Source organism: Triticum urartu, chromosome 6, assembly GCF_003073215.2.
Source record: "Triticum urartu cultivar G1812 chromosome 6, Tu2.1, whole genome shotgun sequence".
NCBI classification, from domain to species: domain Eukaryota; kingdom Viridiplantae; phylum Streptophyta; class Magnoliopsida; order Poales; family Poaceae; genus Triticum; species Triticum urartu.
In genome coordinates, this window is record NC_053027.1 from 575423533 (window position 1) to 575531663 (window position 108131).

General features: G+C 46.6%; 3 protein-coding genes and 4 pseudogenes across 3 annotated transcripts; 4 read left to right on the forward strand and 3 right to left on the reverse strand.

Moving 5' to 3' along the window:
* The first annotated feature begins 17723 nt into the window (after window positions 1–17723).
* LOC125513191 (BTB/POZ and MATH domain-containing protein 2-like) lies at window positions 17724–19013 on the forward strand. Its single transcript, XM_048678222.1, has 2 exons — window positions 17724–18554; window positions 18663–19013. Exons 1-2 carry the CDS (start codon window positions 17724–17726, stop codon window positions 19011–19013), a joined length of 1182 nt encoding a protein of 393 aa, XP_048534179.1.
* A 716-nt stretch (window positions 19014–19729) lies between these two features.
* Window positions 19730–21022, forward strand: LOC125517107 (annotated as a pseudogene).
* A 4927-nt stretch (window positions 21023–25949) lies between these two features.
* LOC125513289 (BTB/POZ and MATH domain-containing protein 2-like) lies at window positions 25950–27098 on the forward strand. Its single transcript, XM_048678366.1, has one exon. The coding sequence runs from the start codon at window positions 25950–25952 to the stop codon at window positions 27096–27098; it is 1149 nt and encodes a 382-aa protein (XP_048534323.1).
* Window positions 27099–31172: 4074 nt separating this feature from the next.
* Window positions 31173–32300, forward strand: LOC125514466 (annotated as a pseudogene).
* Window positions 32301–36931: 4631 nt separating this feature from the next.
* On the reverse strand, window positions 36932–42603 carry LOC125515675. Its single transcript, XM_048681189.1, has 5 exons — window positions 42282–42603; window positions 41624–41797; window positions 39913–41172; window positions 39744–39809; window positions 36932–38286 (listed from the first exon to the last, which is right to left on the reverse strand). The coding sequence occupies exons 1-5, from the start codon at window positions 42430–42432 to the stop codon at window positions 37097–37099; spliced, it is 2841 nt and encodes a 946-aa protein (XP_048537146.1). The 5' UTR covers window positions 42433–42603; the 3' UTR covers window positions 36932–37096.
* Window positions 42604–55146: 12543 nt separating this feature from the next.
* On the reverse strand, window positions 55147–57745 carry LOC125513168 (annotated as a pseudogene).
* A 27822-nt stretch (window positions 57746–85567) lies between these two features.
* On the reverse strand, window positions 85568–89386 carry LOC125513170 (annotated as a pseudogene).
* Window positions 89387–108131: the final 18745 nt, after the last annotated feature.

Here is a 108131-nt window from a genome sequence, read left to right on the forward strand (position 1 = left end):
CATTGTGTTTTCATCGAACAACAAAAACCGTCGAATTGCTAACACTAAAGGGGGATTGGGAATGTACCAAAAATCCACAGGCGTGTTTACACATGTATGCATAGTCCAGAGAGTGGATGTGGGGGCGATACATGGATCCAATCGATGAATCTCGCACCGATGACGTTGACGAAGACACTCAGTTTACCCACATCCAGGGCCTTGATGTGGCTAATAGGTCTAATTATTTCCATAGTCAGAATCTTTTACCTCCAAGCAAATTACAATAGTATTTGATGGGTAAAAGAAGCTAAAATCCTAGCAGGGGAGCTTGTGGGTTAATAAGTGGTTTTATCCTCAATTTGCGATGTAGTGTGTTGAGATGCTGGTGATCTTCTTTGTAGGACACACTGTTGTGACATGGACTTCTACCTGGGCCTCCAGGTCTTTATATATGCGTTCAATACATATACATAGAGGAGAGGGTTAAGTTACAAGCGTCATCGAATCGGTGAAGGTAGAAGGCATGGCGGTGTTGGCGGAGATGGCGGCGCCGATGATATGATGGTGGTGGCACCGGCGGTGGTGATGATGAGGGCGGCGCTGGTGGAGGTGCCTACATGGTGGAGATGGGGCCGATGCACGTGGTGGTGGAACCTCATTGTCTTCCCTTGATCTTGTCCCTCTTTTCTATAGTGGTGGATGGAGCGGGAATGGAAATGGTCTTGGATGCATTGTTGATGAATGAGAGATGAGTCTGCGGCGGCTAGGGTTGAAGATACAAACAATACAGAAATTGGGACAACATAAACTACTGATGCCAACAAAACCAAATCCCAACCAATTGGTGACGACTCGAGGATTTATTTCCCATTGCTCCTAACCTTTAAATGGGGCTTGTGTCCCTCTTCACAAGCAAGGCACGCACGTGTGTTCATTTACAAGAACAACAACGAAAGTATTACCCCTCTCGAACCACCACCACCACCATATGTCACTATAAAGGTCCAAGGAGTTTGAGATTTAGACTAGTTCATGGATATTTCGATCTGCGAGAGTAGGGTGGGCTGCCTAGGCATTTCTATTGGTTTTGTAGTTTCGAATTGATTGTATCACATACTCACTCGAGGTTTTAGTTTTGTTGAGCTTGCCTACCTTCTTTATGGTGTACCTCGCTTTTGTTCAGTTTTCGTGAGTTATGGAAAGGCTACCATTTCGGTGAGCTCATCTAAGATGCGAGAGAAACGGTCGAAGTTGATTAGAGTTGTGAATCTTTCTGGATGCCTCCAATTCCTATTTGCAAATTCTAATCAAGTCCGATTGTTTGTCTCGCATCTCAGATGAGCTCACCGAAATGGTAGCCTTTCCAGAACTCACGAAAATTGAACAAAAGCGAGGTACACCACAAACAAGGCACCCATGCTCAACAAAACTAAAAGCCCAAGTGAGTATGTGATAAAAATCGATCCAAGAATAGTAGAAATGTCTCGAAGCCCACCCCACTCTAGCGAAACAAAATAGCTACGAATTGGTCTACATCTCAAACTACTTGGACCTTTTATAGTGGCATATGGCGGCAATGGTGGGTGGAGATGCAAAAAATCTTGTTATTGGTCTTCAAAAACAAAAAAAATGTCTAGAATGTTAATCATGCATGGCTTGAAGCTTTGGATGAATTTAATTTGATATGATGCTACTCTGGTGTGCAAGGAACAAAGTAGAAATAAATTGGTCAAGGTTTGATGTGTGACAAAATTATGGGTTGGAGGTTTCCAGAAAGATAAATGAGTCAAGTGTGTGCATGCTAACTATGCAAAAGACATGTGTGTGAACATATTGTGCTTGTATATCCTTGATGCAACGTTAAGAGTCAATAAAACGTCCTTTATCACAACACAAGCTTTTACGAGTAAATTGTATTTTTTTAAGAAGTGTGAAGTTTGCTTAGTTGGTTATGTTCCTTGTGGTGGAACAGCCCGCCGGGTTTGTGTCCTAGATTTCACATATGTGTTTTGTATATTTTTGGTATTTAGTCCAGGTTTTTGGATGGTGTTCGTTCAACAGGAGAAGATGTTTTGGTTGTCTGCTAGGCTATTGTGACGACCTCCCACATTTCAAGTCTTAAACCTTTCAAAGGTTCTCATATAGATAAGGTGTGTATATGTGCATTCATATGGTTGAGTGTGCGTACATGTAGTATTTAAATGTCTATGCTTATATTATGTTTCTAAAAAAGAGAGCTTTTTGGATTATTATTTTTGTTCGTTATCACTTCCATATAGTTGGGTTGAATTCTAGCAAAAAATATTAAAAAAATTAAAGAAAAAAAAGAAGGAATGAGTAGCAAAGAAGAAAAAAAGCTATTGATTCAGCCCAATACACAACGATGCGAGGTGCCTCACTGATGCGAGACCTCCTCCTGTCTCGTTGCAGGCAAGATAGTGCTGCCCTAATTTACCGGACGCCTGACAACCGCCATAATAATAGGAAATGTTAGCGCTTAACCGAATGATTTCCATTGTGCCATCCGCCGCCTCGATTGCATGACACATGTCCCTATGGGAGCTCAGCCGGGCTTTGTCACATGGCCCATGTTGCAATCGCAACACATGCCATGTATCCTAAACTCTTATGTGTCCAAGGTCAATATGGAAACTCCTTCAGAGGTTTATCATTAGTTTATCCTTACCTTGACTTTTTCAGAAGGTCCAAGTCAAATAGCAATGACTTGAAGCACTTCTTATTTACATTACACTATTTCATAAATCTAAGGACGGTTTTAGAACCTTCCATGCCATTTTTTTTTGTTTCGTTATCTGTTCTTTGGTTTTATTTTTTCCTTTTTTGTATTTTCTTGTTATTTCCCTTTTTTTAAATAGATGCCTGCTTTTTTATACATCTTGTACATTTTCTGTGTAGATGTGAACATTTTTTTGATACAAATTGAACATTTTTTAAATACATGACCAAATTTTGAATACATTATGAACATTTTCGTAATACATGTTAAGTATTTATCAAATAAATGTAGAACATTTTTTGAATGGTATGGAACATTTTTGAAGTGACACAAACATTTTTTTAAATTGTAAATCATTTTAAAAAAATATTAATAACATATTTTGAAACGTTTGAAGTTTTTTTAAATGTCATGGACAACTATTTTAATAATACATTGTTGGGAAAACTAGGTGAATATTTTTTCCCCTGTATAAATATTTTTTCAAAAAACATTATTTTTTTTGAATGGGGTGAACATTTTTTGAATGGTAAAACATTTTTAAAAATGGCACAATTTTTTTTACACTGCGTTAACGTTTTTAAGTACTTTAATTAAATTAAGTTTTGAGATATTAAAAAATTATAACTAAAAGTTTAAAAACAAAAAGGAAACAAAAAATGAATGAACGAGAAGCAAATAAGAAAGGAAAAGAAAACAAAGCTACTAGGCCAACCCAATAGCAGCGATGCGTGGTGCCTCACTAAGGGGGTGAGACGTCCTCCTATCTAGTTGCGGACAAGATAAAATGCTAACCCAAATTGCTAGATGCGGACAACCACCGTAATAATAGGAAAAGACTAGCACTCGATCGACTAATTTCCATTGGGCCATCCGCCACCTCGCGCACGCGATGTTTGTTCCCCTGGAAGCTAAGTCGGGCTTTGTAACATGGCCCATGTTACAATCCACAAACGCGTGCCATGTTGCAGAGACTGAAGACAACACAAGGTGCATGGCATGTATTAAGGATTGTAATAAGACCCACATCGCAAATGACACATGTGTGGGACCTCAGTTCGGGATTAAAACATGACCCATATTGCAGATGACACATGTGTGGGAGCTTTGCCCAGGATTGCAAGATGGCCCATGCATGTCACAAAGGATATGGCAATGCGAGGCACGTGATGTGTTTGTGAGAGTCCAGCCTAAGATTGCAACAGGGACCATGTTGCAAAGAATGGGGCAGCGTGAAACATGTGACACGTGTGTGAGAGCTCAGCCAGAGATTGCAACATGACCATGTGTTGCGTAGACACAAAGAGCATGTGGCAATGAGTTTTTTCTAGATGAACCTTAGAAAACAGTTTCACGAAACACAACACTTGTCGTGTTGCAAGCCCCGAATGCAACACAAGCCATGTTGAGAACGGGCAGAGATGCACTTTTGACGTGGGTAAAGATATAATGGATGTCCCGCACACCATCGAACGGCTGTCGAGGCGGTTGATGCGATCCGATTTTTCCGATTTTCATCTCGATTCTTCTTCTTTTATTTGAGAGGGGGTGGGCTGTGAAGGCCCTAAAATGAAAGCCCAGCTAATGTGGTAAGTTAGCAACCCTAGCTCTAGTCAGGCCCAAGCCGCACGCCGGAGTGGGAGTGGCGGCGCCAACTCCATCTCGGACAAAATCACTGTTCTGACCTTATGAGTAATCTTTGTCGCAAACTGAACTCGACATGAAAGTATTTCACGATCCGACCCTTTTAGCAATGCCACAGCCCGCGGCGTTGCCGCTCAATATAGAAACGCCGAACAAGGTCGCGTTTCTGCTCCACATAGAAACGCCGAACTACCTCGTGTTGCTGCCGAGACCAAGCTGGCGTCAGTCGCTGACGTGGCATGCTCGAAACGCCAGGACCATTGGCGTTTCTAACTTGTCTTCAAACGCCAAAAGGCATGGCGTTTCCGGCCTTGATACAGCGGCGGCAGAGGCCTATGTCGGGCGATGGAAAACAGTCCGACGCTCACGCTGCAAATAATGCGCCTTGTAGGCTAGGTGGTAGGCTGGTGAACATGCATGCTTGCACGGCTGCTAACAATGCGCTGCACTACAGTCTACTTCTTACAGGCTAGGCTATAGATTGGTAGACATGCATGCTTGCACGGGTTGCATGCAAAGCAGAGAAAAAGGAGCATGCAATGGCACGTATTGGTGAAAAAAAATAGGAGTATGCAATGGCACGTAGTGGTAAAGTAAAAATAGGTAACCATTATTCACAACATGATCTAGGGACATGCTCAATGATTCCTGGCGGCAAGCATGCATGTGCAGCGTGAGACTGTTTTCCACAGCCCGGCATGGGCCTCTCCCGCCGCTGCGTGCGGCCACTGTATCAAGGTCAGAAACGCCATGCCCCTTGGCGTTTGTAGACAAGCTGGAAACGCCGGCGGCCTTGGCGTTTCCAACGTACCACGTCGGCAATCGATGCCAGTTTCAGCCTGGGCAGCAACGTGAGCTAGCTCGGCGTTTTCATATGGAGCAGAAACGCTAGCTAGCTCGACGTTTTTATGTGGAGGAGAAACGCCACGGTCTATGGCGTTGCGAAAAGGATTATGAAATAATTTCGTTCAGAGTTCATTTTGTGTCATAGTTTCTAAACAAGGTCAGAATAGTGATTTTGGCCCTCCATCTCCGTCTCTCTTTCTGAGGAGTGGAGGAGCCACGGCGGTGCGGCTCTCTTTCTGAGGAGGGGAGGGGAGGACCGACGTCGGCGCGTGCGGCGAGGAGCAACTTCCTGCTCTGTGCTCCCGCCGGCGCAATTCCAGGTTCGTCCCCAATTCTGAAACCTTTCTTTTACTCCAATTTCGAATTAAGGAGCCCCAATTTCGTCCAAACAATCATGAAAATGGCATCATCAGTCCAAAATGCCATCAATTCTTCTATGACTGTTGAGATGAGCGCCCAAAATTCACTAGAGACATGTCCTGATGATTTTGGAAATCAGAGGCTTCTGCACTCTAAATTCGCACCAGAGTGAAAATTGATAGTAGATGTTTTAGTTAAATTCAGTAGACTGACAACTTGGGCACTCTAAACTATCTGCCTCAATAAACTGGAACTGAAACTTAAGAGTGAAGTGCACTGTAGGTCCCTAAACTATTCGAGGGGTGTCAACCGGCCAGGTCCTCGAACTATGAAAATCGACATGTGGGTCCTCGAACTATTGTAAGTGTCTCAGTCACGTCCAAAACCTGCCCGACCCAGTCTGACCTGCCGTTGACTGTTGCCACGTCGGACAGGGGTAACGGAGGTGGATGGATATTTACAAAAAAACACCCTGAATCATTTCAGATCTCCATTCCCCAGTCCTTGCCTCTTCTTCTCCTTATCTCCCGATCTCTCTCACGGCGATTTGGGGGCGGCGGCGCCCTGGCGATTTGGTGTGGCCGCACGGAGACGGCGGCTCCCTGGAGATCCTCCTCCACAGTACGGTATGTTCCTCTCTGTCCCCCCAATCGATTTGTGACTAGGGTTAGGATTTGATCCGAATTGGTTAGGGTTAGGTTTGTGTGCAGCTTCCTGATGCTTGATTCCCTCTCTTTGCACGTAGGACCGAACGACGACCTCTTTTCAGTAGAGATTCATCACAGTGGGTTCTTTTGTGGTGACGACCCAAACAAGACATATGTAGATGAGCGTATTGACACATTTGATTGTTGTGAAGTGGACACATGGTCTCTGCTTTGGATAGAAGATTTTGTTAGGCAGTGTGGCTTTGCAGATGTCACAAGGTTGGAAGTGTATTGGTTGCTGCCAGGGAAATCATTGTTTGATGGTCTGCGAGTGCTCGGGTGTGATGCTGACACAAATTATATGATGTCTGTGGTCAGCAAGATCAAAACTTTTGAGCTATATGTGAATGATAAAGATCTGGAGAGATCAATCTTCAGTGATAATGACATTCCAATGACTGGAGGCCCTGAGCTGCCTAAGGTTTTTACTCCTACAAAGAGAAAGCCACTGGATATTCCACCCTTCTATGATAATGTCATCAGCCCCAAACAGAGAGCAAAACTTCAGAGAAATTTTGACAGGAGAGAGGCTGAGGCATGGAACAGTAATGCAGGGCATCAGTTCACATATGAGAGGAGAAGCAATAGGAGGAGGGCTCAGTTTGAACCAGAAGTTGAAGAGGACAGTTCTGGGGGTGAAGACAGTAGTAGTGGATCAGAGTTTGTGGACTCCGATAATGAGTTCGATAAAGATGATGACAACCTATATGAGAAGTATGTTGATGCAGATGCAGAGGAGGATGAGCAGAGCAAAGACAAGGACAAGGACAAGGATATTGGAAGCTCAAAGGAAAAGGGAAATGCAAGTAAGGGCAAGAATTTGGTGGAAGAAGAGGAGGAGCTGGACCTCCCAGATTCAGATGAAGAAGGAGGTGAGAACAGTTTGAAGTTCAAAAGTTTTAGGCCTAAAGACATGAAAAATCCTGTGTTCAAAGTTGGAATGGTCTTCTCATCAATTGTAGAGGTTAGGACAGCTTTGGCAGAGTATGCTGTTAAGAACAGGGTAGCTATAAAGACACCACAAAACGACAAAATTAGAGTGAAAGCTCATCGTGTCCCAGGTTGCCCCTGGGAGTTCTTTGCCTCAAAGGACAGCAGAACAAAGTGCATAATGCTGAAAAAATACATAGATGAGCACACTTGCAGTAGGGAGTGGGAGGTGAAGCAATTCACTGCTAGTTACATAGCAAAGAAGTATGTTGAGAAGGTGAGGACAGATGAATCAATTTCATTGAGAACCCTGGGAAGTAATGTGCAAGAGGATTACAATATGGCAGCCACCAAGAGCAAGCTTGCTAGAGCAAAGAGAGAAGCAATCCGAAAGATTAGAGGAGATGAGCAAAAACAGTACAATATGTTGTGGGATTTTGCAGAAGAGCTGAGAACACAAAATCCTGGTAGCACATTCTATTTGAAACTGAAAAATGGTGTTCTTTTTGACAAATTGTACATGTCTATAGATGCATGTAAGAAGGGTTTTCTGCAAGGATGTAGGCCAGTAATTTGTCTGGATGGTTGCCACCTTAAGACAAAGCATGGAGGAATACTTCTAACAGCCATAGGAGTTGATCCCAATGACTGCATCATTCCAATAGCCATTGCAGTAGTTGAGGTTGAAAACACCATCACCTGGACATGGTTTCTCAAGACCTTGAAAGAGGATCTGTTAATTCAGAACACTAAACCATGGACAATCATGAGTGATAGGCAGAAAGGCTTGATTAATGCTGTGGACGATATGTTCCCTGATTCAGAGCATAGGATTTGTGTACGACACTTATACCAGAACTTCCATGCCAATTGGAAGGGTGAAACATTGAAGAACCAGTTGTGGGCAATAGCAAGAAGCAACAATATGGCTACATGGAAAAAGAACATGGAGAAGATGAAGGAGATGAATCTAGAAGCATGGGCATATTTGGATGGCCTTGCCCCTAACACATGGTGTAGAGCATTTTTTGAAGAATTACCTAAGTGTGATCTACTCCTCAACAACAGTTGTGAGGTCTTCAACAAATGGATACTTGATGCAAGGGAGTTACCAATTCTGAGCATGTTGAGGAAGATCAAGGCGCAGTTGATGACAATATGGTATACAAATAGAAAGCAATGTGAGGATGACTGGTCTCAACTACCATTATGCCCAAAGATCAAGAAAAAACTTGACAAAAACATTGAATGGGCAAAAAGTTGCCATGAATGTCCTACTGGCAAAGGCGTGTTCAAGGTAATGAGCCGTGAAAATGAATATGTTGTTGATATTCTCAAGAACAAATGTAGTTGCAGAAGGTGGCAGCTGACAGGGATTCCTTGTAGCCATAGTATTGCTTGTTTGAGGTTTGAGAGAATTAAACCAGAGGACAAAGTGGCTGCTTGCTATAGTATTGAGGCATACAGGCTGGCATATGGACATGTCATCATGCCTTGCAGAGATCCAGCTGAGTGGCAGAAAACAAATGGTCCTCCGGTAGAACCTCCAAAGTATGAGAAGAAGGCAGGCAGGAAAAAGAAGAAGAGAATAGTTCACCCTTCAGAGAAGGATGAAGGCACTAGGTTTAGCAAGCATGGAGTAATAATGCATTGCAGTGTCTGCAACTCCACAGAACACAATAGAAGAAAATGCACCGTACTACATCCATCTGATAGAGTGCCTGCACTAGAAAAACTACCTGTGAGAAGAAATTTGCTTCAAGCACCTACTGCACAGGACTCCCAATGGACTGAGATGACCATCACACAGGTACTGAACTAACCATGCTTGAATGCCTACTTGTAGTGTATCCAAATGCAATGAATTGACATGGTTTTACATTTGAAATTAGATACCTGGTGAGGATAGTTCACACACATGTTCTGTGCTGTCAACATTATTCCAAGAGGTTAGCATTTATTCCAAAGAAATGTTGTTTACATATTTATCTGTCCGGAAATACTTGTCGCTCAAACGGATGTATCCGTGGTGTCAATTGTGTAGGTTGAAGCATCTCAAGTAACACCTGATGCACCACCAGGACCACTTCCTGAGTGCTCTTTCATTGCATCGAGGAGAGATGAGCTGCCAGTGCCCAGGGCACAACCAGTACACAATTTTTGAAGAAAAAGCTACAAACTAAGAAGAAAAAGACAACTCCTAAAGCAGCTGTTAGGCAAGCCTTTGTGCCTCCTAGAGCAGCCACTCAAGCCTCCCAAACAGATGCTGCTGTTGGTGTAACTGAAGCAGCAAAACAGGCCAGAAGAACAAAGGCAAAGAAAATGCCTAAAGATTAATGCATAGAGAGAAAAGCTCCTTGAGGTGTTGAAGGAAACCTGAGCTCATGCCCATGTCTTGGCTGTAGGTTTTGATCCACACCTTGTAATAGCGTATGGAGTGCATATGTGTCTTTTGTGAACAACCTGTTATGATAGATGCTACTGTCCCTCTCTTTTGGATGCACTCCTCTTTTGTGACAAAACTTGTTATGCATTCAGCTAATTAATGATGACTGATTTCATGCCAATTATGTATGTCTTTTGTGAACAACCTGTTATGATAGTGTTTGTTAAAAATGTGATGAAATGCTTGCCAAAATTTGTCATGCTTACACATTCTGGGAATATTGCAAAGCACATTCTGGAAATATTTCATCATGTCATCGCTACATGCACCATACATTGTTCACTGACAATGTTTCTTGCACATTTGGCAACTAAAAACACATTTCAGCTCCTACTTCATTACAACAGCATACAAGTTCACGGCGAGAATCATGGTACAAACAAGCAGAATCTTCCAACCTATGCCTACAACAAGATCCAACTGAAGCTTGATATCTTCAGCAATCTGGCTCATCTGATTTCCAGGAATGTTGCTAATCTTCTTGACCACACTTTCTGCCCTGCTATCTTTCTCTATGAAACTAGCACGAATGTTTGGCTTCGTTCCTTTGGTTGTCATCTCCCTGTCCAGATAGGGCTTGGAAATCATTGCAATGTACTCCACCTCCTCTTCAGGAATATTATAACCATGGCACAAAACAAGATCCAAATATTCATCTATCCAGTGATAGCAGTCACAAGATCCATGTGACCCTCTCTGCCAAAACAAAAAAATCAAGCAAACAAAGAGCAGAAAATTTGAGAAATCTTATTGATTCGAAAGTGAAGACTAACTCAAACAACGAAAGTGACCTTGTGATTAGGGCATTTGAAGAAAACCCGTCCTGGATTCCTCTCAGATTTGGAAACCAGACGAATCACTTGCCTCCAGCCGCACGTGCAGCACTTAAGTAGAGCGAGAGATGCACCAGCCTCAGGGTCAGAGGAAGGCGGCCAGGAAGAGCTCGCAGACGTGCTCCAGCTCCGGACCATGGCGCTGCCGCCCCCAAATCGCCGTGAGAGAGATCGGGAGAGAAGGAGAAGAAGAGGCAAGGACTGGGGAATGGAGATCTGAAACGATTCGAGGTGTTTTTTTGTAAATATCCATCCACCTCCGTTACCCCTGTCCGACGTGGCAACAGTCAACGGCAGGTCAGACTGGGTCGGGCAGGTTTTGGACGTGACTGAGACACTTACAATAGTTCGAGGACCCACATGTCGATTTTCATAGTTCGAGGACCTGGTTGACACCCCTCGAATAGTTTAGGAACCTACAGTGCACTTCACTCGAAACTTAACTTGTTTGAGATACAAACAAATTCGCACCAGAGAGATTCTTGTTTGCCATGCCATGTAAATTTGTACTATGTAAATAGGTTGCTTGGTGCGTAAATAGTTCCAGCATAAAGAAAGGTTTAGCTTTCATCAACCCCTGACACAAATATGATTGATTGGGCTACAGAAAGCCGGACCAATCCTTTTCAAATACCCCAACTCTGAAACTTTGGGTTGGTTTCAATGGTGACTGGCAGGTCTCTCATGTCCATGTTCACCGGTGTGTCTGTCGTCGACGGCGGCAAGCAGAGCTCCTGCGACACGTCGGCCATCTACGCTGGTGACGCGGACAGTGGGTAGGGTACCACCTGCTCATGGTCCGGGCCTACTCGCGCACCAAAGAGGAGCTACCCACCGGCACTCATCTTTTCACGGTGGGAGGCCATGATTGGTACGTCGACTACTACCCCAACGGCATAAACAAGGACTGCGCCGACTTCATCTCTCTCTATGTTACCCTCCTCTTCGACGACGACGACGACGACGACGACCCTTTCGACATGGTCGTGGAGGCCATGTTCAGCTTTAGTCTCATCGACCACGTTGAGCAGCACAATCCAATGTTCATTCGTGATGCCAACAAGACCTGCAGCTTCTCCAGCACTGCTATTTCCTGGGGCAGCGACAAGTTTCTGAGAAGAGACGCCCTCGAACGGTCATCAGATCTAAAGGGGGATTGTTTCACCATCCGCTGTGACATCAGGGTTGCTTGCAACAAGTAATGGCAACCAATGGCTGGGATCATGTAGTTTCAACCTATCCCTCGGTTTTGAAGGAGATCATTGCCAAGATTGCTTTGAACCGGTGCAAGTAGCAACACTACATATCTGGTATGCATCTTCCTTAGGCCTGTAGTGGCACTCTTATGCATATATGGGATCCTCTGGAGAGATGGTAGGTAGTCTGTGCGTCTTGCTTTTGTTCTCATCAGGTAATGTAGATGTTTATGTAAAACACTTATATATGGCCAAATTGTCTCTGTGAAATGGGTGGTCCGTATGTACATTCAGGTGTGAGCATCAAAATCGCATTATTATGCAAGTTCCTTAACTGGCTGTCGTTTAATCCTCATATATTTCTCTGTGCTGTCTCATACCAAGAAATTGTTGCTTTGTGCCTTTGCTGTCATGTAGATCCCTTTTCTAGTGGTTGTCAATCAAGAAGAATAATGTAGATGTTTATGGAAAGGCATTTTATGAACCTGTATTTTGGGGAACGAACCTGCTGGTAGACAAGACAAAAGATCATCAGGATTTCTTGTTGTCTTGAGCAGCCAGAGTGTCAAATCTTGGGCTCTGTACCTGAAAAGATGGCATCCATTCTGGTGTATTTTGAAGCGTAGATGGTTGATTGCTGTCATTTTTCTGCGATGAAAAGCTGGGGATAGCTTTGAGCGCACCGACAAGGGCTATACTTTTCTTTATGTAATATAAATATCTTTAGGTCAATTTACTTGGAGCTATACTCTTCCTAAGATAGGTATGAAACTAACTGAGCTTTGAGCGCATTGTTGTCGATTAATGTCAGTTTGCAGGAAACCAGGTGGTGTGAATCATCACTCTTATCTGTTTGCATGTTCTGGGAGAGTCAGTACAAGCATACGCGTATTTTAACAAACATCTCTTTGTGAGTCCTTGTGTTGCTACTCACAAAGACCCATTTATTTTTTCTGGCATTCACTACCCAAGTTGATGCTCTGTTCAAAGGCAGTGGCAATATCCTGATGCTGCAGATGCACCTGACAATATATGTTGCACAACCTTGAGCCTTCATCAAGTGTGAGGTTTGCTGCTTGTTGACGCTGGCTAGAATTACCCAGTTGTATAGGAATTTTGAATCTTTGCTCTGGCTACGGATATCATATAGGTAGCCTTGCAAATATTGCCGTGAAACTGCAATTCACTCAACATGGCGATGCTCGCTGAAGCATTTCTTAACTGACACCTTGAGCCCTCACCATGTGTGCCTCCAATGGGAGAGAATGATTCCTTGATGCTGTTGGTTGCGTCTTCATCCAGGTAATTTAAAAAGTTGATAATCCGCGACTAACGAAGCAAAACCTTGTTGATTTTAGTGGCTTGATGATGACTGGCCGTGTGGGTGCGAAGAGGAGGATCTGGGAATACAAACTGAAAATTCATAGATGCTCGATCTGTAGTCTAAAATCACACATACACTTGCTAGAAATAGACCAAGAAATTATTGGAGATGCATTTTATTTATTCGTTCGTTCGTTCTAGCCAGTTGTTTCAGGAGCTGGTGCTATTATACTAGTTCATTCATCAGGAGACAAACAATTCCAGCATACTAGTTCTAACCAGATGTGTTGTTCCTGTCTGAAACACACCTGGACATGGCTAAGGCAGGGAAATTGAGAAGGAGGTTAGGTTTTGACGAGATGGAAGTTTCGGAAAGTGACGGCAGAAGTGGAGGACTGATCATGCTTTGGCAAACTAGCCTGAGAGTCTCATCTAGGGCTGTTCATTCAAATTACATAGATATACGCTTTAAGGAGACGACAGCAGCGGAATGGCGCTTCACAGGCTTCTACGGCGAGCCAAGTAGTGACCGAAAGCATCTTTCGTGGGAATATTTGCGAGGTTTGCACGCGACGACTAATCTGCCATGGTTAGTGGCAGGGGATTTTAATGAAATTTTGCAAGCTCGTGAGAAGGAAGGAGGGGCTGCACGCCCTCAGCGATGTATGCAGGCTTTTAGCAGTGCCCTGAGCGACTGCGGGCTCGATGACCTTGGTTACTCGGGCGACATTTTCAGCTGGCGTAGAGGTCGAATACGAGAGCAACTTGACAGAGCAGTTTCAAGTAGCTCTTGTGCTGATCTTTTCCTAGCATATGGTGTTGTGAACGAACCGTTTAATAAATCAGATCACCGGCCGATCCTAATTGATACTGACTTTCAGCTAGGATTACAGCCAAGGGGTCCGCCGGGACCGAGGAAATTCGAAGCTAGGTGGCTTGCGGAGGAGGATGTGGAGGTGATAGTTCAAGCTGCCTGGGATCGTGCAAAAGTCAGAGGGACCGAGCCTTACTCTCAAGTGACAGGGGATATTCATGCTACTTTGCACACTTGGGATAAGGAGACACTAAAGGGTCCTAGAATCCGGTTGAGGAAACTCCAGAAAGAGTTAAATGATGTGTTGTCGGGCCGTTGACGGGCGAGGCAGTAGCTCGGCAACACGACCTACACATGCAGATTGAAAATCTACTTGAACAAGAGGAGATATACTGGATGCAGAGAGGACGTGTTGATTGGCTTTGTCGGGGTGATCAAAACACAGATTTCTTTCATCGTGCAGCCATTGGGAGACGCAAGAAGAAAATTATCAAGAAATTGAAAGGAGAGTCTGGGGACTGGATTGAGGAGGAGAACCAACTTAAGGGCCATGTGGCGCACTATTTTGAGGGACTTTTTTTCCTCGGATGTGCAAGAACCGGACCAAACTGTTTTGGACAAGGTAAAGCCTAGGGTCTCTGATGCGATGAATGAGGAACTAATGAGACCCTATTCCAGGGATGAAGTAAAGAGAGCACTGTATAACATTGGTGATCTTAAAGCACCGGGGCCTGATGGACTGCATGCGGTGTTCTATAAAAGGTTCTGGCACATAATTGGCGAGGATTTGATTGACGAAGTGTTGATGGCAGTTAATAATAGGAAGATACCGAAAGGATGGAACAACACTACAATTGTTCTTATCCCAAAGATGGAAAATCCGGCGGTAATCACACAGTTCCGTTCGATAAGTCTTTGCAATGTGGTTTATAAGGTGATTTCGAAACTGCTAGCCAATAGGCTAAAAAATATGTTGCCGGAGCTTATTTCACCTAATCAAAGCGCTTTTGTCCCCGGGCGCTTGATTACGGACAACTTTTTAGTTGCTTTTGAGACTTATCATGCTATCAAGAGGAAGAGAGCCGGGAAGTTCGGAATATGTGCGGTAAAACTTGACATGCACAAGGCCTATGCAGGGTCGAGTGGGTGTTTCTCGAGAGAATCATGCTTCGGATGGGATTCACATCAGATTGGGTGTCACTCATTATGGAGTGTGTACGGTCAGTAAAGTATCAAGTTCGTTTAATAAGTCTCTCACAGATTTCTTTGTTCCAACTCGAGGCCTCCGCCAAGGAGACCCGCTATCACCTTATCTTTTTTTTAATTTGTGCGGAGGGCCTCTCTAGTTTGCTCATTCATGAGGAGGAGATGGGTAATTTGATAGGGGTGAGAGTATGCTGGGATGCCCCGGCCGTTTCTCATTTTCTCTTTGTGGACGACTCCCTCATTATGATGCGAGCAGATGCAAGCAATGCCGCCAGCCTTCGTCGCGCTCTTGATGATTATTGTGCTACCTCGGGGCAACTGGTGAGCGACGCTAAATCGAGCATTTTCTTTAGCCCTTGTACATCGGTGGAAGTGCGGGCTGAGGTTTGTACCACATTGAACATTATGGCCGAGGCAATTACAGACAAGTATTTGGGGCTGCCCCCGATTGTTGGGGTGGAGAGAACTGACTGTTTCCAACATATATATTGTTGATAGAATGTTGAATAGGATCAGAGGATGGAAGGAGAAGAAGCTCTCCTTTGGAGGGAAAGAAGTGTTGTTGAAAGCTGTTATTCAAGCCATTCCTTCATATGCCATGCTAGTCTTTAAACTACCAAAACAAATTTGCAATGCGATAACAACCGCTATGTCACAGTACTGGTGGGGAGATGAGGATGAGAAGAAGCACATGCACTGGTTCGCGTGGTGGAAGATGTGTGTGCCAAAGAGCAACGGAGGTATGGGTTTCAGAGATGTACACTGTTTCAACCTGGCTCTCCTAGCTAAACAGTGCTGGAGACTGCTAGCAGAACCAGACTCTTTGTGTGCCAGAGTATTGAGGGCAAAGTATTTCCCGGACGACAATTTACTGAATTGTTCCCTCAAGAAAGGCAGTTCTTATACGTGGCAGAGCTTGCGGAGTGGTGTTCAGACTTTCAAAAAAGGATATATATGGAGAGTGGGAGATGGCACACAAATAAGCATTCGGAGTGATCCATGGGTATCTAGCAGCCCAAACAGGAAGGTAATGACTCCACGAGGTAATATCATACTCACGAAAGTGTCTGAACTGATTGACGTGGACAATGGGTGTTGGGATGAGCAACTTATCAGACATATATTCTGTCCCATTGATGCAAATCGTATTTTGAATACACCCCTGGCTACGGGGATGATGGAGGACTTTGTTTCATGGCACTACAACAAAACTGGAATTTTCTCGGTCAAGACGGCTTATCACGTGGAGTGGGATCAGGACGGAAGTTGAGACAAACAAATTCGGTATTGTCCTCAAGTACTAGTCCAGTTTGGCGCATTCTATGGAAGCTTCGAGTACCGGCTAAAATTAAAGTGCATGTATGGCGAGCCCTGTATGGTGCAATTCCGTGTCGGGTGTGTTGGCAAACCGACATATGATCACAACATTGGACTGCCCAATTTGTGAATCAGACTGCGAGAGTGTTCGCCATTCGTTTTTCAGATGCAACAGGTCCAAGAAATTTGGGCAAAGCTTGGTTTGAACTCTATTATAAATGAGCTATGTGAAGCTGAGTCGGAGGGCTCGTCGGTCCTAGGAGATTTGCTGTTGATGCCCAATGCCGCCGTCCCGGCACTCCCGGGCGTGTCCAGGAAGGAGCTGGTGGTGGTGGCCCTGTGGTATATATGGTGGGAACGCCGGTGCTTCACCCATGGTGAGGCCATGCGGGAGCCGGCTCGTTCGGCCCAAGCTATTGTCACTCTGACAAAGAACTTCATGAGATCAAGGAAGCAAGGTGCGAGGTGGATCCAGCGGCATGGTTGGACTAGACCACCCAAAGGTTTCGTCAGTCTAAATGTCGATGCTTCCTTCGATGCAGATAGCGGCACTGGTGGAACGGGGTCCATTATTAGAGACTCCATGGGAGCGTTCATTGCGGCGTTGGCGAGCAATATCCCTTTTGCTGAGGACACAGCAACAGCAGAGGCTAGAGGCCTCAAGGACGGGCTGATTCTGGCGAACAATGTTGGATGCAATAAGGTGGAGATCCAAGCTGATTGCATGGAGGTGATTGACACCATGCAACATGGAGGAAATTCGTTAGGTCCAGCTGCAGCCATCTATGAAGAGTGTGCTTTTTTATGTCGTAATTTTATTTCTGTTAAGTTCTGTCATTGTCCTAGGGAGGCCAATATGGCGGCTGATTTGTTGGCTACAAAGTCGGAGCCTTCGAGAACTATTGTGTGGCAGACCGAGGCTTCGGACTTTCTGCTTGATGTACTCTCAAACGATGTAGCCCTGTTTTCACATGAAATATAAACCGCCATGATGGCATTTCCCTCAAAAAAAAAACTTGGCCATCAATAATAATTTAATCTGATTTGACACATACGCACATGTTCCACACAGAATGCAGGCAAGTTTTGCTGGGATGGGAAATTTTGATCGACGGTATTTTATTCAATAAATCTTAATTACCATTAGAGTTTGTATATAATTAATTAGCGTGCTGGATTTGGCAGCTTGCCGTACCCAATAACAATAAGGCAAGTGTTGCCGTGTCTTACAGATTTGGATTTGGAGTAGGACACGATCCGGCCGGCCGGCCATGTTTATATGCGAGACAACCAATCAATCCCTCTGTTTCCTGCGACGCGCAACCTTGGCGCACAGTTAGGGGATCGGCGGTGACTACGACACTGACAGTGGTAGGTTCGTCATGTCTTCCTTCACCGGTGTATCCATCGTCCAAGGCCATGAGGGGTGCTCTTGCAACACATGGGCCGTCGACGCCGGCACGAACAACGGCTACCACCTCCTTATGGTCAATGGCTACTCGCGTACCAAAGAAGACACACCCGTCGCCGTTTGCATCAGCTCTGGTGCTTTTGTGGTAGGAGGCCATGCTTGGTTCCTTGAGTACTTCCCTAATGGCGAGAACCCGAACTGCGCCGACTTCATCTGTCTCTATGTATCCCTTTTCCGTCAAGACGACAAACCAGTGGATGCCAGGTTCAGTTTTAGTTTCATCGATCAAGTTGAGGAGCAGATGCCAATGTACATTCGTGCAACCAATCAAGCCTGCAGGTTCGCCGACGACGACAGTGATTCCTGGGGCACCAGGAAGTTTCTTAGAAAAGATGCCCTTGAACGATCCGCGCATCTAAAGGGCGATTCTTTCACCATCCGGTGTGACATAATGGTTTGCAAGGATCCCAACACCGAGGATGCCAGTGGTCACGACACCAAGGTGCTCCTCTCTGACATAGACCAGCATTTTCATACTCTCCTTCAAACCAAGGTGGGTGCTGATGTGACATTCGAGGTTAGTGGCGAGACTTTCACCGCACATCGTTGTGTGCTTGCAGCCCGGTCCAAAGTCTTCATGGCACAACTCTTTGGTCCCAGGAAGGGGGGCACTACAACGTCCGGTGTCATACATATCAAAGACATGAGAGCAAATGTGTTTAGAGCATTGCTTAGATTCATCTACACAGACTCATTCCCTGAGATAGAGAAGGACGACATGGAGGAGGAAGAAGTGTCACAGGTTTTGGAAGGAGGACAAAAAGAGGAAACAATAGAGCTGACACCTATGCTGTCAGACTCGTTCACTGCGATAGAGAAGGACGACATGGAGGAGGAAGAAGTGTCACAGGTTTTAGAAGGAGGACAAAAAGAGGAAGCAACAGAGGATGAAATGTGGATTCAATGGATCCAGGACTTGTTTGTGGCGGCAGATAGGTACGATCTTCGACGGCTCAAGTGCATATCAGAAAGGCAATTGTCTGACAGCATAGGTGTGAGCTCGGTGATGTCCACTCTTGCTCTAGCCGAGCAGCACCACTGCCACGGATTGAAGGAGGCATGCTTGAAGTTTATCCAAGTCCAGTCCCCCTCATGCTTACAAACAGTAACGACGACCGATGGCTGGGATCATGTAGTTTCGACCTATCCCTCTGTTTTGAAGGAGCTCTTTGTCAAGCTTGCTTCGAACCGACAAAAGTAACACTCTCCTATATGGTACACATGTTCCACACTTGTTCCTGAAGTGATCCCCTTATGCAAATGATACTCTAGAGAGGTCGCAGTGTCTTGCTTTCAATTTTCCCGTCATGTAAAATTTTCCTATATGCGGAATCGGAAAAAAAATCCAACATATGGACAAATTATCTCTTCATGGAATATTCGGTCAGGCGTCAAACTACGTATTACAGCAATCTGTAACATTCACAACTAGTTTTTTTTATGCTCATATATTACTCTGTGTGTTGTCTCTTATTATTGCTTTGGTGTCTTCCCTGTCATGTAACCCTTTTATTGAAGTAGAATGTATGCTAAATTAGGAAAATCCGTCTCTTCCTGGAATATATATGGTCTGAAAATTCAGGTGTACACAATGGTGGAAGCAAAAGTAGGCAAGTTTATTTCCGTTTGAAAAAGGGCGATTTTATTAACTCAGAATGAAGCATCAAGTAGATACAAAACAAAATGAGTAAACACCCAGTCTGTGATAGTTAAGATGCACACAACCAACATCAGCGCACACTCTGAAAATTCATAGATGCTCGATCTGTAGTCTAAAATCATACATACACTTGCTAAAAATAGACCAAGAAATCATTCTTTGTGGCTGCATTTTAGTCAGGATCCAGTTGGCGCTGTATATGGAATAAAAGAAACATAGTTCATTCATGCTGAAGCTTTAACAGCATTGAGGCCGGGATGCTGCTTGGTCACAATTCCATTCAATTACATCATAATAGGTAAACTCGGCCGTTAATTATCTAATTTGATACATGCACAAAATGTAGGCAAGTTTTGATGGGAAATTTTGATACATGAATGAAAAATCCACGAAAGCACGGAATTTTGATACACGAATCAAGAGCTCGTGGATGAATCCAACTCCGACTCCGACTCCACCATGACCTACGTTGAATCCAACTCCGACTGCGGGTACCATGTGGTTGTCGTCGAAAACTACTCGCGCACCAAGAAATTGACACCCACTGGTCAAGGCATCGCCTCTCGCCAATTTGAGGTAGGAGGCTATATTTGGCATATCAAGTACTACCCCAACGGCAAGAGCTCGGATTGCGCCGACTTTGTTTCCCTCTATGTTTTCCTTGATGAAGACGACGATGGCAAGAAGCCTGTGGAAGCCAAGTTTGGTTTCAGTCTCATCGACCAGGTTGAGAAGCAAAACCCAGTCTATTTTTGTCATGCTGAAACATGCAGCTTCCCTTCCGGTGGTTCTTCTTATGGCTACGACAGGTTTATGAAAAAGGACGTTCTTGAACGATAAACGGATCTGGAGGCCGATTCTTTCACCGCCAGGTGTGATATCATGGTCTACAACACAGAGGATGATGATGCCGGTGGCCGTGGCACCGCCGTGCGCCTACCCGACATATTCCATCATTTTGACGATCTCCTTGAAATCAAGCTTGGCGCGGATGTGACATTCGAGGTTAGCGGCGAGATGTTCGCCGCACACCGGTGTCTGCTTGCAACCAGGTCTAAAGTCTTCATGGCACAACTCTTTGACCCCATGAAGGAGGGCACCGATACGTCCACCACCATACATATCAAAGACATGGAAGCAAAAGTATTCAGGGCTTTGCTTACCTTCATCTACACAGACTTGTTCCCTGAGAAGAAGGAGGATGAAACAGAAGTTGTGAAACATGGACAAGAAGATGATGAGACGCGGCTGCAATGGCTGAAAGATTTGTTGGTAGCAGCAGACAAATATGATATCCAACGACTCAAGTTCATATGTGAAAAGCAGTTGTCTCACAACATAAGTGTGAGCTCGGTGGCGTCCACCCTGGTTCTAGCCGAGCAGCACCATTGCTGTGGACTGAAGGAGGCGTGCTTGAAGTTTATCCGAGCCCAATCTCCCTCGTGTTTGCAAACGTTAATGGCGACTAAGGGCTGGGAACATATAGTTAAGACCTACCCTTTGTTTTGAGCGACCTCATTGCCAAGCTTATTGCTTCGAATCAGAAGTAACACGTACTCTCTGTTTACAATAGTGTCCCTCCATGGGATTGGGATGGACGGTATATAAGTTGAGTGATATATGCTTTGTGGCAATTCCATTTCATTCCATTTCATTCCTGTATGGATATATATGTTCCACGCAAATATGTAGGCAGCTTTATTTATTTATTTTTGGTAAAACAGAGGTGGAAATTTCTGTTTTAATAATCCGTGGCAGAAGCGAAGGAAGGCATGAGTGTTTTTTAAGAAAAAGGGTTTTCCCCGCTTTATATTATAAAGCAACGGACATGCTGGGGGCACAGCGGAACAAGCCCCAAAGAAGTCTAAAAAAGAGAGCTAATCCGGCTCGAGGGTGGTAGCGGTGGAGGTGGCGGAGGAGCGAAAGCCGATGCCGCGAAACGAAGACCTGCCATAATGTTGTCGATGACGCCATGGTCGCACCGCTTGCTAAGCGGTCTCCAGAGCTGTAAGAAGCCACACGTTTTTATAGATTGCATCAATCACACGGTATGGAATGATACGCTCAATGACTAGTTTATTGCGGGAACACCAAAGGGTCCAAGTAAGAGTGCCCAAAGCCACCCAAATTGGGGGGCGGCTAGGGAGGTTGTCATGGCACCAATTCCGGCCAATGACCTCCCAGAAGCAGCTCCATAGAAACTGCGCTACAGGGCACCGGAAGAAGATGTGGTTACAGTCTTCCTGGACCAAACAAATGAGACAGAGGCCATCCCAGGGCTGTTACGTTTGCTAACCTACGCCCCCGACGGGAGGCGGCCTCGGGCCCATTGCCAGAGAAAGATGCGTATCTTCAATGGGAGTTTTATCTCCCAGATCACCGATAGTTCCACCGGGCCAGGGGTGGGAACGATCGCCTGGTAAAGGGACCTAGTCGAGAATCTGCCATTTGGCTCCAGGTGCCAAGACAGCGAGTCGGGCTCAAGGGAGGGGGATGGAGGGCGATACATTCGAGCATTTCGTCTCATTGCTCGAGCTCAACCGCCCCGAAGGTATGGCGAAAGGCAATGGCACCCAAGTCAGCTAAGGCCACAACTACAGAGAGTTGTGGTCGGACACAAATCGAGAATAACGCGTAGAAGCGTTCCGCAAATGGGCGAGGCCCCGCCCACCGATCGAGCCAGAATAATGTGCCGGACCCGGAACCAACTTTAATAGAGGTCCCTATGCGCAAGACCGGCATCAGCCGGATCACTGATTGCCAGAATTGGGATCCTACAGATCTGGGAGCGAATGCCAATGGCTGCCCGCAGAGATACTTCGCGCGGATAATCTCGAGCCACAGGCCTCCCATATCGGTCTGAATACGCCAGAGCCATTTGGAGAGGAGGGAAATATTCATCCCTTTGGATGAAATGACTCCCAGGCCGCCCTGGTCCTTAGGCTTGCAGATCTCGGACCACTTCACCATGTGGTACTTCTGTTTATTGTTCTCTCCCGCCCAGAAGAATCTAGATAGGAGTTTGGTGACCTCATGATGAAAGGATTCATGTAGACTATAGAATCCCATTATGTACATCAAAAGACTAATGAGGGAGGAGTTCATCAAAATGACTTAAGCGACTTTAGATAGCCATCTCCCCTGCCAAGGTTCCAACCTAGGTTGGAGTTTGGCGACTATTGGGCGAAAGTCTTCTCCAGTAGCCGCGTGTCACTAATCGGCATGCCAAGGTAAGTGGTCGGGAAGGATCCCAATCGACAATTCAAGCGATTGGCGATCCGCTGAGCCTCCGCCTGGGAGTATCCCAGGACCATCACCTTGCTCTTGGCGAAGTTGATCGTGAGGCCCAACATCTCCTGAAAGTAGAGGATGAGGAACTTGAGGTTTCGAATATCGTCGTTCGATCCCTCCACCATCATAATGGTATCATCCGCATACTGGAGGTGGTTCAGACCTCCATTGTTCACAAGGTGGGGACAAATCCCCCGAATGTGACCGGCCCGCTTGGCCAAGTATAGGATCGAGGCCAAAGCATCAACCACAAGGTTGAAAAGAAACGGAGAGATCGGATCCCCTTGCCGGACGCCTTGGTCAGTCAAGAAGTAAGGCCCGATCTCCCCATTGATGTTCACAGCTGTGCGGCCGCTCGTCACTAACTGCATCACCCTCGCGACCCAGTGGGAGTCGAAGCCACGCTTGAGCAACACCTCCCGAAGGAAGGACCAATGAACGATGTCGTATGCTTTATGGAAGTCAATCTTGAAGAACACCACACAAAGGTGCTTGCTCTTGACCTCATGGATGACCTCGTGGAGAGCGAGAATCCCATCCAGAATAAACCTGCCCTTCGTGAAGGCAGACTAGTTCGGGTGGTGGATCCGAGGGGCGATTAGGGCCGCCCTAGTGGCGTGCCCCTTAGTCAAAATCCGGAATATCACATTGAGGACCGTGATAGGCCGGAATTTCCTTATGTCAGCAGCACCTGGCACCTGGGAATTAGAGAGATGATCCCGTAATTAAGCCGGGACATATCTAATGTTCCCCTAGCAAAATCCTGGAACAGGTCCAGGATAAGGTCCTTAACCATCGGCCAGAAGGCCTAGAAGAAGCGAACCGGAAGCCCATCCGGACCTGGGGCCGAGGCTGGGTTCATGGCTTTGACAAAGGTCTCGACTTTCGCGGCATCAGATGGAGCGAGCAAGACCGCGTTCTCCTCCGGGGAAACTAGTTGGTCAGGAGACCAAATATGGTCCGCCAGGGCGATACCCCCTCGAGGGCACCCCACGAATAACGACTTGTAGAAGTCGTCAACTAGAGAACGAATACCAGCATGATCTTGGAATAGTTGGCCCCATTCCCATAAAAGGGGAATGGAGCATCGTCGCCTACAGCCATTAGCGATGGCCTGGAAGTAGGCCATGTTGACGTCGCCGGACAACACCCAATTAACAGAACCTCGATGTCGCCAGAACTCCTCCTCCTTGGAATAGATCTCCATGAGGGAGTCTTCCAGGTTATATCTATGGGCCCATTCATTAGAGGAAATCCTGGAGATATCCGCACGAAGGTCAAGGGCACGAATCTCCTCGAGAAGAGAGGCCTTTTGGAGACGGAGGTCTCGCCCAATATTGACACCCCACCCTTTCATGAATTGCCTGGACCGTTTGGAAAGGTGGTGCCATTCGTCCGGAGTGGACATCCGCCTATGGGGCTCGGCTAAAGCCGAGACCCAATGAGTCTCGACGGCAGCCATAAAGCCCGGTTGCCGGAGCCAGAAAGTTTCAAACCGAAACCGCGGTGGAGGCTGTGGTCTCTCATCCCTAGAAGACAAGAGAAGGGGAACGTGGTCGGACCCGATGCGAGTAATCGCCTGGAGCGAGGCCAAAGGAAACCGGAGCTCTCAGTCGGGTGAGACAAACACGCGGTTGAGTACACTAAGGGTCGGGGAAACCTATCGATTAGTCCAGGTAAACCGTGCCCCGACCCCATCCAGTTCTAGGAGACCTAGATCCACAACCCAATCATTAAACCGATTCATCTCCGCATAATCAACACGCGAATTGCTCTTTTCCTTGGGGGAGCGGAGAGGGTTGAAATCTCCACCGACCACTACCGGTAGGGTCGCGGAAGAAATCTTGGCATGGAGTTCGGCCAAAAAAGCGACGGAGCGACTATGGTCGGCTGGGCCGTAGACCACGATGATCTCCTACTTGAAATTCATATCGCGTTCCCAGACCTCCATGCTGACGGAGTGGGATCCACGATCCATAGGTCCCACCTCAAATGTGGCATCCTTCACTTCGAGAAGGATGCCACTGGAGTGGCCGGTCACTCCACTAGATGGCAACCAGTGCCATGCGAATAGATGTCTACTAAGGCGCTCAAGTTCTGCAAGGGAGAACTCCGTGCGCATTGTTTCATGGACCGCAACCACATCTATGGATTCATCACGCATGTACTCAATGAGCTGCCTGCGGCGGCCATCGTGGCCGAAGCCCCGCAGGTTCTAAAATAAAGCGCGCATGATCACTCATCTAATGGGTCCTCCCTGGACCCAACTGTGGTGGAAGCACTAAGAGCATGACGCAATTGGGCAGTACGAGAACGCGTCCGACCACAAATCTCACCCGGGTCGATCGCGGGGAGGCCCCGCCCACTAGCCCTACAGGCCGTAGAGGGAGGAACCTCCGCAGCCGCTTCCGCCTCGCGAGCCCGAATGGCCGCGAGGTGGCCCTCCAGGATCTCTTTGGCCTGGAGGGACACAAGCTGCTCTAAGACCGGGCCCTTCTCGCCACGGAAGACAATAGCCGAGTCGGTTGCAACCTTGGCCAGGTGACCAAGGGGAACACCAGCAAGAGCGGATTGTCGCAAATATCATCAAGACCAGAGTAAGGAGCCTGGGAGTCGGACGGACCTGTATCGATAATCTTTTTGCCTCGCGTGCCAAATTCCCCAAACGGTGATCAATGGGCTTTTCAGCCCGTGGGCTGCGAGGCTTTTAAAACAAAAGCCCAATCATCATATAATAAACCCTAACTAAATCTAGGCCGCACACCACACACCGACCAGCCGGCGGCGCTGCTTCGATCTGTTTCCGGCGAGGAGCGACGCAGGTTTGCCCCCAGCCCCAGCTAATCGGTTCCAACTCTCCAGCCTATATATTGTTCATATGAGCTGTCTGTCTACTAATACCACTCATCTTGGGGGAGACACTCATCGATCTGTAGCCTAAGCAACATCTTGATCTTGGAGCATGTTTGGATCTCTTCTGTAAATTTCATCTTTTTTGCCCAATCATAGATTTGAGCTCATGCAAATTCCAGACAATTGTTTCTTTTTTGTGAAAAATCAATGTCTAGCGACTGAATTAGCAGCACAACTATTTAATATGCTATTTGTTCTGCTTTGATCGTATCGTCTCTTGCATGAATTATTAATTCAATCAATGGTGATTTCTGATCGGCTCGCAGGTCCGTCATGTCGTCGTTCGCCGGCATAACTCTCTTGGCCGAGGGCGACCTGAGCCCTTCCACCGCCGACGATGTTGACGCCGGCACGGACTACGGGTACCACCTGCTTGTGGTCCAAGACTACTTGCTTACCAAAGAACTGACACCCAGTGGAAGGGGCATTTGCTCCCGTGCTTTCGTCGTAGGAGGCCATACATGGTACATCGAGTACTACCCTAACGGGGAGAGCTCCAAATGTGCCGACTACATTTCTCTGCATGTCTCAGTTCTTGATAACGATGAGGATTACCAGAAGACTGTGAAAGCAAAGGTGTGTGTCAGTCTCATCGACCAGGTTGAGAAGCACAAGCCAATGTACATCCGTGGAACTGGAACGCGCACCTTCGGCGGCTATGCTTTTATGCGTCTGGACAAGTTCATGAAAAAAGACGTCCTTGAAGAATCGGTGAATCTAAAGGGTAATTGTTTGACCATCCGGTGTGACATCATGGTCCTCAACACCGATGATGATGATGCCAACGGCGACGAGGTGCTCCCACCTGACGTACGCCACCAATTCAACAGTCTCCTTCAAAATAAGGTGGGTGCCGATGTGACATTTGAGGTCAGCGGTGAGACGTTCGTCGCACACAGGTGTGTGCTTGCAGCCCGATCCACGGTGTTCATGGCACAACTCTTTGGTCCCATGAAGGAGGGTACCACTAGGTCCGCCATCATACAGATCAAAGACATGGAAGCAAAAGTGTTCAAGGCTTTGCTTAGCTTCATCTACACAGACTCATTCCCTGAGATGGAGGAGGAGGACAAAGCACAAGTTGTGGAAAAAGGACAAGAAGAGGATGAAATGCGGCTGCAATGGCTTCAAGACTTGTTGGTAGCGGCAGACAGATATGATGTCCAAGGGCTCAAGTTCATCTGTGAAAAGCAGTTTTCTGAACGCCTAGGTGTGAGCTCAGTCATGTCCACTCTTGCTCTAGCCGAGCAGCACCGCTGCTGGTGGTTGAAGGGAGCGTGCTTCAAGTATCTCCAAGTCCAGCCTCCCTCGCGTTTGCTAACAGTAATGGAGTCTAGTGGCTGGGATAATGTCTTTACGACCTATCCCTCGGCTTTGAAGGATCTCATTGCCAAGCTTATTGCTTTGAACCAGCAGAAGTAACACTCTGGATATGGTACCCATGTTCCTTAGATATGAAGTGATGCTCTTATGCGTATTTGGAATCCACTAGAGATGGTAGTCTGTGTGTCTTGCTTTTGTCTCACATTTTAATTTGCTTATATACTGGATCAGAAAATGCAACATATGGGACAATTGTTTCTTCAGGGAATATGGGACAATGGTTTCATCAGCATTGTGCAAGTTTCCTATCTAGTCGATTTATCCTCGTATATTTATCTGTGCATTTGTTGTCCCGTATATTACTATTAGTTATGCAATGTTGATGTTTTCGGAAAGGCAATTTATGAACCTGCATTTAGGGGAAATGTTTTTTTTTTGCTGATCACAATGACAGCGTTAGTGTGAAATATTTATCCATTAAGTACCCAGCAACCTTCACGTGGGTGGTTGATGTTCTCCTTGGTTAGAGTTCCAAAGGTTTTGCAAAGTCCAATGTTTGAGTTGTGCTCTGTACCCAAAGAGATGACTTTCATTCTGGTGTATGTTTTAGCACAGATGTTGTCAATTTAGTAAAGCCCGGGAAAAGCTTTGAGTGCACAGATTGGGCCACATGGGCTATAATTTTTTCCTTATATAATAAATATGTTTGGATCACTGGTAGGTTTTTTTACCGTTATTCTAAAAAAAAACAAAATATGTTTTGGTCGAATTACTTGGAGGTATGCCGGTATTAAGTGATGGGTATGCAATTAATTGATCCTACCTAGCTGCTCCTTTCTGATATTCCAGGGTTATGCAATGGCGTATTTCCTTACTCTCCAGATTACGGCTTATGATGATCTCGGCTGATTCTTGTTCCCTCCTCCAAGTGTCTGAAATAAGTGTTTGTATGATTCAGCTTGTCGCGCTTATTCTTGCGCGTATCTGGCACTCATATATTTCTTTCCAATATCAGTATGTGTCTGCGCATATCAGTGATATAAGTGAAGTTCCAATATTTCTTCCCCTGGTACTACTATATATGTTGTACAGAGAGCAATGAGATTATATTTATTCTAGTGTGGTGTTCATCTCTTGCTCATTGCCACTCATTATTAGGAATTCACAGATGATGACAAAATTAGAGTCGCTTCTTGTACAAAATAAACTGACAAAGGATGATCCGATGATTTATGTACTTGAGGCATGTCACTCCCTTTTGCAAGTGTTTGCTTGCCGTAAGACGACCAAGAGGCATAGCCACCACCGCCTCTATTGTGCCCGCCGGAGAGTCAACCATGTGGATCAACATCTGAGGCCGCCTCCCGACATCCATGTCCCGAGCCACTGCCAACCATCCATATCACAACACTCCAACCATGATAGGAAGAGCACAAGACCCAGCCTTTCACTCCTAGCTCGGCATCAGCCATCGGGTTTGGATCGACACCTCGAGGATAGGAAGCGTCCACACCTGCATCCCCAGTCAATCCCGATGGAACCGGGGTGGGGGTTAGGTGGCCCCTCTGGCCATGGTCGATGGCCAACGGTGACGGTCCAACAAAAGGCACAAGAACAACCTAGCTCGGCTCCCTATACATGTGTGCGGCCGAACGTTGTCCACCACCACCTTCATGTATTGCCACACCGCGAACACAGGCTACGAGTGCTTGAGGCCTCCCCAACACCGCCGTCCCGGAGCGTGGGCTACACGAAGAACAATGCCACCACCGTCCAGCCAGCCGCACCAACATCGAGCCGCCATCCTAATCACACACGGACACACGTGGCATGCACACTGAGAAGATTGGCAAAGGCCTGCCAGAGCCGCCACCTGCAACACAGATTTGGACCAACGCCGCCGCCATGTCACGAGCCACTGCCCAAACTGCCGTCGCGTCGCCATCCTACAAGCACACCGCCGCCGGGCCCGATGCCTCCGTCCGGACAGGTCGCCCCAAGCCGACCGCTCCCGAGAGGATGAGAGAGGTGCCCCGCCGCCAACCACCGCGAGGGGCTTTGCCCTGGCGGCTCCCGTCGGCGGTGGGGAAGGGAGGAGGAGGCGAGAGGACGGGGGTTGGTGTCGCCGCCCGAGTCGCCCGTGGGGGGACGACACTCCGGCTCTCTCTCAGGAGGGGATAAGGTCCGAAAATATAGCAGTGAAAACATGTTGTTAGCTGAATGTTGGAATGGAAAATTGAGGACAACATCGGGGATGGGCATGAAGAGAAGGAGACCGTCCTTCATGAACTCTGACACCGTGTTCGATACTGCAAGCACAAATCAACTGACGGCCAGCGTTGTGTCTCCTCCGTGATCGTCTGGATCTTTCCTAAATTTATCGTCCTCCTCCGTTGTGACATATTCGAGTTGTAAACTCGAAATGCTAGCTCCTGGAGTATCACAGGGCGGGGCTTCTTCACAATCTTCTACATATCTTCACCATGATTTTCAGCAGGGCCGGCCCTATGTTTTGGGAGGCCCTAGGCGAACTCGACGACATGGGCCCCTATGTCTAAGTCCTAAGACCATATATATGTATGCGTGTGCGTTATATATATGACTTATTAAGAGTAACTTTTAGTCACACATCTTTAGTTTAAAATTTGACTATAATAATTCAAATGACTTCATCGAGAACAATAATAACCAAATTCGAACTGATTCCATCAACAACAATAATACTAAAAAATCGCAAAATGAAACTAACATGACATGATTAATTACCTCAAATAAGAACCAAATTAGACTGACTCCATCGACACAATAATACTTCAGTGCTTCAAAAAAGGTTTCTTCAGGAGTAGTTTCTTGCCCCTGTTCTTCAATGACATCAACATTGCTTGAAGATGTAAAGAACTTATTCAAAGAATCCTTCAATGGTAGAATTTTCGGATCACTTTCTTTCTTTTTCCTTCTTGTTTCAGCACCCGACAATTGCTTCTTCTTAGGTAACATGGCAGGCTAATGTCCTAAAATCATGAAGAAAAGATCAAAGAGGATACAAAGAATTAGGAATTTATACATCGGATGATTGGAACCCTAGACATGTACATAGAATAATAAAAAAATGATTGATTGAATTAGAAAATTTTAAAACTTCATGCATACTGAAATTGGAGGATGGATCATGGATGTATAGTTGAATACGTAATTAAATACTAAATAAAGAATAAATAAAGTACTGAAATTGTCAAATTAGGGTTTGGGGGATGGACTGGAACTGAGCAACATGGATGGAAACATTCAAACGTACTTTTGGGATTGGGGACGGCCGCGTTGCAGACTTCAAGACTTGTAGTCGCCAGTCGGATGTATATTTGTATACGTATTGCCGCGGTGCCGCCTTGCCGGATGCCGGATGGCCGGCTGCTGGGTTGCTGGACTGTCGTGCGGCGCGCCGCGCGTGCAGCTCCAGCGGGCAGGAAAAGGAAAAGGAGCAGTCGTCTGTCTGCCAACTGGCGTGAGTCACGGTGTCGCTTCGCGACTTCGCGTTTGTTAATCGATCAGCGATGGCTTGCTAGCTATCTGATGGGCCTAGCCCATCTTATTTCTTTTCTCTAGTTCTTTTGTATTATTTTTATCTATTTTTTGCTGAGCTATAATACAGATATATACTCTATCATGGGCCCCCCTCCTCGCATTTCTAGCTCATTTACTAGGCCCTGTGGCCTTCGACACCGCGCATACCCCCGGGCCGGCCCTGATTTCAGGGGGTGCGGCCCATCCTTTCCCAAACTACAGTTCTGTCTATTGGTCCATCCTCAACTATTCCATGAACTCCGTATGAAATCTCTCCATTGTTGTAGCATCGTGTAGGACTACATGATACTACTCTGGATCAAAAATCGTAGACACGCGGGCAGTTTACTTAGCAATACGGACACTTTCCAAACTACCCCCCCCCCCCCCCCTCCCGCCCCCCGCGCCCGTCAGTTTACTTTTAATCAGCCAGCTAAGCCACTCCGTAACACCCAGTAAAAATATTCCGTGCGTGTAGCATTGCTTATTCTGAATCGGCCATATATATAGCCTGATAGGCAGACGTACCATAGGCTTCGTGATAACGTGAGACACACACCAGCCGTCGGGGCAAGCTAAGCGACGTCCACGCACAGGCACAGCGAGTTGGTCATGTCGTCGTTTGCCGGCGTATCCGTGTTGGACGACGGTAAGCTGTGCCCTTCCACCATGACCTTGGTCGGCACCAGCTCAGACTGCGGGTACCACCTGCTTGTGGTCCGGGTTACGCTCGTACCAAGAAGGAGACACCCAATGGTCAGAGCATCATCTCTCATGATTTCGGGGTGGGAGGCCATCGTTGGTCCATCAACTACTATCCCAACGACATCATCTCGGATCGCGCTGACGTCGCTTCTCTCTACGTGCACCGTCTCGATGACGATGACAAGCATGTGGAAGCCAAGTTTAGCTTTAGTTTGGTCGATGAGGTTGCGTGGCAGAATCCAGTGTACATTCATGGAACTAAAACATGGAGCTTCTCCTCCGATGCCTCTTCTTGGGGCTGCTACAAGTTTATGAAAACAAATGCCCTTGAAAGATTAATGTATCTAGACAAGGATGACTGTTTCACCATCCGCCGTGACATCATGGTCTGCAATGCCGAGAATGATGCCCGTGGCACCCAAGTGCTCCTGCCTGATATGCACCATTACCTTAACAGTCTCCTTCACAATAAGGTTGGTGCTGATGTGACGTTCAAGGTCGGCGGCAAGATTTTCACTGTGCACCGATGCGTGCTTGCAGCCCAATCTAAAGTCTTCATGGCACAACTCTTTGGACACATGAAGGAGGGATCTGCCTCGCTCGATGTCATACAGATCAAATACATGGAAGCAATAGCGTTCAAGGCTTTGCTTAACTTCATTTACGCAGACTCATTCCCCGACATGAAGGAGGATGAAATGTCAGAAGCTACAGAAGAGGAGGCAGTAAAGTATGAAATGTGGCGGCAATGGCTTCAAAACTTATTGGTAGCAGCAGATAGATATGACGTCCAACGGCTCAAGTACATATGTGAAAAAGAGTTGTGTAAGCTCAGTGGCGTCCATTCTTGTCCTAGCTGAGCAGCACCACTGCCACAGATTGAAGGAGGTGTGCCTGGAGTTTATCCAAGTCCAGTCTCCCTCGTGTTTGCAGACAATAATCGCGAGCAAAGGTTGACAGCATATAATCGTGACTTATCCCTCTGTTTTGAACGAGCTCATTGCCAAGGTTATTGCTTCAAACCAGCAGAAGTAACACTTACTCCCTCCGTCCGGAATTACTTGTCGTAGAAATGAATAAAAATGGATGTATTTAAAACTAAAATGCGTCTAGATACATCCATTTATATGACAAATATTTTCGGACGAAGGGAGTACATGGTTTGCATGTTTCTTAGTTACACCTGAAGTGACACTCTTGTGCACGATATGGGATCCTCGAGCTTTTGCCTCGTGACGTATATAATTTGTTTCTTCATGGAATGGAAGGAACGGTTTGTAAGTTCAGGTGTAACCCCAAATTGATCTGCCTTGTACTCCCTTCGTCCGAAAATATTTGTCATAGAAATGGATGTTTCCTAGTTAGGAGTTTGCAAGTTTGCAAATTGATCTAGGACGGAGGGAGTAGCAGTTTGCAGGTTTGGGACTTGGTTTGGAAAACGATTTTGCCTGTTGGGTCCAAGGATAATAAGTTTGGAAAGTGGTCACCAAATTGGGAAGGACCATATAAAATTTTAGAAGTCGTCCCTGGAAATTCCTATTTAGTGCAAGGTTTGCAAGGAGAAAAATTGCCCAGAGCTCTTAATGGGAAGTACTTGAAAAAGTATTATCCAAGCGTTTGGCAAGATGCCTGAATGATAGTATTATGAGGCCGGTGCTTGGTTATCATCGCCCTGAGAAAATATAATACACATGGCCGGTGCATGATTACCATCGTCCTGAGGAAAATGAATTCAAATGCCGATGCTAGTCATCGCCCAAAGTCAGAGCTAAATGATTAACATGTTGATTAATGATTATGATGCAAGGTACAGATGATTTTTGGTAAGCAAGTTTTACCAAAAAAACAGGGGGGCATGTGTTGATAGTCAAATTTGGCAGATTAAAAATATGGATCATGATGCTAATGTGTTAAGCTGAAGATTGTTTTTTAACTGAAGATATACACACGCTGATGGAGTTGGGGAGGTAAGAGTACAGGAAGTTGAAGATTTAGACTCCAGTTTTGTTCACGTACAACTACCATCAGGTATAAGATGAAGACGGGGCTACGGTTGAGATATGCTTGATTATTTTGGAGCACAGAGAGGAGCGGACGTCACTGGTTATACTATATTTATTATCAAGGAAACCAGGTTCCTATTTAGATTTTGAATGTACAGATAAGGACCAAATCTTGTAAAACAGAGTTGTAACCAGATCGGTCTCCTGATCGATCAAAGGATCAAAGTCCAGATCGCCTTATATATACGTAGGGTCGGAGGCCGGTAGAGGGACACCCAACATCGACAAAAACATATCTACTTTATTTCCACGCATAGCTTTTCTTTTCTTTTTGTTTTCCCCATCGACTCCTCTGTTCTTGCCTACAAGTTCAGAGATCGCCGTGGCAGTAGGCCAACCCTACGCCGCTGCACCCGGAAAACGGGACCTAGACGTCGCTTAGGTTCCGTTTGCCGTTGATCCTTGAAGATTCGTCCAGGAGAATCAAGTTTTCTTTGAGATCAGCAAGAAGAAGGCCGTTCTGTTCCTCATACAGCAAAAGACAGCAAAAGAGAAGACCAGCTAGATTGTTGATCACTTCAGGAATTGAGTGTGTTGTTGTGCATACGATTTTTGCCATCAACACCCGACCTCTTCGCGGAGATCCAGTCCGCCCCCCGTCGGCCCAAAACATTAGGTGGCTGACCATTGGGGTGCTAGTGTGAACTCTCTGGCGGTCCGCAATAAGCTTGTGATTCAGCATGTTCCCCTTCGACGTTCCACTGACGATGTCTTTAAAATGTGTGGTTTCCTCCAGCTCTGGCGGCTGCTTAGCCACCCCTCCGACCGAGACGCCATCAACACCATCATCGCCGATCTCCGCTCGATGGCGCTTCGTCTGGCACCCCCGCTTCCGCCGCCTCCCCCCGAGCCTAATTAGCCTATTATGGTTGCCCCACCCGGTGCTGTGTCTGGGCGTGTGTGTTTTTAGGGCTTGTTGAGCTGTGCCCTCCTATGTTGGATACTGTTCTCTGGCGGTTTGCTTTATATATAAAGCAGGGCGAAAGCCTTTTTCGGTAAAACGACCGTGTATGATGTGCAAAGGCATTACATAAGCCAATATCCTTTAGTAACCCTAACGCTATCTTTCGATTTTCCTTCCTTCTTCTCTCTCTCCTGCGGCTTCTCTCTGCGCCACTCTGCTCGTTCCTATTCTTTTGACGCCTCCTCTCCGTTTGTCCTCCGCGGCTCGTCCGGCCAGAGAAGCAGGGGAATGGGGCCTGGCACCGCTCCCCCATTTGTATATCCGTTAGTTTAGTCCTACATGGTGTGTTTTTGGGTTCGTTCGTCGGATTGGAGGCTTCGACGAATTCTCTTCATCGCTATTCTCGGTGTTCCTGCCTTTGTTCTCTCCGGCGGTGGTCTTCTCCGGGTATGGCTTGAATCATCCCCTCAAAATAACCTTTTTAGTTCAATTCTTGTTGGATATGTTTCCCTTTCTTCTGATCCGGGAACCATGCCAACAGATCGTGGTCCTTTCCTTTCTCCCATTAGCAGGAAAAGAAGTGTCTGTCATATCAAGTCATGCTTTGTTCCAAGATACACAGTGGACTATGTGAGCACCTTAACAAAATTACTCGACAGTTTGTGTGGGGCAGCAAAGATGGCAAGCGTTAGGCCGAGCTGGGTCTCATGGAAGGTAATGACACAACCAAAGTTTATGGGGTGCCTTGGTTTTCAAGACTTTAAGGTTTTTAATCTTGCTTTAGTAGCGAGGCAATCATGGCGCATTTTGCAGACACTTGAATCCCTATGTGCAAGATTGCTAAAAGCGATTTATTTCCCTAATTCATCAATCCTAACTGCTGAGGTGGGCACCCACCCCTCACAGTTGTGGCGCTCAATCAGTGAAGGAAGGGATGTTCTCTGTTAGGGATTGATTAGAAGGATTGGCAATGGACCATATACCCGTGTATGGACCGACCAATGGATTCAACGAGATGAATTTTTGAGACCGTCTGCGTGTCTATCCAGCCACCCACCCATGTTGGTGGTTGACAATACGACTGCCACTTGGCGACAGAAGATAATTGGCCAAGTGTTCTTAGCAGCCGGCCATGATGCAATAATGGGTATCCCCATGTGCATTAAGAACACATGATTTTTGGGCCTGGAATTTTGAGAAGAATGAGATTTTTTCCATTAGGTCCACACACCGAATGTTGGCGGCGACTAAGGTTCGTAGAGAAAACTGGTTGAAAGGAACCACATGATCATCTGATCATGTCGCAGAAGGGAAGGGAAAGCATGGGCTACTATATGGCGAGTTGACATGCCATGAAAGGTACACAACTTTCTTTGGCGTCAACAATCTATTCCAACTGAAATTGTTCGTCGCAAGAGAAAGATGCCATACTCGGATCATTACATATGTGATATGGAGGACTCGTCGAGACACTCCTTGCTAGAATGTTCCCCACGAATCCCCTACAGATGATTGGGTGTAAACCCTAATACTCTTCAATAAAGCTTGGGTTTACTGCTAAAAGAACATACGCGCCACAGCGAGTGAAGCAGCGGCGACTCGTTGGACCGGTTTGTTGTACGTGACGGGACGGCCCTCTAAAACACGACTCGGTGACAAGTAATTCGGTTTTGGTAAGTACAGAGGTGGAGAATTCTGACCGAGTTCATGAAATTACAAATTACAGTCAAGTTAGTCATTGCGTAAATACAAAATCGAATTGTTTTGGTTGAAATTATTATTATTATTATTATTATTATTATTATTGTTATTATTATTATTATTATACTCATGGCAAATTTTGGTTTTTTAGCTATATGTTTGATATATATGATTTTCTTGGACATGTTGTAGTTTAACTTTCTAGTACCTTGCAGTTTTTTGTATGTTAGATATAATACACAAGAATTTCAAATATACGCCAGTTTTATTTTACTAGAGCATGAATATAGGTTTTGCTACATGGCAAACTTATGTAAAACATCATGGCTAATTCTCCAAGTATAAGTAATGGACAACTTTAGTTTGTCATGCATGGGAAATCTAGGATTTAGCTGATGGCAACTTTTTAGGTCCAAACATCATGGCTACTTCTTTTTTCGGTATAAGTGATGGAAAACTTTAGTTTGTCATGCATGGTAAATCTAAAACTTAAGTAAAAACATCATGGCTACTTTTCTCTGTTTTAAGTTATGGAGAATAGACCCATGGGACCATAGGTTCACTAGTGGCATCTCTCTCGAAGCTATGTGTGGTGAACCCCTGCTGCTTAGATGCCTATGTTGAATTAGTATGTTGATATAATTTCACACACTACGTTCTTATTGTGTTTGTATTAGGTCGAGATGTTGTTGGTATTGCATTTCTTAATTCAAGACAACAATAAGTGTTTATATTTGTATTAACATATGTGTGGGCAAAAAAAGATGTGACATTTACGTATAAATGTGTGGGGGTATTTGTAAAACATATGTGAAATGTTCAGACTGCAAAACATTACGAACGCTTTAGAAATAGTTTGAGTATCAAAATCAGACCGATCACTTTCAGAATTTGTCAAAAAAGGTTTTGAAATAGTTTCAGCATGTTCAAGAATATTCAGTAGCACTTAAAGAAATAGTTTGAGAACTTCCGGAATGTTTGTAAACACTTCCTGCATATGTACCTTGAAAATGAACTATATCATGTAATATCCCGAGTATTGACAAATGTCGCATGTCATCAATTGAGATCGTACGATGCGAACAATTCATGAAACGTGTTTCATATAGACCGCATCGCTTCTCGGTTGCATTAGGTCTTTCCATTAAGGCGCAACGGGTCATCTAGTTAGCTGAAGTATCAACCATTATACTATCCTGGTAGATTTGCTGCAACACCCCTCTATAGCGGTTGATGTCGAGGGTGATGTTCTGGCCGTTGAGGAAGAGCTCCCACGTCATACCATACCCCTGCCTATTTATGGAGGCGACATCGGTGAAGACAGCATGGTCCCTCGGGTATTTGTACTTGAGCGTCGTCTCCTCCGGGGTCGTCTCGTATTGGACGTACCGGAGCCCCATGTCAGCCGACGGTGCACCAAAGGCAGCATTGGATCCCCAGCTCATGTCGCCCCACGGGACGACCTGCACCAACGTCGCGTTGCGCGGGAGGAACACCAGGTTGGTGAGCCCTGCGCCATGCACGCCCACCATCACGTCGCATGAGTTCACAACCTCTGCAAACCGGGCCATGTCGCTCACGACATGCGGCTCTGCCGACACCACCTCGAAGCCGACCTCTGTGGCAGCTGCGACGGCCTCCGCCTCATTCGCGAACGCCCTCGAGTTGCGGCGCAGGATCATGAGGAGGCGAGGCCTGTCACCGGAGGTCCGGTTTACAGGGGTCGACCACTCACGCTTCAACGAGTAGATCGAACGAAGAAAGTTCCGGAAGTCCGTCATTGTGTAGCCCTTGCGGGAGAGAGCAGGGATGATCCCCATCTCCTTATGGACTTCGGTGCCGACGTGCACCGACGGGAAGCAACGCACCTTGTCATCGGCGTCCAAGTTGATGACCGGGTACCTGGAGAGCACGGCGAGGATGCGTTGGAACTTGTCAACCCACTTGCGGTTGTAGTCGGTGATCACAAGCTGGACACGGCCATCGTACTCCCTCACAGTGTTGAAGAGAGGGATGATGCCGTCGGTCATGGCGTGGAAAAAGTTGTTGAGGTAGGCGCCGGTGGAGAAGACCACCGCAGGGACGTCGTGCGTCACCGTGCACCGTGGCGCATCCAGCCCGCTCCAACGGATGGTCATCTCCCGGATAGCATTCATGGTTCCTTCCTCCGACTTACGTGGGTACGGGCGGATCTTCACCGTCCCATTCTTTGGCCGGTAGCTATCATCAGACACCGAGACCACGTACACGGTGGCGGATTTTCCGTGCATACGGACATCGCCTTGCATGGCACATATGTCCATGCGTTCACTGCTGAAGTCGCAAATTGACTTGCTTCTTGGTGCTGCCACATCTGTATCATGCATAAAAGAGTTACTCCCTTTTTGGATATTTTGATATGGACTACTTACGTACTGAAATGAGTTGTTACAAAAAGAAAACCCAACTGATATGAGTGAACAAATAACTAAAATGCGTCTATATAAAGCCGGATCAGAAACAAATTGTACAACATCTTATATATGTGAGTGGAGGAAGTATTGATTAGTACTAGTTAGAAACTTTTCTTAGGTTTTCTTTTGTCACTCTTAGGAAATTTCCAATTGCCGTTGGATCATTCCATCATGGGCAGCCCTTTATTATATACTCTACTAGTCATCGGTTCATGCACGGGCTCATACATGTATTCTGACAATTATATGGTTACTATTAGTAGGTAGTGTTTTGGAGGTAAATAGTAAAAACAATTAATATTTTGAAATTTTAAGAAGAATTTTGTAATGAACATGTTCAGGTCTTAACATGCTCGAAACTTTTCATGAACAAAAGAAAGATGTTGTGATCTGGGCCAAAAAAAAAAGGTTCTAAACGAAGGCTAGTTTTAACATGAAATATCTTCACCTACTTCACTACATATGTTGTTTCTTGGTAAAATTCACTACATTGTTAAAAGAGACATTCATGTATGTTTGAAAAAAGAAATCAATTTTCTTTGACCATTTTTGCCTCTTTCTTGTTTACTGTTAGTTCGGGATCTTGTGGTGTGGCCTCCGAAAGAAATATCTGACTTACTATCATATTGATTTCATATGGACACTCAATATACAGTGCATAAGTCCCTATATTTATCTCTCTGATGTTTTCGTATTAAACAAAATTGCATGGTCATATTATTGTATCTATTTTCGCACATTTTTTACACTAACTAGTTAGTGATAGAGATTCTGATTGCGTAGTAGATACTCTCTCCATCAGAAAAAGCTTGTTGTGCTAGATACATCTATTTGAGGGACAAATTTTTTCGGACGGAGGGAGTAGATTAGTCTATTAGGATTCTGCTTTGAGAGGCACATACACATATAGACTAGCAAAGGGCTAATCGGCTACAAAAAAAAGTGTAAGCGAATGTTTATACAGTATATGTTAATAGAAAATATCACCCGCAAAAAAATGTTAATAGAAAATGTAAAGACGTAGAGATTCAACTGCAGGAACTTAGAACCATGTGCAAATCGTTTGGTTATTTTGTTGAATTCAAATCGTTTGGTTATTTATGGCATGTTTTCTAGGATTAACACGGTGGCTTGAAAGATGCCTCCAATTAGTACTCCATTCGTCTCATAATACAAAAGCGTTTTTGACACTAGCACGCTAGTGTAAAAAATGCTCTTGTATTATGTGACGGAGGGAGTGTCGAAAGCGCTCTTGTATTATGGGACGGAGGGAGTAATTAGGAGTAATTTCTATAATACGTTGGTACTGTACTACAACCCAGTGCTTGGATATGCAGTATACATACATTGTACGTACCTGATTTTATCAAAGAGGCATCTACTCCCGCGTTCATGGCTTGCAACCCCTTCTTGTTTTGGAGATCTGCAACAGATTACAGTACATATATTCAATTGAGTAGGCAGACTTGTGTTTCCAACAAGCTGACTGAACCTCGGTGCTCTGGAGAGATCAAGTAATTAATTACCTCTGATCCCATCGAGGACGTCGCCGGGTGATGCGGGAGAAGGTGGCGCTTCGACGACCGGGTCAGAACTAAATGAAGGATCGACGATTATACTATCATGGTAGATTTTCTGCAACACCCCTCTGTAACGGTCGATGTCGAGAGTGATGTTCTGGCCGTTGAGGAAGAGCTCCCACGTCATACCATACCCCTGCCTGTTTATGGAGGCGACGTCGGTGAAGACGGCATGGTCCCTCGGGTATTTGTACTTGAGCGTCGTCTCCTCCGGGGTCGTCTCGTACTGTACGTACCGGAGCCCCATGTCAGCCGACGGTGCACCAAAGGCAGCATTGGATCCCCAGCTCATGTCGCCCCACGGGACGACCTGCACCAACGTCGCGTTGCGCGGGAGGAACACCAGGTTGGTGAGCCCCGCGCCATGCACGCCAACCATCACGTCGCAGGAGTTCACGACCTCTGCGAACCGGGCCATGTCGCTCACGACTTGCGGCTCTGCCGACACCACCTCGAAGCCGACCTCTGTGGCAGCTGCGACGGCCTCTGCCTCATTCGCGAACGCCCTCGAGTTGCGGCGCAGAATCATGAGGAGGCGAGGCCTGTCACCGGAGGTCCGGTTTACAGGGGTCGACCACTCACGCTTCAGTGAGTAGACCGACCGGAGAAAGTTTCGGAAGTCCGTCATCGTGTAGCCCTTGCGGGAGAGAGCAGGGATGATCCCCATCTCCTTATGGCCTTCGGTGCCGACGTGCACCGACGGGAAGCAACGCACCTTGTCATCGGCGTCCAAGTTGATGACCGGGTACCTGGAGAGCGCGGCGAGGATGCGTTGGAACTTGTCAACCCACTTGCGGTTGTAGTCGGTGATCACAAGCTGGACACGGCCATCGTACTCCCTCACAGTGTTGAAGAGAGGGATGATGCCGTCGGTCATGGCGTGGAAAAAGTTGTTGAGGTAGGCGCCGGTGGAGAAGACCACCGCGGGGACGTCGTGCGTCACCGTGCACCGTGGCGCATCCAGCCCGCTCCAGCGGATGGTCACCTCCCGGATAGCATGCATCGTTCCTTCCTCTGACTTGCGCGGATACGGGCGGATCTTCACCGTCCCGTTCTCTGGCCAGTAGCTGTCTTCAGACGCTGAGACCACGTAGACGGTGGCAGATTTGCCGTGCATACGGACGTCGCCTTGCATGGCACAGATGTCCATGCGGTCACTGCTGAAGTTGCAAATTGACTTGCTTCTTGGTGCTGCCACATCTGTATCTGTAAGATGCACACAAGAGTTATTAATCAGTAGAAAGAAACTTCTTTTTACTAGTTTTTAGAGGGTGCTTGGATCCAAGGGACTATTTTTAGTCGGACTAAAAATAATCTCTTTTAGAGGCTAAAGTTCCAAGCACCCCTGACTAAAGAGAGGCTAGGACTAGTCTTGAGGCTAAAATTTTTTAGTCATAGGAAACCTACTAAAATATGTATTAGCCCTCTCTCTCATCATTTAATGCCTCTCCTTTAACACATGCGAGTTCTGGATTGGAGGGTTTGAAGAATAATAAATGCTCAATAACTTGATTTTAGTCTCTTTAGTATTTGGATCAAACATGGGTGAGGCTAGCAAGTTTTAGTCCCACTACTTTTAGTCATGGGACTAAAACGTATCCAAACACCCTCTTAGTACCTTGTCATTCTTGGAGAGATCGAAAAGGTAATTAATTACCTCGTGGACGGGCTTGACTTTTGTTGGCACTGACGACGCCGGGGCGTGATGCGGGGGAAGGATGGTGGCTTGTTGCGGGAGAAGGTGGTGCGTTGACGGGCGTTTCATCGCCTGATGCGGGAGAAGGTGGTGCACCGACGGGCGTCTGCTCGCTTGATGCATGACCGACCAAATCTGAATTAGACCAAGGATCAACCCATATTACTGTTAGTGCCAAAACCAATGAACTAATTAGAGAACGCTCAAGCTCATGGGCAGTATACATACTCGCGTTGCAACAGATATGTTAAATTACCTCCGCCCCCCTCGTATTAGTACTTAGGGTCATATTTTGATCATGATTTTAACTAATAAAAGTATGAGTTATACATAGTAAAGATAATATTATCGGAAACTATGTTCAAACACGATTTCAGCGATGTAATTTTTTTCTGATGACATGCATTAACATTTTGTTAGATAAATCTGTGGTTAAAATTGAGCATATAATATAAAGGAGACCAAAAAACAAGGAGATGCGTCAATTCATACTATGGGCCAAGAGTTTGAGTAATGAGTCTTTGGGACAAATGAATCGAAGATGAGTGCGCACACGTATAGATCAGATGAACACTCGAAACCTAGAGTTGTTGCTTGTAATGTAATTGAGGGGACTTACAAAGAGTTGTTGCTTGAAGAGGAACCTGCGGCATGTGATGGGAGTTGAGCACGACGAAGACGAGGACAGGAAGCAGAAGCCACACGAGAGCCCTTGCCGCGGCCTTGCCCGCAAGCATCTTACCCTTGTCGTTCCTCCTGCCCTTTTTCATCTTGTACCCACTGGCTTGTTCACTTAGCTTGAGTGAACAATGGTGGACACTGATCGTCCTCACAGACCTGGGAGCTACTCCTACTAGCTAGTATTCTGCAAAGTCTGGAGTCTAGTGAGTAGTACTAGTAGTACAAGTGAAGCGTGATGCGATCTCCTTCCCGAACGCGCGCGCTTCTCATATTACTCTACTCGAGACCGGGTCTTAAAGTCTTTGGGTTGACCTCAGCCTCTGAGTGTCATAATGGCACCACTGCGCTAATCGAGCATACTACTGCCACTAGCATATATGTCTAGTAGTACCATATATACTCTCTCTCTCTCTCTCTCCCTCTCCATCCATTTTTACAGGGTCCATACTCTAGAGTGGGTCTTAAGTCTTTGAGTTGACCTCGACCTCGAGTGTCTTAATGGCACCACTGCGCTAATCCAGCATACTCCCTCGGTTCCTTTGAACAAGTCGTAAATTCTTTGTCATTTCCTCAAGGAGAGGCCAGGAACGTGGAAGCTTTCCTATATTGTCCCTGAAAAGTCGGATCTCCCGTTACGCATTAATCTCTCGTGTCTTTGGCTTCCTCCTCGGTTCTCGCCAGTACCAGTACCTCTTTGTGTGTATATTAGGCTGGTCGTAATGATAGTATCATAGCCAGTATCATGCATGTCAACTATACAATTTTGATGAGGTGCCATAGAATTAAATGAAGAAAGAGAATGTTGAGTATCATATCATGATACCGTATCATTATAAATGATATGCTAATATGTGTCATGCATGATAATAAATAAAATAGTAAATAATACTAATATATGATACTATGCATTAGGGAGGTACTATCATACACTAATATCATATGCATGATACTAGTATATGATACTCCTCATTACAACCAGCCTTAGTTGCCATCGTATTTCATTAGCAAAATATTAATACATGTCATCATAATTTATATTGTTTGATTTGTATTTGAATGTAGTTTTCAATGATATTGTTTTTGCTAAGTATAGATTATGTCCTATTAGTTAAAATTATGATCAAAATATGATCCAAATTATGAAAGGACTAGTAAATCAGAATGGAGTACTACCTCCGTCTCGATGAATAAATCATTCGCGTAGTTCTAGGTCGACGATTTAACTATCTAGATATGTCATTCGTGTAGAAATCTAATGATATATTTTTTATAACATATAACACATATTTAAATCCTTAAATCGATGACTTAGAACTACATGAATGATTTATTCACCTATATTACTAGCTAGTAGGAGTAGTTGTAATAAGCTATCACTAGTGTGAACCACAATAAAAGATTGGGAAAGTTGCAGTCGAGTGCGCATTGTCTCGGGATGGATGCATTGGGCCTGTTCCATGTCAGATGATTGTCAGGCCATATGTGGTTTAACTTTCTTCCGGTTATTAATGATATGAGACAATTTTATCCGGTTGTGCCGCTGTGTGCATGCGACCTTGTGCAGCAGAAAAGACAAAGATAAAGTGTGCACTCCATTATCTCCTTTCTCGTACCCTGTCCATCGGATTTGTCAACAAAAATATTTTCAATAAAAAAGCAGACATACATGACCTGGTATATACACTACTATCAAAGAAAAAACAATCAGCGTTACGTCTAGCAGATACAAACGGAGAGAATGGCGTTTTATCACACTCACTAGATCAGTGCTGGTGTGTTGCAACGGGGACATACATCTTTTAGTAGTGTCTAACATATAGTACTTTTAGGATCCTCGTTGTCAACATTATAAGTTACTATGTTCTTCTTTCTTTCACACACTACCTCTATCATACAAATCCAAGTTCACAATGCCCCCTTCCACACACACTTTAAACTATGGGCATGAGTCGTTGCAACACCACACTATTGTATAGTTGAAACGACAACATGAGCCGTTGCAAAGCCGCTCCCTGACTCCAGAGCATGACAAACAACATGATGGTTAATGCCCCTGACTCCAGAGGATGACAAAATGATAGTTAATCTCCCCGACTCCAGAGCATGACAAAAAGTTTCAAGTAAATTAAATACGCAAAATCATGTTACAAGGAGGGGACTTAGCATAATGTTATACTTGACCAGACACAATGAAGTCATATATACAACATCTCTTCTTGATTTATGCCCGAATTGGCTTTCCAACTATACCGACAAGGATATATACAAATCTTCTTTTTCTGAAGCATTGCTTCTATGTTGCTGGTCTTTTATGCACTATATGAAAGATAAGAAACAAATCTGGCTTCCAAGGTATTTTGCATGGAGGCCTCACTATTGTGATTTGTCTCTCCATGTGCTCAAAGTGTCCAGGGGGATTGCCCAAGTGATGCATGAAGTCTTCATGAGGGGGCATGGCTTGGGAGAGGTGGCTGGGGGGGGGGGGGGGGCGGGGGGCTGCTATATGAAAGACTAGATCATGACAGGCGCGCGTTGCCGCGCCCATCAAATTGTACCGAATGATAGAAATTTTGTACATATATTTTTTTCGATAAAGGACTTTTCATTGAATAGATATATCGAGGTGATACAATCATATTGAAAGAAAGCCCGACCTCTGCATAGCTAGATGCACACAGCCAAAACGTCCAGAGCACTCTAAAAATAAAATAATTTGATACAATGCCAAGCAATAAATCGTGTCCAGCCTAAGGAGCGGTAGATCCTATCCGTAAATCACACCGCCATCCATGGGGTAGAAAACCTCCCTGGCCGTACGCTCCAGCCAGGTAGACGCCATCATAAAAAGGTCCCTGTCCTCCGGCTTCTGCATGATAGACCACGTACGGAGCAATCGTGTACAAGCATGAATAACCTACATAGGAGATGAGACACTTTTGTTGTTAAAAATCACATCATTTCTGGTAAGCCACATTGCCCAGCATAAGGCCGCCGCTCCCACAAGAATATGTGCAGAAAATTGTTTATCAATACCCCGCAACCAGTTACCGAACATATTCCGTGCAGTACGTGGTGGGTATAAATTCGAAGCTACCTGGACCACGGCCCAAACTGCCCGCGCGAACTTGCACTCAAAAAATAAGTGTTTGATAGACTCGTCATGTTGACAAAAGACACATGACTTGGGCCCATGCCAGTTTCGTCGTGCCAGATTATCTCTAGTTAGAATGACTCTTTTGTTTTGAAACCAGAGGAAAATCTTCACTCTTAGAGGAATTTTTAGCTTCCACAATTTCCTGTTATCTACCGGAGCATCACAATGTACCATTGCATCATACATGGATTTGACCGAAAATTTGCCATTCTGATGCAAGTTCCATCGAAAAGTGTCCGGCTCATCTGACAGTTGAATGTCATCCAGGCGAGTGAGTAATTCATTCCATGCTGCCAGATGAGTTCCCAAAAGATCCCTACGAAAAGAAATATCGGGGTTTTGTTGTCCTAAGACTTGTTTGATCGTGACAAATTTATGTCTAACAATCCTATACAAGCTCGGATATTGCACCATTAGTGAGTTGTTCCCTAGCCAGGTATCTTCCCAGAAACGAACCTGAGAACCGTCCCTAACCGAGAAGGTCCCAAATTGGAAGAAGAATTCCTTGGCCTTCATGACACCACTCCAAAAATGTGAATCCCTAGGTTTCCAATAAATCTGAGAAATGGCATTGGATCCCACATACTTGTTGCGAATGATTTCCTGCCATACTCCATTCTCAGTGAGTAGTTTATAAACCCACTTGCTGAGAAGAGCGATGTTTTTAATCTCAAGGTCTTGGATTCCTAGGCCCCCTTGACTTTTAGGTCTGCATAATATGCTCCACCTAGCCAGTAGATATTTCTTAGTTTCGTTATCACTCTACCAAAAAAATCCGGATCTGAAGTAATCGAGCCGCTGTAGTACCCCTTTCGGCAGGTGGAAGAAGGACAACATATATAAAACCATGTTGCTTAGGACAGAATTGATCAAGATCAATCGCCCCCCATACGACAAGAGTTTGGCCTTCCAACTGGCTAAACGTTTCTCAAGTCTCTCTTCCACATACCTCCACTCAGCAATAGTTAGACGCCGATAGTGTATGGGGATACCCAGATACCGAATCGGAAACTGCCCAAGCTGGCATCCAAAAATGTCGGCATACTCGGGTGCTAATTCTGCAGCCTTGCCAAAGCAAAAAAGTTCGCTCTTATGAAAATTAATTTTGAGACCAGAAAGTTCCTCAAAAGCACATAAGAGCAGCTTAAGATTTCTTGCCTTATCTAAATCATGATCCATAAAAAGTATTGTGTCATCCACATATTGTAGGATGGATAGACCATCTTCTACCAAGTGTGGAATGACCCCACTAATTTGACCATCCAGCTTAGCCCGCTCAACAAGGGTAGCTAGCATGTCAGCCACAATGTTAAATAGGATAGGAGATGCGGGGTCGCCTTGACGAAGCCCCTTTCTTGTCTAAAAATAGTTGCCAACGTCATCGTTAACTTTTATGGCCACACTACCTCCAGATACAAAACTCTCTACCCAGCGACACCATTTTTGTGAGAACCCCTTCATGCGCAAGGTTTGCAACAAAAAGGGCCACTTAACTTTGTCGTAGGCTTTCTCAAAATCAATTTTAAGAATGACACCGTTCATCTTTTTCCGGTGCAGTTCATGAACAGTTTCGTGCAGGACGACCACTCCATCTAATATGTTGCGTCCTTGCATAAATGCTGTTTCAGTGGGTTTTACGACATGGTCAGCTACATTATTCAACCGGTTGGTCGCTACCGTCGTAAAATTTTTAAAACTTACATTGAGAAGGCAAATCAGTCTATATTGCTGAATATGACTAGCCTCCTTAATCTTATGCAATAGGACAATTTCTCCAAAATTTAAACGGGAAATATCAAGGTCCTCGGAATGCAGCTGGTTAAACAACTGAACCAAGTCTGCCTTAATCATGTCCCAAAAGCTTTGATAGAACTCAGCGGGAAAGCCATCCGGTCCCGGCGCCTTGTTGTGTTCCATCTCAAACACCGCGATTCGAATTTCCTCCTCAGAAAACGAAGAGGTTAGGAATTCGTTTTCCGCTTCAGTAACTTGAGTAATATCATGAGTAACGGATTCGTCCAGCTGGAAATTAGTTTCAGGTGAAGGCCCAAAAAGGTCTTTGTACAACTTAGTGATAAAATTTCTAAGTGGTACATCCCCCTCTATTCGGCCTTCCTCTTGATCAAGGGAGAATATCCCCTTCTTTCTATGCCAGCCATTAGCTAGCATTTGACAGTATTTCGTGTTATCATCACCTTGCACCAGCGAATCCGCTTTGCTACGTTGGTACCATTTAATCTCTTCCTCGCGTAATAGGCAGGCAATCTGCTCGTTAAGATTACTTTTTTGCTCAATCTCAACAGCAGACAGAGACCTCACCTCCGCTATTTTATCAAGGGAATCAATTAAAGTAGACAAACACAATTTTTCTTTTTTGTAAATGCCCGCGGTATGTTTGGCCCATCCTTGGAGGAATCGACGCAAGGCGCGGGTTCGATTATTCCATCGTTGAATGGGTGTGTTACCACGAGGCTGGCGCGCCCACACCTTCTTAACTAGTTCATAAAATCCCTCTCTAGTGAGCCATCCCAGTTCAAATTTAAACTGGTGACAGTTAGAACTTGGGATTGGTTGTCCAAAATCGGTTAGCAACGGAGCGTGATCCGATAAGGCCTCAATTCTTTCTAGTGCCCGAACCAAGGCTAGGGGATATTTATATTCCCAGTCAGTAGTAACTAGCACCCGGTCCAGATTTTCGAAGGTTGGCACCGATCGGTTATTGGCCCAGGTATACTGACGACCAGACATCGTGATCTCCCTCAGATCGAGGCTGTCAATAACAGCATTAAAGAGGAAGGGCCACCTAGTGTCAAACCGATCATTGTTTTTTTCCTGCCGATATCGAAGGATATTAAAATCCCCCCCCCCGATTAACATGGGATGGGGATTATCTCGACAGGTGTTGACTAATTCTTTTAGAAATGCAGATTTAAATTCCTCTTGAGCGGCGCCATATACAGCTACCAGACTCCAGATGAAGTTGTCGGACTTATTTCGAAGGTGGAATTTGATATGATACTCCCCCTTTGACGTGGACAATAGTTGTAAGTATGTAGAGTTGATACCTAGCAAAATTCCCCCGGACCTCCCGGTCGGTGGTAAGACGTGCCATTCGTAATCGAAACCACATGAAAAGTGGTCCAGATCACGTGTTGGAAAATCACGTTTGCCCGACTCAGTGATAGCCACAAAATCCAACGAATGGTCCTTTACACAATCGGCAATGTGTTTGTGTTTAGCCAAGTCGCCAAGACCTATGCTATTCCAGAACATGCCTCTCATGATGAACCAACTTTATGTTTAGAGCTCTTTACTTTTTTAGAAGAGCGCCCTCTTTTCTTTGCTGAGTTAGACTTATTCTTGCGCACCGACGCGACAAGCTCAAAAAGCATAGTGTCGCGTACTGTATTTTCAAGGTCTACTTCAGTCGTGTCTTTAACCAAATGAGAGAGAAGCTTGCCTTCATGATTGGCATCAGCATCAGCATCCTCCGCCTCCTCATCTGACACGAGAGGGTCGACAAAGCTCGACAACTTCGGAGCAACCGTAAGCCGGTCGAACTCCACTTGTTTTAAAGCCTTGACCAAAAAATCTATCTCATTCTCATTACGTCCTAGTGACACCCCAAGTCTAGTAATATTTGAACATACTTTGGAATTATCAAAAGACATAAAAGACATGCGAGAGGGAGTACCTTCGAAGTCGAGGTTACGAGCAGCAGTCCTAGCATGGCCTTCACCATAGAGTCCTCGTCGGTGGCTGCAGATCCGTCAGCCCCAACATGATGACGCCCGCTGCGCCTCAGCGATAGAGGAGTAACATCCGCCTCGAAGTCCATCATATCGACTCCGCAAGGCATAGTTGGCTGCTACAACGACGACAAAGAAGAAAGAAGGGGCTGCTCCTTAGCCTCCTCAAGTCCGGGTGCCGTCACCCCCCCCCCCCCGGCGGAGGAGTGGATGATAACGCGCGAAGTACAGCTATGGCAGACTCCTGGCCAGCTCGAACGGACGGAGAGAAGATGACACCACGTCGAGTCGGAGAAGCCGGAGTGGGCGATGATGACAACGGCGATGAAGCGGTCCCCTCTGGCGTGGGTTGCCCACGACTCCCCTCCTGGGGGTTAGGCGGTGGCGACAAGCGAGCCGACGATGGCGGTGTCGAGGACCGGGGCGCCGCCGGAGAGGGCGGTGATGACGACGACGCTGGAGTTGTCCTCTCCGGTGAAGAGCGCCCACAATTCCCCACGTGGTGGTTAGGCGATGGTGACCTGGGAGCCGAAGATGGCAGCGTCGAAGACCGGGGCGCCGATGACGAAGGAGAAGCAACCCTAGACGAAGAATCCAACCCCGACGGAGAAGCCCCCCTTATAGGCGGTGAAGCATCCGTGACGGGTAAGCCACTATGAGAGTTCGGAGGTGTGACGGCAATGGCGATCTGCATGGGCACCACCCCACCCGATGAAGAAGGCGTCGAAGAGTTGTTGGATGATGAAGTGGGTTTGGACCTCTTGCTTGGATCATTGTCCCTCACTGTGTCCTCCCTGTCATGCCCCTTGTCGCCCCCTGAATCATCGCCATGCTCCCATACTCGAGGCACAAATTCACTATCAACGCGGAAGTCTGACTTTTCAAGACTGTACTGGAACTCATAACCTTTCCTTTGAACCACTACGTCTGAAGAGAGAGAATCAATTGTGCTGCTCTTGAAAGCATCAAGGTTCAAAACTGCTACCTGGATACGAACAATTCCTCTCCGGCGCAAACAAAGAAGATCAACATCAAGAGTAGCACCAATTACCGAGCTGACTGCCCACAGCCCCAAGAAGTGTCGGAGAGCGTGAGGCACCCCATGCACATGAACCCAGATAGGAATCAGCTCGAAACGGTGTGGTATCCTCTCCGTATTCCAAGGCTTGAACTCGATATTGACATTGTGAGATTTGATGAAAACTGCAAAGCCAGTCACCCTCTGTAACACCTCCTCACCCGGAAAGGACATGAGAAAAGCGTCGTTGCCATGCGGAATGGCCTCCCATATCCACTGCTGCTGGTACTGAGCAATCTTAGCAACCTCTGCCTCCACGATACTGGGAGTGATAGAGCCACCAGAAATAGATACCAACGCCGTCAGTGAATCCTGTGGTGCAAGATCCTCCCTGCAAACATTATCAAGCATCTGGAAGAAAGCCATATTTTCAGGTCCATATCCACATAACATCGCCACCGGTTTCGGCATCTTGAGAGCAGGACAACGTCGCATGGTCATCGGGTGATTATATTTGTTACAAATAAAACAGTACTGTTGTGTCTCGCAGTCATCAGATATGTGTCCTGCAGCCTGGCACTTCGAGCACCATACCTTCTTAGGATTAACTATCACCTCAGCTGCCCCTGAATTTTGATTTATAGGTTGCTGTTGCAACAAACTAGACTGCAAAGGGGTGTTTTGTCCATGACCCACTGCCATCGTAGACGATGAAGCGGGCACCTGCATCAAAGGCAGCATCATAGGAGCCGCCGATGGATTAGCGGTAGGTGGTACAGCAGGTTTGTGTCGACCACCCTTGCCGCCCTTTGGCTTCCGAGGGCGTGCGGCCGCATGAACGCCGGCAGCAGATGGAGCTTGTGGCATGCTGGTATTGAAGCTGGCCGGCACCTGCATCCCGGCAATACCAGAGTGTTGCATGGACTGAAACTGTTGCTGTTGCGCATAGCCCCCCGTTGGTTGAAGAAGAAATGGCTGGTGCGGCATATACTGACCCTGGGCAGTGAAGAACAGCTGCGGAAATTGCGGCTGATGCGCCGGAGACTGCTGCAGAGGCAGTTGCTGTGCCTGAGGCTGCTGCGCCGGCATGAAACCACCCGGCTCTACATGCGTCTGCACCGCCTGCACCGGTTGATAGACGCCCGGAGCGAAGCCCGGCGCGCCGCCCGTCGGCGAAGAAACCGACTGGGAAGACGTTGCAGGCTGCACGTGTTGGCGATCGGTGGAGATGGCCGGCGGCGCGGAAGGGTCGCCGCACGTCATCGTTGGAGAGGCGACGACGGCAGCGAAAGAGCGATTGAAGTTAGGGTTCGCCCCCTGCGTTTTCCTGGTCCACATATGACCAAGCCAACGGCCAAGATGAACCATCCGTAGTGGACGCACAGGATACGCCTGCATGCCTAATGCAGCCACCGGTGCATGATCTGGAACAACAGCGACGTCCACGGCCCGTCCAGAATGGCCCGAAGACGACGAAGGCCCACGGATCACCGGTGGGAGTCCTCCATCGGCGAGACATGCTCGCGGCAGAAGATCACCCAGCGTTCTTGGCGGTGACAGGCGAGGCGGCGGAACAGGGCCGATCCAAGGCTTGATCAGAGGCCTCGACCGGACGGGGACTCCGGAGACACCGCGGGAGGGAGCTGCAGCCGTCTCCGCCACTTTCGAAGAGGTGGCTGCTACGCCCTCCACCGAGACCGGCGCAGAATCTCTGTCCTCGACCGACCTGGAAACAGAAGAAACCTCACCTGCCCGACGAGCTGAGGGTCGCTCCCAAACCCTAGACGCCGGAGTAGGGTAGCCGATATCCGCCCAGAACTCATCCGCCAACTCCTCGTCAGTTTTCCTCCGGCGAACTGCAGGAAGGGGGGAGGCGTCACCCGTATGCGTCGGCTCCTCCGCGTCGGAAGAACCTAGGCAGGAAAACCGGGAGCCTAAGTTGCCCGGCGACGCCGGCGACCAACAAGGTGCCAGAGTCAGTCGCCGCCGAGTGGCGATCCGCATTTCGCGGTCAGTCAGTTTAACCGACGAGTATTCAATAAGGAAAATATAATGGCATAGAACATTAAAATTAAATATGAAAGTTGGTGTAGTATGCAAAGTGAATATATACAAAATACATAAGAAAATACAATTATATTAACAACATTGTGCGAAATACACCAGAAACATACGAGTGATACAACATGACCCAGGAAAAACATTGTATTCCAAGACACCTACTTTGCTCATTACTTGGGAGGGCATAGCGTGAACCATTGTACATAGGGGTTTTTACTTTGCTCGGTGATCATCAGGCACATAGGCACGCCATGACATGCTTGAAACTGCTGGCAGGCTAGGCTCAACATAGGAACACTGCCACCCCTTCGATGTCCTCCACCTCTATCGCCACCGATGTACCTCTCCGACCTCCATAGTGGTAGGGATGGTAACATGCACTTAAGTATGAAGACCCATGTTTTCAGTAAGCTCGAGATACTTCCTTTGATCCTAGATACTTGTTGCGGAGCAGAGTTTGTTAGATCCCTTTCTCAGTTAGAAGTTTATACCCCCTCCATCTTAAAATAAGTGCAAATTTGGTTGGTATTGATGAAAACAACTTAAAGTCTTATTAGGACATCTCCAACACCGACCCTCAAACCGCTCGCATACGTCTAGACGGCACAGTCCGGACCGCGGAAGCCATTCAACGTGGGCATGAATTGGACCGCTCGGTGGTCCAGACGTAGTTTCTCCCGCAAAGTGCACAAGGGGCGGGGGGGGGGTTGCGGGTGTCCGGACAGCAACCACGTTGGACTCCGATAACCCAAGCCCACCAAATCTATCCTCCTGGCCCCCATTTTCTAACACTCTGCCACTTCTCCCACTTGCTTCACATCTGCACCGCCCACCTCTGCCGCCACCGATGTACCTCTCCGACCGCCACACAATCATTACCGGATGTTTACAACCAGCACCGACGCACTCGCCCGCCTTTTTCGATGGCGTTCTCTACCCTGGAGCTATTTGTACCCAGGTAAACTCTGACACCCTGCCGACAACCTCCATGGCGGCTACCACGCTCGGCAGGTGTTCGGTCAAATGTCGTTGAGCTTATTTCCAGACGCCATGTCGCTTTTTTAGAGTAAGAAGGATGTCGGGGTTCTCGACCATGGTCGACGAGTTGTTGTGCGATGCGTGGTTAGCCGTATCAGCGGACTTCGTAGGCAGGAGCAGAGAGGGGACCTTCTGGCAGCAAGTGCATGATTTGTTTCATGAACGAAAGCACATTACGCCCTGTGACATACACATCATGCACGATCGCAATGTGAGGTCCTTATCGTATAGATGGTAAGCCATGCAGACCATCATCAGTAAGTTTAGTCATGCAGTTGCTCTGCTGGAGGTAAGGTGGCCATTGCACAAGTCAGATGAGAAGATTGTAAGTTTTGCCTCTTCTTCCTCAACTTGATGATTGAATCATTCATTCACTCAATATTGCTATTCATGTTTTGTAGCCCGTACGCGCTATCGTGATGTACCACAAGACAGAGGGACGACCATTTATGTACACACTGTTGGATGAAGCTGAAGGTACAACATGTGAGGGACCACATGACCTGCTGAAAAACTTGTTGGACATCTAATTTGGGACATTGTTGTACTTGCATCCTATGTATGGATCATTTGTGATATTTTCTTTCCGAACTTTGATGAATAGCAGCCGGTTTGCATGAATATGGTCCGCTAAGTCGAAACCTGACTTCAAATGCATGCGGGCAACATTGAATTGCTCTGAGCGCTCCCTTCAGATTTTTATAATTTTTCCGCACGTGTTTTCTGCTTTTTAGATGATTTAACTATTTTTTGGGGTTTTTCGGCCTTTTGGTTTTTCACCGGTATTTCTTAGCTTTTGGACAAAAAATCGATTTTTTGCATTCGCGAGAGGCACGGATATGCTTTCACGAGAGGCACGGCCGTACCTCTCGGAAACAAAACAAAAAACATGTTTCCTTTTTTCCTTCTATAAGAGGCACGGTTTTGTTTCCACAAGAGGCACGGTCCTGTCTCTCAAAACGAAAAAAACACTTTTTTTCCTTTCGTGAGAGGCACGATTTTGCTTTCGTGAGAGGCACAGCTGTGGCTCTCGAAAACGGAAAAACGCGTTTTTTCCTTCTGCGAGAGGCACGGATTTACTTCTCGTGGAGGCACAGATTTGCTTTTGCGAGAGGCACAGTCGTGTCTCTTTCGGAAAGGAAAAAAACTTGTTGCCGGTTTGGATTTTTCATAAAAAATGTTCGTCAAAACCTATCAACATGCGATCTAGATTAGAAGATCTCGACCCGAGGAATTCAATGGTGAAAACGGTTTGAAATTTGGACGCTCGATTTAAAAGATAAAACACTTTGAATAAACAGATCTAGAAAAAAGGACAAATTCCCATGTTGCAACAAATGGGGCACATGCAATGCGCCACTTGCCACAATTTGGGGAGGTGCAGGTGATCTTTGGAAGAATTACTTCTTAATTAGTGATTTTGGGTTTATGAGCCATAACTTTTTTTTGACTTTTTTATCTTGTGGACGGAGATGAGCTTTTCATGTGTGTATGGGCAGACCCTGGTTTGTTTGTTTTATTCTATTTCAGGCTAGACTTGTTATTTCTTTTGTTTTTTCCTTGTTGTTAGCATAACCTTGGTCTCATTTTTGCTTTTATTATGCCTTTTTTCTTGGGTAATTGTTATTTTTTAGGGAGGTGCTTTCACATTGGTTGAATTTCGTAGTTTTTTTATTTCCTCAAAAAATATTTACTTTTCCGTTAAAACAACATCTCCTGACTTTTTATTTGCGTGTTTTAGGCGAGGTGTGCATTTTTGAAACTGCACTGCCACAAGTAGACTCATGTTCGAAAATTTTGATTACAATTGATGACCGCGAAACTCCTGCGGGTATCAGCAACATAGTGGTGACATCGCTCGTCCTTGATCCCATCATTGACGGCTTTCATATAGATCGCATCGCTTGTCGGCAGCATTAGTTCTTTGCGTCAAGGGCACAACATGTCGTCTAGTTAAATGAAGGATTGGCCATTACACTATCATGGTAGATTTGCTGCAACACCCCTCTGTAGCGGTCGATGTCGAGGGTGATATTCTGGCCGTTGAGGAAGATCGCCCACGTCATACCATACCCCTGCCTGTGTATGGAGGCAATGTCGGTGAAGACGGCGTGGTCCCTCGGGTATATGTACTTGAGCGTCGTCTCATCGGCGGTCGGCTCGTACTGGACGTACCGGAGCCCCATGTCAGCCGACGGCGCACCAAAGGCAGCATTGGCCCCCCAACTCATGTCGCCCCACGGGACGACCTGCACCAACGTCGCGTTACGCGGGAGGAACACCAGGTTGGTGAGCCCTGCGCCATGCACGCCCACCATCACGTCGCACGAGTTCACGACCTCTGCGAACCGGGACATGTCGCTCATGGCCTCCGGGGCCCCCAACACCACCTCAAAACCGATATCTGTGGCAGCTGCGACGGCCTCCGCCTCATTCGCGAATGCCCTTGACTTGCGGCGCAACACCATGAGGAGACGAGGCCTGTCGCCGGAGGTCCGGTTTACGGGGGTCGCCCACTCACGCTTCAACGAGTAGACCGACCGGAGAAAGTTCCGGAAGTCCGTCATCGTGTAGCCCTTGCGGGAGAGAGCAGGGATGATCCCCATCTCCTTATGGCTCTCGGTGCCGACGTGCACCGACGGGAAGCAACGCACCTTGTCGTCGGCGTCAAAGTCGATGACCGGGTACATGGAGAGCGCGGCGAGGATGTCTTGGAACTTGTCAACCCACTTGTGGTTGTAGTCGGTGACCACAAGCTAGACGCGGCCATCGTACTCCCGCACAGTGTTGAAGAGAGGGATGAGACCATCGGTCATGGCGTGAAAAAAGTTGTTAAGGAAGCCGCCGGTGGAGAAGACCACCGCGGGGACGTCATGTGTCACCGTGCACCGTGGCGCATCCAGCCCGCTCCAGCGGATGGTCACCTCCCGGATAGCGTGCATCGTTCCTTCCTCCGACTTGCGCGGGTACGGGTGGATCTTCACTGTTCCATTCTCTGGCCGGTAACTGTCATCAGATGCTGAGACCACGTAGACGGTGGCGGATTTGCCATGCATACGGACATCGCCTTGCATGGCACATATGTCCATGCGTTCACTGCTGAAGTCGCAGATTGACTTGCTTCTTGGTGCTGCCACATATATATCTGTAAGATGCACAAAAGAGTTATTAATTACGAGTAGTAGAAAGAAACTTCTTTTTAGTTTTTATCTTGCCACTCTTAGAGAGATCTCAATTGCCGTTGGATTATTCCATTGGTAGTGTAAAACTAACACAATGTCTGTTAGCATTAGTTTGGTTAGGCAGATTTAACAACCGTCCTGCCGAGAAAAGGTAACTAATTACCTTGGTTTTTGACGATGTTGCCGGGCGTCTCGTCGCGTGATGCCGGAGAAGGTGGTGTATCAACGGCCGCGCCGGGCGTCTGGTCGCTTGTTGCGGGAGAAGGTGGTGCATCGACGGCCTCGCCGGGCGTCTGCTGGCTTGATGCGGGAGAAGGTGGCGGTGCATGGCCGACCAAATCTGAATTAAATGAATGATCTGCCACATGGTCATATACTTATTGTTAGCGCCAAATCGATGAATTAATCAGAGAACGATCAAGCTCATGGGCAGTATACATACTCGTGCTCCCCTACACCCTTCATGAACAGTAAATTCAAAACAAAATACAAAAACCCAAAACTTTTGAACATCAAACATGATCAAGTATTTCATGTTCTTGCAAAGTTTCGGCCACAAATAACATCCGAGGAGCCCTAAAAAAATCGCTGCTCAAAAGTGCACGTGTAGTTTGAACAATGAATTTTTTGGTGTCGAACCCTCGAATGTTATTTGTGCAGTGGCTGAAACCTCGCAAGAATATCAAAGGTTTGATCATGTTTGATGTCCTAAAGTTTTGGAAGTTTTTGATTTTTATATCAATTTTTTTTCGAATTTACTGTTCATGACGGTGTATGGGCACCCAAGAGGTATCACACCTTTCTCTTCATGCTATGGGCAAAGAGTCTGAGTAATGAGTTTTTCAGACGATGGATCGAAGATGATGGTGCACTCGTATAGATCGGATGAACACTCGAAACCTAAACGTGTGTAAAGAGCTGTTGCTTGAAAGGTGTAATTGAGGGGACTTACAAAGAGTTGTTGCATGTAATTGAGGAACCCGCGGCATGTGATCGGAGTTGAGCACGACGAAGACAAGGACAGGAAGCAGAAGCCACACGAGAGCCCTTGCTGCTGCCCTGCCCACAAGCTTCTTACCACTCTCCTTCCTCATGGCCTTGTTCATCTTGTACACTGGCTTGTTCACTTACCTCGAGTGAACAATGGTGGACACTGATCCTCTCAGACTTGGGAGCTAGCTAGCTAGTCGTATATGTATGCATGGGATTTAGTACTCTACTAGTAGTACAAGTGAAGCGTGGTGACGCGATCTCCTTCCTCAGCGGGCTTCTCATACTTATCCAGACTGGGTCTCTAGTCTTTTAGTTGACTTCGACGTCTGAGTGTCATAATGGCACAGCTGCGCTAATCGAGCATACTATACTGCCATTAGCATATATGTCTAGTATACGCTACTCCTATACTCTCTCTCTCTCTCTCTCTCTCTCTCTACACATCGATTTGTACAAAGATCTATACTCTAGAGTGGCTCTTAAGTAGTTGACCTCAACCTCGATCGAGTGTCATAATGGCACCACTGCGCTAATCGAGCATACTCAGATTGGCATATACTCCCTCTTTGCCATTTCCCCAAGGAGAGGACAAGAACGTGCAATCTTTCCTATATTGACCATGAAAATCGGATCTCCCGTTACACATTAATCTCTCGTGTCCTCGGCTTCCTTCTCGGTTCTCTGGTCAGTACTACCTCTGTGTGTCTATATTAGTCGCCATCGTAGTTGACTAGCAAAATGTTAATGCATGTCATCGTAATTTATGTTGTTGGATTCAGATTTGAATGTTGTTTTCAATGATATTGTTTTTGCTAAGTACAAGCTAGTATATCTTATTAGTTAAAATCATTGTCAAAATATGGCCCAAATTACCAAAGTTTCATAATGTAGTTTTTTCTGTAAATTTGGTCAAATTGCTGAAGCGCCCTTGTAAACTGTGACAGAGGAGTAGTGTGAACCATACAATAAAAGATTGGAAAGTTAAAGTTGAGTGCTCATTGTCTCGGGATAGATGCATTGGGCCTATTGCATGTCAGATGATTGTCAGGCCATATGTGATTTAGTAGTAACTTTCTTCCCGGCATTAATGATATGCCACTGTAGGTCAGACTGTATGAGACCATTTTATCCGGTTGTGCCGCTGTGTGCATGTGAGTGACCTTGTGAAGCACAAAAGACAAAGAGGAAGTCTTATCTCCTTTCTCATACCCAGCTCATCGTATTTGTCAACCAAAATAATTTCTGACTATTTATACTATTGTTCTTGCAATCACACATAAATGAGAAATACTTGTCAATAAAAAAAGTGACTACCAACGACCGTCGGCGAGCAAGCTCACACAACGCCATGCCCATGGTCATCACGCCGATCTGCCAGACAAAGAGGTGACGTCTTCGCCAAGGACCACCACGCCCGCCATGAACTACGGTCACATCCTAGACCGAGCCCCACCTCACCTACCCGGAGCACAACTCCGACCCGCCTTGAGCCCAGAACTAGCCCGCCCAAGCACGAACCCTAGATCTTCGCCATCCCCCTCATGCGTGTGGCCGGGACCACCGGCACCCGCCCAGCCCCGTTCCCCGTCGCCTTGGATCCAGAAGAAAGGAGATGGCCACTACAGCCTGCTGGACCCCGACCGCTCTCTGATTCCAGAGCATGACAAAATGATGGTTAATCTCCCTGACTCTCGAGCATGACAAAATGGTGGTTAATTCACTGCCCATCGTACAAAAAGTTTCAAGTAAAATACGCAAAATCATGTTACCGGTAGAGGACTTAGCATAATGTTATACTTGAGCAGGCAAAACTATGAACCACACATAGCTTCATATAATTCTTATAAATGTGACAGTTTTGCAATCTTTTAATTTACATGTCTTAGGTTGTCCCACTCAAGTGACTTGTATACATCTTACATGATTAATACTTCCTCCGTTCCTAAATACTTGTCTTTCTAAGCATTTTAACAAGTGACTACATACGGAGCAAAATAAGTGAATCTACACTCTAAAATATGTCTACATACATCCGTATGTAGTAGTCATTTGAAATGTCTAGAAAGACAAATATTTAGGAACGGAGGGAGTAGATTGCATCTCCCTCCCTCTTCCCATAGATTAGCTATGTCTTGATTTCCTTCCTCCTCGGTTAAACTTTTACATGTAACAAGAACTTCAAGGCAAAAGTACATTTTGGAAAGTAACTTAATGACAAATAAAAAAATAGATACGAAAATAGGACAAGGGAAACAAAGATCAACCTCCATATTGAAAAACCCTTTTCTGGATTAAGGACAAATGCAATCTTGCCAATATCTCTTAAGAAAATTCTCTGAACAAACTCCTATGGGTTCTACCAGTTTTGATTTTTGGTAATATACATGTAACCTGATAAATAACATGGAATTCCACAGAACTAAAAACACTGATGAATGGACTATCAATTTTTAGTTGATGCAAGGTCCAGAAAGGAGTTACCAATAATTACATGAAAATATTTCAAGGCTATTGTCTGGGCATAGTTTGGAACATGTGATGTCAATTTAAGTATGTCATTAAACCCACATATGGAATCTAGTACTGTCTCCTTCACAATTCTGAAGTCATGAGCCAACTTGTTCTTGCAATTAGAGCAGAAATACTAGTTTGCTTACGAATGCATTTCACTCAAGCGCTCTTACTTAGGTGATAGCAAACTGTAGAAATATACCTTATCCTCAGCTAACCTCGTGCTGGATTTGCTCGTTTTAACTTCTCTTTGTTTAGAGCCTAAAATTTTGCCGTTTCAACATATGGTTGAGGCTTTCCAACTAATTAATTGTCACAATGGCACGGCTGTGCTAATCAAGCATACTGGCATTAGCATATACTCCCTTCGCCTGCGAATAAGTGTTCTTCTAGCTTTTGTCCTAAGTCAAAGTTTTAAAATTTGGACCAACTTTATAGAGAAAAGTAGCAACATTTATGGCACTAAATTCGTATCACTAGATCTGCTTTGAAATGTACTTTCATAATATACCAATTTGATGTCATATATGTTACAACTCTTTTCTATAAAGTTGATCAAAAATTTAAAAACTTTGACTTTGGACAAAAGGTTGAAGTATACTTATTCACGGACTGAGGGAGTACTCCCTCGGTTCCTTTGAACAAGGCGTAAATTCTTTATCACTGCCCCCAAGGAGAGGCCAGGAACGTGAAATATTTCCTACATTGCCACTGAAAATTGGATGTCCCATCACGCAATAATCTCTAATGTCTTCGGCAACCTCCTCGGTTCTTGCCAGTACTTCATAACCCACAAGTATAGGGGATCGCAACAATTTTCGAGGGTAAAGTATTCAACCCAAATTTATTTATTCAACACAAGGGGAGCCAAAGAATACTCTCAAGTATTAGCAGCTGAGTTGTCAATTCAACCACACCTGGAAACTTAATATCTGCAACAAAGTGTTTAGTAGCAAAGTAATATGATAGTAGTTGTAACGATAGCAAAAGGTAACAGTAGTAAAAGAAATGTTTTTAGTTTTTTGTAGTGATGAGAGCAATAGCAACGGAAAAGTAAATAAGCGAAGAACAATATATGGAAAGCTCGTAGGCAATGGATCGGTGATAGAAAATTATGCCGGATGCGGTTCATCATGTAACAATCATAACCTAGAGTGACACAGAACTAGCTCCAGTTCATTGATATAATGTAGGCATGTATTCCAAACATAGTCATACGTGCTTATGGAAAAAAGAACTTGCATGACATCTTTTGTCCTACCCTCCTATGGCAGCGGGGTCCTTACGGAAACTAAGGGATATTAAGGCCTCCTTTTAATAGAGAATCGGAACAAAGCATTAACATATAGTGAATACATGAACTCCTCAAACTACGGTCATCACCGGTAAGTATCCCGATTATTGTCACTTCGGGGTTAACGGATCATAACACATAATAGGTGATTATAGAGTTGCAAGATAGGATCAAGAACACTCATATATTGATGAAAACATAATAGGTTCAGATCTGAAATCATGGCACTCGGGCCCTAGTGACAAGCATTAAGCATAGCAAAGTCATAGCAACATCAATCTCAGAACATAGTGGATACTAGGGATCAAACCCTAACAAAACTAACTCGATTACATGATAGATCCCATCCAACCCATCACCGTCCAGCAAGCCTACGATGGAATTACTCACGCACGGCGGTGAGCATCATGAAATTGGTGATGGAGGATGCTTGATGATGACGATGGCGACGGATTCCCCTCTCCGGAGCCCCGAACGGACTCCAGATCAACCCTCCCGAGAGGTTTTAGGGCTTGGCGGCGGCTCCGTATCGTAAAACGTGATGATTTCTTCTCTCTGATTTTTTTCTCCCCGAAACTCAATATATGGAGTTGGAGTCAGAGACGCAACAGGGGGCCCACGAGGTAGGGGGGCGCGCCCCCCACCCTCGTGGCAAGGTGGTGGGCCCTCTGGCCTTCATCTTTTGCAGGTATTACTCTTATTTTCTGAAAAGTGTCTCCGTGAAGTTTCAGGTCATCCCGAGAACGTTTGCTCCTGCACATAAATAACACCATGGTAATTCTGCTGGAAACAACGTCAGTCCGGGTTAGTTCCATTCAAAGCATGCATGTTAGAGTCCAAAACAAGGGCAAAAGTGTTTGGAAAAGTAGATACGATGGAGACGTACCAACTCTCCCAAGCTTAAACATTTGCTTGTCCTCAAGCAATTCAGTTGACAAACTGAAAGTGATAAAGAAAAACTTTTACAAACTCTGTTTGCTCTTGTTGTTGTAAATATATAAAGCCAGCATTCAAGTTTTCAGCAAAGATTATAACTAACCACATTCACAATAACGCATAGGTCTTAAGTTTACTCATATCAATAGCATAATCAAGTAGCGAGCCATAATAATAAATCTCGGATGACAACACTTTCTCAAAACAATCATAATATGATATAACAAGATGGTACCTCGCTAGCCCTTTGTGAGACCGCAAAACATAAATGTGAGCACCTTTAAAGACCAAGGACTGACTAGACATTGTAATTCATGGTAAAAGAGATCCAGTCAAGTCATACTCAATGTAAACTAACAGTAATGAATGCAAATGACAGTGGTGCTCTCCAACTAGTGCTTTTTAATAAGAGGGTGATGACTCAGCATAAAAGTAAATAGATAGGCCCTTCGCAGAGGGAAGCAGGGATTTGTAGAGGTGCCAGAGCTCGGTTTTGAAAACAGAGGTGAATAATATTTTGAGCGGTATACTTTCATTGTCAACATAAGAACCAAGAGATGGCGATATCTTCCATGCTACACACATTATAGGCGGTTCCCAAATAGAATGGTAAAGTTTATACTCCCTTTCACCAACAAGCATCAATCCATGGCTTGCTCGAAACAACGAGTGCCTCCAACTAACAAGAGTCCCGGGGGGTTTTGTTGGCAATTATTTTGATTTAGTTTGCATAAAGCATGGGACTGGGCATCCCGGTGACCAGCCATTTATCTCGTGAGTGAGGAGCGGAGTCCACTCCTCTTGAGAATAACCCGCCTAACATGGAAGATACAGACAGCCCTAGTTGATACATGAGCTATTCGAGCATACAAAACATGATATTTATTTGAAGGTTTAGAGTTTGGCACATACAAATTACTTGGAACGGCAGGTAGATACTGTATATAGGTAGGTATAGTGGACTCATATGGAATAACTTTGGGGTTTAAGGGATTGGATGCACAAGCAGTATTCCCGCTTAGTAAAAGTGAAGGCTAGCAAAAGACTGGGAAGCCACCAGCTAGAGAGCGACAACAGTCATGAACATGCATTAAAATTAATCAACACCGAAGGCAAGCATGAGTAGGATATAATCCACCATGAACATAAATATCGTGAAGGCTATGTTGATTTTGTTTCAACTACATGCGTGAACATGTGCCAAGTCAAGTCAATTAAATCATTCAGAGGAGGATACCACCCTATGATACCACATCATAACTATCTCAATAGCATGTTGGCACGCAAGGTAAACCATTATAACTCATAGTTGATCAAGCATGACATAAGAAACTATGATCTTTGGTTGTCATTGCAAACATGTTTATTCATAATAGGCTGAATCAGGTACGATGAACTAATCATATTTACAAAAACAAAAGAGGTCGTATTCATACCAGCTTTTCTCTTCTCAGCCAGTCCATCATATATCATCATAATTGCCTTTCACTTGCACGACTGAATAGTGTGAATAATAATAATAGTGCACGTGCATTGGACTAAGCTGGAATCTGCAAGCATTCGATAAAAAGGAGAAGACAAGGCAATATGGGCTCTTTTGTCAGATAAACAATAATGCATATAAGAGCCACTTCAACAATTTAACCATGGTCTTCTCCTATCGACCCCCAAAGAAAAGAAAAAGAAATAAAACTATTTACACGGGAAAGCTCCCAACAAGAAAAAGAAGAACATGAAATCTTTTTGGGTTTCCTTTTTAATTACTACTACAAGCATGGAAATTAAACTGATTAAAAGCTACAACTATTTTTTTAGTTTTTTTTAAGGTTTATTAAACACACAAGAAGAAAGCATAAAAAAGGAAATTAAACTAGCATGGATGATATAATGAAAAAGTATGAGTGATGAAGCTATGTACCTAGGGTAGGGGCACGGACCTGTCCAAAGAGCCCTACCCAAGGACATCCCTAGAAGAAGTCACCTTTCAATCGACTTGAAGGTATCCCACTCGACGGGTTCAAGACACTCGACCAAGAAGCTATCACTCGACCATGAAGCCAACCACTCGACTGCCAGGAGACCTAAAGTCACTCCGCAGGCAAACGGTCGGCTATTAAGTAGTCTTTATGGTCATTATAGCACTTTATTAGGCCACTGCATCACTGAGGGCAGGAGAGGGCCGGCGAACTCTATATAAGCCACCCCCTCCTCAGTATGAAGGGTTCGCACCCCTGTTATTCATACACACATAATCCAATCGACCGCCTCCGGGCACCGAGACGTAGGGCTGTTACTTCCTCCGAGAAGGGCCTGAACTCGTAATCCTCGTGTGTTTACAACTTCCCAATAGCTGAGATCTAGCCTCTCCATACCACCCCCTACATCACTGTCAGAGTTAGAACCACGACAGTTGGCGCCCACCGTGCGGAATCTTAGCGCCTGATTGGAGAAGTTGCGATTTTTCCGATCCCTTTGATCATGGTTTTCGTGCGGAGTTTTGGTGGAGGGCCGCGAGATCCGCCTCGGCGCGCTCACGTTCATCGCCGACGACTCCGCCTGGCTTCAGGAGGCACCACTCGACATCGACGCGCTCCCCGTCCGCGGTGCGACGCATTTCCGCGCATGCGTTCGTGGCGTCCTCCTGCGGCAGCCGTCGACCCAGTATCGGTCGGCCCCCGTATCGTCTCCCCGCTCTGTCTCCCACCGGCGCAAGCGCTCCGGTCGGTCGAGACTTCAGAGGTGGGTGAGGCATGCCGTGGCTCGCCAGTCGGCCGCCCCGCAAGTCGCGGCAATCGAGCCCGACGAATCCCTCTGCGGCCTGTTCGACCTGTCGACTGGCTCCGCGGAGACCGCATCCGAGTGCGACAGCAGCGACCCAGCGGCTGAGGTTCTGGCGGTCGATGGAACGCACAGTCCTCCCGGTTTCCCTCGCGCTGATGGAGGCGCGGGTGGGGGCGACCCGTCGCATCCCCACGATGAGTATCTCCCCGAACCTCTCACGTCATTACAGCGAGAGGAGCTTCGCCGCCGGAACATGGACGCCTCCGCACACTCCTATCGTCGGAGAGACCCCCGAGGCCCGGGCCTTGGAGGACGCGCGCTTGGGCTAACTTGGCCGAGCGCACTCGACTGGAGAATCTCCAGCGAGCACTCGACGAGCAAGCGCGTCAGTGGGCTCCCGAGTCTAGTCGACGTTAGCTCTTCCCGCCGACGCAGGTATACCGAACCCCAGTTCAGAATTTGGCCGCCGCGGCCCGTATAGCAGAATCGATTCAGCCCTCCCAGTCGGAGGCTAGCAGGGGCTTGTTGCAGATCAGAGCGTTGCTTCGGGCGGCGGGAAACCAGAATTCCGCTGTTTCTCAGTCGCGGAATAGGATCCACAGTCGATCCGTTGCAACAGATACAGTCCAGTCAGCTCACAGCCCGAGATCGCCCCCGAGGCGTGAGGGACGTGGTGACCGGCATGATCAGTACAGAAGGAATGAGCAGTATGATCACCGATCCGATCGTGATGATCGACGTCGAGTGCCAACCCCTCCCCCGAGGAGTGGGTCATATGCGCCTCGACATCGAGATGACAGGCGCCCTCATAGTGTTGGGTAGAGGATTCCAGTCGACCCCAGGGACCCAGGCTTTGACACGAGATCTATCCTCGTTCAAGGTTTGGTTGACAGGAACAAAGCTCATCGGGAAGGCCACGACAGAGATGCGCCTGCCAGCAGCAGAGTACGTGTTTCAGGGCCAGAGTGTTTTAGTCGAGCCATCAGGGCCGCAGTGATTCCTCCCAACTTTCGGTTGGCGACTGGAGTCAGCAAGTTCACCGGCGAGTCTAAGCCTGACACTTGGCTCGAAGACTACCGAGTGGCTGTCCAGATTGGTGGCGGCAATGATGAGGTGGCTATGAAGCATTTGCCTCTCCTGTTAGAGGGCTCGGCCAGAGCGTGGCTGAATCAGTTAGCACCCAGCAGCATCTACACTTGGGAGGATCTCTCTCGAGTGTTTGTCACGACCTTTGAAGGAACATGCAAGCGACCAGCAGGCCTTACAGAATTGCGGTCTTGCGTGCAGAAACCGAGTGAAACTCTGAGGGATTACATCCAGAGGTGGATCACTTTGCATCACACAGTTGAGAACGCACCGGATCACCAAGCAGTTTGTGCCTTTAAAGAAGGCGTCAAGAACAGAGAGTTGAACCTGAAGTTCGGTCGGACCAGAGAAATGTCCCTGAATCGGATGATGGAAATTGCCACCAAATACGCTAACGGAGAAGATGAAGATCGACTCCAGAGTGGCAAGCAAAAAGCAGTCGCCTAGGAAACCGGAGGCAATTCCAGTCGAAAACAGAAGCGGAAGGCCGAGCCAGCCGCCCTTGGGGAGGCCCTGGCCGTAACCCAGGGAAATTTCAAGGGAAAACCCAAAGGCCCCTAGAAGCCCAAGAAAGTCAAGGATCAAGATGGAAATGATGTTTTAGATCTGCCATGTCACATCCACACCAAGAAAGATGAAGAGGGTAACCTTATTTACCCAAACATACCACTCGACAGTGCCGGCTCCTGATCCAGCAGTTTCAGGGCAAGCAGTCCAAAGACAAGGAAAAAGTGCCAGACAGAGTTGAGGACAAAGAAGATAGTGACGATGGATACCCCCAAATCAATTCCACCCTGATGATTTTTGCTGATGTCGAAAGCAAAAGTCGACTGAAAGTCATTAACCGTGAGGTGAATATGGTTGCTCCGGCAACACCCAGTTATCTGAAGTGGTCTCAGACTGCCATCACATTCGACTAGTCTGATCACCCTACACACATTGCCACCCCTGGGAGGCAAGCTTTGGTGGTCGACCCAGTTGTCGAAGGCACTCAACTGACCAAAGTCCTGATGGATGGTGGCAGTGGCCTGAACATATTGTATGCTGAAACATTGAAAGGGATGGGCATTCCGATGTCCAGGCTCAGCGCCAGCAACATGAGTTTCCATGGAGTCATTCCTGAAAAGAAAGCCGAGTCACTCAGCCAGATTGCTCTCGATGTGGTTTTCGGTGATTCAAAGAATTACCGCAAGGAAAAGTTGACATTTGAGGTTGTGGACTTCCAAAGTGCTTATCATGCTATTCTGGGCCGGCCAGCTTATGCACGCTTCATGGCTCGACCGTGCTACGTGTATCTCAAGTTGAAGATGCCCGGCCCCAGAGGTGTGATCACCGTTACAGGCAATCAGAAGAAAGCAGAGGAGTGTTTTCAGAAAGGATCAAAGATTGCTGACGCTCAGATGGCAGTTGTTGAGCTGCAAGAGTACCAGAAGACTGCTGATCCGAGTGAATTGCTACGAGCCAAGAAGCCTGCTTCAGAATCTGCTTTTCAGTCGTCCGATGAAACTAAGCCAGTTCACATTCACCCGATCGACCCCGATGCTGCTCCGACTCACATCTCAACGACGCTCGACTCCAAATAGGAAGAAGCGCTCATCCAGTTCCTCCGTGAGAACTGGGACGTCTTCGCATGGAAGCCTTCTGACATGCCTGGAGTTCCCAGGGGGTTGGCTGAGCACCGTCTATGAGTCGACCCGAAGTTCAAGCCTGTGAAAGAACATCTTCGATGGTCCGCCGTCCAGAAGAGGAAAGCTATTGGCGAGGAGGTGGCTCGGCTCTTAGCAGCGGAGTTTATCCGAGAGATTTACCACTCCGAGTGGCTCGCCAATGTTGTCATGGTCCCCAAGAAGGACAAGTCACTTCGCATGTGCATTGACTTTAAACATATCAATCGGGCCTGCCCGAAAGAATATTTCCCCCTCCCCCGCATCGACCAGGTAGTCGACTCGACCGCGGGGTGTGAGCGTTTGTCTTTTCTAGATGCTTATTCAGGGTACCATCAGATCCGTCTGTATGGACCCCACGAGATCAAAACGGCTTTCATCACCCCATTCGGGTGCTTCTGTTACATCACCATGCCCTTCAGCCTCAAGAATGCTGGAGCCATGTTCATGAGGATGATTCAGAAGTGTTTGCTCACTCAGATCAGTCGGAACGTAGAAGCATACATGGATGATATTGTGGTTAAGTCACGGAAAGGTTCCGACCTACTGACTGACCTCGCTGAAACCTTTGCTAACCTCAGGAGATATGATATCAAACTCAATCCATCAAAGTGCACATTCGGAGTTCCAGGTGGAAAGTTACTCGGTTTCCTCGTTTCCGAACGAGGAATCGACGCCAATCCCGAGAAAGTTGGCACCATACTCTGGATGAAGCGCCCTGTGCGTGTACACGATGTCCAGAAGCTTACATGTTGCTTGGCCGCTCCAAGTCGATTCATTTCTCGTCTCGGTGAAAAGGCGTTGCCTCTTTACCGACTGATGAAGAAGTCTGACAAGTTTGAGTGGACTCCAGAAGCTGATGCAGCGTTCGCAGAGCTCAAAGCTCTGCTCTCCACCCAGCCGGTGCTTGCTGCCCCAATCAGTAAAGAGCCTCTGCTGCTTTACATTGCGGCCATGGGACAAGTTGTCAGTACAGTACTTACGGTCGAGCGGGAAGAAGAAGGAAAGGCCTTCAGAGTTCAGCGCCCAGTATATTATGTGTCTGAAGTCTTGACTCCTTCGAAGCAAAGATATCCCCATTACCAGAAGCTTGTATATGGGATTTCCATAACCACGAAGAAGGTTGCACACTACTTCTCTGACCATTCCATTACAGTCGTCAGCGACGCTCCACTGTCAGAGATTTTGCACAACAGAGATGCAACTGGTCGAGTGGCGAAGTGGGCGATTGAACTCCTTCCCCTAGATATCAAGTTTGAAGCAAAGAAGGCTATCAAGTCCCAAGCAATTGCAGATTTCGTCGCCGAGTGGATTGAACAGCATCTTCCGACCCAAGTTCACTCGGAGCACTGGACCATGTTCTTCAATGGATCTAAGATGCTGAATGGTTCCGGTGCTGGGGTAGTATTGGTCTCCCCCCGAGGAGATAAGCTCAGATATGTTCTCCAGATTCACTTCGATTCCTCCAATAATGAAGCAGAATATGAAGCACTCTTATATGGGTTGCACATGGCCATTTCACTCGGTGTCCGGCGCCTCATGGTCTACGGCGACTCAGATTTGGTGGTTAATCAGGTGATGAAGGAGTGGGACGTCAGAAGCCCAGCTATGACTGGCTACTGCAACGCAGTAAGAAAGCTAGAAAAGAAATTCGAGGGGTTAGAGCTTCATCACATCCCCCGACTGAAAAATCAAGCAGCTGATGATCTGGCAAAGATAGGCTCCAAGAGAGAAGCCATTCCTAGCAATGTGTTTTTGGAGCACATCCGCTCGCCGTCAGTCCAGGAGGATCCTTTCACAGAAGAAGCCCCGCAACCGAAAAGTGCCACAGATCCGACTGAAGTCGAAATTCCTGCTGTGGTCGACCTAGTCATGGAGGTCTTGGCTATCACTCCCGACTGGACGATACCATACATCGCGTATATCTTGAGGAAAGAACTTCCAGAGGACGAAGAAGAGGCTCGACAGATCGTCCGTCGATCTAAAGCTTTCACAGTCATAAAAGGACAGTTGTATAGAGAAAGCGCGACTGGAATCGGTCAGAAGTGCATAACGCCAGAAGAAGGTCAGATGATCCTTGATGATATCCACTCGGGGACCTGTGGTCGCCATGCGTCCTCTCGGACCATTGTGGCCAAAGCATACCGAGCGGGTTTTTTCTGGCCCAGGGAAACGAAATGGCGAAAGAGATAGTCGACAAGTGTGAAGGCTGCCAGTTCTACTCCAACATGTCGCACAAGCCGGCATCAGCTCTGAGGACCATTCCACTCGTCTGGCCCTTCGCTGTTTGGGGACTGGACATGGTTGGTCCACTGAGAACAGGCAGGAGCGGATTCACACATGTGCTTGTGGCAGTCGACAAGTTTACCAAATGGATTGAAGCCAAGCCTATCAAAAATCTTGATGCTAGCACTGCTATCAGTTTCGTCAGAGAGTTGATATTCAGATATGGGGTCCCGCATAGCATCATCACTGACAATGGGTCAAACTTCGATTCAGACAAGTTCAGAGCTTTTTGCGCCTCTCAAGGCACACGAGTCGACTACGCGTCGGTCGCGCATCCCCAGTCGAACGGACAAGCTGAAAGAGCAAATGGTCTAATTCTCAAAGGACTGAAGCCTCGACTGATGCGTGATCTCAAGCACGCAGCAGGCGCTTGGGTCGACGAGCTTCCGTCAGTTTTGTGGGGACTGAGGACCACCCCGAACCGGTCGACTGGAAGAACGCCATTCTTTCTGGTTTACGGAGCCGAAGCCGTCCTGCCGAGTGATCTACTTCACAATGCCCCCAGAGTCGAGCTTTACAACGAAGACGAAGCAGAGCAAGCCTGGCAAGACGCAGTCGACCTCCTAGAGGAGGAGAGGGAAATGGCTATGATCAGATCGACCATCTATCAGCAAGACTTGCGTCGATTCCATGCCAGAAATGTGAAGAGCCGAGCCTTCCAAGAAGGAGATTTGGTCCTCCGAGTGGATCAGCAGAAACCACACAAACTTGCTCCTACTTGGGAAGGCCCCTTCATCATCACCAGAGTCCTCCACAATGGAGCATATCATCTCTACAACGTTGGTCGCCGGATCGACGAGCCACGAGCTTGGAATGCGGAACTACTCCGCCCATTTTACGCTTGAATTCTCACTCGGACGAGATGTAATAAGGACAAATTTCCTGCAGTACATTTTTATCAAAGACAAGAGTGTTCTAATAATTGCTGTCACTTTTGTTTGCATACGAAATCCCCCAGTGGGTGACTTAGCTGCGAATCTGTTTCGCCTAAGTTTGAAAAATCCTACCGAGTGGAGAGCAATCCTCCCACTCGGGGGCTTAGCTGCAATCCAGCACTCGCCTAAGTTTGAAAAATCCTACCGAGTGGAGAGCAATCCTCCCACTCAGGGGCTTAGCTGCAGTCCAGTACTCGCCTAAGTTCTCCCACTCGGGGGCTTAGCTGCAGTCTAGCACTCGCCTAAGTTTGAAAAAATCCTACCGAGTGGAGAGCAATCCTCCCACTCGGGGGCTTAGCTGCAGTCCAGTACTCGCCTAAGTTCTCCCACTTAGAGACTTAGCTGCAGTCAGGCACTCGCCTAAGTTTGAAAAAATCCTACCGAGTGGAGAGCAATCCTCCCACTCGGGGGCTTAGCTGCAGTCCATTACTCGCCTAAGTTCTCCCACCTAGAGACTTAGCTGCAGTCAGGCACTCGCCTAAGTTTGAAAAAATCCTACCGAGTGAGAGCAAGCCTCCCACTCGGGGGCTTAGCTGCAGCCCAGTGCTCGCCTAAGTTTGAAAAATCCTACCGAGTGGAGAGCAAACCTCCCACTCGGGGGCTTAGCTGCAGCCCCGCGCTCGCCTAAGTGTTTAGAAATCCTACCGAGTGAGAGCAAACCTCCCACTCGGAGGCTTAGCTGCAGCCCAGCGCTCGCCTAAGTGTTTAAAAATCCTACCGAGTGGGAGCAAACCTCCCACTCGGGGGCTTAGCTGCAGCCCAGCGCTCGCCTAAGTGTTTAAAAACCCTATCGAGTGAGAGCAAACCTCCCACTCGGGGACTTAGCTATGGCCCAGTGCTCGCCTAAGTACAGGACACAACCCAATCCGCAAGGACGACGAGGCGCAAGTCGACTGCTACCTTCTCCTTCGGAGTTGCGCCGCAAATACAAGGTTATTCCGAGTGAAGATCGAATTCCACTCGACGGATCAAACCATGAAGATATCCAAGGAGAAATCAAGTGCAAATAAAGCCTAAAAGGTCCCAGACCTCAGATAAAAGTACTCGAGCCCTCAGCTCGGCGGAGTTTAACGGTTACAAATCCACTCGGCATTCCGAGGCAAATTTAAAGTGAAGCATAAAAGTTTGTCATTCCTCAGGAGGAGGACTGGAAGGGGCGACGAACTCGTCCAAGTCGATCCCGTCTGCAATACGAGTGGCGGCAGCAATGAAAGTCTCCATGAAGTCTTGAAAGTTGTGCTTCCTGGTATTGGCAACTTGGATGGTGGCCAGCTTTTCTTCTCGCGCTTCCTTGCAATGGACGCGGACCAGAGACAGAGCGACATCAGCACCACATCTAGCAGAAGATTTCTTCCATTCCGCCACTCGACCTGGGACTTCATTAAGTCGAGCCATCAGGGACTCGAGGTTGTTCTGAAGCGTTGTCCCAGGCCAGAGTGATGTGTCGATCCGCGACATCGCAACCTTCAGTCGAGCAAGATAGTCAACCACGCTAGCAATACGAGACTCCAGACGGAGCACGTTCATTGCAGCCTCGTCCTTCACAAGGGAGTTAGCAGGGTCCAAGCCTGGCTCCACTCGACTGGTCTCCTCTTCAAAGTTCTGACAGAATTCTGCAAACACGATTCAAGAATAAGACAGTGACCCTACACAGACTTGGTAACTGCAAGACAGTCGGGGCAGAGTAATTACCTTCGAGCACGACGAACAGCTTCTTGGCGAGTCCACCGAGATAAGCCTCCAGATCGTTCCTCTTCCCCGCTAGCTCACCTGCCTTGTCGTGCAGAGCCACGTTGTCGTTCTTCAGTCGGCTGACCTCTTGATTGGCTACCTCGAGAGCAGCTTTCAGTCTGGAGTTCTCCTGCTCAAGAGCTCCGACCGAGGCCATTTTCTCTTCAGCAAGCCTCGTTTTATCCAAGACCTCCTTCTGTGCCTCCGCAAGATCTTGATCCTTCTTCTTCAGAGCTTCCTCTAGTTTATCTGCGGCGCGTCGAGCGAAATCAACATCAAGAATGGACAAGAAAGAAAAGCCACTCGTCAAGAATGGAGAACCTCACCAGCCATACCTTTTGCTTCTTCTTGCGCCTTCTTCAAATTCTCCTGAGCAAGCTTCAAGTTAAGGTTGAGCTGGATCTGTGATGTCGGTCCAACCTAACAGGATATATCTTGTATATATGCGTCTAGCATAGATATGAAGTGTGTAGGGTATTTATACTGTGTATAAATATGTAATATGGCTATAGCACACGTATGTCTCAATAGATAGTAATGTGCTTAATCTGTGTGATGTAGATATAGAGACTTTAAGGTAGAGCGCAATGATGACTGTTTATCTAGACGTAGTACTAGAACTCGAAATAGCATGCGCTCGAAGAAGTAGTCTCGCTCTATAGGTTAGTCTCATGAGTGAGACTCTATAATGTAGCAAACAGCCTGCGATAACGTCTGTGGTGCGATCTTGCTCACACGAGTGTGGCTCTGGCTTCATCCGAACTGTAATAGAATAATAAGATGTGGATCGCATCTGCTCCTGCGTACGAATGTGTAATGAGGGAGAACAGTAGGCCTCCAGGCATGACAGGGTGCCACTCGTCGATTAACAGTACTAACCGCGTGGATGATACGCCTTGAAGTGTACACCGTTCGCATTGCCGATGGAGCGCGGACATCAACCCGCGGCTCTCGAGGATGATGCTGACCGATGGATGCCGCAAGTGAAGAAATAGCAGCTGTCCACTCGTGACGAAACACGTAAAATATATACAGCCCTATCATACGTAGTCGTCCATGGGACAAGGCTAGCCAGTAGGCAGCGAGTCGTGACTCAGTGGTACGGACATAACACGCCCTACTGATACGTGAGTATCATAGTTTGGAATGGTGCCATTAGCGATACGCCTGCACATACTAACGAGTACCAATGAGAATATGAACAGACAACAGCTCACCATCAGTTAGTGCCGTGTGGTCATTTACGAATAACGAGAAGCTATCGGTCGAGAAAAGAGAGTTGATCTCTCACACGTTACGGGCACGTGTTAGAGTGTTGAATGTCCATCGCGCAGCCAGTTTGATCAGCATTTGGGATACTCTCGCTCGACTGATAGCAGACTGTGACCTAGATGGAACAGTTGACTCGTCTAAAGAGACCCTGTGTCATGCCTCATCTGCGGACGTGCGAGTGTCGAACGCTCGATAAAGTCATAATGCTTGGCTGGCTGGCCCGAATGTCTACCTGTGCATGTGCCTAGCTCTCGGATTTACTGTCTCGCCTCTCTTCGAGTGCTCCCGCCATGATGCTGCTAAGTACTCTCATTGGTGACTGTCGCGTAATTGCGGCAGCTGACTTAGGTCCTCTCTTCATAGTAACCCATACGCCCTCAAATGCTATCTACGTCACGATGTCTGAGCCAGACATCAAAGTAATGCATAACTATAATACTCCCGAGCGGTGGGAGCTATCAATTATGATGCATTGCATTGATCAAACCAATCCCGATCGGCTAGCTCGAGACGCCGAGGCAGATTTTGAGAGTAGAGTTCTTTGTACAGCCGACGCTGCAACATACTTGGTACTGATAGCAACACAATATAAAGACTACAGTCGACTGCCAGCAGTCCACCGTAGTCTCGGGGACTACACCCAGTGGGTGCACTTAGCGTGCCCCCACTCGTCCAAGAATTGACAGACACACCCAGTGGGTGTACAGATACAAAGATCTTCGGAAAAGAGATTCTTCAAACAGCATATCATAACAGACCAAGTGTTGAGTCGACTGACCTGGACGTTGCTCTAAAGAGCCGAGCTCACGTCATAAGCTGCTTGGCTGGCCTCCCGAGCCACCTTCACTTGCTCCATCATGATCCCCGCCTGGCATATAGCCTCTTTTGCGGCAGCCGCTTGGTCCTCAGGGACAGGGTACGCGGCAAAAAGCGAAGGCGGATCCGCAGTCGACATCGAAGGCCGCACACTTGTCAGAGGAATGGCAAAAGTCACAGAAGCCCGAGCGGTGTCACCACCATCCCGAGCTACGGCCTCAGACGCCGGAGCAGATTGGGGGGTCTTGTCAGCCGACGCCCTCTTGTTCCTCCTCACTCTCAGCGGTTCGTTGTCGTCGTCATCCGGGAGGTCGATAACATGAGGAGGGGCTACAAGGGAAACATTCAATCGACCAGAGTTGCAATAAATGTTCAGTCGACTCAAAGCGGAACGTCAGTAATCGTACCAGGGTTGGAGGTAACAGCATCCTCCATCTCTTGGTCATCGTCCTTGGCGGAGATCTCAGAAGTAGCAGCACTGCAAGTCTCGAAAGTCAGTCAGTTGGCTCAATGAATCGACCAAGGATCTGTCCACGGTCGACAAAGGAAAACAAGTTTTATTATTACCCAGAAATGGTGGGGACGGCCATCTTCATCTTGGGCAGAGCCTTGGGCGGCTTGGACGGCGTCGCGCATGGGTGCTTGGGAGCCTTTCCAGTCGGCGTAGGAAAAGAGGTCCGAGGGCGTTTCGACGACTGCCCAACAGGAGCAGTCGCCCTACCACGCTCCCGCGCTGGGTCGTGTGTGAGCTTGGATCGCCCCTCCGGGCGGGGGGGTTCAACCTCCTCCTCCTCCTCTTCGCTGGAGTCAACGTCGTCGCCTCCCTCTCCTTCACCGTCGGACTCCCACTCGCCTTGATCGTCTCCGCTCTCACCTCCGCTCGCCTCCCCTTCCTCAGTTGGCCCCTGTGCCCCGTTGGGCGTCGAGTACATCTTGGTAGTCACCTGGAAAACAACAGACAAGACGAAAGTCAATCGACCTACTCAAAGAAGACCAATGAAGAAAACAAGATCTCAGTCAGGAGCATAAAGACATACCTGGTCCACGTCATACGAGTTGTCGAGTGGAATTACCCTCCTGGCTCCTCGGGGGTTGCCTTTGTTCCCCGTGATGCTCCACAGCCACCCCTCCAGCATCTCGTCAGTAACCTCCTCCGGGTGGACCCGAGTGGTGTCATCGAGACCCGAGTACAGCCACATCGGGTGGTCACGAGCCTGGAGCGGTTGGATGCGCCTCTGGAGGAAGACCTCCAGCAAGTCCATACCAGTCACGCCCTCACGGACAAGCTCAACCACTCGACCAGCCAGTACTTTGACTTGGGCCTTTTCCTCCGGCGTCACTTTCAGAGAAGCAGGTTTTTCAGCTCGGTCGAGAGAGAAAGGGGGAAGTCCGGTCGACTGCCCTGGGGTCGCCTGGTCTTGACAGTAAAACCAGGTCGCCTGCCAACCGCGGACCGACTCCGGGAAAATGATAGATGGAAAACAACTCTTTCCCCTCGTCTAGATCGCCAGGCCCCCGCACAGCTGAATCACCTGCGTCCTTTCATCACTCGACTTGGCCTTCTTGACCGATTGAGAACGGCAGGTAAAGATGTGCTTGAAGAGTCCCCAATGGGGGCGGCAACCCAAGAAACCCTCACACATGGAAATGAAAGCAGCAAGATATACGATGGAGTTGGGAGTGAAGTGGTGGAGCTGCGCTCCGAAGAAGTTCAGAAAGCTCCGGAAAAAAGGATGGGGCGGCGGAGAAAACCCTCAGTCGATATGGGTGGCTAGGAGCACACACTCACCGTCGCGAGGCTGAGGTTCGATCTCTCTCCCCGGGAGATGCGCAGCTTCGTGGGGAATGACTCCCCCCTCAACCATGTCGTCGAGGTCTTCTTGCCGGATCACCGACGGCATCCAGTCGCCCTGGATCCAGCCGCGGGGCAGAGCAGACCTTGAGGAAGATCCGCCCCGAGCAGATCTCTTCCCTTTCCCCTGCGCCGCCGCCTTCTTCGCGCGCTCCAGAGCGGATGTCTTGTCCTTCGCCATCGTCGCCGGCAAATCTCACACGGGTCTGCGGTGCTAGGGTGAGAGCGGAGGTGGAGGAGGAGCTTGCGAAGGGAGAGAGAAAGAAGAGAGCACACTGTTTGGAAACCCCGGGCCGGCTACTTATAAGAGGCCGCTCCCGAGTGGCTGACTGGTAGGCCCAGGCAATCCAGTCAAATCCCGAAGCGGGCGCGCGCGCAGTACGTGGCGAAAAAGGTGGCGCGGAAATCGAGGAGCTTCCGCTTTATCGCTTCCGATTACTGCGGCCGCTCCCGTCCCGCGCGCTTCCCGAAATCTGAATCCCACGACATCCGCGGGCTGCAAAACAACTTGTCAAAACGGAAGACCCCGCTCGCATCGACACTCGGTATGTCACAAGTAAAGAAATTCACTCGACGAAAGGCCTGGAATGGATCAAGGCGACTGGAAGAGGTTGATGACGTCATCCGTGACGATTGGCCCAAAACGAGGCACTCATGTAGCCCAAAGAACCAGTCGGAAGGATCTCCAACTCTTTCCCCACTCAAACCTCGATCCATTCGGGGGCTAATGATGAAGCTATGTACCTAGGGTAGGGGCACGGACCTGTCCAAAGAGCCCTACCCAAGGACATCCCTAGAAGAAGTCACCTTTCAATCGACTTGAAGGTATCCCACTCGACGGGTTCAAGACACTCGACCCAAGAAGCTATCACTCGACCATGAAGCCAACCACTCGACTGCCAGGAGACCTAAAGTCACTCCGCAGGCAAACGGTCGGCTATTAAGTAGTCTTTATGGTCATTATAGCACTTTATTAGGGGCGTTACCAGTAACGCCCAACCTTAAATGTACCTTAAACCCTGCATCACTGAGGGCAGGAGAGGGCCGGCGAACTCTATATAAGCCACCCCCTCCTCAGTATGAAGGGTTCGCACCCCTGTTATTCATACACACATAATCCAATCGACCGCCTCCGGGCACCGAGACGTAGGGCTGTTACTTCCTCCGAGAAGGGCCTGAACTCGTAATCCTCGTGTGTTTACAACTTCCCAATAGCTGAGATCTAGCCTCTCCATACACACCCCCCTACATCACTGTCAGAGTTAGAACCACGACAATGAGCAACGACATCTAGCAGTGAGTGTGTGAACATAAATGTAATGTCGGTGAGAAATACGTACTCCCCCAAGCTTAGGCTTTTGACCTAAGTTGGTCTATGGCCACGGCTGGCCTGGCGGATATCCATAATAGTAGTTGGGGTCCTACTGCGATGCAGCGGCTATCGCCTGTTGAGCTGCAGCGTGGCGACGAGCGGCCTCCTCTCTCCTCTCGTACTCATCTGTATTCTCTCTCGTAATAGTATATCTTCCTCTTGCCTGATAATCAAAGAAGGCAGGAGCAGGGAGAGTAATACGGACAGCACGGCGTCTGTCAAAGATTAGTCGATACCGGAGAGGTGATTCATTCCTCTCAACGAACTGGTGGTGAACCATAGCATTGAAGTCTAGGTAAGTAGGTGGTAATTCAATATCATTTTCGCGTATGGCTATACCAAGAAAATTAGCTATGCGGGTCGCATAAACTCCTCTGAAGAAATCTTCATTATATCTATTAAGGTGCAACCTACGTGCAACAATGGCTCCCAAATTATAAGATTGGTCTCCTAACACAGCACTCCTAAGAATACTGATATCGGGGACATACATGTGACATGCCTCATATTTACCATTGATGCATCTACCTATGAAGAGAGAAAAATAATATATAGCAGGAAAGTGAATGCTCCCTATGGTGGTTTGTGTAATATCTCTAGATTCTCCCACAGTTATGCTAGCAAGAAAATCTCTAAATTCAGATTTGCGAGGATCCCTTATACTACCCCATTGTGGAAGTTTGCATGCAGTGGTAAAATCCTCTAAGTCCATAGTGTAAGATTTATCATAAAGATCAAACAGGACGGTTGGAGAATTACGTGAAGTTGAAAATTCAAACCTCCTCACAAAGGTACTGGTGAGGTTGTGATACCGGCTGCACTTCTCTTCCTCGAAGCTCACGAGATCAGCATTACGCAAATATACGTTGAATTCTTCCTTAATTCCCGCTCGATCCATAAAGTTCTCAGAGGGCCACTCACAAGGACGCACTGGAGCGTTTCTTGGTGGCTCGTCATCAGAATCACGCATTGCAAGCCTGGATCCTTGCTTCCTTGAAGAACCACCTTGGAACATTTTCCTAAGCATATTTCTTCCTCTGAAAAATTGTGAAAATTTTTAGTGACTTCAAAATAAAAGTAAACCAAACTTAATAATATTGATAGCAACTACTCCTACAAGTGCCTAGGGCCTATATCATGCATCAAAACTACTTTTGACCATATAAATTTGACATGCAAGCTCAAGAACAGGATCACCTAAGCAGCAAAAATTTGCAATTAATAAAGCACTAGAACAAAAACTAATTGGAACAATGGAGGAGTCACATACCAAGGAACAATCTCCCCAAGCAGTTTTGTGAGAGGTGCTTTGAGTAAGGAGATCGAAAATGGCAGCAAAACGAGCTTGGACTCGGGTTTGAGCTGGTTATTCGTGTTTGGGGGAGGAAGAAGGAGTGTGTGGGTAAAATAATAAGTGGAGGAGGGCCACCGTGGGCCCACGAGGCAGGGGGCGCGCCCAGGGGGTAGGGCGCGCCCTCCACCCTCATGGGATGGTGGTTGGCCCCCCTGCTGTGTTCTCAGTGCCAAATATTCTCAAATATTCTAGAAAAAATCATATTTAAAATTTAGGGCATTTGGAGAACTTTTATTTTCGAGGTATTTTTATATTGCACAGATAATCAGATAACAGACAGAAAAATATTTATTTTTATTTTATTTAATATATATAACAGAAAGTAAAAGTGGGGTATAGAAGGTTGTGCCTTCTAGTTTCATCCATCTCATGATCATCAAAAGGAATCCACTAACAAGGTTGATCAAGTCTTGTTAACGAACTCATTCCGAATAACATGGAACCAGAGAAATTTCGAATACCACTATGTTACCTCAACGGGGATATGCACATCCCCAATAATAAGAATATCATATTTCTTCTTGACAGTAGGAAGAGGAAATTCAAAACCTCCAAATATAATCGATGGAATTTTTCCAATAGAGTTGATACTATGTACTTGAGGTTGTTTCCTCGGAAAGTGTACCGTATGCTCATTACCATTAACATGAAAAGTGACATTGCCTTTAGTGCAATCAATAACAGCCCCTGCAATATTCAAAAAGGGTCTTCCAAGAATAACAGATATACTATCGTCCTCGGGAATATCAAGAATAACAAAGTCCGTTAAAATAGTAACGTTTGCAACTACAACAGGCACATCCTCACAAATACCGACAGGTATAGCAGTTGATTTATCAGCCATTTGCAAAGATATTTCAGTAGGTGTCAACTTATTCAAATCAAGTCTACGATATAAAGAGAGAGGCATAACACTAACACCGGCTCCAAGATCACATAAAGCAGTTTTAATATAGTTTCTTTTAATGGAGCATGGTATAGTGGGTACTCGTAGATCTCTAAGTTTCTTTGGTATTCCACCTTTAAAAGTATAATTAGCAAGCATGGTGGAAATTTCGGCTTCCGATATCTTTCTTTTATTTGTAATAATATCTTTCATGTACTTAGCATAAGGATTTATTTTGAGCATATCAGTTAATCGCATACGTAAAAAGATAGGTCTAATAATTTCAGCAACGCCCTCAAAATCCTGATCATCCTTTTTCTTGGATGGTTTGGGAGGAAAAGGCATGGGTTTCTGAACCCATGGTTCTCTTTCTTTACCATGTTTCCTAGCAACAAAGTCTTTCTTATCATAACGTTAATGCTCTGATTGTGGGTTATCAAGATCAACAATAGGTTCAATTTCTACATCATTATCATTACTAGGTTGAGCATCATCATGAATATTATCATTAACATTATTACTAGTTTCAGGTTCATTACCAGATTGTGTTTCAGCATCAGAAATAGAAATGTCATTTGGATTCTCAGGTGGTTCAATAACAGGTTCACTAGAAGCATGCAAAGTCCTATCATTTCTCTTTTTCTTCCTTTTAGAAGGACTAGGTGCATCTATATTATTTCTCTGAGAATCTTGCTCAATTTTCTTAGGGTGGCCTTCAGGATACAAAGGTTCCTGAGTCATTCTACCAGTTCTAGTAGCCACTCTAATAGCATTATCATTATCGTCACTATTCAATTCATTGAGCAAATCATTTTGAGCTTTAAGTACTTGTTCTACTTGAGTGGTAATCATAGAAGCATGTTTACTAATAAGTTTAAGTTCACCTTTAACATTAGCCTTATAATCACCCAAGTGTTCAAGCATATTTGAATTGTATTTCAATTGTCTACCAAAATAAGCATTAAAGTCTTCTTGCTTAGCCATAAATTTATCAAACTCATCTAAGCATGGGCTAGCAAATTTAGTAAATGGGATTTCTGCTTTATCATATCTATAGATAGAATTTACCTTTACTACCCATGTCGGGTTATCAAGACCATGAGTTTCTTCAATAGGTAACGGATTAAGATCATATGTTTCTTCAACAGGCGGTAAATTAAGACCATGTATTTCTTCAATAGGAGGTAAATTCTTAACATCTTCAGCTTTAATACCTTTTTCTTTCATAGATTTCTTTGCCTCTTGCATATCTTCAGGACTGAGAAATAGAATACCCCTCTTCTTCGGAGTTGGTTTAGGAATAGGCTCGGGAATTGGCTCCGGAGGTGTCTAATTATTTTCATTTGTTAACATATTATTCAATACAATTTCAGCTTCCTCCGGTGTCCTTTCCCTGAAAACAGAACCATCACAACTATCCAGGTAATCTCTGGAAGCATCGGTTAGTCCATTATAAAAGATATCAAGCATTTCATTTTTCTTAAGAGGATGATCAGGCAAAGCATTAAGTAATTGGAGAAGCCTCCCCCAAGCTTGTGGGAGACTCTCTTCTTCAATTTGCGCAAAATTATATATATCCCTTAAAGCAGCTTGTTTCTTATGAGTAGGGAAATATTTAGCAGAGAAGTAATAAATCATATCCTGGGGACTACGCATACAACCAGGATCAAGAGAATTAAACCATATCTTAGCATCACCTTTTAATGAGAACGGAAATATTTTAAGGATGTGAAAGTAACGAGTTCTCTCATCTTTAGTGAACGGGGTGGCTATATCATTCAATTTAGTAAGATGTGCCACAACAGTTTCAGATTCATAACCGTGAAAAGGATCAGATTCAACCAAGGTAATTATATCAGGATCAACAGAGAATTCATAATCCTTATCAGTAACAAAGATAGGTGAAGTAGCAAAAGCAGTGTCAGGTTTCATTCTAGCACTTAGAGATTTCTTACTCCATTTAGCTAATAACCTTTTGAGTTCATTTCTATTTTCGCAAGCTAAAATAGCGAAAAAAGCTTCTTGATCAAAAACATAACCCTTAGGAATAACAAGTGATTCTTCATCATCACTTTCATTAGTATCATCAGATTCAATATTTTCAATTTCTCTAGCCCTAGCAATTTGTTCATCAAGAAAATCACTAAGTGGCACAGTAGTATCAGGCATAGAAGTAGTTTCATCATAAGTATCATGCATAGCAGAAGTGGCATCATCAATAACATGCGACATAGCAGCACGAATAGAAGAAGCAGGTGTAGGTGTCGCAAACTTACTTATAACAGAAGGTGAATCAAGTGCAGAGCTAGATGGCGGTTCCTTACCTCCCCTCGTAGTTGAGGGATAGATCTTGGTTTTTGGATCTCTCAAGTTCTTCATAATGGTAAGCAGATATATATCCCAAGTGACTGAAAGAATAGAGCTATGGTCCCCGGCAACGGCACCAGAAAATAGTCTTGATAACCCACAAGTATAGGGGATCGCAACAGTTTTCGAGGGTAAAGTATTCAACCCAAATTTATTGATTCGACACAAGGGGAGCCAAAGAATACTCTCAAGTATTAGCAGCTGAGTTGTCAATTCAACCACACCTGGAAACTTAATATTTGCAGCAAAGTGTTTAGTAGCAAAGTAATATGATAGTAGTTGTAACGATAGCAAAAGGTAACGGTAGTAAAAGCAATATTTTTGGTTTTCTGTAATGATGAGAGCAATAGCAACGGGAAAGTAAATAAGCGAAGAACAATATATGAAAAGCTCGTAGGCAATGGATCGGTGATAGAGAATTATGCCGGATGCGATTCATCATGTAACAGTCATAACCTAGGGTGACACAGAACTAGCTCCAGTTCATTGATATAATGTAGGCATGTATTCCAAACATAGTCATACGTGCTTATGGAAAAGAACTTGCATGACATCTTTTGCCCTTCCCTTCCGTGGCAGCGGGGTCCTTACGGAAACTAAGGGATATTAAGGCCTCCTTTTAATAGAGAACCGGAACAAAGCATTAACACATAGTGAATACATGAACTCCTCAAACTACGGTCATCACCGGTAAGTATCCCGATTATTGTCACTTCGGGGTTAACGGATCATAACACATAATATGTGACTATAGACTTGCAAGATAGGATCAAGAACACTCATATATTGATGAAAACATAATAGGTTCAGATCTGAAATCATGGCACTCGGGCCCTAGTGATAAGCATTAAGCATAGCAAAGTCATAGCAACATCAATCTCAGAACATACTGGATACTAGGGATCAAACCCTAACAAAACTAACTCGATTACATGATAGATCTCATCCAACCCATCACCGTCCAGCAAGCCTACGATGAAATTACTCACACACGGCGGTGAGCATCATGAAATTGGTGATGGAGGATGGTTGATGATGACGATGGCGACGGATTCTCCTCTCTGGAGCCCCGAACGGACTCCAGATCAGCCTTCCTGAGAGGTTTTAGGGCTTGGCGGCGGCTCCGTATCGTAAAACGCGATGATTTCTTCTCTTTAATTTTTTTCTCCCCGAAACTCAATATATGGAGTTGGAGTTGGAGTCGGAGCAACAGGGGGCCCACGGGTCACTATGGCTTAATCTGAAATAAAATCCCACTCTGTGGTCAAACTTCTCAGAAGGTCAGCCATCCTCACACTACTCCAGCCCGAGCATACTTAACTTCGCAGTTCTATCCAACCCCAGCACCAGCTCACTTCACAGGAACTTGTTCATGTTCATGAGTATGATGAAATTTGTTCATGTTCATGAGTATATATATATCCTGTTAAACCTTGTTGATGTCTAGGACTTTGTTCATGTTCATGAGTATGATGAAATTTTGAAAAAATATTTCAAACTTCCCAGTCATATTACGTATTCCAATTTTTTTGAAACCAATTTTTTTTTCTGTTACTAGTGGCCCACCTAGCAAATGGTGCGCCACTAGTAAGTTTGAATTTTTTTTTCATTTTCCCCCCTCTAGATCTTAAAAGCCCCGTATCTTTCGTTCTGTTAGGTTTTGGGGGATTTTGAAGATGTTGAACAAGGTTCCCCAGGTTCAATTCGGATGTAACATTTCGAGTATATGATTTTTCATATAAAAAACTTTTTAATCCGAGTTCGTATGCAAAAGTTATGCCCATTTTACTAAATTCCAAAGAAATTTTGCAAATAAAGTCGAAATTCATATTTGTAAATTTTCCCAACAACTAGACCACATATCACATGGGAAACTTATTTCATTTTATTTTTGACATTTCCATCATTTTCTTTTATTTTTTTTAAAACTGAAAAGGCGGTCCAGGGGGTGCATTTAGCACCAGGGTTAGTAATGGCGCACCACACATCAGGTGCGCCATTAGTAATCCTGGTGCTAAATATATTACGAATGGCGCACCTGGTGTGAGGTGCCATTACTAACAATTTTTTTTTATTTTTTTTCAAAACTACTAATGATGCACGGTGGGTGTGGTGTGTCATTACTGTGTCAACTAGTAATGGCGCACTATCCCATGGTGCGTCATTACTAACAATTTTTTTTATTTTTTTAAAACTACTAATGACGCACCACACACCAGGTGCGCCATTAGTAATATATTACTAATGGCGCACCTGTATCTGGTGCGCCACTGGCGCACCACATACATGGTGCGTCATTAATGTCCATATCATCTATAGCCCTTTTCCTAGTAGTGTAAAGTTTGTCAAGATTTTAAAATTTTGATTTAGAACGAAAGTTAGATGTATACTTATTCGGGGATGGAAGGAGTATGCGGCACATGCTGCACCCTCTCACAGCATTATAGCGGGTGGGTCAGCCAAAAAAGTGCTGCACCCTCTCACAGCTAGTAAATGTCCGTATGATCTTGTATTCATAATCTAAGTACTCCCTCTGTCCAGATTTAGTCGTCGGGGAAATGATGTATCTAAACCTATTTTTATTACTAGATACATCCATTTGTTTTTATTTCTACGATAAGTAGTAATTCAAGATGGAGGTAGTAGATATACAAAGCAGCCAAGACAAAAATCGCATGCGCTTAATCTGGGACGTAACGGACTGGTAGATATACCGTTGAGGAAGGTTGCGCATAACATGTCGAACCCCTGCGTGTGGATGGAGAGGGGGTCGCTCACGTATACGTCCTGAATCTAATCTGTTAGACAGCTATGTACCATGCATAGCCTTACCTGACGATGTAAGCTTTCTGAGGGGGCCAGAGCCATTGCTGAGCCAGTGTGAGATATGGAATCGATCGACGTCACGTGTTATTACATTTTTTTTAAAAGAAAATTCAAAAACCTGGGACGTAATCTAGTTATTATGTGATGGTAACGGAGCGGTAGATGTGTTGCAGGACCCCTCTGAAGCGGTGGACGTCGAGGGTGACGTTCTGGCCGTTGAGAAAGGTCTCCCACAACATGTTGAATCCCTGTTTGTGTATGGAGACGGGATCGGTGAAGATGGTGTGGTTCCTCGGGTACACGTCCTTGAGCGTGGTCTCCTCGGCGGTGGTCTCGTACTCGACGTAGCGAAGCCCCATGGGAGCCACCGGCTCGCCGTAGGAGGTCCAGGCCGGCCACTTCATCTCGCCCCAAGGGATGATCTGCACCACCGTGGCGTTGCGCGGGAGGAACACCATGTTGCTGAGCCCCGCGCCGTGCACGCCCACCAACACGTCGCACGAGTTCACCGTCTGCGCGAACTTGTCCAGGTCGCGCACCACCTCTGGCCCCGCGGCTACCACCTCGAAGCCAACCTGGGTGGCAGCTGCCAGGACTTGCGCCTCGTTCGTCAGCGCCCTCGAGTTCCTTCGCAGCACCATCACGAGACGAGGCCTCACACCGTTTTCGTTTTGGGGGGTCACCCACTCACGCTTGAGAGAGTAAGCCGACCGGAGCAGGCCCCGGAAGCCCAGCATCGTGTACCCCTTGCCGGAGAGAGCCGAGTCAATCCCTAGCTCCTTATGGCTCTCCGTTCCGACATGCACCGACGGGAAGCAGCGCACCTCGTTGTCGGCGTCCAAGTCCATGACCGGGTAGATGGAGAGCATGGAGAGGGCGTGGCGGTACTTGGCGATCCATTTGCGGTCGTAGTTTGTGGCCACGAGCCGGACGCGGCCATCATACTCCCGCGCCGTGTTGTAGAGAGGCATGATGATGTCGGTAATGGCGTGGAAGATGTTGACGCCGTAGCCGCCGGTGGAGAAGACCACCGCTGGGACGTCGTAGGTCACCGTGCACCGTGGCGCGCCCGGTCCCGGTGGGGCTCTCCAACGGATGGTCACCTCACGGACCAGCTGCATCGTCGGTGTCTCCCATTTGCGCGGGTACGGCCGGATCGTGATCGTCCCATTCTCTGGCCGGTTGTCGTCGGACGCTGACACCACGTAGACGGTGGCGGTTTTGCCGTGCAGACGGACGTCGCCTTGCATGGCACACATGTTGGTGCGATAACTGCTGAAGTTGCAACTTAACTTGCTCCTTGGTGCGGCTACATCACCATCTGCATGCACGCAGTAGTTATTATAACGTACGTAATTGGTTAAAAACTTCTCTTTACATTTTTCTGTAACTCTTAATTGGAGGAATTAAATTTGCCATTGAATTCTACCATTATGGGATATCCTCCTTTTGGAAGAAAAAACCATGTTGGTACTGTACAGCCAACGCAAAGTCTGATATAATTAGTTTGGTTTGCTACCAAATTCTGGAATCGCCAGCAAATTAAATATACTCTTTGCCTGTTAGCTGAGTGGACCAAACAAATTATGAATTCAAATAATGGTTCAATATATATTCAGTATGCTACTTTGTATATACCTGATTTTATCAAAGAACCATCCATTCCCACCTTAGTGGCCAGGAACCCCTTCCCATTTTTTAGATCTGCAATAGATAACAATGATCATCAATACCAGCTTTCCCAAAGCCTGGAAAATACCACACCACAAAACATAAATCATACTGTAAGGGTTACCACTGAATGGTAGCACTTCCTGCACTCCAAATTAATTCAAGTTCAAGCTTTGTGCTAACTAAAATTCCCTATTGTTTGGCCAAGTCTGCAGATAAATGTGCTAATATCTACACCATCAAATACATATACATATATATATATACATATATATATATATAGTACACAAACATATTTTATGATGAAAACTAATTTTGGCATTGTAAATGTTGTATACTAGTAGTATATATTTTCTTATCCTATACAGTGGTGGAGCTTGACTGAGATTGTTGAGGAGCAAAGCATCATTGAGGGGGCCAAAAAGACAAATTAATTGTGCTTAAACTTGAGCAGTAATCTTTAAAATTTAAGCCTAAGTAACAAATTCAACCTATTCTAGAGGAATTTAATAGGGTAGGGCGGCATGGCTCAGTTTGCTAGACTGGCCATAGTTGGAGTAACTTCAGTAGTAACATAGGGTCCAACTCAGTAAAATTACTTATGTGACAATAATTTAATGAGAAGAGAGATGCTATGAGTAACAAAAACAAGATAAATTTACAACCTAATAAATGAAGTGTACTACACATATATATTACTCCCCACTATAGAGATACTAATAACATATGCATGTTACTAGTCTAAGTTACCCGCGCTATATATGCCTAGTCTTACTAGGGAAGCTCGGCAGCTGACTATATATATTAAGGTTGTACTAAATCAGGGACGATTACTATGGATTAGAGGGAGTAGCACATAGTAAATCCAGAAGTTGGAATCATTTGGACAGAAACACATGCGTGCACTGCACATTAGTCAGCTCAGATCTTGTTGTGCAGAGAAGAGAAAGGTAATTAATTAGTTACCTCTGTTTGCATCGACGACCTTGTCGGGCGTCTCGTCGCCCGACGCCGGATCTGAATTCATCGACCACAGGGCAAATACTATTGTTGTTAGTGCCAAAGCTTGTCTAGTCTGTAGCATATACTACCAGGTTTAACAAGTGAGTTTTGTGGCATACCATGTGAAGCTTTTGACCTGGCTACTAGTTGTTGCCGCGGCTGCCATATTGCACCCTCTACACCAGCTTCGCCAATGCTGCTCTCTGCAACTGCAAAACAATGGAACGCAAGTCATGTCCACCTCTAGTTTTACACGCGTTGTGATCGCAAAATATGGTATGGGAGTGCCTATTTGTCAGTTAATTGAAAAAACAATTGTGTCAGTCGAATTATTAGGCGGTTGGATCACCATCGAACGGCCAGTATCGTGCCATACTGTTCATCTTGAACCTCTGTTTCTTCTCCCTCCGGAGTAACTGCCTGCCTGCTGCGTCCCATCCGCCTGCCTCCACGCCCCGGAGCCCCATCCTCCCCTCCACCGCCCCCTCCATGCATCGACGTACTACATGTTGTCGCCACGATCATCCCTCTAAGCCCTGGCAATATGCAGCACACACCGACGACCCCTGCACCTGTCAACCTGCTTCCTTGGCTTAGCCTGGAACGCCGTAGCTTGCACCGTCGTCCCCGTCTCCAGCGGGGCCGGAGCTCGGCCTCGCCGGGGACGACGCTTGTCACCGCACTTCTCACGTTTCACACACCTTGGGTCTTGTTTGAATTCGGTTGACTGACGCCAACAAAATTTTCAGGCGCCCGACGTTTAGCAAAACCACAAATATATACAAAGTCAGCGGTCGCAACAGATGAACCAGTCTACAAATATGCCCTCAAGAATACTGGTACATCAAAACCGATTGATTTGTCTAAAAGGTACGCTCAAGGTAACACTAAATGTTGATCCGGGCGGGTCGATCTTATATCAATCTAAATTAAGGTGAGCGATCGAGTTGTTGGTGGTAATTATATTTAGAGAGAGCACTTACTGTGAACAACCTGCTGCGGCATGAAGTCGGACTTGAGCACGGCGAGGACGACGAGAGGAAGCACAAGACACGCGACGGCGGCCGCTCCTCCTCCGCTCACAAGCTTCTTACCGCTCCCGGCCTTTTTCATCTCGCTCGCTCGCTCTTGTGCCTACGTACGTACTGGCCGGCTTGGTCACTTAGTAGCTCCAGTGAATAATGGTGGACACTATACTGATCTTCACTTCACTCCTACTTATGGGTATCTCTTGCAAGTGAAGCATACTAGTGGTAGTACTGTCAAACGCGCATTAATGCGCGAGGTTAGTTTAATCAAAAGTCTTGAGGTTGACCTCCAGTACTGTCAGTCACTAACTCCCATGCACACAGCATGTGCATCCGATGCGCTCTTAATTTTGAACATCGAACACAGAGCCCGTCCAGTCTATTCTATTCTATCATAAGTACTAGTGCTTCATTGTAGGCAGAGCGCCATGGACTACCGGCGCGTGCATCGGCTCTCTCAGCTTTGATATCAATGGTGGCAGTATAATCTCCGGATCCGGATCTGGATCAGGCTGGCGTCGCGCATTCACTTGTTATAACCAACGCTTGCTCCATATAAATATCGTAGTATCTTTTAAACAGTATAGTGATCCACAATGGAAGATTCCGGTACGAAATTCGAGTAAAATTTTATTTTCTCGGGTCTGATGCATGTGATATCATTCGAATAACATAGACGAAGGAATGGTTGGTTGGCTCGTGATTTCAACTTTATTGGACATTTTGTCATTCAAGTTTCCGAGTCTGATCCAAGGGTCCCTGACCAAGCCTACCTAACAGACCGGCCAGCCGAACGGTCTGGATTTTCGGGACCCGATCGGCGGCGGTTCAGAGCAGGCTAGACCGAGTGACTCGCTAGCTTTTGCCACCGTGCATGCCCTAGTGCCGCCACTAGAGCTCGCGCCGTGATGCTGGTGCGTGCGTGTGCAACTCGCGTGCTCCTGTACTGCTCAGTGGCGCCCATGACTGTGATTAGTGGGGCCCTGGAATGAGGGCGCCCCCCACCAAAATGTACGTAATGCCTAGTGTCTCAGTGCAGCAGAAAAGAAAAGCCTGTTGGGTGCCCGATTTCGTGTCTCGGCAGCGGGCCAGCAACACAGACTGAGTGCCGCGTACGGAGTTGACATATTCCTCCTACCCGGGGTTAGGTGCAAGGCGAGGTCCGACACGTTGTCGCCTTGGAGTTGGGCTTCTCGGCTTCGGGTCGCTGCCGGTCAAGCCAAGGTGGGTGCTTGCGGCTTGGCGTCGGTCCGTGGATGTGGTGGATGGGACAACGACTCCCCATATAGATGTGGTGTATGGGGAGTCGTCTTCTTGTTCTAGCGTCGGTGTCGGTCCTCAGGTTGCGGTTTGGCGTCGTCTAAGCTTTCTCAACGATGATCGGAAAGGAGCCACCGGAGGACGGTGACGGAGGAAGCCCCTAGCGACGGGCACTGGCAAGCTCGCATTTTTCTTCCAGAGCAAAAAAGCTAGCATGTGACGGCTAGAAAAAAACTAAACCAATCCATTGACTAAAAGTGGAGGGACATGGGAAGGCTGCCGGAGATGGAGGACGCTGAGAATGATATCCCATGGAGATCGTGGGCAAGACCGCCGGTTCTGGTGCATCTCGGTGCTCTTTTCCGTCGTGATCACCGCATGATAGTCATCCCGATCGAGTACGACTACGGGATGGACACCCAATACTCCGTCTCCCCGGCCTCAATCCCAACATGACGGGCCTTACCCTCGCCGTCGCCTCCTGATCAGCTATGGGTCAGAGACATGCATGAACCCTGGCACGTACGTAGAGGTGTCCTACGGCGGCGTCCAGCTTGCTGCCAGCAAGCGGTGGAGCAGCGCGTCATGGCCATGCTCACCACCGGAGTTCCCATAGGTATGTAATCTGTTACGCAGCCTCACCGAGGACATGAGGAAAGGGGTGGCGGCTTTCGACGTCACGCTGCATCTCCCGCCCTGGTCGTATGGCGGGAGGGACGGCCCCACGGAGTTGGCATCACAGTTGGTCCCATAACATGTTACTAATGATGTTACTCCCACTATGGCCAGCCTAAAAATCGACCAGGCCGCCAAGCCATGTGATTCCCCAAACCAAGAGGAAATCTTGAATGAACACATGACGGGCGATCGGGGCCTCGGACCGCCTGAGGGCCGGCCGCCATCGCTCTTGCCGCCGCTCCGCTTCTCCAACGCCGCACGTGCCGGGGACCGGAGGGGGTTTGATCGGATCTTCTGAGGCGGATCTCAGGGAGAGAAGCCCATCTAATGATGAGATCAAGAAGGCGCACGCGGAGCACTGGAAGGTGCATTTCACCCATGCGAGTCGCTCCGGAGGCTGGATCGAGGGTCGGCTTCGGCACAACCCGGTCTCTAGATGGACGAGCCTACTCGATCTGGACAACGACGTCCTCGTCGGAGATTACCTGGCGGCCGACGCTCGGATCACGGTAGGTTTTCATTTATGCATTGATATTTATAACGTGTGCGTTGATTATAGAATGCATGTGGATCATGAGGACGATGCCGATTTGATCGACTTGACGACAATGACCGATGATGGGGAATCAAAACCTCGATGGGGAGGACGTTTTTGGGTCCTTGCGGATACGGACGATGACGAGGAACAAGAAAATGTTCTGAAGGGAGTGGAGGAGGAGAAGAGAACCGGCACTGGTGAGGTGATTCCGGGGAATATGGTGGGCACGAGGATGCCGACACCGCCGGAAGAATCACCTGTCGCCGTTCTTCACTGGAAGAGGGAGATTATTGGAAAAACTCCGTTGCATATGAAACCTTGGATAGGACCGATCCTGAAGGTAAATCGTGCACCTATTACGCTCTCTAATTTCATCCCGGATTCATGGACTCTTGTTAAGAATAAGAAGAAGAAGGGGAAACAGGAGCGTGTAGTGAGGCCGCTGCCACTGCAGTCACCGCCGGTGGCCAGGGCAGCCAACACAATTCAAGCAGCCAGACAGGCGCACTTGAATTCGCTGTTAGGCCACGAAGAAGTTTCTGAGGCCGACAACTGTGTGGGCTTTGGAAATATTGGGTCTGAGGCCCAGATGCAGTGCCAGGTCTCGCAAGTTCCCACGTCCGACTCGTTGCGATTGCATGAGAGCTTGATCTCCGTGTCGTCGCCTATTTCTATCGCTAGGGTTTTCTGGGCGTCTGGGTTTCCTAAGCTCGGGCACCGCCGGGCGGCAAGAATACGGGGCGGAGTCTGCTGTCTTCAGGGCATGGCAGGGCGGGGAGGTCCTCCGCCCAAGTCAGGACCGCCGCCTCCGGCGCGACCGCCGGCGAGGGCTGCTGCTAGCCATGATGCAGCTCAGGCGGGGACGCGGCAGGAGCCACCACCGCCCCGTTCGTATGCTGCTCCGGGCCAAGACGCCGGTCGGGGCCGTGATGACGGCTACGGCGGTGGGGGTTATGGAGGGGGTGGGCGCGACTACGGTGATGGTCGGGACTATGGTGGAGACGGACACCAGCAGAATCGATATGGTCAGTGGGGAGACGACGGGTACGATGTGTACGGCGAAGGCCAACATCGTGGTTCATCTTCTGGAGGTGGTCGGGGTTCTGGATGGTACAATGGCAGTGGTCCCGGTCATGGCTTCCAAGGTCCGCCGGGGAATTTTGTTGAAGGAGTGTCCGGACCCAACTATCGTAACCAGGGAGGACATCGTTTCCGTGAAGGTTCATCCTGTGATCAACTCCTTGGTCACATTGTGCACATTATGATGATGTCCTACCGAGTGGGCCCAGCGATACCTCTCCGTTTACACGGAGTGAAAAATCCCAGTCTCGATTCGTGCCAACCCAACAGACACTTTCGGAGATACCTGTAGTGTACCTTTATAGCCACCCAGTTACGTGACATTAGGGTCATTTCAAGCCAACCCACACGTGTACCTGACGTGATGCTCAACCCAAACCTATTTCTTCGAGCAAAGACATTGGAAATCTCTTCCAAGTGGTTGAGTCAGCTTTGCTTGGAGCTGAAGCAAAGTTGACATGTTGTGTTTGAAACCCGGCCGTTGGGACACGTGTTGATTGGCTGATGGCCTAGGGTCATTTTAATCATGTCACCTCGGGTTTCTACCTCGGTTATAAATATCCACCCCCTCCACCATAAGTTGGGTCGGCTACTCCGAGTTATTGCACGAACAAGTGTCATTTTAGAGTAACCCAGCCTCCGAGGCATTTGAGAGAATCCTGGGTGATGAAACACAAACACCCAGAACCCGAAGTGATTAAGCATCACTGAAGACTTTCTATTTTGAGTGAACCAAAGACTTATTACACTTGAAGACTCTAATCTTCCAGACGGTTAGGCGTCATCTTCTTAGCATCTAAGAGTCCATTATGGAGTGCAGGCGAACAATCTGTAAATGTTTTGGAAGTCTACCTTGAAGACTTACCAAGGTGATTGGGTGAGGTCTAAGTGACCTTAGCTCAAGAAGAATAAGGTGAAGAATTTGTCTTCTGAGTTTAATCTCAGCTCTCCAACTAGACGTACAGTTTCAACTAGTTCTATCTCTTCACTGCTTTACTTCTGTATTGTATTATATTGTGATATTTTTTCTTGCTCCTTTGTTTGAAGAATTTTCCCGAAGACTTTATGTTCCATGTTCTGCTTTGTCTTCAGCCTAGCAGTTCTTAAGTTTGTCTGATTGTATCCTCACATGTTTTTCTTGTATTGTTGTCTTGTTTGCATGCTATCTTTAGTCATGATGACTTTGTCTTATCATTGATTGCATGCTTAGCTTAGATTTGCTTTGTCTAGTATTGCTTCTTACTACTATTGCTTCTGCATCTTTGAAGACTTAGTTTCTTTCGAAGAGTTTGATAAAAAAACTCCCATTCACTCCCTCTCTGGTCGATAATTATGACTTTTAGAAAGTATATAGAGAATCATATTTGTGAGGACGGAATTGATCAAGACCAGCCGTCCTCCAACAGAGAGTAATTTTCCTTTCCAACTACTCAACATTTTCTCTAAGGATCCTCTGCATGTTTCCACTCCACATTAGTGAGACGCTGATAATGAATCGGAATTCCCAAATATTTAATTGGAAAATGGCCTAGCTCACAACCAGTAGGTCCGTGTAATTAGTCGTCGCCTCACTGGCTTCTCCTAAGTAGAATAATTCACTTTTATAGAAATTAATTTTAAGGTCCAATGTTCGCTCAAACTTTGAAACTAAGGGTTTCAAGTTTCGAGCCTTATCCAGGTCATGTTCCATAAAAAGAATCGTGTCATGGGCATATTGCATAAGAGAGAGACCACCATCCATAAGGTGTGAAACTATTCATGTAATCTGACCATCTTTCTTGGCGCGATAGATCAGAATAACCAACATGTCGGCATGGGTCACGCTGACATAGGTTTTTTTGTTTGAAATTAGTGGCCTACGTCATCATTGGCTTTGACTGCCACGCTACCTTCAGTAACAAAATTTTGGATCCACCGACGTCATTTATCGGAGAATCCTTTCATTATGAGGAACCACCACCTGACCTTATCTTAGGCATTTTCAAAATCAATCTTTTAAAAGTACACTCTCATGTTTTTCCGGTGCATCTCATGGACAGTCTCATGTATGATTACTATTCCATCGAGTATATTTTTGTCTTATATGAAAGTCGTTTGAGATGGTTGGACTACATGGTGAGCAAACGCGTTGATGTTATAGCCGCCGCGGGACCAAGCCCCCACCCTCTTCCCCTCCCCCGGTGCCGCCGGGCAAAGCCCGAGTGGTGCCGGCGGCGGCGGGATCTCTTCATCCTCGTCTGGATCAGGGGCCGCGGGGGGTTCCTCTTCGGGCGCGTCGGCGGATCTCGGTGCCCTGGCGCGGCAGATGGCGCGCAGGCGGTGGCGGTGCGGGGCGGCAAGGGCTGCTGGCCGGTGGCGTCGCGTCGCGGTGGAGTGCGCGAGCCGGTGGCGGCACGGCGCTCTTCGCGGCGGGGGTCGATCTGGCATGTTCCACGTCGGTCGGGTGCGGGGCCTGGCTGTCGTTGTGTGACTGAAGGATTGGTGTGGCGGTGGTCCTGGACAGAGCTGGCAGCAGTGAATTGGTGTGCTTTGGTGGCGACGGCGCGAGCCCACTGAGAGTTGGTGGCGGCGGCGCCGTGGTGGCTCGGCCAAGATGGAGTCTTGGCGAGCAGGGGAGTGGCTGGTCACCTCTGTGCGGTGTGGTGATTGGTGGTGCTCTCCCGGTGGCGCGGCTTGGTGCTTTGTGGAGGGCGGTTCCAATGGTCACAAGGTCGTCCTTTCTGGCGATGACTTGTGGGCGGCCCTGGACCTGGCCGGTGGTGCGGATGGTTGTGGCTCTTAGTCCAGGCGAGGAGTTTGGTGCGGTGGTCGGGGTCCTCTTTGTCGTGTAGCTGGTCGTCGGTCCTCGGCTTTGCGACTACTTTGGCTTAAGAGTTGTGGTGACGGCGGTGCAAGGCGAATTGGACGGCGTTGCCCAATTCCAGGAGGCGTGGTGATGTGCGGATGCGCGGATGAAAAATTTTCTTGGCTTCCGTCGGGCCGGCGGCGATGGCACCCGTGGGTGTCATCCCCTTCTTGGAGGCGTGTGCGCCATGCCCCTCGCTCTCTTGGAGTTGGTGGCTGTCTTCGGGCGAAAGCCTCGATTCGATGTTGGATCGGCACATTGGCGGCATCCTCGACGTCGTATCTCTGTTGGGAGCTTTGTGCATGGAGACATGGCTGAGTCCTTATTGCTCTCCTCTGGTGTCTGCAATTGTCCTCTGTTGGTCCTCTGCGGCGCTATGTACACTCGTCATTGGTGTCTCCAAGACGGTGCTTCCCTCGTATCGGAGCAAGTCTTTCCTTCCACTTGCCACTTTCTCTCAGGCGCTCAGGGTGGATGGTGCGTCGACAAGCAATATTCTACGGAAGGGTGGTCTTCGGAGGCGTTCGGCGTCGGTCGAGACGCGGTGTGTGTGACAGCCTAGGATAGGCTCTTATGTGTTGTAGTTTGCTTTGCAGTGTTGTCCATGTGTGGACTTGTTCGTGAGTGGTGTGATGTGCGCTACGCTTGTTGTTCGCAATGCGCGGGTGGTAGTTTCTTGTAATTTCAATTATGTCTTATGTAAAGCTAAAGAAAAAAAAAGAATTAACAGTCGTCACACGTGCTGGTGTGCCTGTTAATTATATTCCCTGCACGCAGGCTTTTCACTGTGCATGCAGCAGGCTTTGAGTCACGTACGTACCTTACTTGAGAGAGTGGTGGATCATGGAATGGAATGGAAGCATCGAGTGTGTGCTGGTTAGGTTCTTTGCCTGGCATCCAAGCAACATGCATGGCTGCGTACTAACTATTCATGCATGCTTTGGTCTTTGTTTTTCTCTCTTCTAATTAATTAGCATCTGGCGCTTATTATTGTTAGGATTAATTAATTAGTTTAATTAGTTGGAATCTCTGCATGTGGAACCGACAGCCGTTTTCTCTCCCGAACAATCGCATCCTAAATGTAACGGACGCATCGTTCGGATCGTGCCTCTTGTAAACGTCGCGTCTGTGCGACACATCCCTTCCAGGGATATAAATATGTAAATCATCGACAACAATCTATAGCGATCATTACTGTTCATCGCACTGTTTCTTTACACGTTATCACGCACGTCTCTCAGCGAGAGCGACAGGCCACAGGAATCTCGTCGGAGAAGAACTCGGGGCGGTAAGGATGTCGTCCCTTGCCTCCCTTCTCCTTGGCCTTCTCTGGGAAGAAGGTCGCCGCCATTTCCTTGCCGAGCAGCGCCGCCGGTTCGTCCGCCATCGATGGGGGGCACCGCCAGCAGTTTCTGGCCTCGGCATTAACCGCCGCCAGAACTTCGCTGGAGGACGCCGCCATGCCGCGGCCGCTAGTCGACGCCGTCGCGTCACGCCGGTGAACCGACGCCTGGCCACACCGGTGGGCAACCGCCAGAGTCTGGACCCAGGGCTGGTCCCCGGACCAAGCGCCCCACCGCCGCTGAATGCCGAGATGGGCATGCCAGAGCCTGTTGCTGCCGCTTCATCTGCACCACGGAGGTGCCGTGTGCACGGATATGGCCCGTGCCCCGCTCGCTCAAGTGGCACACGTCTGCCGTCACCAACGCCGGCAGAGGAGGAGGAGCGGGAGATCGTCCACGACGTACCTGCACGCGGCTACAGCCAGGCTCCGACGCGCGTCGCCAGCGCCAGGGGCGATGGCCTCGTCTTCATCCCGACTCCAGGACGCGTCGTGGCCACCGCGGGCGTGGTCACCACTGCCGGAGCAAGTGACACTCCGGGGCCGAGCAGCGCACCATGGGCGTTTGGCCGCTCCCCTGCCCCTCCCGGCGAACAGGGCATCTTCCTCTTCGGAGCAGGAGGGACGCCTGCCACGGACGTCGCTGGCACGAGCGGCGGCGCGGGTCCGCCCGACACCGGCGCGAGTCGCCGTCTTCTCTCCGGGCGCTCCATCGCCACCGTCAACCGTCTCCCTGGACGCCGTCAAGGCGCCTGGAACCCGGCGTCGCTCGGCCTCGCCAACGGACACCAGAATGGGGTGGACATCCCTGACTACATCCCCTCGTCGGACGAGGAGGAGGGCTTCATCCCTTCACCGCCGGCGGCTCGCCGGTGAGCACGCGTCCGGCGCGGCGGACGGAACAGAGGAGGGTTGCGCCGCCTGGAAAGAGGATTGGGGGCGGTAGGGGAAACCCTAACCGTCACCCTCTTTTATGCGATGGTCAAAGCGGCGCCGGGCCTGTTGGGCCGAAAGACCGGATGGGCTGTGACCCATGCCTCGTTCTGAGCCGGGAAAAGGAGCAGTACTGTAGCAGTGGGCTGTGCTACTGGTTTGGGTCGATCTGTTCCGACCCAAGACCATTTTTTTTCGCTTTTCTTTTTCTGTTTAGTTCTTCAACTAGCAGTTTGAAGTTGTGACTAGCTATTTAGTAATTTGTGTAAATTACTATATTGTATTGTTCAGTAATTAGTGAATATTACTGTATTGTACAAGTACAATGTATGTCAACGTTGGGTAAAAAAAAACAATGTATGTCAACGTATATGTTCCGGCAATTTGGCAATTGCTATATGTTGATCAATATACATACATTGTTTTATTTACAACACAATTAATTTGCTATGAGAGTAAATTAATAAGCATGATGATTGCATGCAGGATATGGCTGACATATCTAAAAAAGAGTTTGCTGAACTTGCCGTTGATGGTTCTAACTATTTGACATGGGCAATGGATGTCAAAATCAATTTGACGGCCAAGGAACTCAATTCCGCTATAACCACACCTGCCCAAGGGACTGCATCCGTAACAGACATAATAAGGTATTCAGCGTTGCACTTCATTCGACATCATCTTCACCCTGACCTAAAGACAGAGTATCTGATGGAGGAGAGCCCTCTGACACTCTGGAACTCCTTAAAGGAGAGGTATGATCAACAAAGGGCGGTGATGTTGCCTGAAGCGCAACGGGAATGGGCACTAGTCCGATTCCAAGACTTTAAGTCTGTAGCTGCATACAATTCTGCTGTTCATAAGATCAACTCCAAGTTGAGATTCTGTAATAGTGCAGTTTCTGATGCTGATCTTATTGAAAAGACGCTTTCTACTTTCCATCCTTCTATGAGGATACTTGCTGAACAGTATCGTCAGCAAACGTATAAGAAGTATTCCGAGTTGATTTACTCACTGCTTCAGGCAGAGAAGCACAATGAGCTTCTTGAGAAGAACAATTTGGCTCGTCCAACAGGAACGATGCCTCTGCCTGAATCATACTTCAACTCTAAGAATACTCAAAAGTTCAATGGTTCCAAAAAGAACCGTAGGACATTCAATGGAAAGTGGAAGCGTAATGAGAAGCAGAATAAGTATGGCGTCCAAAAGGGAAAAGGTTCTTTCAAGAAGAATGAAAGGGCTAGCAACGCTGGTTGCTTCAGGTGTGGTTGTAAGGAACATATTGCAAAGAAGTGTGACACTTCAAAGCATTTGGTGGAATTGTACCAACAGTCACTTGGAAAGGGCAAGAAGGCTCAGGGGAACCAGTATGAAGCACACTTCACTGGAAATGAAGATGGCACCCCTACGGTTGATGGTTCTCGAGATGATTCTCTGAACATGGACAACCAGGAGCAGAATCAGCAAGTGGAAGACCCAATACTAGATGTCGATGACATGCTAGTGGAATTTGGTTCTACTGACATATATGGAGACCAGATTTAGTCTCATTTGTCTAAGTATTATAATGATGTTATTAGACATATTACATGTGTTGTAAAATAACTTATGTCCTTAGACATAATGTGTTTGCTATGTCGTGTGACATAGGGCTTGTAATAAGTACAAGACATATATAGTTTGTAATGTATGTACTGATTCTATAAGAGTTTGATTATATACTGAACGTTGTTCTTTTACTCTATAGAACTTCAAGGAATAATACAATGGAGGAGGAAATGTGTTTAGTGGATAGTGCATCTACTAACACGATACTTAGGGAGATGAAGTATTTCCAAACACTCAAGAAGAGTAATGGAAGTGTCATGACAATTGCTGGTCGAGACACGGTAATTGTTGGTTCTGGTCAAGCTACAATTACACTCCCTATGGGTACTAAATTGGTAATCCCGGATGCTCTACTGTATCCAGATTCTACTCGTACCTTGCTGAGTTTTAAGGATATACGCAAAAATGGTTTCCATGTGGAAACTTATGATGAGAGTGGGGCGGAATGCCTACTCATAACTCAGCAAAAGGGATTTCGAAAGGAAGTCCTTGAGAATTTGCCTTCTCTATCTTCTGGATTGTATTATACATACATTAAACCAGAGACGCATTTGGCGTACAAGATAGTTTTTCAGAATCTTGATAAGTTCAAGATTTGGCATGGTCGCCTGGGTCATCCTGCTATTGGGATGATGCGAAAAAATTATTGATGGTTCTGTTGGACACAACATAACGGATAGAAAGTTCCCAAAATCATTGGATTTTGTATGCACATCATGTGCAACTGGGAAATTGATCGCAAGGCCATCTTATGTGAAATTAAAGGATGAGCCACTTGATTTCCTTGAACGCATTCAAGGAGATATTTGTGGTCCAATACAACTGTTATCTGGACCATTCAGATATTTCATGGTCCTAATTGATGCATCAACAAGATGGTCAAATGTGTGTCTACTGTCAACAAGGAACCATTCTTTTGCAAAGCTAATTGCTCGGGTCATTAAGTTGAGAGCAAATCATCCTGAGCATAGGATAAAAACCATCAGAATGGACAATGCTACACAATTTAGTTCACAAGCATTTAATGATTGCTGCCTAGCTTTGGGCATTTTTGTGGAGCACTGAGTACCTTATGTACATACCCAGAATGGTGTTGCGGAATCACTTATCAAGAGGATCAAGTTAATAGCAAGACCGCTCCTGCAGAAAAGTAATCTTCCAGCTTCATGTTGGGGTCATGCAGTTTTACATGCTGCAGAATTGATACAAATTCGAACAACTGCATATCATACGGTCTCCCCGTTGCAGTTAGTATGTGGAAACCAGCCAAGTATTTCCCATCTGCGGTAATTTGGTTGCGCGCTATATGTACCGATCTCACCACCGCAGCGTACATCGATGGGCCCTCATAGACGAATGGGGATCTATGTGGGGTACAATTCTCCGACAATCATTAAGTACATGGAACCCCTGACAGTGGATTTGTTTACAGCCCGGTACGCTGATTGCATTTTTGATGAGGACAATTTTCCGGCATTAGGGGGAGAGAATAACCACAAAGAATGTTGAGAAATAGATTGGGATGTGAAAGGCATCCAGTCATTAGATCCACGTATGAATGAGTCTGAACGAATGAGTCTGAACTGGAGGTTCAGAAGATTATAAATTTGCAAAATATTGCAAATAATCTGCCAGATGCATTTACTGATTATGAAGGTGACACAAAATCAAATGTTCCATCTATGAATGTGCCAGAGAGAGTAGATGTGACCCATAGATCTACTCGGCCACCCAAGAGGGGGAGGAATCTGGACACAAAGGACAAAGCTTTGCAGAAGCGTCAAAGGGGAATGAGGAATCCTGAAAAAGTAAATGCAAAGTCAACAAGATGTTGATATTCAACCTAGGGTTGAAGGACACCTGAAGGATGTTGGACATCCAGAACCCAACACGAGTGTGCACACAAATTTTGGTGTTGGGACATCGGAAGACCTTGATCCAATTGTTGAGGGAAATCACGAAGGATCAAAAGGTTATGATGAGATATCCATTAATTATATTGATTCAGGAGAATCATACAATAGAAAGACTACAGTTGTCGACATTTATTTCGCCTCTAGAATTGCAGAAGGCCTTGATTTGGATCGAGAGCCTAAGTCCATGGCGGAGTGCATGAAGCGCTCAGACTGGTCCAAATGGAAGGCAGCAATCGAGGACGAATTGCGCTTCGCTCATAAAAAGAGGGGTATTCACTGCAGTAATATCCACTCCTCAGCATGTGTTCCTTGTGGGAGCAAAATGGGTTTTTTTGTTCGTAAAAGGGAACGAGAACAATGAGGTGGTGAGATATAAGGCGAGGCTTGTAGCACAAGGGTTCACGCAGAGACCCGGCATCGATTATGATGAAAACATATTCTCCTGTTATGAGTGGAACAACGTTCCGATATTTAATATCACTGGCAGTGAAAATGAATTTGTCTATCCAACTGATGGATGTTGTGACTGCATATTTATATGGGTCACTGGATTCGGATATTTATATGAAAGTTCCTGAGGAATGAATCTTCCGAATCCAAAGGCTAATCGCAACATGTATTGCGTAAAGCTTCAAAAGTCATTATATGGCTTAAAGCAGTCGGGAAGAATGTGGTATAACCGACTGAGTATATTCCTTCTTCAGAAGGGTTACTCAAACAACAGTGATTGCCCATGTGTGTTTATTAAGAAATCTAAGAATGGATTTTGCATTATTTCTGTGTATGTGGATGATCTAAATATCATTGGGACTACACAAGAAATACATGAGGCAAGTAATCATCTTAAGACGGAGTTTGAGATGAAAGATCTGGGCAAGACTAAATTTTGTTTGGGCTTACAACTTGAACATCTTCCTTCAGGAATACTTGTTCATCAGTCTGCTTATATCCAAAAGATTCTTGAGAAATTTAATATGGATAAAGCATATCCATCGAAAACACCAATGGTTGTTAGATCTCTTGATAGAGATAAAGACCCATTTAGACCTAAGGGTGATGATGAAGAGGTATTAGGACCTGAGTTTTCTTACCTCAGTGCTATTGGAGCACTAATGTATCTAGCAAACTGCACCAGGCCTGATATATCATTTGCAGTAAATTTATTGGCTAGATTCAGTGCATCACCAACAAAGAGGCATTGGGTTGGTGTGAAGAACATTTTCAGATATCTTCAAGGCACCAAAGATCTTGGTTTGTTCTATCGAAAAATCAAGATAAGACCATGGTGGGATATTGTGATGCTGGATACCTATCGGATCCCCATAATGCCAGATCACAGACTGGTTTTGTCTTCTTGAGTGGAGGTACGGCTTTTTCTTGGAAGTCGACAAAACAAACTCTGGTGGCTACATCCACGAATCATTCTGAAATTATTGCTTTGTTTGAAGCATCATGTGAATGTGCATGGCTTCGCAGAATGATTAACTTTATTAAAGTTCAAGTGGGATTGGATCATGGGAATCACCCACTATTATCTATGAAGATAACGCTGCATGTATTACACAGATGCAAACAGGTTATATAAAGAGTAATATTACAAAGCATATTTCTCCTAAGTTATTTTATCCCCATGAGTTACAGGAAACCGGGGAGATAAATATTTTGCAAACGAAGTCATGTGACAATCTTGCCGATTTGGTTTACAAAGTCATTACCAAGTTCTTTATTTGAGAAGTACATCAATGGAATTGGTATGAAACGACTTCGGGACTTGCAAAGTTCAGGGGGAGTGTCTCCCTGAATGATAATCTGTTTGTGATCCTCGGATCTTTAATATTGCACTCTTTTCCTTTATAAGTTTTTCCTAAATGGTTTCTTATGGAAGGTTTTTAATGAGCAATAGTAATGCATGCATTATGATATGTCGGTTTTCTCCTTATTTTCCCATTGGGTTTTGGAAGGAGTTTTTGATGGCATATTGTACATATCTCCTCATATTTTTCCTACAGGGTTTTTGGAGGAGACTAATCATGATGATGATGATCAAGATGTTGATGATGATGTTTACAAGAATAATTGAAGCAGAGATTAGGGGGAGTGTTAGGATTAATTAATTAGTTTAATAAGTTGGAATCTCTGCAATGTGGACCGACAGCCGGTTTTCTCTCCCGAACAATCGCCATCCTAAATGTAACGGACGCATCGTTCGGATCGTGCCTCTTGTAAACGCGCGTCTGTGCGACACATCCCTTCCAGGGATATAAATATGTAAATCATCGACAACCAATCTATAGCGATCATTACTGTTCATCGCACTGTTTCTTTACAATTATTGCTAGTCTCTTTTCTGTCTCTCTTGTTGACATATACATGCATTGCCCATTTTTTTTCTACTATTAGTTTGAGCTTTTGGATGAACAGGCTGATGCGGTACAGTTGTACATCTCTCTCTAGCTAGTGTATAAAAGCCCATGCAGCTAGCCAGACGCTCCTAGGTCATTCCATCATCCTCTCTCTCTCTCTGCCTCGATTTGGTTTCAAGCATGCGGGGCGCGCCAGCAGAGACCGACCTGCTTCCGGTCGGAGAGGGAGGGGAGCCGCCCAAGCCTACACGTCGGGGCGGCTCCAGCAGCTTGTACGACAAGACGCTGTCGACGGCGTCCAACCTGGCGAGGCTGCTGCCGACGGGCACCACCACGGCGTTCCAGACGTTGGCGCCGTCCTTCACCAACCACGGGGAGTGCCTGCCCGTCAACCGCTACTTCACCTGGGCGCTCATCTTCTTCCTCGGCGTGCTCTGCGCGCTCATCTCCTTCACGGACAGCGTCACCGACCGGCACGGCCACACCCACTACGGCTTCGTCCATCCCTGGGGCTTCACGCCCTTCAACTCCGACCCCGACGGCGAAGGGACCGTCCCCATCGACGACCGGGAGAGCAGGAGGCGGCGCATGCGGTGGCGGGACTGGCTGCACTCTGTGTTCCGCTTCGTCGTCTTCATCTCGCTCGCCTTCTGCGACTCCGGCGTGCAGAAGTGCCTCGTCCCGCGCGAGAGCCGCCAATGGCGCGAGTTCCTCGTCAACATGCCGCTCGCCTCGGGCTTCCTCGCCAGCTTCGTCTTCATGATCTTCCCCTCCACCAGGCACGGCATCGGCGCCGGCCCCGGGGCCCGCCGCCCTCGACGACCTCACCGCACCAATGCCAATGACAATGACAATGCCGCCGTCAAGAAGAGCAAGAGTGCTCCCGCCGCCGCAGACACCCGAGTGGCCCCGTCCACCAGCTATCAGCTCGACCATGTCGTCTAGGTCTAGCTCCTCAAGCTCTAGCTATGGATCGCCGTGCATGCATGCATGGTAAGAGCAACGTGAGTGAGTGTTCGTCTTCTTTAAATAACGTAATCAAATTAATCGTGTGCCCCACAGGACCCCATGCATGCATCAAACGTGTGTCACATGAGATTTGCTTTTCATCTTCTTTTTGGTCCTTCCTTTAATTATTATGTGTGATGTGGGTGTTGAGTGTACGTTTTTCTTTTGCTAGTATATGCATGGCTACCAATTTTACAAAAACCATCCCCTCTCTCAGTGTGTGTGTGGAACTGTTGATCCAATTTTAAAATCATTAGTAGAAAAAGGGGCTTTGGTCCAGCCAGAAAAGAGCATTAATCCCGGTTGCATTACGAACCGAGACTAATGTGAGCATTAGTCCCGGTTCAAGCGGCGAGGGCACTTTTCTTTTCTTTTTTCTAAAATTGAAAAGGCGGTCCACAGGGGGGGAGAGTTTGAAAATGGGACCTTTAGTACCGGTTCGTGCCACGAACCGGTACTAATGGGGTTGAGACCTTTAGTACCGGTTCGTGCCACGAACCGGTACTAATGGTGCAATTTTCAAATCCTACCCCCCCCCACCCCCCCCCCCCCCTCCCCCCCCCCCCCCCGGTGCATCGCCTTTTCAGTTTTGTAAAAAGCAAAAGAAAATGATAGAAACTTCAAAATTTAAAATCCTTCGAGAGGTAGTTATGTTACTACATCTACTAGTTAGGAAAATTTAAAAACTTAAATTTGGACATGTTTTGCAAAAAATGTAGGGAAAATGTAAAACGGCTATAACTTTTGCATACGATGTCGGAAAAAAACGTATAATATATCAAAATGTTCGGAAAGAAAATCCGCATCCAATGGAGACCGCCTACGGCCTGTTTGCAAATTTTTAGAATCCTCAAATTCTAAAAGGAAAAAAAGTTATGCTCAAATTTCAGTTTTTTTTTGAATTTTTGTTAAATCTGGTCAAACTATGGTCAAACTACTTATTCAAGAAGTATTAGTGTTACTAAATAATTATTCAAGAATATTAGTGTTACTAAATAATTATTTCAGTTTTTTTAAATTTTGGTCAACTATGGCCAAACTGTGGTCAAACTACTTATTCAAGAAATATTAGTGTTACTAAATAATTATTGATTTTAGAACAATAGTTTCAAACTCAAACAGTGAAATGTGTGACTTAATGCTCAAGCTAAATTCCTGAGGGTTAATAGGATTGCCATCTTACTATTGTCAGGAAAACAACAAGTGCAGACTTGGAAACGAGGGAGAATAGAACCCGAAAGTTAAGCGTGCTCAGGCTGTAGATGATTGGAATGATGAGGGGTGATTAGAGATTAAAGGTTAAATTGAGCAGTGATGAGGGGTGATTAGAGATTAGAGGTTAAAATAATTCAGAAATTTAAAATTCAAAAAAAATTCAAAAAAAATTCATAAAATTTCCTTTAGTACCGGTTGGTGTTACCAACCGGGACTAAAGGTGGACCTCCAGGCATCGGCCACGTGAAGGGCCTTTAGTCCCGGTTCCAGTTAGAACCGTGACTAAAGGGGGAGACTTTAGTACAGACCCTTTAGTCCCGGTTCCAGTACCGGGACTAAAGGCCCCTTATGAACCGGGACTAAAGGCCCTTTTCTACTAGTGAATCCGAACTTCCCATAATATAGTCAAATTCATAAAAAAAATCTAAATATATCTGTGTGTGTGATTTTCACATTTCAAATTAATTTCTTTCATATTCTATATGTTGTTTTGGTGGCAAGCAAGGTTGTCAAGATCATATATTCTGCAATGGATCAAAACTTTGTGGTAAGGTCACAATAGAACAGGTCATGGCATTATAGTGACTTTTTACGAAACATGAAAATCTTTCAGGTAACCAATGGTGTGCCATAGCACATGAAACAAACCAGAAACACCGAAAACATGGATTTTTCACAACATCTCTATAATCATGCTTGGGGTTCACAGAACATGAAAATCTTAACAGGATCCCAAAACGTTGAGCTATAACTCATAAACAAGCATGGAGCGGTGAAAACAAGGATTTTGACCATGTGTTGTAACAATGCACCTGGGATCGTGAAACATGAAAATGCTCTTGTGTCTGGAGACCCCCAAAATACTAGTGGTAAGTCGAGTTTTGGCTAGGTGGCTCAATCTTCACGAGTTGGAGAAGGGAAGAGGCAAAAATACAAAAAAACATGGAGGTAAACATGAGGACAATGGGATAACTAGCATAGCACCCCTGACATAACACGTAGCCAACAACACACAAAATGCGCACTCATGATTTCGTTCTTCCACACCCAGGGTTGTACCCAAGAAAACCGGGGCCCCGTGCCAAATCCAAAATTAGGCCCTTGATGTAACCAATGGAAATTACAAAAAATAAAATTTTATACTCAAAAGGCGATTCTCAAAACTCAAAATTAGTACGTTATTTAGCAGAAGCATGACATCCTTCTAGCATTTCCTGTCACAAAATCTTCAACTTGTTTTTCATAAGCAATCTTCTCCAAAATGTAATTTGATTAAATTCCCGCAAAATAAAAAACAAATAGAACATAGAAACAAAAAGGAATGAAAAGAACTTCGGAAGAAGACCATGTGGTGGCCGACGGCAATGCGCCTAGTAGTAGTAGTCTGGTTAAATTTCTAGTCGGGCAGCATAGGTAGCAAGCAGCAACCGAATCTGAAGAAACAGAGTAGACATGAGAAATCGAGAAGAACACATCGAATAAATAGTTGTTGGATTGAGGATGAAGCGCCCCTATACATTCCAACAATTGATTTATTTCGAAAAAACCATGAAGGAATTAATCTACCCGCCCTTTGATGGAGGATGGGATTTGCACTGCTCACTGGAAGTTAGAGAATACAGAGAAATGGAAGGAGAAAGAGTATCGGAAGGAGGAGAGGCGTGCCGGAGATCAGGTAGCTGTCTGAGTCGCGGTGCATGTTCCCAGTGAATAAGTTCTAGTACCCCGTGCCTTGATTAATCATTAAGCAGTAGAGAATTACATAAAAGTGTTCAAAGAAGCAGTAAAATTGGGGGCCCTGCTCAGCCGGGGGCCTGTGCAGTTGAACATGTTGCACAGGTGTCCGGTGCGGGCCTGTCCACACCACACACAACGATTGCGGTTTATCATAAACGCAAGTGGAAGCAAGAACAAAGGTGGAAGGTTCTTCCCGGATCCTAGGATACATAGATCTTGCACTCTCTAGAGTCTTGATCGCCTCCACAACAAGGAAAGTGGACTTCTGTGACAAATCTTGTGATATTTGTCATAGATGCATATCTAGTGATGAATTTATGAAAAAAAAGATCCATGGTAGCACGTCAGTCATAGATGTGCACACCCTCTATTTACCCCCACGCCACCCCTGATCCGGACG

Bases quoted from the DNA above. Each gene is read 5' to 3' on its own strand.
- LOC125513191 (XM_048678222.1), top strand. From the start codon at position 17,724: ATGTCTTCCTTCACCGGTGTATCCATCGTCCAAGGCCATGAGGGGTGC. The intron at 18,555-18,662 runs GTTTTGGAAGGA...GAAGTGTCACAG, and splicing joins AGGAGGAAGAAGTGTCACAG to GTTTTAGAAGGAGGACAAAA.
- LOC125515675 (XM_048681189.1), bottom strand. From the start codon at position 42,432: ATGAAAAAGGGCAGGAGGAACGACAAGGGTAAGATGCTTGCGGGCAAG. The intron at 41,798-42,281 runs GTAAGTCCCCTC...GGTCTAATTCAG, and splicing joins TCTTCAAGCAACAACTCTTT to ATTTGGTCGGTCATGCATCA. The intron at 39,810-39,912 runs GTAATTAATTAC...AATCTGTTGCAG, and splicing joins CGTCCTCGATGGGATCAGAG to ATCTCCAAAACAAGAAGGGG.
- LOC125513289 (XM_048678366.1), top strand. From the start codon at position 25,950: ATGTCGTCGTTCGCCGGCATAACTCTCTTGGCCGAGGGCGACCTGAGC.